Genomic DNA, 144179 nt, shown 5'->3' on the forward strand with positions numbered 1-144179 from the left:
TCAGTCCTCACATCTAGACAGCATGCCCATAGGATCTTATGAACCCAAACTACTTGTTTAAAATGATTTTACTGGTTATTGCCTTGGAGGGGAAAGGGCCTAACCTGTATTTTGTTTTGCAGAAAATAATGCACGAAGTCCCCAGGTTCAGCATAGTCGGTAGTATACCTTCACTTTTGCTAGATTGGTGGAGGGATCTTCCTTCAAGTGGCCAAAATCATGTGAAACGAGTCTTAGGAATTTGCCTTCGCTGTTAGATCTTTAGCCAAACAAAATATTAATCGAGGTTGCCACCATGTTTTGGGATAAAGAAAGGGTTGTGTTCTGCTTTGGGGACAAAGAAATGACCCCTCTTCTAGAAGAAATAGGGGGATTTGCGGGGTTGCCTTGGGATAATCCTGGTTTATTAGCGCCTAAAAATTGCACCACTAGAGGATACCTTAAGATGATGGGGCTGAAGAAAAATGATGACTTGGAGTGCCTGAGAAACTCCTACATACCTTTCGATTTCCTCTATGAACGATACGGTCATAGTAGCTCTAACCGTATTTTTGATGATGAGTTCTCAATCATCTCCTTGGGCTGGGTTCATCGTAGGGTCTTCGTGTTCATTGTGTGTTTCTTAGGCATGCTGGTATTCTTGATCCAAGGGGATAGAATCCATACCAGGCTGGCCATGGTGGCCAAAACTTTGATGGACGGGATTGAGGGGCAGACGTATACCATTGTCCCTATGATCATTACTGATATGTACCAAGCCTTGGAGCACTGTCAGAAGGGGCACAGATTCTTTGAGGGTTACAATTTACTGCTGCAGGTTTGGTTGTTAGAGCATCTCAAAAGGGGTCAATACCGTCAGGAGTTTCCACGAAAGTTGTGGAATGATCACATAGCCTTCCATCATCCCAAAAGAATGACTTATATTCCGGACATGTTTACTCAACCTAAGGATGCTATAAGATGGGTGCAGTTTTTCAACAAGTTAACTGAGGACCAGGTTCAATGGATGTTTGAGTAGTTCCCCATCGATGAGTTCATCATCAGATCCAGGGATGTTCCACACTTGGTGTTAATTGGGTTAAACAAGGTTATGAGACAGGAAGGCAAGAGACAGTTCATACCATGAGTCGCTAAAATGAGTCACTTCATAGCTGATTTTTAGGGTGACGCCATACCATATAAGAATTAAGCACAACATATGTGGACTTTGAAGATTATCGTGGAAAAGGATACCATCGAGCCGGACCGATATCATGCGAGTCACTCATACTTTTACCCCTCATTATTAGATGACAACACAGCAGGGATCTTCGAGCCAAGGGTTGGTCTAGGAAACAGGGTCATAGACAAAGTTGTCGAAGCAGAGGTGAAGTATAACAAGCTGCGCAAAAGAATTCGTGAGTCTGAAGATGAGCATATGGAGCAGCATAAGGCCAACATGGAGATGATCAATGAGTGGAAAGAGAGGGTTGTTAAATCCAGCGAAAGGTTGGAATATTTAGAGTACAGTCTGATGGAATTGGAAGCGAAAATGAGAAAGAGAGTCATTGATTGCCAAAACGCTGAGGGAAATGAAAGAGGACATCTGGCAAGGGCATTCTTACTGTTGAACCTGCGCGAACTGGGGGAATTGATCGATAATAGCATCCGGTCTGGAGAGGGTCCTTCTGGGACCAAGTAGATTAGGTTTACTTGCTTTTATTTTAAATGTAATAAGGCCAAGTGCCATTAAAAGCATTCTCTTATTTAGTGTCGTTTTGGGTCATCTATTTTTAACGTTAATGAAATGCGGCAATTATTGGCACTGAATTTCTCCAAATCTATTTGTCACTAGGTCTACCTCGGGCACAACGAGGCTCCCAAATTAGGACATGAATTTACATTCCCGCAATATGTGTTTAAATACTGCAAACATTTCAAAACCCTTACTGACTTGTTTACCTTTTGTTTTTCTTTATCCCTTATTATTCCCACTCCCCAAAGGTTGGTTCGCACATATTGGCATCATCAACATATCACACCAGATCTACAGGCCCTCCTCCTCCTCCTCCTCCAAGTAATATAAAGAGAAGAGGGAATGCAAAAATGGATGGATTAAGTAGTATTCGAAAGGAAAATACGGAGAATGCGGAAACTTCAGATGGTCGGAGTACTCCGGCACAAAATGATTTGGTTTTACAATTGGAAAAGAAGATACTGGAGTTACAAGGAGAACTTAAACAGGTCCGCAACTTAGCAAACCTATCCCTCACCCTGAACGTTCCCGATATCAACCAACAAAACACCAAAAACCCAGCACCTCCCCAAAATACACCAAACCAGCATCCACAAAACCCTCCAACACCGTATCAATATGCAACTCCACCTCAAAATACGAATCCCTTACTGATACTAACTCCACCATAACACCATTATCAGACAATCAAATACCCACCAACCGCTACCTATCACACTCCTCATAACACACCACAACCCATTCTCGATCCTCAAAACTCAACCAACGATCAACACTACACCTAAATCCCTGGCACTCACCAAAACAACCCTATATATGTGGAAACCGTACCTCACTCTACTCAACCAATCTCCTATATACCAGAATCCATTGAGAAAGACCTGCTCATCAAGAATATAGCCGAGGAACTCAAGAAATTGACAAGTCGAGTTTAGGGTGTCGAAGGAGGCAAAGGGATAGTAGGTCTGAATTATGAGGATCTATGCATACAACTGGACATGGAACTACCGGAGGGTTACAAACCTCCCAAATTCAAGATGTTTAACGGAATAGGTGATCCCAAGGGTCATTTGAGAAAGTACTGTGACAAGTTCGTGGGGGTCGGAAAAGATGAAAGGATATGAATGAAACGCTTCATGAAAAGTCTTATTGGAGATGCCCTGTCCTGGTACATAAGCCAAAACCCTAAGACGTGGGCCAATTAGGTGAGTATGGCATCATAATTTATGGACCGGTTCAGGTTCAACACGGAGAATGCACCAGATGTCTTCTACATCCAGAATTTAAAGAAGAAGCCAACTAATACTTTTCGTGAGTATGCTACTCGGTGGAGGTCAGAAGCAGCCAAGATCAGACCAGCACTAGAAGAAGAACAAATGAACAAGTTCTTTGTCAGGGCACAGGACCCACAGTATTATGAAAGGTTAATGGTCATTAAGAATCACAAATTCTCCGATATCATAAAACTCGGAGAAAGGATTGAAGAAGGTATCAAAAGTGGAATGGTGACAAATTTCGAGGCACCACAGGCCACAAACAAAACATTGCAATCAGGCGGCATATCAATGAAGAGAGACGTGGGGGTAGTAATAGTGGCTCAAGGCCCAAAATCTCTACTCATATAACAAACACCTCCACTCACATACCACACCTCCACCCACATACCAAATACCTCCACCCATATACCAACCCTCATCTCCCAAATATTCCCAAACAGCCACTACCTATCACACCTATAATTCCCAACCATCTCATTTTCAGTCACCTCTGACTCGCCAAGACTACCCAAGACCCCGACCTAACTTTGATCTCAAACCACCCAGACAATACATCGCTATTGCTGAACCTATCGACCAACTATACGAAAGGCTAAAAGTCGCTGGTTATGTCACTCCTATTCCCATTGTGGCAGTAGAGAACTCATCTCAATGGGTCAACCCAAACAAAACTTATGCATACCATTCCGGTATGAAGGGGCACACTATTGACGAGTGCCGAACATTGAAAGATAAAATCCAGACATTGATTGCCAATAAGGTCATACATGCGAAAAATGCTGCACCCAATGTCTGCAACAATGCTCTCCCAGATCATAGGGGTAGTGGGATACATGTGATAGAGATGGAAGAAGAATAGGATTCTGAGGGGTCAATCTGGCTTATTCGAGAGGGTGATGACTTTAAACCTGTAGTCACACTCACTTTTATTGTAGTACAGATGCAGTCGCCAGTCGAGATAGAGGTAGCCGCATCAGTTCCATTTGAGATAGAGGTAGCTCCACCTGCAGCCACACCTATTCCATTTGAGGTAGAAGTGGCCACACCTTTCACAGTGACAGTGTCAATCACACCTCCTTTCGATTCCAAAACAATACCCTGGGATTACATTGCTAAATCTAGGCGAAAGGGAAAGGCAAAGATGGAAGAATCTGATGCTACACAAGGAATGACAGGAACTGGAAAGGTCTATACACCTGAACACTTGGGAGGATCGATTAAGGAGGCCACTACCAAGCAACCTGTCATTGAAACGGGGCCAGATGATCTTTGGAGGAAAGTATAGGCGAGGGAATACTCTGCCATTGATCATTTGAACAAAACCCCCGCTTAAATATCCAACCTATCACTATTGCAAAATTTAGAGGTGCACAAGAATGCTTTGATGAAGGTGTTAAATGAAGCTTACGTACCCAACAATATCACCTACGGAGAAATGGCCAACATGGTAGGGCGGGTGCTGGAAAGTCATAAGATCACCTTCCACGAGGATGAATTACCGCATGAAGGGTTGAATTATAAACGAGAAGTGCACATCACGGTATAATTTGAAGATAAATTCAATGCCAGAGTCCTGGTCGATGGAGGCTCAAGCCTCAACATTTGTCTGTTGGATACTCTGAAAAGATTAGGCAAGTGTTTCCATGAAATACTGGCAGGAAGTATGAACGTGAAAGTCTTTGATGGGTCTCAAAGGGCCACGATTGGGGAGATTAATATTTGTCTACAGATGGGGCCAACTTGGTTCGATGTTAAATTCCAAATGCTTGACATATCAGCTACATACAATCTTCTGTTAGGACGACCTTGGATACATGCCACTGGGGTTATGGGTTCCATACTACATCAGGTCGTGAAGTTCGAATGGAACCATCAGGAGGTGATCATTCATGGAGATGGGAGTAACCCCATTTACACCAGTCAAACCATCTCGGTTATCGGGAACAGAAGAAGGCTAGGAGGGGAAACTTGCCACGACATTGAATATGTCAATGTAGTTGAGAAAGACAAATGGTGGAGTAACAAAATAGAAAGTGTATTGTCATGGTCTGGATATGAACCCGACAAGGGACTTGGAAAGAATTTCCAGGGCATTACTAAACCTATACAGCTGAAACGTCATGATACTACCTTCGGGCTCGGATACTAGTATACATGGCAAGAGTTTGTTGATTAGTCGCCTCCGTGGCATGGACCGTATTACCCTCTCGAGCAACTAGTGCCACATTTGGGTCAAACTTTTCACCAGGTTGATACAATATGGGGAATGACAGAAGAAGAAGCATTAGCTGGGCTGAGGAATTTGTTCTTAGAGGACGAGGATATGCATTGCAGTGCAATAATTGAGGAGGAGGAGGAAGAAGAAGGCCTCACCATTCAGACTGTGGAAAAGGGAGTTGTTCTGAAGAATTGGACCGCCACACCATCCTAGGCCCACCGAGTCCTTGGGTAGCTTGGCATTTAGCATAATTTATTTCTATAGCCATGCTAGGCATTTCAAATGTTTTAGTAATTTTGTTTTAAAGATGAATTTTGTTTCAAAATAATTGCTCGATTCATCGAGCCGTATATGTTTTTGATATTTTTGAATTTATTCAATGCATTACTATCTATTATTCATTATTATCTTTCACATTTTCTTTCTACAACATTATTATTACCTTTCCTGATGAACCGGTGAGTATGACATGTAATGAGATAACACAACATAAGGATAGTGACTTAGAAGAAGATGATGAAATACTTGAGGAAGTTGTCAAAGAGGTTGAGAACTTTGAGAATAAGCCTAAGTCCAACCTGGACGAAACCGAAGCAGTAAATTTGGGAGACACCGAAACCGTCAAGAAGACTCGCATAAGCATTCACTTATCACCGACAGAGAAGGAGGAGTACATCCGTTTCTTGAAGGAGTATGAGGATATCTTTGCATGGTCATATGATGACATGACCGGTTTGAGCACGTCCATAGTGGCTCACAAGTTGCCTACCTATCCAATGTGTCCGCCGGTGAAGTAGAAACTCAGAAAATTCAAACCAAACATGAGCCTGAAAATCAAGGAGGAAGTTACTAAGCATATCAAAGCCCAAGTCCTCAAGGTAGTTGAGTACCCAACCTGGGTAGCCAATATTGTACCAGTTCTGGAGAAAGATGGGAAAGTTAGAGTATGTGTTGACTATCGAGACTTAAATAGAGCAAGTCCCAAGGAAGACTTCCCACTGCCAAATATACACTATTAATTGACAATTGCGCCAAGCATGAGCTCCAATCCTTTGTAGATTGCTTCACGGATTATCACCAGATCTGGATGGATGAAGAAGACACAGAGAAAATAGTTTTTATTACACCATGGGGGTGTACTACTACAAGATGATGCCATTTGGTCTAAAGAATGATGGGGCCACTTACATGAGAGCCATGACAACCATCTTCAATGATATGATACACAAAGAAATAGAGGTGTATGTTGACGACATCATTATCAAATCCAAGAGGATCGCAGATCACATAGTGAATTTGAGAAAGTTCTTTCACAGGCTAAGGAGGTACAACCTAAAACTAAACCCCGCAAAGTATGCATTCAGGGTTCCCATAGGAAAGTTATTGGGATTCATTGTCAACTGTCGAGGAATCGAGTTAGACTCGTCAAAGTCAAGGCTATTCAAGAGCTACCACCACTAAAAAACAAGAAGGACGTGATGAGTTTCTTGGGATGTCTTAACTATATCGGTCGCTTCAGTCCATAGTCATATGTGAACCTATCTTCAAGATGTTGAGGAAAGATGCTGAAACAAGTTGGATCGAAGATTGTCAGAAGGCTTTTGATAAAATCAAGGAGCACACGTCTACACCGCCAGTCCTGGTCCCGCCGAAACCTGGGCGACCTTTGCTACTCTATCTATCTATATTATATGGAGATTTCGGATGTGTTTTGGGATAACATGATGAGATAGGGAGAAAGGAGAAAGCCATATACTAATTGAGTAAGAAGTTCACACCTTATGAAGCACGGTGTTCTTTGTTGGAACGCACTTGTTGTGCTTTGACTTGGACTACTCAGAAATTGAGGCATTACTTCTGTTCCTATACTACATACCTCATATCCAGGATGGACCCTCCAAAGTACATCTTTCAGAAGCCCATGCCGACTGGAAAGTTATCCAAGTGGCAGATACTGTTAAGTGAGTTTGATATCGTCTATGTAACCTAGGAGGCGGTCAAAGTACAAGCATTGGCAGACCATCTTGCTGAAAATCCTGTGGAAGGGGAATACGAACCTTTGAAAATGTATTTTCCTACTGAAAAAGTATCATTCGTAGGAGAGGGCATTGATGAGGCTTACGACGGTTGGAGAATGTTTTTTGACGGAGCTGCAAATTTCAAAGGAGTTGGCATTAGAGCCGCCTTGGTATCGGAAACTGGCCAACATTATCTAGTATCTACTAAACTTAGATTTCCCTGCACCAACAATATGGCAGAGTATGAATCCTGCATACTAGGGCTCAATATGGAAGTCGACATAAATATTCAAGAGTTGTTGGTAATCGGTGATTCAGATTTGCTTGTGCACCAGGTACAAGGAGAATGGGCCACCAAGAATCCCAAGATATTTCCATATCTACACTATGTACAGGAATTGAGAAAGAGTTCACGAAGATAGAGTTTCGACATGTTCCCAGAATTCAGAACGAGTTTGCAAATGCATTGGCCACTTTGCCATCCATGATACAGCATCCCGACAAGAACTTCATCGATCCCACCCCAGTAAGGATCCATAGCCAGCCAATGTATTATGCCCATGTTGAAGAAGAAACAGACGGGAAGCCTTGGTTTCACGATATCAAAGAATATTTGGCAAAAGGAGAATATCCGAAGCATGTGAATCATACTCAGAAGCATACGCTTCAGAGGTTGTCCAACAATTTCTTCCATAGTAGAGAAAACTTATACAGAAGAACTCCTGATTTGGGATTGCTAAGGTATGTCGACGCAAAAGAAGCTTCTAAGCTACTTAAGGAGATACATGCTGGAACATGCGACCCGCATATGAATGGTTTTGTCTTAGCCAAGAAGATACTTAGGGTCGGTTATTTTTGGATGACCATGGAGACAAATTGTGTCTAGTATGTCCGAAAATGCTACCAATGTCAAGTACATGCCGATATGATAAAAGTGCCGCCAAATAAGCTTAATGCAAAGCTCACCTTGGCCGTTTGCCGCCTGTGGAATAGATGTCATTGGTCCAATCGAGCCTACCTCCTCAAATGGGCATCGGTTCATCTTGGTAGATATTGATTACTTCATAAAATGGGTCTAAGCAGCATCTTACAAAGCTGTAACCAAGAAAGTCGTCGCAAAATTTGTCAAGGATCGTATTATTTGCCGATTCGGAGTTCCCGAGTCCATCATCACGGATAATGCTGCCAATCTCAATAGTGATATTATGAAAGCCATGTGTGAAACTTTCAAAATCAAACACAAGAACTCCACAGCATACAGACCTCAAATGAATGGAGCCGTAGAAGCCTCCAACAAGAACACCAAGAAGGTACTGAGGAAGATGGTAGAAACCACAAACAATGGCAAAAGAAGTTACCATTTGCCCTATTGGGGTACCGCACTACAGTCCGCACATCAACTGGGGCAACTCCCTACTTATTGGTTTATGGTACCGAAGCTATTATCCCAGTCGAGGTAGAGATTCCTTCTTTAGAGATTATACAGTAAGACGAACTTAGCGATGTAGAATGATAAGGAGCCGCTATGAGCAATTGGCCTTTATAGACGGAAAGAGAATGAATGCAGTATGTCACGGTCAGCTTTACCAGAACAGAATGTCTAGAGCTTTCAACAAAAGGGTCAAACCAAGACAGTTTGCACCAGGACAGTTGGTGCTGAAGAAGATCTTCCCATGTGCTAACAGGAGGAGCACTCATACTTGCAGAAATCGATGGAGAAGTCTGGCCAAAACCAATCAATTCAGACGTATTCAAGAGATACTATGTTTAGACTGTTTACATTTCTTCATCTGATGTAATTGAACTACGCTTGACCTGATTCCTACTTAAGAGGGGATACATAGGCAGCCTTGTGGGTTTGGTCATACCATAATAAAATCTTCATCCCCCCCCCGCCCCCACCCAGAACCAAAAATTGGGGCAGAATTTTGTGGAGGACCCTCAAAATTTCGGAGTAAGTCCAGTCGACGCCATCATATGCCAGACAGTCAGAAATTGGTTAAGAAACTAGGGTAGAATTTTAAGAAAGGTTCTCAAATTTCCGAAGAAGGTTCAACAAGTTTCGTCACTCGCAAATGGCCGAAGGATCATTTACTAAACTGGGGAAGAATTTTGAGGGGGACCCTCAAAATTCTAATACGAGAAAGTTGTGATGTCTCTGAAATATGTAACAGTCACTAGTTCATCTAAAATTACTTGATATTTCACTATGTCTTCTAAAATAACTCTAGTCTCATCAATAAATGCATATTTTTGAAAACTCTATTTCCATGACAGCCAGGTGTTACCTAGGGAAGCTCAAATCAGGCCTCTAAAATAGAGCGGAGCAAAGCCAGCAGACGAAGGCACGAACCAACCTCCCCTTACAAAACTTACAATTTTTCTTTGAGTGCAGGCATATCTGATGTAACAGTAGCATTCGCAATATATACACGCAGCAAAATCACTATCAATTGGGCCACCAAACACCGAATATATCTCCAGCTAAGAAATATTCTACTCTTATTTGCTACCTGTTCTTTGCATGGGATTAAGCCCTGTCCCAAATTTTGCATAAGGCTAAGCACTACCTTCCATTTGCATGGGACTAAGACCTGTCCCGAATTTTGCATGAGGATAAGTCTTGCCTCCACATTTGCATAAGGCTAAGCATTGTCTTCCATTTGCAAGAGACTAAGCTCTGTCTCCATATGCATGAGGCTAAGCCCTGCCTCCATATTTGCATAAGGCTAAGCACTGCCTTCCATTTGCATAAGACTAAGCCATGTCCTGATTCCCGCATGAGGCTAAGCCCTGCTGCCATTTTGCATAAGGCTAAGCACTGCCTTCCATTTACATGGGACTAAGCCCAGTCCTGAATCTTGCATGAGACTAAACTTTGTATCCATCTGCATGAGTCTAAGCCCTGCCTCTATATCTGCATGAGACTAAGCTCTGTCTCCATCTGCATGAGGCTAAGCCCTGCCTCTATATCTGCATAAGGCTAAGCCCTGCCTCTATATCTACATTGTTGCGCCCCCTTTTTTCCCTCCGCAAAGAGAGGTCCGGGTTTCGACATTACATGGGGGTAATAACTCATTTCCTTTTGGGAATTGGGTATTTTAATGAGTCACCACCTAACAAATTATGGTGCATTAGGGCACCTAGAGCGATTAACTCTTGGATTGGTTTGCATTACCAGAGAATTAGGGTAAGGGCTCGAAATAACCTTGAGGGAAAGGTGTTAGGCACCCCTCTCGGTCCATAACAGTGGGTCCCGACCGAACTTATACTTGTGAACTAGTCCAAAATTGCAAATAAAGCACGTTGTACATTATATGACTCAAATAGTAAGACAAGGATTTGAACAAGTTGTGTACATATAAAACAAAGTTTTAAACAAAAGGAATTTGGGGAAAGGAGGGGTCCTAGGTTGGTTAGCCTACATGATCACCCCATGCAATGTCCGGTAAATACTCCTCAAAGAGGGGATACACGTGACATTAGCCCGTAGTTATCATATCCCATATCTACCGTTCTCACCCCTTACTGATTATTAAAGCGAGTGTTGGTTAGCGATCTCTATTACGTGCTGTTACTCGTCCCTTCTTAATGGTCCTGTAGGAATTTAGGACCTCCACCTATATGCAGTTTTAGATAAACACCTAAGGTTTAAAGGAGAAAATACTAATGTGACAAGCAAGAACACATAGGACTTCCACAGGTAAAAGCATGAAATAGCAGATAAGAAGCTCAGGTTCACCTCCACAGATAATACATATAAACAGCATGACTCAAACATAGATAAGGGTAATATTGTTAAACAGTATCCTAAGACATGCTGTCTAGGCGAACATCAGAATGCAAAAGGCATGCAAATATATTTTATAGCTCAGAAGCAATGGCCCTAATCAGTTTGCCTACTGATTTTAATCATGTCAATCATTAAGCAGCAAACACAGAGGAGCAGTTTTCAGTTTTTATATAAGAGTTGATTACCCAAGGCTTGCCTAGGCGTAGAGCAATGCACAATCGTTACCAGAACCATTAGAAGTTCAGAAGTCATTTTTGCCTAACAACATGTTGTTCTAGGTGTTACAAAGATGCAGGGTTATTACTAATTTGTGTAAAGCAGGATGAGACTGTTTATATTCCGTTTCATGCATCAGTAGTTTAACTAGGCGTAGCTGAGTGACGATGAACGAGAACTTAAACATTCTATATAATGTGCACGCATAAGGTTCGTAATGGTTTATATGTAGAATTCCTAAAGCAGGATTTCTAAATGCACAGCAGGTTGCAGCATGATTTCAAAATGCAAGGTGACAGTTTATCTTTAATGTCATTTATCCTAGAAACAAGATTTCTAAGTCATAATAGATATGTCCAAAATGAGATGATGAAAGCAGTATATATGAAACCTAGGAGCATGGTATCTAATGCACGATAATGCTTTTCATGTATTGGTCCTAAACATGAATTCTAATGCACATACAGAAAATATAAACCTAAAGCATGTTTTCTACCCATTGATGTTGATAACATATATGACTACCCTCCCCTTTTTCACTAGCCAACCCCTGTATTTGTTCACAACAAATTATTATAGGCCAATACCAAATGAATTACATAAGTAGATAAGAAAATAAGAAGTTACACTATAGGGAGCCTAAAGCATGCCCAAATGATTTTCCAAAGCCTCCAATAGCCTCAAATGCCAAATTCCATAGACAATCATTGTCTAGGCGCAACAAAGTTTCCTAAGGATCTCAGGCAGTGCTCACACCTAGACTTTATAACCAGAACTGAGTAAGTGCAGTGTGGAAGAGCCAGCTCTAATGCATCAGAGTTTAGAGGGATATCATAGGGATCCCTAAGCAGTCACACATTAGAGGGGCAAAACTTAAAACCTAAGAGTAGATGTGAAAGTGCTTGAAAAGATTTGAGCAAGTAAACAATTTGAAAAAGGACTTGTTTGAAATAGTTTTTTGTAAAAGATAAAAAAGGCAATTTTGAAAAGAGAGTTGGATAATGAGCAACAATCCAAACACAACATCCAAAACAAGTTCATACACAACCAAAAAACATAGAACCAAAGCTGGTTCAACAATCACAAATAGGGGGTAAAGGGATTTGGGGACACATAGGTCACATAGTTATAGGAGCATAGTAATTCTTGTGGGGGTTTATGGGATTAGGGAATAGCTAGTGATACCAACACAGCATGGATTTCAGAAACAATCATAGAATCAAACATTTGAAGTGACAAGTCAGTTTGCAAGGTAAATGCATACCCAGACTGGATAACAAGTATATAAGCATTCAAACAGGGTAGGGTCACACTGAGGCAAACTACTAGGGGAGTATAACTTATTCAAAAATACCTAAGAGGGTTAGACTAGCATGCTAGATAAAATAGTAATGTAAATATGTCAGTTACATGTTGAATAACAGAACCATAGATAGAAATAAATTAGAAACATGGTGAACTGAAGTAGTAAAAGAAACATATTGGTTTTTTGACTTGAATTAAAATCAGAACATACCAGTAGAGAGATAGAAAACACAAAGTGAAGAATAGGAGAGCACAATAATTAGCCTTGGCTTGCAGCCGACTAACTTAGGACAGTAGCAAGTAACACAGAAAGAAAGCTGAAAGTTTTGAGTGTGAGAGAGAGAGTTTTGAATCAATGTGTTCATGTGTTGTGTTAATGAGAGAGTATGTATATATAATAGTTCGAAACTAGGTAAAATAAGGCAAGAATCCCAATTGCATAGTAATTATGGAACTCAGAACCAATTAGAGCAAAATCAGTACAAGTACTCCCTTAATTTAAGGGAATCCGTTCAAATGGTAAGAACAAGTAACAAATAAGGAAATAATTCGAACATAGTAGGCATAAAGTAAACCGTTAGGGCTAGGATCAGAAAAACTCTAATTAAGGAGATAGTCAAGTAACAATGCAGACAATGTAAGAGAAAGTTAATTTAGGCAAGCAAATCAATCATATTGAGTAGGAAGGTAGGGATCGAAGGTCTAAAGGAAAGTGTTCAAATTAGACCAAGAAACAGGGAATTCAGAATCAATCAAAGAGAAAGTCATGAGTTAGTGTTTAGCATATAAATAAAGTAAGACATGGATAGTCAAGAGTCGACATACAACTCTAGCAAACATGAGAGTGAAACAATACTGATTTAATGAGAAAGAGGCAAGTTTTGAACAGTATAGATGAACACAAGCACATAGAATCAGTGTACGTTTAGACTAAGAGACTTAGTGGAAACATATCAAGGCAAGATAGTCACAAGAAATCACAGAAACTCAAAAACGAGGACCGGTCAGTCATGCTAATACATAGAACCAAACAAAAGAACCCTGAAAATTAGGGCTTTCAACATATATGAGTTAAAAATGTAGTAAACTCATAGAATCAGTCAAGATATGCAAGAAATAGAAGTTTAAACAGAAAGAATAAGTTAAACAAGGTTTTAAAAGAAGTTCTGAAAACCCTAGTTTTAGAAGAAGATGAAAAGCACTTGAAACCACATGATTCCTGTAAAAAAACTTCATGGACAGTCTAAAACATTCAAGAAACAAACTCAAATCATCCTAGATCTGTGGGTTCTAGAAAAGAAATTAGGGTTTCGGAAGAACCCATATAGAGACGAAGAAACATGTCCAAAAATTCAAAGATCGTGGTCAATATAGAATGATTCTGCTTGGAATCATACCAGAATAGACAGGAACAAGCAGGAGAAGAAACCTTGATGCAAGTCGGCATGGCCTTGGGCCCTTGAAGACCTTAGAGAAGGCAAGCATGACATGAGAGAAGCCATTCGAGGCTTAAGAGACGATGAGAGGTCAAAGGAGATGACCGGAGATGGGAGGTCGGCGGTTGAAGATTAGGGTTAGGTTGAGTGTTTTGAGAGAGAAGAGGATCTTATGGCGGCGGATGTGAAGAAAGGATTAGGGTTAGGGGGTCGTTTGGATCTGATGGGTTTTGAGTCGGGTAGGATGTGTTTGGGGCCGGGTCGGGTGGTTTAATCTGAAATTGGGCTGGGGTATTGGATCAAATTGAGGCTAAAATTGAAATATAATTTGGCTAAGTTTTAAATAGCCCATTTAACCCTATATAATTTATAATAAATAATAAATGATTTCTAAAAAATAATTTTGTGTACTAAAATAATTTAAAATAGATATTTAACATTTTAAAAATATAGAGGATCATTTTATGTATTAAAACGTAATTGTGCCTTAATAGGGCCATTATTGCAATTATATGCAAATTAGCTAAAAAATGCAAATGCAATTATAAAAAATGCACAAAAAATAAATGGGCAATATTCGGCATAAATATAGGATTTAGATGGCTAAATCACCATAAAAATTATTTGAAGGATAATTATTGGAGATTTTATGAGTAAAAAGGGATGAAATAAATCAATTTAAAACCTTTAAAATTATAGAAAAATTATAAAATACTTATGCATGCTTATATATGCATATATGATATTTTGAAAGCATATTTATGTATTAAAAATATATAGGAAAAAATTGGATATCAACAACTACCCCTCTTTACCTAGGAAGGATGAAAGAGTTTTCGGATAAAGAAATGATGGCCAATTTTGACCGGGCGGGATGTTTTGAAATACAGAGGCCGGACTCCGATCTTCGAGTTGCCTACATATCCCTGGTTTTACAGGAATCAGGCCATGTGTAGTTCTGGATCCATCGGCGAAATATGCCGATAAAATTATTGCAAGAACGGACACGCGATGCGGAAGCGACTATGGTGAGCGGTTAAGGTTCGGGACCGTTGAAGGAACTGGAGGGAGATTTCTCCTGCTAGGATAGCGGTTGCTTACTGGTTACCTGCAGATAAAAGATGCTACGAACATGTATTTGCGAAAATTTAAACATGATGCAGATTCCCTTTGGATTATGAAAGTTGTCTTTGGACGATTAAAGATGACGTCCTTGGACCATGATGTCCTAGTCCATGATTTGTTTAGTGAGGGATTCGCAGGCCATGAAATGATGTTCTCGGGCCATGAAAATGGTGCCTCCGAACCATGACGCCTTTGAATAATGATATGCAAATTTGAGAGATCCTCAGGCCATGGCATAGTGTCTTCTGACTATGAGGATGATGCCTTTAGACTATGACACGTTTGGTTAGATTGGCGATATTTCAGCCCATGATATGCAGTAATGATGTTAACAAGTCAAGGCTTAGTTTTGTGAAATGGAGAGCAGAGCTTAGCTCGATTGAAAAACAAATAGATAGTAAAATAGAGCAATATTTATGCGAAAAGGGATAGTGCTTAGTCCCATGCGAATGCGGAGGTAAGGATTAGCCTCATGTAGGTATGGATGCAAGGATTAGTCCCATGCGAATGAGGAGGCAAGGATTAGCCTCATGTAGGTATGGAGGCAAGGATTAGCCTCATGCAAATAGGGAGTCAAGGATTAGCCTCATGCAGGTAGGAGGCAAGGATTAGCCTCATGCAGGTATGGAGGAAAGTATTAGCCTCATGCAGGTATGGAGGCAAGGATTAGCCTCATGCAGGTATGGAGGCAAGGATTAGCCTCATGCAAATATGGGGGGACAGGGATTAGTCCCATGCAAAGAGTGAGTAGCCAATAAGAGTAGTGCATTTCTTAGAGGGAGATATATTCAGTGTCTGATGGCCGAATGGATAGTGAATTTGCTTTTGCGAGCACTGTCGTTACTTCAATTGTGTCTGCGTTCAAAGAAAAATTGGAAGTTTTGTGGGGGAGGTTAGTTCGTGCTTCCGTCCGTTGGCTTTGCTTTGCTCCATCCTGGCAGCCCTTGCGAGTTCCCCTAGGTAACACCTGATTGCTATAGAAATAGAGTTTTTCGAGAATATGCAATTTGATAAAAATAGAGTTATTTCGAAAATATATTGATACATTTAGATGAACTAGTGACTGTAACACAATCTCAAAGGCAATGCGGCTCTCCTATTTTGGAATTTTGAGGGTCCTCTTTAAAATTCTGCCCCAGTTCGGTAGATGATCTTTTGGTTGTTTGCGGATAATAGGCCTTGCTGAATCTTCCTCAAAATTTTGAGAATCCTTCTCAAAATTTTACCCCAGTTTCTTAACTGACTTTCTGGCATGCGATGGCGTTGGAGGGACTTGCTCCAGAATTTTGAGGGTCTTCCTCAAAATTCTGCCCTGTTTCTAAGCTTGTGGGAAATGAAAATTTTATTATGATATGACTGAACTCATAAGGCTGCCTACGTATTCCCTCTTAAATGGGAATCAGGTCAAGCATAGTTCAATTATATCATATGAAAAAAATGTAGATAATCTAAGCATAGTATCTCTTGACTGCATATGAATTGATTGGTTTAGGCCATACTTCTCCATCCATATCTGCAAGTATGAGTGCTCCTTCTGTAAGGACCCTGTGAACCATGTACGGACCTTGCCAGTTGGGAAAAAATTTCCCTTTGGCTTTATCTTGATGTGGGAAGATTTTCTTCAATACCAGTTGTCCTGGTGCAAACTATCTTGGTTTGACCCTTTTGTTGAAAGCTCTAGACATTCTGTTCTGGTTAAGTTGGCCTGACATACTGCGTTCATCCTCTTTCCATTGATAAGGGCCAATTGTTCGTAGCGACTTCTTATCCACTCTGCATCGCTGAGTTCAGCTTCCTGTATGACTCTTAAAGAAGGAATCTCCACCTCGACTGGGATGACAGCCTCGGTACCATAAACCAGCATGTAGGGAGTTGCCCCGGTTGATGTGCGAACCGCGGTGCGGTATACCAATAAAGCAAAAGGTAACTTCTCATGCCATTGTTTTTGGTTCTCTACCATTTTCCTTAGTATTTTCTTGATATTTTTGTTGGCGGCTTCTACGGCTCCATTCATTTGAGGTCTGTAGGCCATGGAATTTTTGTGCTTGATTTTGAAATCTTCACACATAGCTTTCATCAGATCACTGTTGAGATTGGCGGCATTATCAGTAATAATGGATTTGGGAATACCGAATCGGCAAACGATACGATCCTTGACAAAATCTGTGATGACTTTCTTGGTTATAGCTTTGTAAGATGCAGCTTCTACCCATTTCATGAAGTAGTCAATGGCTACCAGAATGAACCTGTGTACGTTTGAAGCAGTGGGCTCAATTGGACCAATAACATCCATTCCCCAGGCAGCGAACGGCCAAGGTGAGCTCGTTGTATTGAGCTCATTTGGAGGCACTTTTATCATATTGGAATGCACTTGACATTGAAAGCATTTGCATACATACTAAATGCAATCCATTTCCATGGTCATCCAAAAGTAACCTGCCCTGAGTATCTTCTTAGCCAGGACGAAACCATTCATGTGTGGGCCACAGGTCCCAGCATGCACATCCTCAAGTAGCTTAGAAGCTTCCTTTGCATCAACACATCTTAGTAAACCCATATTAGGAGTTCTTCTGTACAAGTTCCCTCTACTGTGGAAGAAGTGATTTGACAATCTCCGGAGTGTGCATTTCTGAGTGTGATTTGCATGCTCCGGGTATTCTCCTTTTGTTAAGTATTCTTTGATGTCATGAAACCAAGGCTTTCCATCTGCTTCTTCCTCGATATGAGCACAATATACCGGCTAATTATGGATCTTCACCGGGATGGGTTCAATGTAATTCTTATCTGGATGTTGTATCATAGATGACAAAGTGGCCAATGCGTCAGCAAACTCATTCTGAATTCTGGGCACATGTCGGAATTCTATCTTCGTGACCTCTTTCTGAATTCCTGCACATGGTGCAGATATTGCAATATTTTGGAATTCTTGGTATCCCACTCTCCTTGTAACTGGTGCACAAGCAAATCTGAATCACAGATCACTAGTAGCTCCTGAATGTTCATGCCGACTGCCATGTTGAGTCCTAGTATGTAGGCTTTATACTTTACCATGTTGTTGGTGTAGGGAAATCTGAGTTTAGCAGACATCAGATAATGCTGACCCGTTTCTGATACCAAAACTGCTCCAATGCCTACTCCTTTGAAATGCAGCTCTGTCAAAGAACATCCTCCAACCGTCATATGCTTCAGTAATGTCCTCCCCTACAAATGACACTTCTTCATCGGGAAAATATGTTTTTAAAGGCTCGTATTCTCCTCCCACCATATTTTCAGCAAGGTTATCTACCAATACTTGTCCCTTGACTGCCTTTTGAGTTACATAGACGATGTCGAACTCACTCAATAGTATTTGCCACTTGGCCAACTTTCCAGTCGGCATGGGTTTCTGGAATATGTACTTCAGAGGGTCCATCCTGGATATGAGGTATGTAGTGTAGGCACAGAAGTAATGCCTCAATTTCTGAGCTGTCTAGGTCAAAGCACAGCAAGTGCGTTCAAGCAGAGAGTACCGTGCTTCAAAAAGTGTGAACTTCTTACTTAAGTAATATATGGCTTGCTCCTTCCTTCATGTCTCGTCATATTATCCCAAAACACATCCGAAGGCTCTATATAATATAGATAGATAGAGTAGCAAAGGTTTTCCTGGCTCTGTCGGGACCAGAACTAGTGGTGTGGACAAGTACTCCTTGATCTTGTCAAAAGCTTTCTAACAATCCTCTGTCCACCTTGTTTCAGCATCCTTCCTCAGCATCTTGAAGATGGGTTCACATATGACCGTGGATTGTGCTATGAAGAGACTGATATAGTTGAGACGTCCTAGGAAGCTCATCACGTCCTTTTTGCTCTTAGGTGGTAGTAACTTCTAAATAGCCCCGACTTTAGACGGATCCAGCTCGATCCCTAGACGACTAACGATGAATCCCAATAATTTTCCTGCGAGAACCCCGAATGCACACTTTGCAGGGTTCAGTTTCAAATTGTACCTCCTTAGCCTGTCAAAGAACTTTCTCAAATCTGCTATGTGATCTGTGGCCCTCTTGGATTTGATAATAACATCGTCCACATACACCTCTATCTCTTTGTGTATCATATCATGGAAGATGGTTGTCATGGCTCTCATGTAAGTGACCCCAGCATTCTTCAGACCGAATGGAATCATCTTGTAATAGTATACACCCCACGGTATGATGAAAGATGTCTTCTTTGCATCTTCTTCATCCATCCAAATCTAGTGATAACCTGCGAAGCAATCTTCAAAGGATTGGAGTTCATGCTTGGCGGAGGTATCGATCAGGATGTGTATAATTGGCAGTGGGAAGTCATCCTTAGGACTTGCTCTGTTTAAGTCCCGATAGTCAACACATACTCGAACCTTCCCATCCTTCTTCGGAACTGGCACAATGTTAGCTAACCGGGTTGGGTACTCAACCACCTTGAGAACTTTGGCTTTGATCCACTTGGTAACCTCCTCCTTGATTTTCAGGTTCATGTCTGGTTTGAACTTTCTGAGTTTCTATTTTACTGGAGGACACATGGGATTAGTAGGCAACTTGTGGGCCACTATGGATGTGCTAAAATGGGTCATATCGTCATATGACTATGCAAAAATATCTTCATACTCTTTTAGGAAGCGAATATACTCTTCCTTCTCGGTTGGTGACAAATGAATACTGATGCGGGTCTCCTTGACGGTCTCGGCATCTCCTAAATTTACTATTTTGGTCTCGTCCAAATTGGACTTAGGCTTATTCTCAAAGTTTTCAACCTCCCTGACAATTTCCTCGGGTATCTCATCTTCTTCATCTGAATCACTATTCTCATGTTGCATTGCCTCATTACATGTCACGGTCACTAGTTTATCAGGAAAGGTAATAATAACACCAGGGACTCGGCGGGCTCAGGATAGTGTGGTGGTCCAGTTTCTGAGAACAGCTCCCTTCTTCACAGTCTGAATAGTGAGGCCTTCTTCCTCCTCCTCCTCCTCAATTATGGAACTGCAGTCCATGTCCTCGTCCTCCAAGAACAAATTCTTCAACCCAATGAGTACTTCTTCTTCTGTGGTCCCCCATATTGTATCAGCCTGGCGAAAATCTTGTTCCAAACGTGGCACTGGCTGCTCAAGAGGGTAATACGGTCCATGCCATGGGGGCGACCAATCCCTGTACTCTTGCCATGTGTACTGGTATCCGAGCCCAAAGGTGGTACTATGATTTTTCAGCTATATTTGTTTAGTGATACCTTGAAGGTTCTTTCCCAACCCTTTGCTAGGTTCATACCTAGGCCATGCTAGTATGATTTCTATTTTGTTACTCCACCACTTATCCTTTTCGACGGCATTGACCCGTTCAATATGATGATAGGTTTTCCCTCCTAGCCTTCTTCTATGTCCAATGGTCGGGATGGTTTGACTAGTGTAGATGGGGTTACTTCCATCTCCGTGAATGATTACCTCCTGGTAGTTCCATTCAAACTTTATGGCTTGATGTAGTGTGGAAGGCACGGCTCGGCGGCATAGATCCACGGTCGGCCCAACAGAAGGTTATATGAGGCTGGTATGTCGAGTACCTGAAATTCGACGTTGAACCAAGTTGGCCCCATCTGTAAGCAAAAGTTGATTTCCCCGATTGTGGCCCTCTAGGACCCATTGAAAGCCTTCGCATTCATGTTTCCTGCCCGTATTTCGTGGAAACCTTTGTCCAACCTTTTCAGAGTGTCTAATGGACAAATATTTAGGCTTGAACCTCTATCAACCAAGACCCTGGCAATGAATTTATCTTTAAATTGCACCGTAATATGCAATGCTCGATTGTGATTCAGCCCCTCAGGTGGCAGCTCATCTTCGTGAAAGATAATTTTATGACTTTCTAGTACTTGCCCTACTATGTTGGCCATTTATCCACCAGTGATGTTATTGGGTACATAAGCCTCGCTTAACACTCTCATCAAAGCGTTCTTGTGTGCCTCTAAATTCTGCAACAGTGACAGGATAGATATTTGAGCTGGGATTTTGTTCAGATGGTCAACAATAGAATACTCATTTGCATGTACTTTCTTCCACACGTCATCTAGCCCGGTCTCAATGATAGGCTGCCTGGTAGTGTCATCCTTGCTTGATCCTCCCAAATGTTTCGGTGTATAGACTCTTCCAATTCTAGTCATTCCTTGTGCGGCATCAGATTCCTCTATCTTGGCCTTCCCTTTTCGCCGAGCCTCGGCAATATAATCCTAGGGTATTGCTTTTGAATTGAAAGGAGGTGTTGTTGATACTGTCACTATGAGGGTGTGACTACTTCTACCTCAAATGGAGCGGGGCCAGCTGCGGGCGGAGCCACCTCTACCTCGAATGGAGTTGATGCAGCCACCTTAACCTTGATGGGTGACTAAGTCTGTACCACAATAGGAGTAAGTGTGACTGCAACTTTAGAGTCATCGCCTTCTCGAATAAGCCCAATTAACCCCTCAGGGTCCCATTCTTCATTCGTTTCTATCACATGTACACAATCACCTCGATGATTAGGGAGGGGATTGTTGTGGACATTAGGTGCGGCTTCCTTCGCCTATATGACCTTGTTGTCAATTAGAGTTTGGATCTTATCCTTCAATGTTCGGCACTCAGTAGTGGTGTGCCCTTTCATACCAGAATGGTATGCACAAGTTTTGTTCGGATTGACCCATTAGGATGGATTCTCTAATGCCATAGTGGGAACATGAGTGATGTAACCCATGGCTTTCAACCTTTCATACAATTGGTCGATGGGCTCAGCAATGGCGGTGTATTGTCTGGGTGGCTTGCGGTCGAAGTTGGGTATTGGTCTTGGATAATTTTGGCAAGTTGGTGGTGATTGAAAATGGGATGGTTGGGAGTTATAGGTGTGGTGGACAGTGGCTGGTTGGGAATATCTGGGGGAAAAGGGTTGATATGTGGGTGGTGGTGCTTGATATGTGGGTGGAGGTGTTTGATATGTGGGTGGAGGTGTTTGATAGGTAAGTGGATATTTTAGGCCCTAGGCCACCATTACTGCCCCAACATCTTTGATGTGCCGCCTGATTGTAATGCTTTATTTGTGGCCTGTAGTGCCTCAAAATTTGTTACCATCCCGCTCTTGATTCCTTCCTCGATCCTTTCCTCGAGCTTGATGATATTAGAGAATTTGTGATTTTCGATGACCATCAGTCTCTCATAATATTGTGGATCATGTGCTCTGACGAAGAATTTGTTCATCTGTTCTTCGTCCAAAGATGGCCTGACCTTGGCTACTTTCGACCTCCAACGAGTAGCATACTCATGGAAAGTCTCAGTAGGTTTCTTCTTAAGATTCTGAATGTAGAATACATCTAGTTCGTTCTCTCTATTGAACCTGAACTGGTCCAAAGAATCTGACGCCATACCTACCCAATTGGACCATTTCTTGGGATCTTGGCTGATGTACCAGGACAAAGCATCCCTAGTAAGACTCCTCATAAAGAGCTTTATTTGGATCTTTTCATCTTTCCCGATCCCAACAAGCTTGTCACAATAGGTCCTTAGATGAGCCCTGAAATCACCCGTGCCGTCGAACGTCTCGAACTTGGGAGGTTTGTACCCCTCAGGCAGTTCCATATCTGGCTGTATTCACAAGTCTTCATAGTTTAGACCTTCTATTCCTCTGTCGCCTTCAACACCTTGAACTTGGCTTGTTAACTTCTTGAGTTCTTCAAACATGTTTTTAATGAGCAGGTCCTTTTCGGAAGATTCTGGTATATAGGAAATTGGTTAGGTAAAGTGAGGTACAGTTTCCACATATATAGGGTTGCTTTGATGGGTGTCAGACTTGGGTGTAATGATGGTCATTGGTAGAGTTTTGGGGATCGAGAATGGGTTGTGGTGTGTTTTTGGGAGTGTGGTAAGTGGTGGTTGATGGGTACTGAATTGGTTTATGGTGATGTTGTAGCGGAGTCGGTATTGGTAGTGGATTAAGATTTTGGGGTGGAGTTGCGTATTGATTCAGTGCGGGAGGATTTTGTGGATGTTGGTTTTGTGTGCACTGGGGAGGTATTGGGTTCTTTGTGTTCTGTTGGTTAATGTCGGGGACATTCAGGGTGAGTGACAAGTTTGCCAAGTTGCGAACCTGCTCAAGTTCTCCTTGCAGCTCCAATATCTTTTGTTCCAATCTCAGGACTAGATCATTTGGGGCCGAAGTACTACGATCATCTGAGCTTTCTACATTTGCAATATTCTCCTTTTGGATGCCACTTAAGTCCTCCATTTTTGCCTTTTGTGTTGCTTGGAGAAGGTGGAGGGCCTCTGGATCTGGTATGATACGCTGATGAGGCCAGTATGAGTGAACCAACCTAAGGGTATGGGAATAATAAAAATAAGGAAAAACAAAAAAGGTAACAAGTTAGTGAGGATTTTGAAATGTTTGCAGTATTTAAACACATATTGCGAAAATGTAAATTCGTGTCCTACTTTGGAAACCTCGTTGTGCCTGAGGTAGGCCTAGAGACAAATAAATGTGGAAAACTTTAAATGCCAATAAATGCTTCATTTCATAATATAAAAATAGACGAATCCCAAAACAACAGTAAGATAATAAAAATAAGTTATTATTGGCACTTGGCCTTATTACATTTTAAGAAAAAGCAAATAAATCTAGCCTATTTGGTCTCAGAAGGACCTTCCCCAGATTCAATCTTCCAGACTCCATCATATAGATCCCCCAGCTCGTGCAGCCCCAGCAGCAAGTAGGCTCTGGCCAAATGTCCTCCTTTAGTTCCTTCAGCGTTCTGGCAATTTTCAATCCTCTTTATGACTTTACCTTCCAGCTCCACGATTCCTCTCTCCAAATATTCCAGTTTCCTGTTGGAAGTCACTGCCATTTCCTTCCATTCCCCGATCAACCTTGAATTTCTCTCATGTATTTCTCGGTGTTCATTTTTTGAGTCGTGGATCCTCTTGCGCAGCCTGTTGTATTTGACTTGAGCTTCAGCTTCTTCATCTATGATTCTATTCCCTTGACCGACCCCTGGTGTCACCATTCCTTTCAGATTGTCCTCTAACCATGCCGGGTAGAGAGGCTCGCACCCTGCATGATACATGTCTGGCTTAATAGTGTTCTTCTCCATAATGATTTTGCAGTGCCACATGTGCTGAGCTTGGCACTTGAAAGGGACGTCGTCGTCTTGATAGTCTGCCCTGAAATGACTCGTCTTGACAACCCTTAGTACAACCTGTTTCCTGCCTGCTTGCCTCATGACTCGAATAAGGACACATGGGTATATCCCTCTCAACCCGATCAACACCATGTACGGAGCATCTTTGGATCTGATAATGAATTCGTCTGTTGGGAACTATTCAAACATCCATTGTACATGTTCCTTGGTCAGATTGTCGAAGAACCCTACCCATTCTTTGGCACTTTCTGGCTGAGCAAATCTGTCTGGAATGTAAGTCATCCGCTTGGGGTGATGGAAGGCAATATGGTCGTTCCAAGCCCTTCGTGGAAATTTTTGGTGATAGTGACCCTTTTGGAAATGCTCCAACAACCATAACTGCAGCAACAAATTACAACCCTTAAAAATGTTTTACCCCTCTTTGACAGCGCTCCAGAGCCCTGTAGATGTCAGCTATGATCATGGGGACTATGGTATATATCTGTCCATTAATCCCTTCCATCAAAGTCTTGGAGACCATGGCCAACCTAGTGTGGATTCTTCCTTTTTTCATTGGGAACACTATTAGGCCTAAGAAGTATACAATGAATACGAACACTCTGTGGTGGATATGACCCAGAGAAGTGAGAGAGATCTCATCATGGTAGGTACGGAAAGACTTGGTATGGCCATACCTCTCATACAGGTATTCAAAAGGTATGTAAGATTCCTTCAAGCACACTAGGTCGACATTCTTCTTCACCCCCATCATCTTTAAAAATCCCCTGCCAGTACAGTTTTCTGGTACCAATAACCCGGGACTATCCCAAGTCAATCCTGCAAGCCCTCCAATTTCTTCTAGAAGTGGTGTCATTTCTATGTCGCCAAAACGAAACATAGCCCTTTCATTATCCCAGAATAAAGTGGCAGCCTTGATCAACTTGTTGTTTGGATCAATATCTAACAAGGAAGGCAAGTTACCAAGGTACTTTCTCACATGTTTCTTGTCACTTGAGGAAAGGTTCTCCCACCAATCTTGTAGCAATGGTGGGATGTTGCTAACCATACCAAATCTGGGGACCTCGTGTCTCATTTTCCGCAAAACAAAAGGGTTAGGCCTTACCCCCACCAGACTCGACTAATTATATATCGTCATTTAGTTCTCCAAATTAATGCAAAGAACGTGGTTGTGTCCGTTAGAATTATGGAAAACCTGATGGACTTTTGGATATGGCTTATCTTAAAGGATCATTATGTGGACAACATATTGATCCGACTAGATTTGACTATGATGCATGCACATTTTCAATCAGAGTAAGGTTACTATGGGGTTTTAGACTGATACCCTCAAGCGGACAACTCAAGGGGGAAGGCACGGAACCGTTGACTGCACCGCTGATCGACTGGTTTTAGCGCAAATAAGCCTTTTCGAATTAAAGGGTAATAAATAGGAAGAGTGCAACCACTCATTTAAGCGTTGCTATAGGATTTTATACGCACGAGTGGAATATGATGTGGAGCATGATTTATGCGGCAATTAATAATATGTAGTCAAGTATTTGCACGTAGGAAAAATAAATACAGTATTTGAATTATTGAAAGACAGTTACAAGAAAAGGAAAACAAAGAGACAAGTCAGTTTTAGGGATAAAGAATCATAAATGCTTAAAAGAAAACAAATAGTTAAATGAAAGCAAGGGGAAATGGTACGGGATAAAGCATGCTTGGACTAATTCATAAAAATAATTTCGTTGTGGTAAGAGCCTAAAAGTATCCCCAGCAGAGTCGCCTTGCTGTCGCGCCCCCTTTATTCCCACCGCGGAGAGAGGTCCGGGTTTCCACATTACATGGGGGTAATAACTCATTTCTTTTTGGGAATTGGGTATTTTGAAGAGTCGTCATTTAACGAATTATGGTGCGTTAAGGCACCTAGAGCGATTAACTCTTGGATTGGTTTGCATTAACAGAAATTTAGGGTAAGGGCTCGAAATAACCTCGAGGGGAAGGTGTTAAGCACCCCTCTCGGTCCACAACGGTGGGTCCCGGCCGAACTTATACTTGTGAACTAGTCCAAAATTGCAGATAAAGCACATTGTACATTATATTACTCAAATAGTAAGACAAGGATTTGAACAAGTTGTGTACATATAAAACAAAGTTTTAAACAAAAAGAATTTGGGGAAAGGAGGGGTCCTAGGTTGGTTAGCCTATAAGATCACCCCATGCAATATCCAGTAAACACTCCTCAATGAGGGGCTACACATGACATTAGCGCGTAGTTATTATATTCCAAATCTACCCTTCCCATCCCTTAGCGGTTATTAAAGCGAGTGTTGGTTAGCGATCTCTATTGTGTGTTGTTACCCGTCCTTCTTAATGGTCTTGGAGGTATTTAGGACCTCTACCTATAGGCAGTTTTAGATAGACCCCTAAGGTTTAAAGGAGAAAATACTAAGGCAACAATCAAGAACACATAGGACTTCAACAGGTAAAAGCATGAAATAGCATATAAGAGGCTCAGGTTCACCTCCACAGATAATGCATGTAAACAGCATGACTCAAACACAGATAAGGGCAATATTGTTAAACAGTATCCTAAGACATGCTGTCTACGCGAACATTAGAATACAAAAGGCATGTAAATTTATTTTATAGCTCAGAAGTAGGGGCCCTAATAAGTTTGCCTATTGATTTTAAGCCAGTCAATCATTAAGCAGCAGACACAGAGGAGCAGCTTCCAATTTTTATATAAGAGTTGATTACCTAAGGCTTGCCTAGGCGTGGAGCAATGCACAATCATTACCAGAACCATTAGAAGTTCAGAAGTCATTTTTGCCTAAGAGCATGATGTTCTAGGTGTTACAAAGATGCATGGTTATTACTAATTTGTGTAAAGTAGGATGAGACTGTTTAAATTCCTTTTCATGCATCAGTAGTGTAACTAGGCGTAGCTGAGTGAGGATGAATGAGAACTTAAACATGGTATCTAATGTGCATACATAAGGTTCGTAATGGTTTATATGCAAAATTTCTAAAGCAAGATTTCTAAATGCACAGCAGGTTACAACATGATTTCAAAACGCATAGGTGACAATTTATCTTTAATGCCGTTTATCCTAAAAACAGGATTTCTAAGTGATAATAGAGATGTCCAAAATGAGATGTTGAAAGCAGTACACATGAAACCTAGGAGCTGGTATCTAATGCATGATAATGCTTTGCATGTATTGGTCCTAAACATGAATTCTAATGCACATACAAAAAATATAAACCTAAAGCATGTTTTCTACCCATTGATGTTGATAACATATATGACTACCCTCCCCTTTTTCACTAGCCAACCCCAGTATTCGTTTACAAGAAATTATTACAGGCCAATATCGAATAAATTACATAAGTAGATAAGAAAATAAGAAGTTACACTATAGGGAGCCTAAATCAGGCCCAAATGATTTTCCAAAGCCTCCAATAGCCTCAAATGCCAAATTCCGTAGATAATCATTGTCTAGGTGCGTCAAAGTTCCCTAAATATCTCAAGGATCCCGGTTAGTGCTCACACCTAGACATTATAACTAGAACTGAGTAAGTGCAGTGTGGAAGAGCCAGCTCTAATGCATTAGAGTTTAGAAGGATCTCATACGGATCCCTAAGCAGTCACACATAGAGGGGCAGAACTTAAAACCTAAGAGTAGATGTGAAAGTGCTTGAAAAGATTTGAGCAGGGAAACAGTTTGAAAAGGGACTTGTTTGAAATAGTTTTTTGTAAAAGATAACAAAGATAGTTTTGAAAGAGAGTTGGGTAATGAGCAACAGTCCAAACACAACATCCAAAACAAGTTCATACACAGCCAAAGAAACATAGAACCAAGGCTGTTTCAGCGATCACAAACAGGGGGTAAAGGGATTTGGGAACACATAGGTCACATAGTTATAGGATCATAGCAGTTCTTGTGGGGGTTTATGGGATTAGGGAATAGTTAGTGATACCAACACAACATGGATTTCAGAAACAATCATAGAATCAAACATTTAAAGTGACAAGTCAGTTTGCAAGGTAAATGCATACCCTGACTGGATACCAAATATATAAGCATTCAAACAGGGTAGGGTCACACTGAGGCAGACTACTAGGGGAGTAGAACTTATTCTGAAATACCCTAAGAGGGTTAAACTAGTATGCTAGATGAAACAGTAATGTAAACATGTCAGTTACATGTTGAACAACAGAACCATAGATAGAAACAAATTAGAAACATGGTGAACTGAAGTAGTAAAAGAAACATATTGATTTTGGGACTTGAATAGAAATCAGAACATACTAGTAGAGAGATAGCAAACACAAAGTGAAGAATAGGAGAGCACAATAATTAGCCTTGGCTTGCAGCCGGCTAACTTAGGACAGTAGCAAGTAACACAGGAAGAGAGCAGAAAATTTTGAGTGTGAGAGAGAGAGTTTTGAACAAATGTATTTGTGTGTTGTGTTAATGAGAGAGTATGTATATATAGTAGTTCGAAACTAAGTAAAATAAGGCAAGAATCCCAATTGTATAGTAATTATGGAACTCATAACCAATTAGAGCAAAATCAGTACAAGTACTCCTTTAATTTAAGGAAATCAGTTCAAACGGTAAGAACAAGTAACAAATAAGGAAAGAAATCAATGTGCAGACATGGAAATAATTCAAACATAGTAGGCATAGAGTAAACCATTAGGGCTAGGTTCAGAAAAACTCTAATTAAGGAGATAGTCAGTAAGAATCAAGTAACAATGCAGACAAGGTAAGGGAAAGTTAATTTAGGCAAGCAAATCAAGCATATTGAGTAGGAAGGTAGGGATCGAAGGTCTAAAGGAAAGTGTTCAAATTAGACCAAGAAACAGGAAATTTAGAATCAATCAAAGAGAAAATCATGAGTCAGTGTTTAGCATATAAATAAAGTAATACATGGATAGTCAAGAGTCGACATACAACTCTAGAAAACATGAGAGTGAAACAATACTGTTTCAATGAGAAAGACACAAGTTTTGAACAGTCAAGATGAACACAAGAACATAGAATCAGTGTAAGTTTAGGCTAAGAGACTCAGTAAAAACATATCAAGGCAAGATAGTCACAAGAAATCACAGAAACTCAAAAACGAGGACCGATCTGTCATGCTAATACACAGAACCAAACGAAAGAACCCTGAAAATTAGGGCTTTCAACATAGGCAAGTTAAAGATGTAGTAAATCATAGAATCAATAAAGATATTCAAGAAATAGAAGTTTAAACACAAAGAATCTGTTAAACAAGGTTTTAAAAGAAGTTCTGAAAACCCTAGTTTTAGAAGAAGATGAGAAACACTTGAAACCACATGATTCTTGTAAAAAACTTCATGGACAGTGTAAAACATTCAAAAAACAAACTCAAATCGTCCTAGATCTAGGGTTATAGAAAAGAAATTAGGGTTTCGAAAGAACCCATATAGAGACGAAGAAACCTGTCCAGAAACTCAAAAATCGTGGCCAATATAGAAATGATTCTGCTTGGAATCATACCGGAATAGCCAGGAACAGGTGTAGGAGATGAACCCCAGATGCAAGTCAACCTGGCCCTGGGCCCTTGAAGACCTTAGAGAAGGCAAGCATGGCTTGAGAGAAGCAATTGGAGGCTTAAGAGATGATGAGAGGTCATCGGAGATGGGAGGTCGACGATTGAAGATTAGGGTTAGGTTGAGAGTGTTTTGAGAGATGAGAGGATCTTAGGGCGGCGGATGTGAAGAAATGATTAGGGTTAGGGGGTCGTTTGGAATTAAAAAGGAAAGAACAAATGCGGGGTAGGATCTGATGGGCTTTGGGTCGGGTAGGATGTGTTTGGGGCCGGGGTCAGGTGGTTTAATCTGAAATTGGGCTGGGGTATTGGATTAAATTGAGGCCAAAATTGAAATACATTTTGGCTAAGTTTTAAATAGCCAATTTAACCCTATATAATTTATAATAAATGATTTTTAAAAAATAATTTTATGTACTAAAATAATTTAAAATAGATATTTAACATTTTAAAAATATAGAGGATCATTTTATGCATTAATAACGTAATTGTGCCTTAATAGGGCTAGTATTGCAATTATATGCAAATTGGCTTAAAAATGCAAATGCAATTATAAAAATGTACTAAAAATACATGGGTAATATTCGGCATAAATATAGGATTTAGATGGCTAAATTACCATAAAAATAATTTGAAGGATAATTATTGGAGTTTTTATGAGTAAAAAGGGAGGAAATAAATCAATTTAAAACCTTTAAAATTATAGAAAAATTATTAAAATGCTTATGCATGCTTATATATGCATATATGATATTTTGAAAGCATATTTATGTATTAAAAATATATAGGAAAAAATTGGGTATCAACATGCATGGGACTAAGCTCTGTCTCCATCTGCATGAGGCTAAGCACTGCCTCTATATCTGCATCGGACTAAGCCTTATCCCGAATCTTGCATGAGACTAAGCTCTGTCTCCATCTGCATGAGGCTAAGCCCCGCCTCTATATCTGCATAAGACTAAGCTCTATCTTCTCTCTGCATGAGACTAAGCCCTGTCTCAAATATTGCATGAGGCTAAGCTCTGCCTCCTATTTGCATGAGGCCAATCATCGCCTTTATTTGCCGAGACTAAGCACTGTCTCTCTGGCACTATATATTTGCTCATCTCTCGGGCAAAGCTCTGCCCTCAACCTCACAAAACTAAGCCTTGTCTTGTTGATTTTAACATCATATTATCGTATCTCATGGGTTGAAACATCGCCAACTTGTCCAAAGGCGTCATTGTCTAAAGGCATCATCCTCATAGCCAGAAAACACTATGCCATGGCCTGAGGATCTCTCAAACTTGCATATCATTATTCAAAGGCGTCATGGTTCGGAGGAACCATTTTCATGGACCGAGAACATCATTTCATGGCCTGCAAATCTCCTATCTCACAATCCATGGCCCAGGACATCATAGTCTAAGGACATCATCCGCACCATCCAAAGACAATCTTTCATGGTCCAAAGGGAATCTACATCACGTTTAAACTCTCGCAGTAACCTATATATTTTCATGCATTGTGTTTTAAGTTTTGCAGGTAATCCAGGAGGTAACCGTTCTCCAAACAGGAGCAGCCTTCGCTCCGGTTTCCGCTCATGACATTTTCACTTTGCCATTCAAAACCGATTCCCATCAATCACCCACCTACATTGCGATGTCCAGATATATGCCCTATAATACCTTAGTTACACTCCAGACCCATAAGCATAACTCCATCTGACATTATCCCTCACAAAAGAACCTTTGCTGAAACTGGATACTATTCCTATAATAACTCCATCGGCTTCATTCATCGGTGGATCCAGAACTACACATGGCATGATTACTGTAAAACCAGGGATATGTAGGCAGCTCAAAGACCAAGGTTCGGCCTATATTTTCCAAAACGCTCATTCGGTCAAAATTGACCATCATTTCTTTACCCAAAAATTCTTTCATCCTTCCCGGGTAAAGAGGGGCAGTTGTTGATACCCAATTTTTCCTATAATATTTTCAAAACTATTCATTGGCATCAATTGGTGTTTTTCCATAATTTCTGTATTTTTTAAAAGATTCTAATTAATTTATCCCAGTATTTTATTTATAAAATAATCACTAATTGTATCACAAATAGTTTTATAATAATTTTGTGGCTTAATTTTATCATTTTGAATTTGTACTAAGTTTCGATTATTGCACAAATATCCACATTTGTATTTAGGTTATAATTGCAATTACTTTGCAATTATAGCCTATGCATGCATTATTATATTATTTTACCAACAAATAGCCTTTTATATTTTTAAAATATTAATTAATTATTTTAAAACATTTCTAGGCATGAAAATTATTTTTTATAATTTATGAACTATTTAAAAAAATTATTTTAGCGATTAAATATGTATTTAACAAATACCCTTTTTTATTCGGACCTAGCCAATTAGACAGCCCAATTCAATCCCAAATTAGCCCAAAATCTACTCAGACCCAATTTTTATCTGACCCTAACCCAATTAAGTCTACCCGACCCAGCCTCTCTGTTTAATCGTGGCCGTTGATTTTTTAGATCAACGGTCCACGATTAAACTTACCTTATTAATCCCAAACGACCCCCTAAACCCATCATTCTCTTTCATTTCCGCCGCCCTTCGTTCCCTCATTTCTCAAACTCTCTCTGAGACCTAAATCTAACCCTAGCCGCCGCCACCCAAAACTAATCATATTCCCACTCAACCCATGGATTTCCATGGTCGTTTGAGGCTCCTACGATCTTCTACGTCTCCTGGTTGCTCGTTCTTATGATTTCCTAAAAAACTCTCGAAGAGATCTAATCAGATCTAGTTCAAGACTCTCTGAGAGCCTGTCTATAGTTGTGAGTGTTTGCTATCTCGATGTTTTTATGGTCCAAATCTCTTGTTTGAGACTGGATTCCCTTCACCCCTTCATTTTTTCTTCAAAACCCTAATTTTTAAACATGGATCCTTCCAGATCTTTGTAGATCTGGATAGATTCCGAGTTCATCACTAATTTTTCTTTAATTCCCTACTGATTAACTAATTTTTAGCACTATATTACTTTATATTTTGGGTTCTTTGTTATCTGTTGTTCGAATCTCTGCATACTTGAAATGTTTTCAAGTTTCCGTGATTTTTCTTTAAGTTTCTCTTATTCCTTTACTATTAACCGATTTTTAGAACTATGATACTGTAGGTTTTTGATTTCTCTGACTTTTGTTGCTCGAATCTCTGTATGTTTGAGGTGATTTCTGTTTCCATGACTATTTCTTCAAAGTTCCCCGAACCTTCCTGCTATTAATCAACCCTAAGTATCTTTCTAATTATCTAGGGTTTCCACTTCCATTTTTGCAAAAGGTTTTCTGAAGTTTTTATGTTTCTTGCATGTTTATGTTTCTGGTCCAATTGATTGACTACTCAGTGTTTGATTTCAACCTCTTGCCCGTTATCGTTTGAATAATTGAATGATTGGCCTAATTATCTAGGGTTTCATTTGTTTACTAAACTAATTTACTGATCCCTGATTATTTTTCTTAATCCTGAGTTTCTTAATTGATATCTCTTGTCTATCTATGGGTTGACTGACCCTTTGATTGGTCTCTAATTACCCGTGTTGCCTTATTTGTGAAACTGATTACTTGATTTAAGGGTTCTAACCCTAATTGACTGTTAAACCTACTTCTTGCCTTATTTGAAATTCAATTAGATTTATTTATGGTATAATTTCCTAATTTTCAATCCCCAATCAAGCTTGATTGATTATTTGATTACTTTTTTTTTACCTTATTTACAATATTTACCTGCCTTGCCTTAATAAGTTGTCTGCATGGTTTTGAGTATTCTCACCGATTCCATATTTGGTATAACTTTGATTCCTTACTCTAATTAACCCTTTCTTCTTGCTGTTAAGTGATTACCCCTAATTAAGGGGTCTATTTCGGACTCCCACACATGATTTGATTCTATAATTATTTGATTACCCTTATTTATGAGCTACGATTCACTCTTTACCTTATTTGTTTTTACCTCACAATGCTATATATACTCTCATTCTGATTCTTCTAAAAACACGAACAATAATTCACACACACACATACACACAAAACTTTCCTCTCATCTCTCTCTCTGCTACTTGTGATCACTGCTTGACTAGCCGGCTGAAAGCCAAGGCTAGGCTATTGAATCTTGTCTACTTTACATTCTGTTTCTGCTTTCTTAATTAGTATGCCTCTACCATTGTCATTCAATTAAAATGTGTGTTTATCAGCATGCTACTTCTGTTTAAATTTGTGTGTTTATCAGCATGCTACTTCTGTTTAAATTTGTGTGTTTATCAGCATGTTACCTCTGTTAAATTTGTGTGTTTATCAGCATGTTACTTCTGTTCAATCCATGTGTTTGTTAGCATGACTACTTTTGTCCAATCTATAAGGCTACTTATGCTCAAAACTATGTAGTCAATAGCATGTCTAACTATGTATTTCCTAGCATGTCTATTAATGTTCAACTATGTGTTTATGTTTACTCTTGTCCAATACATGTGTTTATTACAATAACATGTTGACTTCTGTTTTTAGTTAGAACTAGGTGTTCGCAAGTTTTCATGTTTACCTGTGCCTAAAATTAGATATATGTCTTCTCTACTTCCCCACTAGCATGATCTCATATCTGGATACCTTGCTCCCCAATCCCTATTACCCTTTACATGTGGCTGTTTGATCCACCTTTCTTATGTGTTTAGTCACTTAGTAACAACTAATAGGCTTAAGTAATCCTATTTATGAATGATTTTTGTTTGGTTGAAACCTTTTCCTAGGTTCCAGGAACTGAAGGATTCTGTTTACTTCTGATTTTCCTAAAAGTCTGAAACTGTTTTCTCAAAACTATTCTTGCAAATCACTATTACTTCAACTCTTAGAACATCTAGGGTCTTACCCCTCCAGTGTGAGCATTGCTTTGGAGTCCATGAGACTCCTATGAACTTTGACACACTGGGGCTGGCTACTCCACATTGCACAGGCTGATGATTTGTAAGATGACCTTGGTGTGAGCACTGCCCTGGGTCCCTGAGGCCGTTAGAAACTTTTATATATCAGGGTATCCCTCTTGCACTATGAGATGTGGCATTTGAGACTATCTGAAAGCATGGTTCCCTAGGTTTTGCTTTGGGCCTATCCAGGCTCCCTATAGTATATTGTTATCATTCCTGTAATTCATTTTTACACTTGGTTTGTAATATTAATTATTTTGTAAACAGATATTGGGGAAATTAGTAAATAGGGAGAGATTATTATACATATTTTGTTGGGAATGGGTAGATATCATGCCTATAGGATTTAAAATCAGTGTTTACATCCTAGAAACCATGCCTATAGGACATTGCAATGTTCATTACTTGTGTGAATTCTAGATATCATGACTACAGGGTTCAAATCCACTTCTGCAACCAGAAATTATATTGTTGTGTTGTCTGACTATTTTCATGCATTCTAGATACCATGCCCATAGGTTAAAATCAAATCTTGCATTTTTAGATATCATACCTATAAGCCAAAAAACAGTCTTGCACATTTAGATATCCTGCCTATAAGTTCAAAGTTAATTTCTGCATTTAGGAGTCATGCTAAATAGGTTCAGCGTATTTGGCACTTAGAAACCATGCTTGTAGGGTCTAAAACCAATCTTACTTTCTGGATACTATGTTTGTGAGTTTAAAATCAATCCTCACATGCCAATCAGGTTTAAAATTGCTGCATTATCTAAAATCAGTCCTCACATCGAGACAGCATGCCCATAGGATCTAATGAACCCAAACTGCTTGTTTAAAATGGTTTTACTGGTTATTGCACTTCTGATTGACGACTAGATATCATGTCCATAGGATATAATTGAACATGCCTAGGAAAGCCTGTAGGACGATTAAAAATCATGTGAACTGTAAAACTGTGCTTATGATTAACTACCCAGATTCAGCAACCCCCTCTAAAATCAGTAGGCAAACTGATTAGGTATTGGTTCCCGCTTTAATAAAGCTTGGCATATGTTCTGATTTATGTTCACCTAGATATCATGTCATTAGGACTCTTTTCAAATGCCTAAAACACTATTGTTTGAGACGTGCATTTGTTTGTTCTATTTGTGTAGGTAAAATGTGAACCCCCTTAATTGTTCTTTACTTGACAGTCCTAATTGTTTTGTTTGTCGTCTAGAGTTTTCTCCATTTAATTAATGTATGAGAGTCTATATCCACCCTAACTAGAAGTCCTAAAATACCTCTGGGACTATATAAGTAAAAGGACGGGTAGTGCACGCATAGGATATGTCTTAAGGTTGCCAGAACGCTTTAGGCTATGACCAAGGGGAGGGAATTGGGTAGTAAAAGATATTATGACCTATGCGCCAATGCCACGCGTAACCCCTCTAGTTGAGGAAGGCTTACTGGGTATTGTACAGATGTGATCCTATAGGCTGACAAACCTAGGACCTCCCTCATCTTATTTACATACGTGTGCTTAGACTGCTTATTTGTTAAAATTCCTTTATCATACATATGTGTTTAGACTGCTTATCTGTCAAATTTTCTCTATCTTATATGTGTGCTTAGATTATCTATTTGTTAAATGACTAATTCACATAATTGAGTTCGGTCGGGATCCACCATTGTAGACTGTGAGGGGTTCCTAACACCTTCCCCTCAAGGTTATTTCGAGCCCTTACCCAATCTCTGGTAATGCAAACCAATTTTTCATGAGTTATTTGCTCTAAGTTCCCTAACGCACCTTAAATTTGTTAGGTGGTGACTCTTCAAATTCAATTACGCAATTCCCAAAAGGAAATAAGTTGTTCCCACTGAATGCCGAAAACATGTCCGAGAACTGAGTCCATGTAAGGGAAGCTGCCTCAGCCAGACTGCCCAACTCATAAGCACGCCACCACTGATAGGCGGCTCCTTCTAGGCTGAAATGCCTTGAAAGAAACCCCACTTGATTCTGCTATGCCCATAGTATGGAGGATACGGTGCCCACCCCTCCAGAAAACCCTGAGCACCCTCTATCGCCAAACCACTAAAGATAGGAGGGTGGTACTTCTGGTACCTCTCGAGCCTACACTGCTACTCCTCTAAAACTGCTGCCCTACCCTCAGGCTGAATTGGGGCTACAGGTGTTACCGGCCTAACCTCTGGAATCTGATCAACCAGAACCCGCTGCTCTAGGGTGCGGGCGATAGGATTTTGTGCTCCTCCCCCGACCTGAGAAGTGGCTGGCGCAAGGGGAATAAACCATGTATGAGCTAGAGTACCGAACATGCTTAGGAACTGTGCAAGGGTCTCCTGAAGAGCTGGTGTAGTAGTAGTAGGCGTCTTGGGTGCCTATGCTCTGACTGGAGCTACTGGTGGCTCCTCTGTAGTAGCTCGCTCGGGTGCTCTAGCTGCACCACATGGGTGTCCTCAGCCACTACCCGGCTCCGGCCTCTGGCGGCTCTAGTAGGGGGCCCGGGTACATGGTTATCTCCGGCTACATGTGTCCTCACCATCTGTGAGAGAATAGAAGACAAAGGTTTAGAATTTTGAAGTCAATAATTTCGCACGACAAGGAATCAAATTAAGTGAAATTTTCCTAAGAGTTCCAGAGCCTCCCGAAGATAAGTACAGACATCTCTGTACCGATCTGCAAGACTCTAATAAACCGGCAAGTGACTCTCGACACCTATGAACGTAGAGCTCTGATACCAATTTTTCACGGCCCAACTTCTCCCTTCGGGAACCGTCGTGACGGCACCTAGTCTATACGACTAGATAAGCCTAATATTTGCGGAAAATGAAATGAAAACATAAAAGCCAACAACTAACATGGAAATTTTTAAATAAGCAATAAAGATGTTACTCGACATATACAATAATCACTCTCGAAATGTACACAACTATCCCAAGACTCGGACCACCGTGAGTCACAAACTACAGAGTGAAAATAGTATCTCTATACCCCAAAATCTAACAAAAAGGAAATACATGAAGTGTTTGACATGAGGAAGAGTAGAAAGGGACTCTTAGGTCTCCGGACGCGGCAGATATATCTTGAAGTCTCCCAAGCTGTCTCGACTCACTGATAATGCGGCTGATAAGTAGTACCTAGATCTGCAAGCGAAAAACATGTGCAAGAAAGACATGAGTACACCACAACGGTACCCAGTAAGTGCCAAACCTAACCTCGGTCGAGTATTGACGAGGTCAGGTCAGGGCCCTACTGATATATATATATATGACAAAACAAGATAGAATAAAATATCGCAGTAAAATAAAGACCGAAGTCTAACAAGAATGAAACCATAGAAAGGTAACAGCTCAGTACACAGAGATAACAATAGGGTATCTCTCGAGATACCGTCTCGTAGTCCAAAATGTAAATGTACAGGGGGACCTCCCGAAATACCGTTCCATAGTCCCAAAGTAAATATCCAGGACAGGGGGATCTCCTAAAATACCGTTCCATAGTCCCAAATTAAATATGTAGAACATGGGGATCTCACGGAATACCTTTTCATAGTCCCAAAAGAAATATGCATTACAGGGGGATCTCCCGAAATACCGTTCTGTAGTCACAAAGTAAATATGCAGCTCAACCAACAGAAATAACAGTTACAGCAAGAAACCCTATAGTTTAAACTAAGTTCAAGTCAAGGAAAGGCAGGAAATTCACCCAATGTGCTGCACAGAGTTTAAATAAACAATTAAGGCAAGTAGACATGCTATTCTAAGCTAACATGATACTACACATGCTGATATAACTCAAGTAAGAAGAAAAACAGGTTATTACTTAGTACAAATTGGGGTTTTACAACAATTATCCCGTTTACGTACTCGTCACCTCACATACACAGTGCTCACATATCAAAATCAGTACCAAATCCTAAGGGGAGTTCCCCCACACAAGGTTAGGCAAGCCACTTACCTCGAACCAAGCTCAATCAATCAGTTACAATGTCTTTCCCACAAATGTCCAACTCCAAGTGGCCCAAATCTATCCAAAATCAATTACATAACATAAGTATAACTACAAGAAACTAATCTAGCTAATGAAATCAAAGATAAAGCAAGAAATTGAAAATCACCCTAAAAAACCTCTCGATCCCACGTCTCGGAATCGGGTAAAACTCACAAAATATGAACATCCATTCACTTACGAGTTCACTCGTACCAAAATTACTCAAATCCGATACCAAAATCTCGATCAAAACCCAAAAATTCGGCTTAAGAACTTTTCTCAAATCTTCCCAATTTTTCACCCCAAATCCGAAATTAAATGATAAAATCAGTTAGAGATTAATGGAATACAACCAAAAATAAGTTAGAAATAGTTACCCCAAAGATTCCTCTGAAAACCCCTTGAAATTTCGCCTTAGTACGAGCTCTCTAGGTCTAAAAATGGAGAATGAAATCAAACCCCCGCACTTAGCCCTTTTCTGCCCAGCTATCTCGTACCTCCGGGCAAGAATTGCACCTGCGGAATTTCAATCGCATGTGCAGAAATGACTTGAGTCCCCTGGGTCCGTATCTGCGAAAGGAGGGCCACACCTGCAGATGCGCTCCTGCGACTAAGGAGCCGCACCTGCGACCACACCGCTCCTGCGCAACTTCCCTATGCAGAAGTGAGGCTGCTTATGCGTAAACCATTCCGCACTGCGAACCCAGCCTAGGCTACCCAAACCCGCTTCTTCGCTATATCTACATGCGATCCCGCACCTGCGGTCTCCCCACCGTAGGTGCGAAAATACCAGAACTCAGATAGCTTCAGCAATAACACAATTCCAACTTTTGATCCGTTAAGCACCTGAAACTCACCCGAGGCCCTCGAAACCTCAACCAAACATATCAATCAATCCTAAAACACCATAAGAACTTAGTTGAGTCCTCAAATCACATCAGACAACACTAAAATCACGAATCACCCTCCAATACATACTTAAAGAACTTGAAACTTCAAATTTCTACAACCGATGCCGAAACCTATCAAACCACGTCCTAATAACCTCAAATTTTGCACACAAGTCATATTCAATGTTTTGAACCTACTCCAACTTTCGGAATCAGAATCCGACCCCGATATCAAAAAGGCCACTACCGATCAAAATCTTCAAAAATTCGACTTTCGCCATTTCAAGCCTAAATAAGCAACAGACCTCCAAAATACAATCCGAACACGCCCCTAAGCCCAAAATCAGCTAACGGAGCTAACAGAATCGCACTACTAGAATTCCAGAAAAAAGCGACCAAACTTTAGCGACCAAAGTTGGTCTGCCAAGAAAAGCGACCAAAGTTGGTCGCTAAATTGGCGAAAATAATAAAATAATTATTTGATATACATTAGCGACCAAGGTTGGTCGCTACTTGGTCGCTAATTTTGTCAAAATATTGATCGGGCTGATCAGACTTGTTTGGTCAAAGGTATACTGAGATTAGCGACCAACGTTGGTCGTTACAGGGGGACCCACTTATATAATTATAATATTATTTTAAAAAAATTATAAAATATAAATAAATATAATTTAAAATTAGCGACCAAAGTTGGTCGCTAATTAAGGGGTAAGCAGATAGTGACCAACTTTGGTCGCTAAAATGGGACCCAATTATAAAATTTTAATAATTATATTTTTATTTAAAACAATTTATAAAATATAAAAAAATATAATTCAAATTTAGCGACCAAAGTTGGTTGCTTACGAAAATAGAGACCAACTTTGGTCGCTAATCTGGGACCGAGTTCTAACGTTTAAAAATTATATTATTATTTTAAAAATTATATAAAATATAAATAAATCTGATTTAAATTTAACGACCAACTTTGGTCGCTAATTTAAATTTATGTATATTTAGCGACCAAAGTTGGTCTCTTTTCAGGTCAACAATGGTCAAAATTAAAAATCACTTTTGTATTTACTATCTAAATAATATAAATGTAACCCGCTAACACTTTTGTAATACAAAGGATGAATAGACTAAAATATACTCTAACATGTTATATATGCAGTTAAGCAGTACTACAAAGTGTGCGTGTGTGTCTATATATATATATATAAGAACATGAAGCGCTAGGAACACGGGACAGGTTCTTTTAGGTATTGATACACTTGTAATTTGATTCTTCAACTTATAACCTACTATATATATATATATATATATATATATATATATATATATATATATATATATATATTAACAATAAATTAAAACGTCTATGCATGTATATATATTAACAATAAATTAAAACGTCTTGACTTATATATATATATATATATATATAGCTTAAATTGAATTAAAATCCTAAATTTATACTACATATGTACATAATTTTAAATTGAATTAAAAGTAATTTAATTTTTTTAGAAATAGCGACCAACTTTGGTCGCTATTTTGGTCAAAAAGTCAAATATAGTATATTTGATATATATAGTATAATATAGTATATTCGATATATATAGTATAATATAGTATATAGTATATATATATATATAAGAACATGAAGCGCTCGATATAATATTAGCTAATGCACTAATACTTAGTGCATAGTATAGTATATATATTAAGTGTATTATATATCAAGGTATATTCGATATATATAGTATAATATAGTATATAGTATATATATATATATAAGAACATGAAGCGCTCGAAACACAGGGACAGGTTCTTTTAGGTGATACACTTGTAAATTGATTCATCGACTTATAACCTACTCATATGCATGTATATATATTAACTATAAATTAAAACGTCTTGACTTATATCAATTAATATATATATATAATATTTTTTTTAAATATTATATATTTATTTATATATGTATATATATATATATATATATATATAGCTTAAATTGTATTAAAATCCTAAATTTATACTACATATGTACATAATTTAAAAGTGAATTAAAAGTAATTTAATTTTTTTTAGAAATAGCGACCAACTTTGGTCGCTGGTTTGGTCAAAAAGTCAAAACTTATTTTGCTACCAAAATAGCGACCAAAGTTGGTCGCTATTTTTAATTCCAGTATCAAAACCGGGTTTCCCCTCCCATTCTTTCAAAAAAATTCTCCAAAATCTCTCTTTTCTCTCTCACACTCAACCCCCCCCCCCTCTGACTCCCAGCAGCAGCGGCGTCACCCACGCCACCGACGACCATCGACGGCAGCAGCTCCACCGCCGGCGACCTCCATTCCCAAGGTAGGTTTCTTTCTCCTTTCTTTGTTTTTTTTTTTGAAATACAATGATTTTGTTTAATTTCTCCATGTTAGGGTTCAAAGTTATATATTATTTGTTCAACCATGTTAGGGTTCAAAGTTAATTTCTCCATGTTAAGGTTTAATTTCTCCATGTTAGGGTTCAAAGTTAGCTCAACCATGTTAGGGTTCAAAGTTATATATTATTTGCAATTTTTAGGGTTCTTATTAATACATTTAGTCCAAAATATTTAGTTTTACTTACTAATTTGGGGAAAAAATTATTTGAAGAGAAGAAACCCAAAGAGTTGCACCTTTAGGATTATGTATTGGAATTTTAGTTTATAAATTAAAATTTTAGGATATGACTTGAACTTTTGTGGATATGAGTTGAACCTTTAGGATATGAATTGAACCTTTAGGATATGAGTTGGACTTTTAGTTTATGTATTGAAATTTTAGTTTATAAATTGAAATTTTAGGATATGACTTGAACTTTTGTGAATATGAGTTGAACCTTTAGGATATGAATTGAACCTTTAGGATATTAGTTTATGTATTGAAATTTTAGTTTATAAATTGAAATTTTAGGATATGACTTGAACTTTTGTGGATATGAGTTGAACCTTTAGGATATGAATTGAACCTTTAGGATATGAATTGGACTTTTAGTTTATGTATTGGAATTTTAGTTTATAAATTAAAATTTTAGGATATGACTTGAACTTTTGTGGATATGAGTTGAATCTTTAGGATATGAATTGAACCTTTAGGATATGAATTGGACTTTTAGTTTATGTATTGGAATTTTAGTTTATAAATTGAAATTTTAGGATATGACTTGAACTTTTGTGGATATGAGTTGAACCTTTAGGATATGAATTGGACTTTTAGTTTATGTATTGGAATTTTAGTTTATAAATTGAAATTTTAGGATATGACTTGAACTTTTGTGGATATGAGTTGAACCTTTAGGATATGAATTGAACCTTTAGGATATTAGTTTATGTATTGGAATTTTAGTTTATAAATTAAAATTTTAGGATATGACTTGAACTTTTGTGGATATGAGTTGAACCTTTAGGATATGAATTGAACCTTTAGGATATTAGTTTATGTATTGGAATTTTAGTTTATAAATTGAAATTTTAGGATATGACTTGAACTTTTGTGGATATGAGTTGAACCTTTAGGATATGAATTGAACCTTTAGGATATTAGTTTATGTATTGGAATTTTAGTTTATAAATTGAAATTTTAGGATATGACTTGAACTTTTGTGGATATGAGTTGAACCTTTAGGATATGAATTGAACCTTTAGGATATTAGTTTAAGTATTGGAATTTTAGTTTATAAATTAAAATTTTAGGATATGACTTGAACTTTTGTGGATATGAGTTGAACCTTTAGGATATGAATTGAACCTTTAGGATATGAATTGAAAATTTTGGTTTATGTATTGGAATTTTAGTTTATAAATTGAAATTTTAGGATATGACTTGAACTTTTGTGGATATGAGTTGAACCTTTAGGATATGAATTGAACCTTTAGGATATGAATTGAAAATTTTGGTTTATGTATTGGAATTTTAGTTTATAAATTGAAATTTTAGGATATGACTTGAACTTTTGTGGATATGAGTTGAACCTTTAGGATATGAATTGAAATTTTTGTGTATGAATTGAACTTTTAGGATATGAATTGAACCTTTAGGATATGAATTGAAATTTTTGTGTATGAATTGAACTTTTAGGATATGAATTGAACTTTTGTGGATATGAATTGAAATTTAGGATTGCGGGAGGATTTTGTAGAAGAGGTTAATGACTTTATTAGACATGCAATGGAACTTCCACCAAGAATAACTTAGACAAAGTACCTGGCATAGTGTGCCTTTAATTGTTGTTCTCATTAGCGACAATGATGATGAGAAGGCAATGACATGTGTTTCAAACAGTGATGGTGTAGGTAGGAATTTAACATTTCCTAAGTAGATAAAAGAAAAGGTTATAGAGGAATTCTTTACTTCATTTTCCAAGAGGAAGTAGAGAATTCATCTATAACCTCTTCTTTTATCTGCTTAGGAAATGTTAAATTCTTACCTACACCATCACTGTTTGAAACACATGTCATTGCCTTCTCATCATCATTGTCGCTAATGAGAACAACAATTGATCAAAGACACACCTTGTCGGGCACTGTATCCAAGTTACTCTCTCACGAGGATAATCACCAAAGCCACCAGACAACTTTATGATGCCAATGAAGTAAGATGAGCTATTCAATGAGACTCGTATTGTAAAGAAGAAGAAAGAGACTGATCCAGAAAGGTGGGTCGAGGGTCGAGCCTCGACTATACATGTAAGTTTTTTACTTTTCATTAAGTATTTTGATTTACTTTTATATAAATTTTGAAATGCTAATTCAATATAATTTTTCCTATAGGTTCGCTTCACAGCTGATGTGGGGGAATTCATACACAGTCAGCCACCTAATAGTCGGGCGAGGCAATTCAACTTTCGGACGAGGATGCTGAAAGAACACTCCTTGAGTACTTTATATACTTTGAACTAGACAATAGAACCAGTTTTTGAATGGGCTTGTAATAAGCGTTAACTTAGTTTTGTTAGCTTAATGTGTTAGTTCTATTGAACTTTATACTTTGTTGCTTTTTATTGTTGTTGTTGTTGTTGTTGTTTATTGTTGTTGTTATTGTTGTTGGCATAAAATGCATGTTTAGGATTTTTGGTAAGCTGGCAGGTGGTGTAGCTGCCAAAACAGGCAGTTTCTGCCAAAAATATACCAAGATAAGCGACCAATTTTGGTCGCTAGTTGGTGTCTTTTCCCTTAAAAAAAATAATTTTCTGGGCAATAGCGACCAACCTTGGTCGCTATTTAACCCAGATTTCTCAAAAGTGACCAACTTTGGTCGCTATTCCATTTTAAAAAAATAATTTCTGGAAATATAGCGACCAAAGTTGGTCGCTTATAATTAAAAAAATTATTTCTTGAAGTTAGCGACCAACTATGGTCGCTTATTTTTAAAAAAATTAAAAAAATTAATAAAAAAGCAACCAATCTTGGTCTCTATTTTTCAGATTTTAAAATATAATATTTGGATTAGAGACCAAAGTTGGTCGCTTTTTTATGATTAATAATAAATAAATAAATAACGTATTTTACATTTAGAGACCAACTTTGGTCGCCAAAATTATATTATTAAAATAATAAATCGACCAAAGTTCGTCGCTATAGTCTTTACCCGGAATATTTGGTCCTTTTACCTTAGAGACGAAAGTTGGTTGCTAACTAGCGACCAACTTTGGTCCCTAAAATAAAGGGACCAGCAATATTGCGACCAGGCATGTTTGGTCGTTTTTTGGTCGCTTTTAGGCCTATAAGCGACCAACTTTGGTCGCTTTTTACCGGATTTCTAGTAGTGTCGACGGAACTCCATTCCGGAATCATCTTCATATAATTCCGTCTAGGGTCCAAATCCTAAGACTTAAGCCTCCGTTTAAGGACTAAGTGTCCCAAAACACTCCAAAAATAAAAAAGAAACCTCCCGGCAAGTCACAACAGCAGAAACAGATATGGAGGAAGCAGTTAATAAGGGATCGGGGCTATAACTCTCAGAACGACTGGCCTGGTCGTTACAGAATAATGTAAAGAACACAGGATTTTTACATGAAAAATTACTAAGCTCAAAAAGTATAAACACATAATCTACCCGGGTAGGATTTAACTCCAAACCTCAGCAAAACTAGTGAGGCAAAAATTTAGATTACAATTATAAATTCACTAATATATAACTTAAATCCTTTTGTTTTTAAGTGTCCAAAATACATGGAGCGTTTTGTTTTCTCCGTCACTAAACTGGACTAACTTGTTTACCATATTAGAAATACATTTGGTATTGCATTAATTTAACATGGATCCTATGGAATATCTTAAAAAAAAAATTTACTCATTATAAATTAGGAATAGTTAGCTAAAGCAAGTATATAATAACAAATATAAAAGACAGATGAATTACGAGAAATGGAAACCCTTATTCATTTTCTTTTCTTTTTCTTTGCGGAAGAACTTGTTCGACATTTTTAAATAAGAACGTAGTTGTAAATTTCAATTGACGTAAACGTGACGTGAAATTATATGCTGTGAATTAATATATAGTTCTTGTCTTAATTAATAAAAAGGTAATCTATCTTCTTGTTCCCAGTCCCCAGCCCTATTTATTACTCACATTTCCCTTTTTATTCTATGCTAAAAAGAATGCTGTCTTTTTATATTTAAAATTAATTTAATTTTAAAATTTCAGTTTTACTCTTAATAAGATGATTTATAGCCACATAAATTTTTAAGGCCGATTAAAAATCAAAAGTTTTAGAAGTATTCATTTCTTTCTTAAACTTCGTGCATAGTCAAACGATATCACATAAATTGAGACGGAGAGAGTAGAAACTTCTGAATTTGAGTAGATTCCACGTGACCCTATTTCCTTTTAATTAGTCTGTTGTCAAAAAACTTTTTTATAAATTTAGGGATTAATTGACTTAAATTTCTCATTTTATTATTAATAATAATCTTTTATAGTCACACGCTATGTTATGACATATTTAAGATTATACATTTTAAAATACATTTTTTTTAAATTTCGTATCTAATTAAATAGGATCACAAAAATTAAAATTGGTGGGTACGAGACTATGAATAAGTACTCTTTTAAGTCACATTGATCTTTCTCCATTTATAAAAAACTATTTAACTCAAAATCACTTTTAATATTCTAGACTTCAAGTAATATTTTAGTACATCATGTACATCTTTTTAAATTGTATAGTTGAGATCATATAGCTAAAGTGATGACTTATATGTTGTCTGGGGCAGACGTATCCTTTCGGCTACAGATTCATCTGAATTATTAACTTTCGACACGAAGTATAATATATAAATTGTATAGTTGAGATCATATAGCTAAAGTGATGACTTATATGTTGTCTGGGGCAGACGTATCCTTTCGGCTACAGATTCATCTGAATTATTAACTTTCGACACGAAGTATAAATATATATATATATATATATATATATATATATATATATATGAACTTACTTAAAGTTTAACAAATATTAAATGTGAATCCATAATTTTAACAGTATAATTAATTCAATACAAAGTTAAACCATAAAATTTCAAGACTGAATCCGCATATGCTTATTGTCACCTTCTTCTGATCATGTATATTTTAACTTTTGTTCTCACATTTTGCAATATTTGAATGTGTCATCTATTCATGAGAATCTCTCTTTCAAAGTCGGCAGCATCAGAACTTTTGATTTTAGAGATTTGTCTCCACTCATTAAGTAGGAATTAAATATTTCATTGTATTTGTCCCTTAATAAATAGTACTACATCCAGACCAAATTTCCCTACCAAATTCTTTCTACTCTTAACATTCTATTTGCATGCAATAAGATTAGAATATCTGAACAACTATGGTAATTTGACAATATTTCATCCATTACACAATTTATTCTTATATGCATTTTGGTTCTCATGTGTCACTATTTCCAGCAAGACTGAATCTATTTTTATAGTATCATATTCTTAGATATCTGTTGTTACACCTATTTTCATTTGTTTCCATGTCTACTTACTTGGTTGTTGCTACTGTCGGTTTATTGTTTCCATTTTTTGAACAGAGAGTCTTTCGGAAACCGTCTCTCTACCTTCATTAGGTAGGAGTAAAGTGTGCGTACACTTCACCCTCCTCAGACCCTACGTGTGGGATTTCACTATGCTTGTTGTTGTTGTTATGTATTTTCGTTCTAAGTTTGTTTTCTAAATCTTTTTTTTCTTCTTTTTAATCACTTGTTTGCAGGATAAGACTCAACTTCTTGAAGGAAAGGTGGATTGGAGAGGAAGAATAGCTACTAAGGATAAACATGGAGGACAAGGTCCTTCTTCACTCATTTTAGGTAAATGATTGACTCGGCGCTTAATGTGGTGTGACATTATCTGTTTGTTACTGAATTTAGACGATTTTTTCTAAAAGACCTCGCAGAATATTTAAAAATATTCTTACACTTTAGATGCAACTTTTTTTTTTTTGCTTATTAACTTAAATGTTGAACTTTGTTCGCATATTCAGTAATCAATGCTCGAACTAAGTAGTGCCACATGGCCGACACATCATCAAGATTTATGGGCTTATCTAGGGATTTCAACCTACATCATCTTTCATAGCTCCTCGTGGGCCACAATATGAGAGCTTTTCCACTATTTTCATATTTGTCACGTCGAACCATCAATTACTATAGCCTCTTATTTTTTGAGTTAAGTCGGTTTAAAAAATACACTTAATATTTTACGATATTGTTGCCATGGTCTATGTACCAAGCTGTTATACATTTTCTTTGAAAGGACTCATACCATTAAAAAATATTCATATACCTCATATATGTATATTCTTCTTTTATATCAACTACTATCTATGAATCTGAAGGCGTCAGTATTAAGATCTAACAAACCAATGCCATTTTCAAGTTAAATTTTACTTCCAACCTCGATTGTGGGCTGGAGATTTATGTTGAGAAAATAATTCCGCTCAGGAATAATATCCACGATAAATAACAATAACATAAGAGAGTAACAAAGACACTAATTTTTTTAACGGAATAAAATATAATACCCGAGCAGAGTAATATTACCACTATTATAATTTAGTAGTGTCAAGAGACTACTACAACTTCGAAAGAAATAATACTCTTTATTTTAAATACCTTACAACAATATTACTCACACTCACTATTTATCTCACATACTATGATTTGTGGATTACTCTATCTAACTTCTGTTACTTCTCTTTGCTTTTTGGTGTATTTACAATTGAGAGAGTGCCCTCCTTTTATAAGGCAAAAGAGCCGTAGACTCAAAGTATTCTATTAGAGCAATTTGATTCTCCTCCATAGTCACCAAGTATAAACTTCTGTCGGGTATTATTATATAGGCACATGCCTATATTGATGATGTGATGGACCCCACAATTTAGATGTTTTATTTGATCTTGTGCAATCCTTTTACCGCATGAGCTTAGCATTTGGGGCTGAAATAGGCACAAGGTCCATTTTCTTAATATGGTGTCAGAGTCAAGCTCATCCTAATTCATGATTTGTCCGATATTGGACCCCATCTTAATTATATTATTAAGCTCGAGATGTCCAGTTTGGACTCTTTAAATAATCCTGGATAATCCTCATCTCATTTTAGATTGAATTAGGCCTAACTTTCATTTTCTTATCAGATTCTTTTAAATCCTTCAATAGACTTTCAGTCATTAACTTTTTGTATATTAAATTGAATATTTTTGTAGGTACATTTGCTTGTGAGAACATGGCATCACTTGTATTGGGAGTAACTTTGGTGACTTATTTCAATGGAGTGATGCATTATGATATAGCTGATGCAGCAACTCAAGTTACCAACTACTCAGGAACCAGTTATATTCTTACTGTTCTTGTGGCCATCTTAGCAGACACTTATATTGGCAGATTTAAAGCTGTTCTTATTTCTTGTTGGATTGAGTTCTTGGTATGCATATTCTCTCTTTATGCTGTTTATGTTTATCTAAATAAGAAACAATTTGTAGTCACACAAATATTTACAGCTTATTTTATACTATAAGTTTCAAAAATCTTTCTTTCTTTATTACACGCTGTGCTTAGTCAAACGTTAATTGTCATATAAAATGAGACGGAGGTAGTGCTTTTTTCATCTATCCTGACTCTTTGAATTAGTGAAACGTCAATTAAAAAGGAGAGATAAAAGATTGTTTAGATAAATACTTATTAAATTAAAATCGCTAAATGTGTTTTTTGAGAGGTGTGCATAATCTTTAATAGACCGACACTATTAGTAGCAGAGCCACTTTAGTTGACACCATTTGCCAAAAATTACAAGCTCGTAATGAAGGACGTGATCTTACTTAGGAGGTAATGAAATTATTCGCAAGGCTAACCAATTCATGGGGTGGTTGGAGTATCACGGGGGAGGAGGGGGGGGGTGCAGTGACGAATCCAGGTAATTTGAGTTTCGAGCATTCCACAATGCATTTTAGTGTTACGATTTTACTAGTTTTGACGATCCGTATCAAAACTCCTCCTGTATAGCTAGATAAATACTTATTAAATTAAAACCGGTAAATATTTTTTTAAGAAGTGTGCATATTCTTTAATAGACCGATATTGTTGGTAGCAGAGCCACATTAATTGATACCTCTTTGCTGAAAATTATACTATGTAACTAGATAATCTTTTTACGTATACTATATACTGAATCCCCTTATCCTTTTTTATGTGTTTACTTTTTTATTTATATTTTAACTTTCCTTATTTAAAATTCTGACTCTACCGCTGAATACTATAGACTGAATCTGAATGTAGCATTATATATTCTTTCAATTGATGAATTTCCAACTACTTGATAGGGACTAGGACTGCTAGCATTTCAAGCACACTACCCAAAATACAAACCACCACAAAATTGCAACATTCTTGATCCAACATCAACATGTGAAAAAGTTGGTGGAAAAAATGCAGCCTTGTTATTTATTGCTCTTTATTTAGTAGCCCTTGGATCAGCAGGAATCAAATCTGCATTGCCATCACATGGTGCAGATCAATTTGATGAGAATGACAAAAAAGAAACACTGCAAATGTCAAGTTTCTTTAATTGGCTTTTGTTAGCAGTGTGCATTGGTGGTTCAATTAGTACAACATTTATTGTTTGGATTCAAGAAAATAAAGGATGGGATTGGGGATTTTTTGTTAGCACAATGGCTATGTTCTTGGGTGGAATAATCTTTTGTCTTGGATTACCATGGTATAGAATATTTGTTATTAAAGGAAGCAGTGCCATCACAGAGATTTTTCAGGTATTGCTGTTTGATTGATATTTTTGTTTTCTTTAATATAGTGTTGTTGTTACTACTTGTGGCCTATTGCTTCCTTCCATCTACTCTCTAGCCGAAGGTCTATCAGAAATAGTTTTTCTATCCTCCCGGAATAGGGGTAAGATCTACGTACACATTACCTTCTCGATACCCTACTTGTGAAAACTTACTGGTTTTTTGTTGTTGTTGTTATTTATTCAGTATTTACACCAAATCAAGAAATTTAATCTTAGCAGTTAAAAATTAAAGTGAAAATACGCATCACTTAACCATCGTTAAGGTATAAGTGTATGCATACAAGACACATGTCTTCATAGGCTTGACATAAATACCCAATGCAATTAAGTTTTTATTGTACGTCTTAGTATCCTTATATTTCTCTTTATGTCACAAGGAAGGGATAATTTTACGTACGGATGATCATCCAAAAAATATCCCGCGTTCATACAGAGTTCGAAGAAGGGTAGCACCCCAAGAGGTGTGATATAGGTAGCCTACCTTGATGCAAGCATCAATATATGGCTGATTCTACGGCTCGAACTCCTGACCTATAGGTCACACGAAGACAACTTTACCGTTGCTCAAAGGCTTCCTTCCACAGATGGTCATTCAACTTTTTATTTGTTGCACCAAAGTTACTAAATTATTTTTTATAGCGAAAAAGTCTCTCAACTTTAATTAAGTATTACATAGAGTCACTAAACTATTTTTTTTTTGTAATAAAAGAGTCACTCGAAATGATTGTTCTAATTTTGATTGGTTTTCTTGTGGTGTTATTGACAGGTATATGTTGCAGCCGTACGAAACAGAAACCTTCAACTTCCTGAGGATTCTGCTGATCTCTATGAAATTGATGAGGATAAGGAAGCTGCAATTCCAGCAGAATTTCTACCTCACACTGATACATACAAGTTAGTTATCTCTCTGCTTCATACATCTAGGACTCTTGACAAAATTTCTATACTATCAGTTCACCTGAAAGATAACTCTAGGTATCGCCCATAATAAGTGAAATTAGTAGTTTAGAGAATAAGATATATAGATAACCTGGTACAACGTTAAAGTTGTCGTGTGACTTATAAGTCAGGGATTCGAGCCTTGGAAGCAGCCAGAGGCGGATCCAGAATTTTAGGTTTATGGGTTCCTATAAAAATCTCGAGTTAATATATAATACTAACTGGATATACAGACTGGGTTCCAAGCTTAATATTCTTTTACATTTAATGAATTTTTCAATACAAATACAAGTTCTAGACAAAAGTTACCGGGTTCACGGGAATCCGTAGCTATTGAACTGAATCCGCCCCTGGAAGCAACCACTAATGCTTGCATTTGGTTAAGCTGTTTATATCACAATCCTTGAGGTGCGGCTCTTCCCTAAACCCTGCGTAAACGCGGAATACCTTGTGCACCGGGTTGTCTTAACCTGTTACAACATATTAAAATGCATTAATGTGAAATGTCCTCATTAGTTTGCATTAGGTTACGTTAGGCTGTTTATATCACACTCTGTTGGGTGCGACCCGTTCCTGAACTCTACATAAACGCTGGATGCCTTGTGTACCGGGCTACCCTAACTTGTTATAACATATTAAAATACATTATTGTGAAATGTCCTCATTTTAATGTCACTTTTCTTTTTCTAGGTTCTTGGACAAAGCAGCTATTCAAACATCACAACAACAATCTGAAACACCAAATCCATGGAAACTTTGCAGAGTTACACAAGTAGAAAATGCAAAAATCCTACTAAGTATGATACCAGTTTTTTGTTGTACAATTATCATGACACTTTGCCTTGCCCAACTCCAAACATTTTCTATTCAACAAGGTTTCACAATGGACACAAGAATCACAAATAAATTCCACATACCACCTGCTTCATTACCAATTATCCCAATTATTTTCTTGATCATAATTATCCCCATCTACGATCAAATCATCGTTCCAATTTTACGCAAATTTACAGGCATTCCAACAGGCATAACATATTTACAACGAGTAGGGGTTGGTTTAGTCCTATCTGCTTTATCTATGACAGCAGCATCCATCTTAGAAGTTAAACGCAAACAAGTAGCACGTGACAACAACATGCTCGACGCCATCCCTATATTGCAACCATTACCAATTAGTGTATTTTGGCTATCAATTCAATTTTTCATATTTGGTATAGCTGATATGTTTACTTATGTGGGGCTTCTTGAATTCTTTTATTCTCAAGCACCAAAAGAGTTAAAATCAGTTTCATCTTGTTTTCTTTGGACTTCAATGTCATTAGGGTATTTCTTGAGTTCTATAGTTGTGAAAGTAGTGAATAAGGCAACAAAAAAAATTACAAATAGTGGGGGTTGGTTAGTTGGAAATAATTTTAATAGGAATCATTTGAATTTGTTTTATTTGATGTTGGCAGTATTAAGTATGGTCAATTTTGGCATATATTTGATTGTGGCTAGCAGGTATAAGTATAGGGTACAGAAAATTGCTAGTGATCAGGATGATAGTAGAGTATATGCTTCAATGGAAATGAAGAAGTCACAAGAGGAAAATTGATGATTTTGATGTAATATTTAAAAGTGAAGTTTGTTTTTTCTTTATTTTTTCTTTGCTAAATTAGCAAAGAATTTAGTTTGTTTTTTCTTCTTCTTCTTTTTCTGTACTAAGAAATTTTGGAATATTAGTTGCTTTGCTAGCTTCACAATATTAAAGTCATTGTTTCCTAAAGAGAGATAGCGTAACAGTTGTCCAGTAAAATATTTTATATTTTCCATTTTATTTACTCTATTTATATCTTTGGTGAGTTACATTTCTCTCTCTCCCACTCTCATACTTAAAGTGAAATAAATGGAACGAATAATACTGGAATGGAAAAGAACAAATATTGGAATCCAATAGACCTGTTGTTCATGAGGAAAATGAACACGAGAAAAAAGCTAGATTAATTTTTAAATTACGACAAGAACTATATATTAATTCATCGCATATTATTGCACGTCAAGTTTAACGTTAATTGGCACTTTTTAAATATGTAAATTTAATCTATAAGTAAATTTTATTTTTAAAAACTTAAAGTTTTATATCTAAATTCACGATCAAAACTAAACAAATTAACTCTTAAAAATTCTAGCGGAACCAAATAAACAGATCACTCTGCCTGTTTGACTCAAAAGGTATCGGAACCTTTTTGAACAAATCAATCAAAGAAAATGAAGGGGTAAATCTTAGTTAAACATAATAATCTCTAGAACGAAAGATAGATAGGAGGAATACGGATGATAAGAATTATTTATCTCATCAAGATCAAAAAACCTTCCACAATAATTTTTTCAATCCTTTATGTAAGCAAGTTAACAACAAGTATTACGGATTAGCAAAAAAAGTGTCCCCTTACAAAGTTGTTTCATGCTATATATATAAGGAACCCAACCTTTCTAAGCTCTAAAAGACAAGTTATAGGAAATATTCAAAAGAATATTCCTAATGTCCCCTAATGGGCTTGCACTACTGCAAGGGTCGTACCGTCTCTTGTTCGCCTTAAAGTCGCCCTCTGCAAGATGTCGAGCTGTGAGCATCTCGTCGTTCGTCGTACTCATCAACGGTCGTGTTTGTTCAAATTTGGATCCATACACTGCCTACTCTAAGGGGTATATGTATCCTTCGGCTAGGATTCATCTGAATTCATAACTATCGATACGAATATATATATATATATACACACACACAAAAAAAATCTACTAAATTTTAATAAATGATAGATCTGAATCCATAATTTTAACAACAGAAAAGGCCTAAAAATGTCACTCAACTAACATAAATGGCCTATTTATGCCATTCGTTAAAAGACCACCCTCTTCATGCCACTAACGGTATACTTTTGGCCTATTTATGCCACTAACGTTATACTTTTGGCCTATTTATACCATTGTCGATTAATAGTTCCATTTTCTGATTTTTAAATAATAAGAACTAATTTTCGACCCCACTGATCTTATCGGGTCGTGACAAGGAATTAGGGATTGGGTTAAAAGATGGTTGGATTTTATCAGATCGGGCAAGGTTAATTATACATAATCAGGGTTAAAAGAAATATAGGGTCAAGTAAAGAAGAATCGGTAATATAAAGACACGTGGCAAATATGGGGTTGAAAAATTAGTTCTTATTATTTAAAAACTAGAAAATGAAACTGTTAGTAGACAATGACATAAATAGGCCAAAAGTATAACGTTAGTGGCATGAATACTGCGACCTTTTAATGAATAGCATAGATAGACCATTTATATTAGTTAAATGGTATTTTTAGGCCCTTTCTATTTTAACATACAATAAATTTAATACTAATAATTTTAAAAATTAAATCTTATTAAATTTAAATTCTGAATCTGCTCTGTGCTATACTACACTAATAGTCGCCCTTTGACGTAGTCGTCTTTCGTGTCAGTCTCTCCCTCAACCAACTGCACTATTTCTACTTCAAATATTTACAAAACGTGTCCTCAAAAAAGAACATCAACTTACCTATGCAACTCAACGTGGCCATAGTTCTCATCAATACCAGCCACCTCAAAATCCATGCATGTCTACGTGGCAATCCCTATACCCCCTCCCCGTCCTCCAACTCCAGTACTCGTCAAAAACACTTCATATAAATCACCCCAAATCCATAAAAAAAAAAAAAAAAAAAAAAAAAAAAAAACTCAACTTTAATTTCAAGAACCTTTTTCATCTCAAATTCATATTGTTACTATGGCTGCAGCTACAATCCCACCAGGAAAACCTATGTCAATGGAGCAACACATGCTTGATAAAGGAGCTCAAATGTTGCAGTCTTTGACTCCTATCAAGCAAATGAACCAACATGTTTGTACTTTTGCTATGTATAGTCATGACATGCATCGTCAAATCGAAACTCATCACTATGTCACTCGTTTGAATCAAGATTTCCTCCAGAGTGCCGTTTACGATTCCGATGAATCCACCGGCCGTCTTATCGGTATGGTTTCGTGAACACCTACCCTTTTATGTGAACACCTACCCTTTTCTGAGTCCAGAGGCGTATTCAAGTTGAGGGATATGGGTTCACGTGAACTCATACTTCTCTTCCTAAATTATGTAAATTATATATAGTAATATTATATTTTTTTCAAAATTAGTTAAATATATGTGCGTGAATTCATACTCAAAAATTGTTGTGGTAATTATTATTGGATGCAACTTTATGAGTGAAATTGGCCGTTCAAATCTCTCTCTGAACAGTTTTGTTTTCCGTACGGACTACGGAGTATAGATATATATGTGAAAATTACGAAAATATCAAAGAAAAATATAATTTTGAACCTACAACTTTAAAGTGTAGTGGGTCATGAAAAGAGAGTTTAAAGTTAAACCAGTCAAATATGAATTTTAGATCATATTTCTTTACAATAGTGCATTCATCCTCTTGAAATTCAGTATCCATCCGGCTCTGTTTCTGACTCCCTTCATTTCGATTTACGTAGTGTGGTTTGATTCAGAAAGAAATTTAAGAAAAAAATAAACGATTTTTGAAATTTATGGTCTAAAATATGATTATGAATCATCTTGATCTGGCAATCTCAAGTAGAAAGTTTAAAGTTAAATTATTTATGAAACATTTCCAGTAATCTCATCACAAAGAACAAAGTAGGAGTGTAAGGTTAAATTATTTTTAACTAATGAAGTATGAAACTTTATTTGGACAAATAAAGGAAAATTAAGTACAACACGTAAATTGGGACAGGGTACGATGTTTTTGGTATAAATTGTTGGAATATGAATTATGTGCAGGAGTGGAGTATATAATATCTGATCGTATCTTTGAAACTTTGCCTCAAGAAGAACAAAAGCTTTGGCATTCTCATGCACACGAGGTTTGTACCTTAATGTTTCACTTTATTTGTTTTTTTTTTTTTGTTGAGAATTTCGTTCTTTTTATTTTTAATTCTATGAACTAACCAGGGTTGTGTCTCACTGCAATTTTCTACTTTTAAGTTCTTACTTCCAAATAATTGAAAAACATTGTGTAAATTAATATTTTGAAGAGATGTTTTTTCTTTTAGCTTGTGATCATGTATTTTATTGAATTTTAAAAACGAAAATTAATAGTAAAGCTCGATTCCATCCCCCTAAAAAATAGTTGAACTTAGTTGGGAAATAGTAGATTAATTAATGATGATTTGATCTTTGTGAAAATTTAAATCCAGATCAAATCAGGACTTTGGATAACTCCTAGAGTACCAGAAATGGTTGTAAGGCCTGAGCTGGAGAATCTTACCAAGACCTATGGCAAATTTTGGTGTACGTGGCAAACTGATAGAGGTACGTTAAGCTCTTTAAATAAAAATATTTTTATTTCTTGAGCCCATGGGCAAGTGCGTAGACAACACTATTTAGAGATTAGCTAGTACTTCTGTTGTTTTGAAATTATAAACTAAAATAACAGAAATTATAAACTAAAAATCTAAAATTCAGGACAATTCAAGACATTTTTGTCTTGAAAATTCGAACTAAAAAAATTGAAATTCAGAATGCACTGCTAATTTCTAAATAGCAACCTTCTAAAGTGGCTGCTATTTAGAGATTAGCCACTATTTCTTTTATCTTAAAATTTTAAATTAAAAATTCAGGACGATTCAGAATTTTTTCGTTCAAAAGAAAAATTAAATTGAAAAACTGAAATTTAGAATGTATTGGCTAATTTCTAAATAGCAGCCCATTTAAAGTGGCTATCTTGGTGTCATTTAAACCAAGCAAATTGGGATATGTACTTATTAATTTGACTTGCAATTTCAAATTAAGGTGACAAGTTACCAATTGGACCACCAGCACTGATGATGTCTCCACAGGCAGTTGATTTGGGCATTGTGAACATAGGGTTAGTCAAGAAAAGAGATGACAAGTACAACATATCGACCGATGCCATAAAAACTACTACACGGGTCGATTTGCCCGAGCCCGGACGCCTAAATCCGCAAGCGGATTATTGGATGCAGCACGGCAAGGGTTTTGCGATTGGTGTTGAGGATGTTGAGATGAAGAAGCGAGCACCATTTCCATGAGTGTGTGGTTTATGAGATTTTACATAGTTTGTATCCATGTTAAAATTTTGCTGGTAATGTACAAATAAAGGCACATATAAGGGATATATTAAATAAAGGCACATATAAGGGATATGAATATATATGTACATATGTAAAGTTTATATTTCAATGAAATGGTATGTTCATGCTAATTATGCTTTGATAATTATGTGATCATCTCTTGTACATATATATAGAGGTAAAGACGCGACAATTTTGCTACGTGGAAGGTAATTTCTACAACGGCTTTGTAAATATTTCCTTTACCATATTTTAATTAATTTAATAGGTCATGCTGTGTTGATAAATGAAAGGAAAATGTTCTCGGGTGAGAGTGCACAAAGCATTTTCTGTTCATGTGGATCATATATCAAGGAATATGATATAGGCAGTGTACTGTCGAATTTTATGTACTGTCAAACTAAACGTTTATGTACTGTCAAACTAAACTCCTGTCAAATTTTATGTACTGTCAAACTAAACGTTTATGTACTGTCAAACTAAACTCGTGATCTATAGCTTACATGGAGAAGCAACTTAGGTAACTTGAATGATAAAGTACCAATAATTTGTAAGAAGAGTCGAAAGTTGGAATTTTAACATTATAGATTTTATTTAAACGTTAAAATGGTCTTTTTCAATAATAGTAGTTATCGGAAGTAAAACAATTCTCCGTGCATAGGAGCAATTGGTCAAAGTATAACGGAAGCAACCAAAGGTGGTTTAAAATGGTAAGTGTAGAAAAATTACTTTCTATCGTTTCAATATAAATGACATATATGACACATTTATATATATATATAAAGCATTTAAACTTTAACCTTTTTATTTTACCTATTTTATTATTAACGAGAAGATTTTATAGTCACCCAAATATTATGGTCCCACAAAGGTTTTGTCCCTTTCACTTTATTTCAAAAGTTTTTTTTTTCTTTTTAAATTTTATATCAAGTGAAATTACATTATCTAAATTGAAACGAATGGTGTAGTTAAGACTCATAACTAGAACAATAGAGTTTTATGTTTTTATTTTAAAGCTGGAAAAGTTACTTTAAGAGGCAAACATGACAATGCATTAGGTTATAGGTAACAATACAGAGTATCAATTCTTGGCCATGTGACCGGAGTAGCGATGTTGGATTCACTAATGCTCCGGGAGTGACTTGGAGCATTTCCCCGTGGTGATGGAGTTGCATCAGGGATCAGTTCTTAGGCCATTTTTATTTTCCTTGGCGATGGATATACTTTCGCGATACATCCAAAGGGAGGTGCCTTGGTGCATGCTATTTGCCGATGATATAGTGTTGATTGACGAAACGCGTATCGGAGTTAACGCGAGGTTGGAGGTTTGGAGAAAGACTTTGGAGTCTAAAGGTTTCAAACTGAGTAGAACAAAGACAGAATACTTGGAGTGCAAATTCAGTGACGGGACCCATGATGCAGATGTAGAGGTTAAGCTTGATGTTCAAGTTATTCCCAAGAGAGCGAGTTTTAAGTATCTCGGGTCTATTATCCAGGGTAATGGGGAGATTGGTGAAAATGTCGCACATCGCATCGGAGCGGATGGATAAAGTAGAGGCTTGCTTCCGATGTTTTGTGTGATAGGAATGTACCGCTAAGACTTAAGGGTAAGTTTTATCGAGTGGTGATTCGACCAGCTATGATGTATGGGGCTGAGTATTGGCCAGTCAAGAACTCCCACCTGCAGAAGATGAGAGTAGCAGAGATGGGGATGTTGAGATGGATGTGTGGGTGTACCAGGAGAGATAAGATTAAGAATGAAGCTATCTGGGACAGAGTGAGAGTAGCCTCTATGGAGGACAAGATGCGGGAGTTGAGGCTGAGATGGTTCGGACATAGTGTGAGAGGTTGGCCATAGAGAATGAGAAGAGGTCGAGGTAGGCTTAAGAAGTACTGGGGAGAGGTGATTAGACGCAACATGGCGCTGTTTCAGCTCATTGAGGACATGACCCTTGATAGAAGGTTGTGGAGGTTGAGGATTAAGGTAGAATGTTAGTAGGTCATGTCCCTTCGTATTCTTAGATTTCTATTACGTTATGTGGTTGTGTTCACCTCAGGTATTGTATTCCCTGCTGCTATTATTTGGTATTACTTATCCTTTATCTCCCCCTTTTCTTTTCTCTTCCTTCTTTCTTCCTTCCTTGCTTTCCTCTTCTTCTTGTCCTTTCTGAGCTGAGGGTCTATTGGAAACAACCTCTCTACCTACATTAGGTAGGGGTAAGGTCTGCGTACAGACCACCCTCCCCAGACCCCACCTATTGGGATCAAACTGGATTTATTGTTGTTGTTGTTGTTCTTAAATGATTCAATGCTAAGAATCTTACGGGTTTAACTTATAGAGTTTAAATTTTTTTGCTTTTAAATAATGTATTAAATTTTGAATAACCCTCTGCATGACATTACTGCGAGAAATAACTTCGAAAATACTAAGCTGGAAGCAGCTTTTTCCTCTTTGGAAGCAACTTCTTTTCTTCTTTTGGGTTTTGGATCAAATTGGTCCGCTTGTAACATACATTAAGGACTACATCTGACAAAGAAATATACTATCAAAGACCAAAATAATCCAACCCCTATACGTCAAGGACCATTTTGGTAATTTTTAAAAATACTCAGGTCGCTGGTTTAATATGCGTCTTGCGATAAAAAAGAAGCTGCGCCAAATCATGTCTCCCACTTCTTCATCATCTACCCATTTCCACCTTCTCTAAAATTCTCTCTGCAAATTTCACCATTTTCTCACCATTACCTCCAAGAAAATACTATTCAACTCAATAGAAAATTCCAATTTAAATAAAACAAAATCATAAAAATCGGAACTATTAAAAATGGGTTCTTTACAATCTCTTCTCCATCTTCATCTTAATGCTTCATAACATTTTTCTCATCAGATTCCTTAGTTTTCTTGGCCTAATTGGTATTTCACTACTGTTCTATTCAATTCTCATGGAAACAGATCCAGTGCAGGAGGTACAACTCAATGAAGCAGCAGAGATCAAGAAGCTGGAAGTTTATTCTGTGTGGGCACTTCCATCGGAAGACGTGAAGGAGAGGCTGAAGAAGCTGATGGGTGGTCTCCGATCAGAGTTTGGTGGGCCCCAATTTGAGCCTCACGTGACTGTCGTCGGAGCAATTATGTTGACGGAGGATGAGGCACGTGACAAGTTCAGAAAGGGATGTGAAGGTGTAAAGGCGTATAATGTTACTGTTGAAAAAGTTGGTACTGGAACTTTCTTTTATCAGTGTGTTTACCTTTTGCTTCATCCAACCAATGAGGTAAAAAAAATCTGAGAATTTTTATTTTTGTTGGAATTTTTCTAATGCTGTTTTATTCTTCGTGTATTTTCTGTGTAAGATTGCTACAGAATGAGTTAGTAGTAGTAAGTTCTGTTAATAATCGGTTGATTGGATATAGAATCTCAATCTCGTTACATGCGGCATACTTTCCTTTTTAGTCTGTCGAGAGAATGACATATTTTTATATTCATAAAACAATTTAACTTTAAATTTCCTATTTGATCCTTATTGACATGATTTTATAACTTGAGCCGAATTTTTACCAGAAACAACCTCTTTGCCCCATCGGGGTAAGGGTAAAGTCTGCGTATACACTAACTTCCCCAGACCCCACTTGTGGATTTTACTGAGTCGTTGTTATTAATATGATTTGTAGCCACATAAATGTTGTGGCATGTTTCGGACTACGAGTTTCAAAAGTTTAAATAGCGTCACATAAAATAGGACAGAGGGATATACAAGTTAAAAAGTTTAAATGCTTGGATGACTTTGGTTTGGTTCCCAGCTCCAGCAACTCATTAATAGCCCGTTTGCCAAGCTGCAAAAATCAGCTTATTTTGAGAAGTGTTTTTTTTCAAAAGTACTTTTCTCAAAAGTACTTTTGGTGAGGAGTAGTTTGTGTTTGGCTAATTAGTTTGAAAAACACTTCTGAACAGCAATTAGTGTTTGGCCAAGCTTTAAAAAACTGCTTCTAAGTGTATTTTTCTCAAAAGTGCTTCTCAAAAAAGTGCTTTTGAAGAGAAACTACTTTTTTCTGCTTTTCCAAAACTGTTTCTGCTTCTTCTCAAAAGCATTTTTTTTCTTCCAAAAGTTTGGCCAAACACCTCAATTTTTAGCCAAAAGTGTTTTTGACAAAAAAAAAAAAAACACTTTTGGCCAAAAAGAAGTTTGGTCAAACAGGCTATAAATTTGTTTGACAAGAGGGGTTGCTCCGACAGTCAGCACCCCCTACCTATAACCCTAGGGTCATGGGTTCGAGTCACCAAAGGAGCAATAGTTCCAACAAAGGGGATCAAAGGGAATCAAAGGGGTGGGGAAAAAAAGCTTTAAAAAAATAAAATCTTGAACGGCATATCCAGTAAAATTCTCATATAAAATGCTACGAAAGGAGTAACTTGTTCAATGCCGTGTTAGGTTTCACCATATTTGATGGGGTTAACTGAATATCCTATTTAGTGAAAACTTTTGTTCGGCTGAAGAAAGCTTAAATGAAGTCTATGGCTAATGGGATTGATGATGTCCATCTCATTGAAGAAGTATTAGGCATGTGCCTAATAAAAGTTTCTTTGGTTTGGTAGCCAACCTTGGTGACTTGGTTTGGTTAGGTAGCCAACCTTGTTGAATTAGTTTGGTTTGGTAGCCAATCTTGTTGAATTTCTTTGGTTTGGTAGTCAACTTTGTTGAATTGTGAAAAGTGTGTGTAAATTGTCAAATATTGTAGGCTTTAGAGAGTGAAGCTTTGGCTATAAAAGGAGAGCTTCAACTCTCATTTCTTCACACCAACAAAGAGAGAAAGAAAGAGTGAGGTTTCACAGACAGGGTATAAGAAAATAGTATGTGAGGAAAATAGAGACTGAACGATATTGTAGTGAGGTGACAATATCAAAAGAGGGTTATTTCTTTTGAGCGTTGTAGTGGTCTTTGGAGTATTTTACTCCGACCAACAAAGTGTAAAATTCCTTACTATAGTGATATCAGTTGCTCCTCTCGGGGCCGTGGTTTTTTCCTTTATTAAAAGGGTTTTCCACGTAAAAATCTTGGTTACTCTTTTATTCTTGTTAATTACCGTATCTCGGTGCTACATTATTATTCCGCTTTATTACCGTGAATATTATTTTGGTAAGGGGTTTATTCCCAACAACTGGTATCAGAGCACAGGTTCTGCTCGTTCACTGAAATACTATTCACTGTCGGTAGTACTATACTTGGTGAAAAATAAAAATGTCCGGAGTAAAGTACGAGGTAGCAAAATTCAACGGAGATAACGGTTTCTCAACATGGCAAAGAAGGATGAGAGATCTGCTCATCCAACAAGGATTACACAAGGTTCTAGATGTTGATTCCAAAAAGCCTGATACCATGAAAGCTGAGGATTGGGCTGACTTGGATGAAAGAGCTGCTAGTGCAATCAGGTTGCACTTATCAGATGATGTGGTAAATAACATCATTGATGAAGACACTGCACGTGGAATTTGGACAAGGTTGGAAAGCCTATACATGTCCAAAACGCTGACAAATAAATTGTACCTGAATAAGCAGTTATACGCCCTACACATGGGTGAAGGTATGAATTTTTTGTCACATTTAAATGTGTTTAACGGACTAATCACACAGCTTGCCAACCTCGGAGTGAAAATCGAGGAAGAAGATAAAGCCATCTTGCTATTGAACTCGATGTCATCTTCGTACGATAATTTGGCAACAACCATCCTGCACGGTAAGACTACTACTGAGTTGAAAGATGTCACATCGGCTCTTTTACTCAATGAGAAGATGAGAAAGAAGCTTGAAAATCAAGGACATGCTCTCATCAGAGAAGGTAGAGGTAGGAGTTATCAAAGGAGTTCGAACAACTATGGTAGATTCGGAGCTCGTGGGAAGTCAAAGAACCGATCCAAATCAAGAGCCAGAAATTGCTACAACTGTGATCAACCAGGTCACTTCAAAAGTGATTGCCCAAATCCAAGGAAGGGCAAAGGTGAAACCAGTGGCCAGAAGAATGACGACAACACAACCGACATGATGCAAAACAATGATAATGTTGTCCTCTTTATAAATGAGGAAGAGGAATGCATGCACCTGTCAGGTCCAGAATCGGAATGGGTGGTTGACACATCGGTATCTTACCATGCCACACCGGTAAGAGATCTTTTTTGCAGATATGTAGCGGGTGATTTCGGCACAGTGAGAATGGATAACACAAGTTACTCAAAGATTGCGGGGATTTGTGACATTTGTATCAAGACAAATGTCGGATGCACATTGGTTCTAAAGGATGTGCAGCATGTACCCGAGATCAAGTTCATCCGCAAATCATGTACATGCCGCACATCCTTTAGAACCAATGTGCATCCGACATTTGTCTTGATACAAATGTCACAAATCCCCGCAATCTTTGAGTAACTTGTGTTACCCATTCTCACTATGCCGAAATCACCTGCTACATATCTGCAAAAAAGATCTCTTACCGGTGTGGCATGGTAAGATGCCGCTGTGTCAACCACCCAATCCGATTCTGGACCTGACAGGTGCATGCATTCCTCTTCCTCATTTATAAACTGGACAACATTATCATTGTTTTGCACCATGGTGGTTGTGTTGTCGTCATTCTTTTGGCCACTGGTTTCACCTTTGCCCTTCCTTGGATTTGGGCAATCTCTTTTGAAGTGACCTTGATTTGGATCTTGATTTGGATCAAGATCCAAATCAATTTCTGGCTCTTGATTTGGATCGGCTCTTTGACTTCCCACGAGCTCCGAATCTACCATAGTCGTTCGAACTCCTTTGATAACTCCTGCCTCTACCTTCTGTGATGAGAGCATGTCCTTGATTTTCAGGTTTCTTTCTCATCTTCTCATTGAGTAAAAGAGCCAATGTGACATCTTTCAACTCAATAGTAGTCTTACCGTGCAGGATGGTTGTTGCCAAATTATCGTACGAAGATGGCAACGTTCAATAGCAAGATGGCTTTATCTTATTCCTCGATTTTCACTCCGAGGTTGGCAAGCTGTGTGATTAGTCCGTTAAACACATTTAAATGTGACAAAAAATTCATACCTTCACCTATGTGTAGGGCGTATAACTGCTTCTTCAGGTACAATTTATTTGTCAGCGTTTTGGACATGTATAGGCTTTCCAATCTTGTCCAAATTCCACGTGCAGTGTCTTCATCAATGATGTTATTTACCACATCATCTGATAAGTGCAACCTGATTGCACTCACTAGCAGCTCTTTCATCCAAGTCAGCTCAATCCTCAGCTTTCATAGTATAAGGCTTTTTGACATCAGCATCTAGTACCTTGTGTAATCCTTGTTGGATGAGCACATCCCTCATCCTTCTTTGCCATGTTGAGAAACCGTTATATCCGTTGAATTTTGCTACCTTGTACTTTACTCCGGACATTTTTATTTTTCACCGAGTATAGTACTACCGATAGTGAATAGTATTTCAGTGAATGAGCAGAACATGTGCTCTGATACCAGTTGTTGGGAATAAACCCCCACAGAAATAATATTCACGGTAATAAAAGCGGAATAATAATGTAGCACCGAGATACGGTAATTAACAAGAGTAACAACGACACCAAGATTTTTACGTGGAAAACCCTTTAATAAGGGAAAAAACCACGGCCCCGAGAGGAGCAACTGATATCACTATAGTAAGGAATTTTACACTTTGTAGGTCGGAGTAAAATACTCCAAAGACCACTACAACACTCAAAAGAAATAACCCTCTTTTGATATTCTCACCTCACTACAATATCGCTCACTCTCTATTTTCCTTACAGACTATTTTCTTATACCCTGTCTGTGAAACCTCACTCTTTGTTGGTGTGAAGAAATGAGAGTTGAAGCTCTCCTTTTATAGCCAAAGCTTCACTCTCTAAAGTCTACAATATTTGGCACTTTTCACAATTCAACAAAGTTGGCTACCAAACCAAAGAAATTCAACAAGGTTGGCTACCAAACCAAAGAAATTCAACAAGGTTGGCTACCAAACCAAACTAATTCAACAAGGTTGACTACCTAACCAAACCAAGTCAACAAGGTTGGCTACCAAACCAAAGAAACTTTTATTAGGCACATGCCTAATGCTTCTTCAATGAGATGGACATCCTCAATTCTTTGGTTAACCCTCTCGGTGGTATATAGAGCACAAGAAATTAAAATAGGTGTAGTATTTTGATGCGGATAAGAGGGCAATGGTTGTACTCTATATTCTTCACCGAGAAGACTTTTCCTCTGTTGATCATACTTTTTAGGGAGTATAAGTTGATATAAGAGGAGGATGGCATAAGATGTGCAGTACTCTTGTATTGAAAAAGCAATTAATCCAATTACACAGTATTTAGGTATAGGGATACCAAAAATCCAATAACATGTCTCTCCTAGTGATCAAGAATTATTCGACCTTTTGATCATGTAAGATTAGAGGAGTCCCGCTGATCAATCCTTAACAGCAGTATTGTTGGTTGGACCAAATAGTCCTTTTGTGAGCTTCCCATCGAAACGTTACATTGTGAGCTTCCCATTGAAACGTGCTCAAAGCATGCCTCAGCTTGTGATCAAGAATTATTTGACCTTTTGATCGTGTATAAGATTAGAGGAGTCTTGTTACTATCTGTAAGTTCTAATTGATAATAGCAATATTGTTGGTTGGACCTAATTGTCACTACCTAGGGGTGATATCTGTCCGAACAGATGTTAGTTATAGGGGCAGAGTGAGATATAAGCATCAACTAACGGAGGTGTAATATTTTGATTTCGTATTTTCGGCTGCCATTCAATTGTGTATTGGAAGAAGCTTTTTTTTGTGGTGGGTGGGGGGAGGGGTGGTGGATAAGTTAAGAATCCCTTTAATCTAATTGGAGATGGTGAGAACACAGAAGTGAATTGAAAACGATACATTTAAAATTGAAGAAGACACGTTATTTTTTCGTATTTCATCGGTACGAACACTCTATGTTGACGTACGTAATGTACGAGTTTGGCTCGAAATATGATAGAAACAAAGAAAAGTATCGAATGGCTATTAAAACTAAGGTTATATCTAAAAAAGTAGTAGTATATAAGGGGTCAAAAACTTGAAAGTTTTATGTGCTTTTTCACTATTGAAGGGTTTAGGGATGCCAACAACAACAACAACATACTCAGTATTATCCCACACCGTGGGGTCTGGGGAGGGTAGTGTGTACGCAGACCTTACCCCTACCTTGTGAGGATAGAGAGGTTGTTTCCAATAGGGATGCCAAAGTTAAATTTATCTAACCTTAGTGTTTAAATGGCAAAATTATCAGCAGAAATTTCTATCTTGCAACTAATTGAATAGGAAAAACAAAATCATATTTAAATGATTATGGAAATTTCTTGTTCTTTACCATGCTTTATTTTAATGTATGATCACTTTGTTTGAGTTGCTGAGGATAAATCATTGATATGAAATTCTTTCTACCAGGTTGTGGAGGCTAGTGCACGCTGCTGCAGCAACTTTGGTTACAACAGCTCAAGTCGTAAGATATACGTTCTTTCTTTGGATCTCTGGCACTTCAGTTTTTATAATTTAGTCACAAGAAGCATTTGCCTCTTTTGTGGCTACAATTTCTCTCTGTTTATGCATCATCTTCTTACATTATTAGAAGTGAGGATTCTTATCCGAAAATATTCATAATACAAAATAGATGGCAGGGAGGATAACACTCCATCCCCACTCATTCCAGTTCGCAAATCAACATTTACCTCCGTGATAGCAATTAGCTCGACTGGAATATAGAACTCGACGATTGCCTTGATATAGCTTGTTTTGGAATTTTAAGCTCCCGATTGTTGAAAGCTAAACTGAAAAACTCATGTCGCCTGAAACTTGGGATATGGTATATGAGGTTCTTTGGAAAATCAGAAAGTTGAAATATATGGACCAGCTTTTCCTGGCTGAAAAAGAGAATCAACTCTAGTTTAATATGTGAATGTCCACCTTCTTAAAATATGGATGTTTGATTTTTTCACATATGTTTCTTTGAGTTTGTATTACGGGATTACTTGCCTGAGCAGCCTTTCGCCCTTGTTTTGACTTTTTTGTTGCTAATATTCTTCCTTCTTGAGAGTGGGGACGATGAGCTAGGTTTTCGATTGCTGAAGGTGTGATTTTTGTGAATCGTGCAGCGTATATGCCTCATGTGAGCCTGCTGTATGGCGATTTGACAGATGAAGAAAAGAAGAAAGCTCAAGAAAAGGCTTATATACTTGATGAGAGCATTGGCAACTTGAGCTTCCAGATAACTCGCCTTGCATTGTATAAAACAGACACCGAAGACAAAAGCCTCAAATCGTGGGAGAAGATCGAAGAGTACAGTCTCAGCCCCTAACTAGTTTTATGAGTTCAACTTGTTACCTTACTTTTGCATTGCCAGTAACTTTTGAGTCTTTCAGATGTGCTATAAATAAGAATTGTACTGTTGTGGCTTCTCTTTTCTGTATACTTTTGGTTTTCGCAAAATTCCAGGAGTTAATAATACAAGCATAAAGCGTTGTAGTTGCCAAATTTTGGTCCTTATTTAATCTGCCAAGAGTCTACACGAAACAGCCTCTATGCCTTTTTAAGGTAGGGTTAAGGTCTGCGTACACACTATCCTCCCCAGACCCCACTTGTGGGAATACACTGGGTTTGTTGTTGTTATTGTATTCTATATTGCTCGGACTTTCCGAAAATGTCGTCGGGTGCATGTCGGATCCTCCAAAAGTAGTGTATTTTTGGAGGTTCCGACGCAGGTGCGACAACATTTTGGAGAGTGTGCGCAACATAGATTGTATTTACTCTGCCAAGAATTTCACAAACAAGACTCCAGCTTTATGGAGTAACAATTAGCAGATTCTCTTACATGCTTGATGTTTAAGGGGGAAATGAGACGCCGATATTCTTGGTGCAGAATCCCATGCAGGGTTCTTAACTGTTTTGTTAAGCATTGGCATGAGCAAGAAAGTAGACAAGAGGAAATCAAGCCTCACCTTGCAGTAGGAAGGTGTTCGTTGTTGGGATGGGTTCAAACTGGACCAAAGAGAGGAGGAAAAAAAGAGTCCTCTCTTGCTGGTCCTATCGAACCAGACATTGAATACCTGGGGCACTAACTAACAGTTGAGTCCTCTACGAACTACGGGAGATAATTTCCCATCATACAACTCAAATCTTTACGTCGATGTGAGCTCTTGGTGTATCAACTTCACTTTTCCCTCTCGGAAGCGCACTATGTAGGTTTGGATCACTTACAATACACAGACTCAACATAGGAAGGGGTTAGGTTAGGAGCGTTGTCAATATGATTTTTTTTATCTTTCGATAAGAAATGCGAGTCTGATTTGTCCACTTTTTTCATTTCCTTCTTACAGCAAGGCTTTGGTTCAGTAGTAAGGACACAACATGTGATAAGATGAATTTGCTAGAGCATTACTTTTTTCACTTTAATAATGAAGAACTCCCTTTTCTAAAGGAGGGTGAAAAAAGAAGAAGATCAATCTGACTTGAACATTTATATGATACACTTCTATATTATCTCCAACGATAAAAGAGTAGGAACATTTATTAAAGAGATGGTAAAATAGAAGAGCTTAATAAATTTCATACTTTAATTAGTAGTTGTAAACAACTAAAAATAATTCAAAAATAAAGGTTTGGGAACAAGACATATTCAAGCTAGGTTAAATAAATATCAAATTGACGTGAAAAAAGAAAGAAGAAAAAGAGGAGAGAATATTCATGAGTTTATTTCTCTGACCTTTACATAAATAATTAGAAATAGCCAATCATTATTATCCATTTCTTACCTATAAAGTAAAGAAGAAATGGCCCTAGTGCATGTAACCAATAATCTACTCTTATCCATTTTGCTTTTGTTAATAGTTGATGCAGCTGTACGAATGGGAAAATCTAAGAATTAGTTGACTCTTAATAAATATTTGGTGATCCATCTAACCTTTGACTCAGCAAACATTCACTAATTTATGCATTAGAGTAATAATAAAAGGAGATAGGAAAATCTTAGTAGTCTAATTTTTCCTTTTCCTCTCCTATATGTATAATAAAAACTTGCCCATAAAACAATTTCCTTTTATTTTGTTAGTTAACCTAGTTAAAGGTTATGGTGAGATAAATAAGATTCATTTATCTTTAACGAGATAAATAAGTTCAATTGAACTTATAACTCTAGACATGAATTATAAATTTATATGTAAAATTTATTAAATCTCAACGAATATGGGATCTGAATCCACAATTTTAATCGTAAAATAAAATTAATATTGGAGAATTTTAAAAATTAAACTCGTTAAATTTAAATCATGAATCCGCCTATGCTCAGGTCGAATATGTGAATGGAAAAAATTACAGTAGGAATATTTTTTTTAATGGACCTAATGTATTAAGAATTTGAACTGAGAAATTCAAAAATAACCAGATTTACAAGTGGTCATTCAAAAATAGCCATAGTTTTAAAAGTAATCGAAATTTAGCCATTTTTCATGTAAAGATAAATCTGAATGAAAACACTGCTCAAAATCCGAAAAAATACTCTAGTATAATATATTGGAGTTCCAGTATAACTATACTAGAACTCCAGTAATATACTGGAGTTTCAGTATAATATACTGGAGTTCCAGTATAATATACCGATCTAGCATAATATACTGGAACTTTTCGTGTGTTGGAGTTCTAGCATAATATGCTGGAAGTTCATACACAGGTGCACCGATTTCCAGTATATTATGCTGAAACTTTCCGTATTGCAGTAAAATAGTGGCTATTTTTCAATAACTTTGCAAATGCTGTCTATGTTTGAATAATCAATCCGAAAACTGGCTAGCCCGTGCTATTTTTACGAATTTGAACCCTAATAGGAATACATGACATCAAATAAAAAATGAAAATAGGAGGCAAAGTTCAATTTATTTGTGGTTGGAATTTGCATGACAGTGGAAAATTTTATTTTGTGTCTCATACAACTGACACTAGTTGTATGAGACAACTTTTTTGTCTCATAATTTTGTGGACCCAGATTTGTGTGATCCAAAAGTGTAAGATTGGAATCCACAAATTTGTAAGACAAAAAAAACCATCATATAACTAGTGTAAATTGTATGAAACACAAAATAAAATTTCTCCGGGCAATAGTCACATGTATAGGGTGGAATAAGTGGACAATTGAAAGTAAATCACAGGAAAAAGGGCAACTTTGTCGTCATCCCTAAAACCCTTTGAAAAACTCAGTTTTAACTTCTGTTTTCTCTTTATTTATTACTCCCCGTTTCGTTTCAATTTATGTGAACGGGCACGAAGTTTAAGAAAAAAATGAAAATTTTCGGAATTTGCGGCCCTAAACAAGTCCAAATGGGGTCTAGAGTATTTATGTGGTTATAAAAGCTTCTCATTAAGAGTAGAGTTGTAACTTTAAGCTAAATTGTTACCAAATTTAGAAAGAGTTTATTCTTTTTGGAATGAACCAAAAAGAAAATAGGTTCACATAAACCCGGAACATGACGGAGTACCTAGTTTTGTCGCTTTTAGATTTCTGTGAGCTGTTTTATTAGTCAGAAACCGCTGGACAAAAGAAAAAATATCAGGAATGAGTGAAGGCGTGAAATACCAGAAATTATAGTAACTTTTTTTTATTCTCATTTTACAAATTTAAACGTCACCATTTTTATTTTTTTAATGAATTATAGCAAATTCTTGTTTTAGAAGTGGACCTACCTCCTTAATTGTAAAGGAGATTCTTGACTTTTTTAAGCCTTTAATTTTTTCAAAATTTTAGGGTTTTACATTTTTTTTCATTACTTCTCTAGCCACTGCCCAACTACTTTCTTTTTTGCCAAATTGTTCCAAAATTTATTCCCCAATCTGATTAAAGATTCAATTCAAGCACTAAATTTTGCTAATACCCGTTTGCAATTGTGGATTCTTGAATAGTTTTTTTTTTGGTATACTAATTTCAAGATTAATTGTTTAGTGTTTTAGTGTAATTTGTGTGTCATTTTCTTGAAAATATGGAACAACCCAATTCACCTGTAAGATTCAAATTGGGAAAACAGTCTTCTTTAGCACCAGAAAGAGGTGAAAGGGAAGATGGTGAAGATGGGGTTGTTATTGATATTGATCCAAGGGTAAGGCTAATGTATTCGGCGAACGAGGCTGATATAGAAGGGATAAAAGAACTATTGGAATGTGGGACTGATGTTAATTTTAGGGACATTGATAAGAGAACTGCTCTTCATGTTGCTGCTTGCCAAGGATCCACTGATGTTGTGCAGTTGTTGCTTGATAATGGTGCTCAAGTTGATCCCAAAGATCGTTGGGGTAGCACGGTACGATGATGATCATATCACTTTTTGTTGCATGTAAATTGTTTGGCTATTTGGTTTGTGGATGTTTGATTGTCACTAGAGGCGGATCCATGGTTTGAACATTATGGGGTCGTTTGGTTAGCGGGATAAGAATACTAATCCCTGGATAGAATATGGGATTGTATTTAATCCATGTTGGATTATGGGTATTAGCTAGTGGATGGATAAATTTTATATAAAAATGATGGGATTAGCTACCCCATATAGAAGGTGGGATAGCTAATCCCATGGAATATCCCAGCCCATGAGATATCCTTGTCTATCCCACAAGGTAACCAAACGACCCCTATGAGTTTGAGTTCATTTTACTAGGTTCGAGACCTTTTATTTGTACTCATTTAGTAAATTTATTGACACTTATAGAGGGTTCGAACTGCTTTTCTTGAGTCGAGGGTCTATCGGAAACAATCTCTCTACCTACAAGGTAGGGGTAAGGGTAAGGGCTGCATACTCACTATCCTCCCAAACCCCACTTGTGAGATTTCACTTTGTTTGTCATTGTTATTGTTGTTGTTGTTGTTGTTGTTGTTGTTGTTGTTGTTGTATAAAGAGGGTCTATACTAAAGTTATTGGATTTGGATGAACCTGTAACTTATGCACTACATCCGCTTCTGAATATCACTATGATCTTCTATTAGTTTGATGTTGTTGGTATAGTTACTTTCGGGTATGTATCTTATGTGAAAAAGAAGATTACTTTTGGGCACGTAGCTGGTTATTCAAAGTAGTATTGCTCAATTGCCTGTTATTCCCTTCCTTTTGCCCAATTTTACCGGTTAATATTTGGTGTCCGGGTCAGTTTGTGGACACTCAACTATTCCACCTAGTATCTCCATCCGCTAACACAGGTACTGCGCAACTTTACCCGGCATGGTTTAGGCAGATTGAAAGAGTACTCCTTGTGTAGTCTCTATTGGTATTTGAACTTTGATTCCAAGATTATCACTCTAGTGCTTCAACTGTTAGGCCACCCTTGGGGCATTACTATAAGGTTATTATCATATCCTAGATGGTGGACATGACAAAGAATTAATATTAAACCATAACAAGGGTGGTGGATATTCATAACATCCTAGGTCATGTAAATATTGTAGAATGCCAGCTTTTGTCTGGTTTAATATACTTTATTTGATAGATGTTCCCTTTAAGGTATTTTTTTTTCAAAGTTACATGACGCGTGACTCTTATTTAAGATGAGGACATATGCATGAAGATGTAATAGTTGTTCTTCATCTTAAACATATACCAAAACAAGAGAAAATGATCAAATTGGTCCTTAATGTATGAGGGTTGAAATATTTTGGTACTTAATATATAGCACTTAGTGGAAATAGTCCTTAATGTATGTAAAATGTGGACAATTTTAGTCCTACACCCTAATGATGGTTCCCTCCTCTCTGCTCTCTTCTCCTCACTTCCTCTGCCTCCCTCTTTGTTTCTGGCTCATGCTTCCTTCTAGCTGTTTCTTTTCTTCTTCCTTTGGGAGTATTGCAAATATTTATAGATTTTTGACAATAAAATATACCGTAGAGTGGGAGGATGAGTAGTATAAATAGCAAATCTATTTTTTTTCTCTTTATATTTTTGTTTAAGATTACAAAATGTATTCAGGAGAACCAGGACTTGAGCTGGTTTGAGAAATCTTAGCCTTTTGTAATTCTTACTTTTTGTCTGAGATTGTCTTTCCGCCAGTTTCTCAACCTCCTATATCTACTATAATTTCTTCAATCTCCTTGGGCTGTGACCCTAGGGTGTAAGAGTCATTTGACTAATTGAAGAAAAATTATGAAAGTTATTTGATAGGGCAGAGGTTTAGTTTTCTGTTGGTTCATATTAACGCTGTGCAATCTCATGTGACAATGTTATTATCATGAATGACCAAAAAGTATAATTTGATTTCTTAACGTATCAAAAAAGGAATCACCAAATAGGGACAATGTGATTTCTCAAATTTTTAGGGACACACTTTTAGTTGGAACGAAATTTGAGTGCTCCTCTTTTTCCTATTAGCTTATATTTTTGGCAACAATCTGATCTTTCTTGAGCAGCCGCTTGCAGATGCAATACATTATAAAAATCATGAAGTGATCAAGCTACTGGAGAAACACGGTGCCAAGCCTCCAGTAAGTTTGCTTTGCATTCTCGCTACTGATCAGTGAAAAAGCTTTTATTTTCTTTATTGTGATAAGAGTTGCTTGGCTTTTGATGTCTGTCTAAATTAATTTCTCCAGATGGCTCCCATGCATGTTAATACTTGTCGTGAAGTGCCGGAATATGAAATCGATGCTAAAGAACTTGACTTTACTAATAGCATTGAGTTGAGCAAGGTAATATATTTTTTCTCGATCATGTCTTCCTAGTCTTATTTATTTTGATTTTACTGTTATATGTCATATTTCTCTTCCTTTTGCAGTCGTAATTTTTTTCCGTTGGTGATACTTTGCCTTTAGGCTAACTGGTTGTAGTTTTTGGTAGCCATTGATGTTTATGACTTGATATCAAATATCAAATAGGTAATTTTGACTTGAGCCTTTACACTGGTACCTGTCCCGTCAAAGATTCTAGAACTGTAATAATGTACAGTTTCTTATTTAAAATTGCTTCTAGGGTTTCCACATACTAATTGATGGTTAGCCTGTCATTGAAGAATTTCAGATAGTCATATATTAAAGGACCGGGTTCAGGAAAAATAACTTGAGAATATAATATCGGAAACAACCTCTCTGCCCTTCCAGGGGTGGGGTAAGGCTGCGTACATCTTACCCGCCCAGACCCCACTTGTGGGAAACTACTGGTTCTGTTGTTGTTGTTGTTGTTGTTGTTGAGAATAGAATATCTACTCCAAAAGTTAGAGAAGACGAGAACAGGGAAATGGTAGAGGAAAGAGAAGGGAGAAAGGACAAGGTGAAGTAAGAAATCACTGTTTCTATGCAATCCCCTGAGTGAAGTTTTTGAAAATAAAAGTTGAAAGGAAAGAAGATAAGGTGTATGAAAACTGAAAGGCATTGCTAGAGTTACAAACCTGTAACTCACAGACTATATTCTAGTATTTGCAATGCCAATAGGAACCAGCTGGAAGCCTTGAGACAGTTGCTTACTTGGTTTCGGGCAATGTTTGGTCAAAAGTTCGACCGTGGAAGCGTGAGATCATCCTAGTGGCTGAAGTGAATAATTTGACAGTTTTGGCACAGGTGCTCCACCTTTGGGCTCATCAAATAGAGACACAACAATGTGGAATCCTATAGAAGAAAGTGGTAGCGAAAAGACTTACATGTTGGCAGAAAAGATATTTGTCAAAAGGGGGAAAGTAAGTGTTAATTAAAAAAGCACTCTATCGAGCATTCCTAGAGCCCGTTTGGATTAGCTGGAAAAAAGTAGCTTTTAAGTGCTGAAACTTGTTTTATAAATAAGCAGTTACCTGTTTGGATAAAAGTGCGGAAGCTTAAAAAAAGCTGTTGAAGTGTTTGGTAAACAAGTGTTGGTAAGAACTTTTTTCTGTTAAAAAGACAGAAATATCCTTAAAGCTGTTAACATTATAAAATGAGCTGATTACTACAATATATTTGATTCATAAGCAATGCAAACAAAAAATAATTTATATTTTAATTTAAATAATTACTTAAGAATTAAGGTAGTTTTTTTTTATTTGTTTGCCAAGAAAATAAAAAGAATAGTTTTTGCTTTGTATATATCTGTATGAGAATCTAATTAATCAATTGCTTTTTTTTTCTTCCCTTGGCTCAGAAAGTGCTGCGACAGAAGTCAATCACAAACTTAAAAAGCCATTTTATACATCAAGCTAATCAAATTGAAGTGATACACTGATTTCTCAAATTATATAAAAAGTTAGGTCATTATATGCATATTTCAAGAGAACGAAACAAAATAACATTTCTCAATTGGAATGTAAAATAATAAATATTAGTGTTTTAAAAGATTCATACAACTACAAGTATCAAGCTTCACAAATTTCATTAGCAATCAAATCGCGAAGACCCATCCAAACAAGATCACTTTGCTCTTCCACATTTTCCGCATTTATATTGTTATTAGCTCTCAAAGATGTACCAACATCAGGATCAACAGATGGAACATATCTCTCATTCTTAGCTGCTCGGAATGCATCATCCATATTGCATTTCTTTCTAATTTAGTTATGAATGGCCATAATAGCAAGTACGATATCTCTTTGAGTGTCAATGTGATAGAAAGGCATGTCTCGCAAATTAGACCATCTTGCTTTCCAAACCCCAAATGTGCGCTCTACAATATTTCTACAAGAAGAATGCAAATGGTTCTCGCAATTGTCTTGTTGCACCGCGGCGGAATTGTGCTAGGTGATATCTCACATTATCTCCTTTGTATGGAGCCATATATCCCTTCATGTGAGGATATCCTGCATCAACTAGATAATACTTATTTCCAATTGGACGTGGAAAGTTAAGTTTCGGTCTACGAAGGGCTTCACCAAATATACGACTATCGTGTGCTGCTCCTTCCCACCCAGCCCATGCAAATGTAAAAAACATATTAAAATCTACGACAGCAAGAATATTTTGAGTCGGATAACCTTTACGGCCAATATATGGTATCTCTTGACCTTGTGGTAATCTTGCTTTAACATATGTGCCATCAAGTGCTCCAATACAATCCTACATACATTTACAAGTATAAATTCAACTTAAGTCAGTAATACTTATAAAAGTTAACTTATAAGATTAATAAAAAAATAATTATGTAAAAATATTGCTTACTCTAAAGAAAGGGAGATATTGACCATTACATGGCTTGTGAGCTCCTGCACCATCATTATAATTTTGATGTGGTCTAATTATATATCTTGCAAGCTCACAAACGACCTTTAAGACACTATGAAAGTGTCTATGAATTGTTTCTCCCGAATGTTGAAAGATTTCCTGTATCAATCGATTTCCAGCTCCATGTGCACAAGTCATCAAGAACATGCCTAACATCTCGTGTATAGACATTCCACGTGTGGGTTTAAGCCCATACTTTTTAGTTAAGTCATTCGATAGATCAACAAATACCGACTTCCTCAGTTGAAAATTTTCATAACGAGTCTCGTTTCCTCTTAATATCTCTTGAATAAATACATTTCCAGAGCGACTAGATGTGCGACAAGGTTCCTTGCATAGGTATTTTTCGTAATACATCAAAATCAATTTACCTGCAATTTGACATAAGGCCGTCCATTCCTTCTCATCTTGCTCCCTCTGTATCTCATCCAGTTCTTCTTCATCTTCATTGTCTGACGAATAACTTGGATAAGGATCTACTATGTCACTAGAGTCCGAACTCTCCATTTTACTGAAAATGAAAACATAAAGTTTAGCAATATGCTTTCTAAATAGTATTGAAGAAGCTTTCAAACATATGCTCTCTTCAGTTCTTCTTTATGTACTGAAGAGGCCTTCAAACATAAAGTTTACCAAAGCTTAACAATAGAAGCAATATAAGCTTACCACAAACAGAACCAAATAGAAGTTTAACAATATAAGCTCAACAATAGAACCAAGGCTTTCAAACATAAAGTTTACCACAAACAGAAGCTTTAATTTAATAAAAGTTTAGTGATACAATCCCAATGTCTAAACAAGAAGCAATATAAAGTTTACACATAAAACCATAATAACGTCTACATATACAATCATAATATTCAAACACGGAATAATAAAAATACTCAACCTTAACGATACACTATTCATTTTTCTTGAGGTATAAGTGATAGTTAAACTCCAACCAATTCTTGCGAGCTTCATTAGTAGGCATCCCCAAAAATATCTGTCGGTTATTTTTTTTGCGGAACATATTCATAGTAAAACTGTAAATTTCACTCCCAGCTAGAATATCAGGAATTTGTTCCAACGTGCCAATACACTTCTCGATGGATATCTCATCAACTGCAAGAGATGTAGCAGTGCTTTTGCTAGACATAAACTCTATGAGAGAGTGTATATCCTCTTTTATTAATGTTGCAGCTGTTCTTTTCTTACTCTTTCTTACTTGACTACTAGTGCTAACACCATCAGTTGATTTTTGTCTTTTTAGTGATGGTTCTGGAAACATAACAGAATTTATATTCTGTAGATCATCACTTTCATCGCTCATTTCATCATTAAGATGAGTAAAGTGTTCTTTGTCACAATCATCAATGACATTTATTCCTTCTTCATCAAGATTAAGTCCAATGCCCGATGATTGTTCTTGATTTGCTGCACGTGCTCTTTCTCCTGTGGCAACAACATCAACAAACAGTGCATCGTAGCGAAACCATATGAGCGAAAGATCTTTGTTCCTAAATTTCTTATATTTTGCATTCTCCTATAAAAAGAGAAAATAAAAACTACTTTAATCAAACTGATAAAATTAACAATGACAAAAATAAAAATTACACATGATAATGTGAGAGATGTACCTTAATTTTTGGCTCCCACCAATCATCATCTGCCATAATCGTATTTTTCGTGGTATCCCATCCTAACCCCGTCTCCCCTCTCATCAACTGCTTAAAAAGTGTCCATTCTCCTTTCATGTAATCTCAATGATTTTTCATTTTTTTTATCATAGTCTTTTCCCGTCTTCTTACAGAACTCGTCAACAAGACTTTTCCACCCATCTTTATTTAAGTAAGTGTTTGGTCTATTTCCTGTTCTAACCTCTTGCTCACACAACTCAATAAATATAATATGTGTATCATCGTCCCACTTAGCATTGTCCGGCATAACTGAATGTAAATAATCTGAAGAAAGCAGAGCAACCAAGAAGCTAAGACTGAAGTTGCATAATAGTAATACCAATACTTTTGTATGTTAGCTCAGATCAAGCATTAGGAATATTGCATAATGAATAAGTTGGTTTATGTAACTAAGAATGTGTTCTGTACCATCTGGAAGTTAAGTTTTTGTTGTAATTGGTTTATACAAAGTAAATCAAATCTCTGTACTAAAGTAGTCTTAATGGTATTCTTTCCACTTTTCTGCTGAAGTTGCTAAATAATATGGAACCCATAAAAAATAGGTAATCAGAAATGCTTAATACAGACTCTTTCCTATGCCAACACATAACAAATTATTTAAAACTCCATATGATTAACTACTGCTTTTATCCCAAGAAAATTGACAGATTTCAGATTACATTATATAATCACAGGGCCGAGAGTATTGTTTTCTAAATTATTTCGAGGATAAACTTCCAAAACCAAGCCAAAAGCAAGTTTAGAGCACTTACTTAAAACATACAACACACAAAATAAGTATATGCATTCACAACATTACATTACATCGAACATTAGCATCCAGACTTTACTTTCATGTTAATCTTTATTTATTCCCTTATACTTTTTTGGTGTTTTTCTTTTCCTCATTATCATAATGTACTGCTATAGAGTCAAAAATACTCTTGGAATATTAGCAAATTGAAAAGTAAAGTACCCAAAAGGAACTTAGGCAAAAGGGTACTGTAAGAACATTTCCTAAAAGTCATCTCCACCATAGTCTAAACACTAGTTGAGTACTACTATTTTTTGCATCTAACTGATAATCCAATCTTAGCGCATAAATCTCTACTGTGCGTTGTGAATACTGCTCGACGACATGTATAGTCAAATCAGTAAAAATTTTCAATTCAAACAAAAATATACAATAAGGATCGAGAAGAACTTGCAACGATAATTGATTTCCACTGAACTGCTTGAAGAAAAGCACAGATGAAGATGAAAGGAGACGACAGTCTTCAAAGTGAAGAAAATAGGAGAAATACAATATTTTAGGGTTTCTTTGACTGAGGGTAATTTTGGTATTATAAAAACTTATAAGGGACAAGAGAGTAATTTTCTTGGTCAAACCAAAATGGCTTTTAAACCAAAATTGAAAAAGTTAGGGTCAGCCAACTTGTTGCTTTTAGCCTTTTTTAAGCACTTTTTAGCTTTTTTTAAGCAGTTTTTTTTTTTGCCAAACACTCCAAAAATTAAAAAAGCGCTTAAAGCACGCTTAAAGCACAAGCTAGCGTGACAGGAAAATTGAAAAGACTATTGAGGAGCTTCACATTGGACTCCGTCGAGGGTTAACTGGCACCTCTTTAAATGTATTTCAAGCCGTTCTTACTTCTCAAGTATTGAACCTTGCGCTCTATGGTCGTGTTGGGTACGCTAGCCATTAATGAGATTGACAGAAGTTCATCTAGATTCTGGCTTTAAGATTTAACGCATAATTTTAGAATCAAAGACAAGGGAATTTCCTAACATGTTCTCCCAGATATAAGTGTGGTGCACAACATACCCATGGGACTCTACTAGACACGGCTCATGACTCCTTAGGACACCCTAAACCTGGTTGCTTTGATACCAGCTTTAACATTCCAGCCCATTAGTGACATTGTTCGTTTTGAGCCTAGGCCCGTATTTGTTTAAAATACGTCACTAGGGTATAAGGTATGCTTTCTTATATACTCGGCATCTCTCCCGTGTTTTGCTGATGTGAGATTCGCCTGGGGTATTACATTTGGCACCTTGACTAACTATCTGCTGATTAATGTGGTATAATCTGATGCTTAGAAGAATTTTGAGATGGCTCATTTTATTGTTTGCTGAAATGGCCTAGAATATCTTTTTGCTCCAATGTAGAAATTTTCTCTCTACCGCTGCTGATCCAAATATATTGTAGGGGACGTTCCATATTGCCTCATGGCGTGGAATACAAGTTGCTGTAAAAAAGTTTGGGGAGGATGTGATTGCTGATGAGGATAAAGTGTGAGTGATTAAAACCGATATTGCTTCTATTTTTCTACTTACAAGGGGGAAAACCGCAGTTGCTTCTTCACATTGTTTAGCTCTTTTCATTTATTCTTTGATTTACATTCTCTAATAGTAAGGTTTCTGCAGGAGGGCATTTCGAGATGAGCTTGCGTTGCTCCAGAAGATAAGACATCCTAATGTCGTCCAGTTTCTTGGTGCCGTAACACAAAGTAGTCCTATGATGATAGTGACGGAATACTTACCAAAGGTCTTTCTTATTAATTCTACCAATAATCCAGTATGCATACTTATATTTATCAATATTTATATACAATGGTCGAACTTTATAGTTCAATCCATTTCTTCATGTTGATCTGTCTGTTTTTCTCCTCGTTTTTTTCTTTTCTTCTTTTTGAATAAGTAATATGTTTGAAACTTTTCCAACAAAGTTATCACTTTGAAATGACTTTTCCATTGCCGTATATTTCCAGGGTGATCTCCGTCAATATTTGAATAGAAAAGGAGCGCTTAAACCAACAAAAGCTCTCAGATTTGCAATGGACATCGCGAGGTTCACATCCACTCTGTGCTATTGGCCAATATGATAAACTCTTTATAAATTGCAAAACTAGTGTTTAAACGGTTGAAAAAATTTTAAAAAGGCAATTTCTCATTATGCATAATTTATAAAACTTTTCTTGGATATAAATTTCAATGTATCATAGTCCTTGGATCGGATTATTACTGCTGAGTATAAGAATTCTCAAACAAAACCGAGATTCATCCCCCTATTCCTTTTCTTCAAATATTTCTTCCCATTCAGGTCACACTTGCTATTTAGTAAGTAATTTCGTCATACTTTTCAAATTCATATTATGTTGAACCTTGCTTTTGTTACATCTTATATGTGTGTGAGCAAGATGGGTTGAATTTCATAGCTTCATACATTGTGTTTGGTTGTAGGGGAATGAACTATTTGCATGAACATAACGAAGCAATTATTCATCGTGACCTTGAGCCTTCGTAAGTATTCGTACTAATTCCTAGCCAAGTTTTTGAGTAGCACCAATTATCATAAAGCTTTCATGATCGTGATTTGAGTTCCTTCATGTAATAATTCTTTATTATTTTTGAGTAAGATTACAGAAATATTTTGCGGGATGATACTGGACATCTGAAAGTTGCTGACTTTGGAGTGAGCAAGCTACTGAAAGTTACCAGCAGGGTTAAAGAAGACAAGCCTCTGACATATGAAGACAGTTATCGTGAGTACTGCTTCTCTTAGTTACTCACTCAACCTCTATTCCTTCTCTATTGGAAAAGATATGGTAGCTGTTCGCCGGGTTAAAAATGGATGTTTGTGTATATGTTGCTCGCCACCATGGATGCAGAATTACTATTGGTCTACAGTCAGTCGAGTGTTTTCAAGTTTGCTTGATAGATTCTAAAAAGCTTTCTTTAATTGAGATGTTGTGATCTGTTCCTGTTGATTGTAAACGAGAACATATATTTGAGAACATATATTTGGATTTCTTCTAACATTTTCATTTTCTGCTTTTTTTTTAAATAAAAAAAAAATCATGTGCAATAAATAGGCAGATATGTAGCTCCAGAGGTTTTCAGGAACGAGGAATATGATACCAAAATTGATGTCTTTTCATTTGCTTTAATTTTACAAGAGGTAAAATTCTTTCCTTTCTGGTTAATTTTAGAGGAGGATTTTCTCCTTTTCTCTCTCTCTCTTTGTTATTACTTCTTTTGAAGTCAAGTTCCAAGAATAGAGTGTCTCATGCTCGAATCACCTTGCACCGCACTATCCAAACTACACACTTCTCGAAGTGCATCACTTGCCATGAAATGATAACGTCTTGGTTGCTGCAATACTGTTGCTTTAAGCGTGGCATGATGAGTTAGAAAACAGTGATTATGTCGGCAATACATACTTCAACTTTCATCTTCTACCATCTAATGTATCATTTTCTTGCAACCCACATATATGATTTACTTTGGTCCTGGTCTGATCCATTTATATTGCATATTTGCAGAAGTTCTAAAGTAACTTTATTTTGATAAAATTTAGTGAGTCAAGGATGTGCGTGCTTTGCAGTTCTGTTTCCACATACAGATGATATGTTTTATCTTTATGGTGTGCTGTATTTCAGATGATTGAAGGCTATCCCCCTTTCCATGCGAAGGAAGAAAATGATGTACCTAAATTATATGCTGCTAAAGAGCGCCCTCCTTTTAAAGCCCCTGCAAAGTTTTATGCCCATGGATTGAAAGAGTAAGTTCTATTTTTTCCTCTCATTTGCTACAAAAATCATGATAACTTATGACTATAATAAACCATGCAATTCTAGGGTAAATATTAATTCTTATCTATGTTGCGCGGATAAACCATGCAATATTAATTCTTATCTATGTTGCGCGGACTCTCCAAAATGCTGCCGTACCTGTGTCAGATCCTCCAAAAATGCACTACTTTTAAAGGATTCGACACACAACCAGCCACATTTTAAGAGAGTCCGAGCAACATTGAGCTCCTTGTCTTGGACCTAGACTTGAATGTCTTCTCTTTTTGGCTTTGATACCATGTGAAGAGTGAGACAACAGAAGAAAAGTATTTATCTTGATAGTAGAACTCAATGTGATGGGACTCCTTGTATAGGAGTTAGCCTACTTCAATAAGGTATATTACCTTGCTTATAATGATACAAAATAATTTCCTAATTAATAGAATATTCTAGGCTATTCTAGATGAATCGTTATCGTGAATTTATACATATTTTTAGCGGTTATTTTATTTAATCATTGGGAGAATTCTATCAATGCTTCCTTTGATTGGACACAGAGTGTAAGAAAAAGAGAACACTTTTGAACTTGTGGTGTAAAATGAGACATATAAATTTTGTGTGGCTATAAATCATTGCATAAGTGTAAATTATTTTCAAATATGGAAAAGGGTCATTCTTTTTGGCACTGACTAAAAAGGAAATAGGTTCACATAAATTGAAAACGAGGGAATATGAGAATATGTATCAGTTATGTCTGTTTATTAATTCCTTTCCCTAGAGTTAATTTCTTCATTGTTTGTGAAAATCAATTATCCTCTGGAGTGAACAAGTTGTTTCAATTGCTTAATGATGAACATCACCCAATTGATTTAGGAGTAAGACTTACGTTAAATCTTACCTACACATTCTTTTTTCAGAATTAGAATCGGTGCCTTCATTCGTCACGATTTCCTTGAAGTGTCCTTATATTTGGCGAATTTATGCAAGTTTATCTTAACAAAATCATGATATGCAAAAATGATAAGCAGCAAAATTGTTGAGACAACTAACCGAATATATCATGCTAACACTAACCTTCTTAGCATGCGACTCTCTGGAGTGTTTGTAGATGCTGCTATGTGTTCCTGTTCCCATTTAGTTTCTGTACAAAAGGGCTTAGGTGTAAAATTAAACATAAGAAGCTGGGATCTGGAGGTCATTTCCCGTATCCCTGATAAAATTGACATGTCAAAAAGAGAATTATTTTAATAAAAGTAGCGCATGTTTTCAATCTTGATTCGGCTACATATACGGATTAGTAGGTTTATAGCTGATCAACTGAGGTCTTTTACTTGATAGATTGTAGCATTTAGTAAACTGGGATCTTTGAAAATGCCCTCAATTCTGCTGTAGACAATGCGGTAATATTTACGGATGATTTTGGTTTTCTAGGTTGATTGAAGGGTGTTGGAGTGAGAAGTCAGCGAAGCGTCCAAGTTTCAAGCAAATTATCCCAAGGCTTGAATCCATTTATAAAAAGTTTGACCGCAAGAACAATTGGACGGTAAATTTTCCATGATTGCGTTCCCCCTTCCTACTGTTTCTGTACATTTAATTTTGTGATTGGTTTTTATATGTTTGAGAAATTCATGTCCCGGTCATCTATCAATTGAACTATTTGCCATTTGTTTCATCGAATAAAGACATATTAGCTAAATCACTTGAGTTGCATGCTTTTGTGAAATATAGACTTTTTAGTGAAAACAGTATCTAGGCTCTGATGTGGTAAGTAGCTCATCTGAAGCGATTATGAATCGCGTAGAATTGCCAGCCCAAGTATTATATGCTTACAATCTGATTAATAAGTACTCCGATCTGGTTTTGTACCGAGAAAGACGTCCTTGCCTGGTCCTCATACCTGGTCGTAGAATATTATTTCTCGTTTTGAGCTAGTTTCATTTTCGTCTTTTCCTTGAGTCTTGATGTTATTTGCATTTTCGAGTAGTAAAGGTGGCATGTATCTAGGGTTAAGCACTCTTTACCAAAGGTGACTCCGTATCTAGGGCTTGAACCCGAGACCTTTGGTTAAGGACGAAGGATGCCTGCAGTTATCATAACATATGATTCCATTGATACTTAAGTGCCTCTTTTCATCATATGAATAATTTGCTACATGCAGGTTATTAGGCCATTGAGATGCCTTCAGCATTTAGAGGCAATGTGGAAGAAAGATACTCCAAATTTAAGTAGCCGGAATGGTTCATCTCGGTCGACGCGCCACATCTAGTAGGCTTTATGGAAATAAGTAATTTTTCGTTTACTCAACTGTGCATAAAGTTTCTCTACTTCTCCATATTTCTGCAAAATTTTCAGTTGGTTTTAGTATTAGGCTGTTGGATTATTTTCTAGTTTCAAATCTTCTATTCTTGTCATTGGGATCATGATCTTTGCCTAAGTTTTATGTTGTTTTTTGTATATTAAACTTGAACCCTCTGTTCTTCTTTTTCTTTCATCTTTTTAAGAAGTCAGATAATATTGAAGTTTAAAAGGTTATGTCTTTTTTCCTATGTAATTCTTATATATTTTAACAAAATATAGTAAATTTTATTTTTGTTATTTGCGTTTTCAATTTGACCACTTTTATTTTCATTGTAATTGCAAAGAAATTTTCTAGTTTATTTTTGAGTTTATATGTGATACATGTAGGTTGACAAAAGGGGTTGCTCTGATGGTAAGCAACCTCCACTTCCAACCAAGAGGTTGTGAGTTCGAGTCTCCCAAGAGCAAGGTGGGAAGTTCTTGGAGGGAAGGATGTCCGGGGGTCTATTTGGAAACAGCCTCTCTACCTTAGGGTAGGGGTAAGGTCTGCGTACACACTACCCTCCCCAGACCCCACTAAGTGGGATTATACTGGGTTGTTGTATGTGATACATGTAGGTGTTCCATCTACTATATCACTTTTGTAACACTGTTGGTCTTATAGTTGTTCTATAGAACTTGCCTTTTACTTTGATAGATATTCTTTTATCAAATAATAAGCAGGTACCACTTCTTCAGTTTATCCATCTTTTTTTGATTATGTGTAAAATCTAGGGTGTCGATGGATCTTTTATAAACTGACTGAACCGGCCGAATCGAATTGTACCGAACTGATTTGTTTTTAACGAAACCGTTGGTTTTTATATAAATTTCTAACGGTACTGAATAACTTGGGTTAGTTTTTATATAAATTTCCATCTACTATAAGTAGCATGATGAGTCGGCAAATAGTATATATGAATACATAATTTTAACAATGTAATGAGTTCAATGCTAACAATCTTAAAGTTGAACTAAACGATTTAAAATCTTAAATACGCTCTCTAAGGGGTCGTTTGGTTGGGACAAAAAAAATACTATAATTCCGAGATAACTAATCCCAAGATTAGTTATACCACGATTATATCCCAACCAATCGTGGGATAAATTTATCTCAAATTTAATTTGGGATTAATTATCCCTTATCGTTTGTACCAAACGAGCCCTAAAGGTATCATAAAGGATTGGCTTTAGTAATTATAGCTTTAAAAGACTAAGTTTATATCATTGAATTTTATTGTATTGTATTAAATGATCAGAACAAGAACATTAATATTAGTTGGCTATTTATATTTGTGTAACCAACATATCTTGTGGTTGAGAGGAATTAACACATGGATTAATATTAGGTTTGCACCAATTGGCTAATATCCGTTGGATATGCATCAGACGGTAGCAAAGCAGTAAATGATCTTCTAGCAGTGGCCATATTTGCAACTTCTGTAGGGTGAAAATTATCAAAGAAAATATACTGATTCCTGTTACTGCATGGAACTTCACCTTTACGACATTGTCCTTTGGCTATAGTGTCTGATGTTATGCAGCATGATGAGTCCACTGTAATTCCTGGAATTCCAAATACAAGAATTAACCAAATAGCCATCCACCTAACTGCTTAAATTAAAAATAATTAGCAGATATATAATATATGTATAATTAATTTTTAATATGTATAATATATGTATAATCACGTATAGTCAATATATAATTTACGTGTATACCAATTAGAACAACTAAACGGTGAAATTCGGATAGCTATTTGTGTAAAGATCATATATATATATATATATATATATATATATATATATATATATATATATCATATATCATAACAAAAAGGTAGTCTGGTAGCACAAAGCATTTCTCGTTTATGTAGGGTCCGGGGAAGGGCCTGCACCCGAAGGGGTATAATGTAAATAGCCTACCCTAATGCAAGGATTAGTGGTTGCTTCCACGGCTCGAGCTCGTGACTGTAATGAACATGAAAATGACTTCACTTGCATTTTATTTTTATTTTGTATAATGTTGGATTAAGATGAATTTATAGAAGAATATGGTTAGTGAGGATTGATACAGCCAATTCTAAATTGAGCAAAATTGATTGTCTTCCTTTAAAAAAGTCACATTTTTCTCTTGACCCTTAACAAAGATACAACATAAGGGTAATTTTATGGAAATTTTATACCATAATCAAAAGTTGAGGGATAAATTTACACCTTTATTCTCGAAGAATTAGAACATGTGGAGTATAGTTCACCCATTTCACTTTATAGTATAAGAGAATTTATTTTCTAGTAGGGAAGACCTAGGGTAGGGTTGGCAATGAGGAGGGCCAAGGCTAAGGTGAAGCTTTTGGGCAAGTTACACATTTAACCGGTCAATCAAAAATAATTACATTCCGCTAGACTAAAAGGGCAGTCCGGTGCACTAAGTTTCCGCTATGCGCGAGGTCCGGAGAAGGGCCGGACCGTTAGACTATTGCGCCATTTAGCTCTGTCTCATTATGTTAAACTTTCTTCACTTTTGTCATATTAAATACAATTTTTTCTATTTCATTTCATGTTACATTATTTACTTACTAGTTCATTCATAAAAGAATGATATATTTTTATATATGAAAATAATTAATTTTAAACTACTCATTCTACCTTTAATAAAATGCTTTATAACACAAATTTCATGACATGTTTAAAAGTACAAGGCTTTCAAATGCCTTGTAACCATACACATAATCTATAATTATAACATGTTTATGATCACATGTTTTAAAAGTCCTTTTTAAGCCCCGTTAAATCAAAGTACATCATATAAATTAAAACTAATGGAGTTTAAATTAAATTGTTTTGGAGAACTATCGTTCATTTTGGACGGATTATAAGAAAATATTGTCATATAAGCTGGAAAAAAAGGAGTATATATCTATGTTAAAAAGATTTGGCATATACACTTTGATAGAATAAATAATTTTTTTCGTATTTTTTATATTTTAATATATTCTTATTGTAATTATTTTTTAAGTGACGTGATACTCTAAAAATTCTTTTAACAATAAAAGTTAAACCCATTTTAGAAAGAATGAAATTATGTAAACTTACCAACAGGTGTGGGACCCCCAGATGAAATGCTAGTCTGATTTATGTAAATAAACCTTGCATTAGGAAGATTAGTGTTCAAATCATCAATAAGAAGCTTGAGTTTGTCATTAAACAGCTGCACATAATTATTTATGAAATCAACACATCCAGATGCATTTCTTCCAAACACCTCCAACTCTTCTGGCAAGCAACCTAATAGACCAATATTTGACACAGCCACCTTCCTTGCTCCATAGCTGTACAAAGTCTAAAATATAACAAATTAATTAATTCAACAAAATGTTTTGAAGATAATATAGGGGTGTCAAATGGACGGGTCAGAATAAATTTGGACGTGTCAAAATGGGCTGAATCAGTGTTAATATAGCACGGGCTAGCCAGTTTTCGGACTGGTCATTCAAAAATAGTCATCATTTGCCAAGTCATTGAAAAATAGTCATTATTTTGCTGCAACGGAGACCGGTCCAACATAATATACTGGAGTTCGGTGCACCTGTATATGAACTTCCAGCATATTATGCTGACCAATATACTTTGCTGGCTCCAGTATAATATACTGGAGTTTCAGTATATTATGCTGGAGTATTTTTCAGATTTTGAACAGTATTTTCGTTCAGATTTATCTTTACATGAAAATTGGCTAGATTTCGATGACTTTTGAAACTGTAGCTATTTTTGAATGACCACCTATAAATCTGGTTATTTTTTAATTTCTTCCCTGAATCAGTAATAACCCGCTCAAAGGTTATTTCAGCCAATATGAGTTGGATCAATATGAGCTAAATAATGGATCATAGCCCAACCCGTCCAATATAACCAAGTTTTAATTTATTTGTTTGTTTTCTTATAAATTTATTTAATAATCAAATACAACTAATAATTTTTTCTTCTTTATTATGGCTATATCTAACAAAAAAAAATTAAAAGTATTTTGACAAGTGTTCTTATATGTCAATTTGGGCTACTTATTTACACCCAAATCAGCACAACAAAATGGCATGACATAGCCATTTTTACGGCTGGCTATCCAAAATTAACCATCATCGCTAATGTCTAATGTCATTTAGATGGGACTGACTTGGCCTGTGTTCAAATTGACCTATCATGAATATTCCTAGCTCAATTGTGCCATCCTATTTTCTTTTAATATAGAAAAACTACTAAAAAGAATAAGAAAAATGACATTGTATAGTCATTATAAAAATGATATCCGAAAAAATGTATAAAATTTATATATATATTTTTTTGTATATATGTACATTCTGTATCTTATATACAAAAATTATACAAAATTTATACATTTTTCGGCTATCAGATATAAATAGTTCCGGCGTGGGCTAAAAGTGATAATACTCCCGAAAAGTAGAAATTCGTAACGGACAAATTATGTAGCAAAACAAAAAAATCTGTTGCTAATCCTACTTCGCAACAGATTAGCTACAGATTATCAAAGAATTCTATTAGCTATGATCGATTTAGCGACGATATTTGTAGCTAATTCCAAATTTTTTAGTAGTGATTATTTACATCAAGTAGGGGGTGGGGGGTGGGGAGAGGACGGGGACTGGAATACCTACTAATAACGGGGTTTAAACCCTCCACTTCAACTGTGGAAGGCAAAAAGCCCACGAAGCGAGCTAGCCCTTCAACCCCGCTACCCCTATTTGAGTTAAAATAGCATGGGCTAGCCATTTTTCGGATTAGTCATTCAAAAATAGTTAGTGTTTGCCAAGTCATTGAAAAATAGCTAATATTTTGCTGCAACAGAGACCGGTCCAGTATAATATACTGGAGTTCGGTGCACATGTGTATGAGCTTCGAGCATATTATGCTGGACCGGTATACTTTGCTGGCTCCAGTATAATATACTGGAGTTCCAATATACTTTGTTGGAACTCCAGTATAATATATTTTGATGGAACTCCAAACTCCAGTATAATATACTGAAGTTCCAGTATACTTTGTTGGAACTCTAGTATAATCTAGTATATTATACTGGAATTCCAGTATAATCTAGTATATTATACTGGAATTCCAGTATAATCTAGTATATTATACTGGAATTCCAGTATATTATATTGGAGTATTTTCCGGATTTTGAACAGTGTATTCGTTCAAATTTATCTTTACATAAAAAGTGGCTAAATATTATAATTTTTGAAACTGTGGCTATTTTTGAATGACCACTAGTAAATCTGACTATTTTTGAATTTCTCCCCATTTTTGAAGATATGATTAATGTGAAATAAATTAAAAAGGAAGAAATTAATAGTACAAACCCTTAGTTGTTGAGAGAATTGTTGAGTAAGGACTGTTGCAAACTGATTTGGTGTATACAAAAGACTCGAAGGGTAAAACTGAGGCTGTAAATAGTTGTTGAGGTAATCATTGTTGCCCATATCAACAGTGTAGAGGCATTTTCTTAAAAGGTCTTTAGCTGAAGTGATATTTCCAAGTATAGAAATAATTCTTGAAATTGTGAAAAGATGATTCTGTAGTTGCCTATTCATGCTCCAACGATCACCCTAAAATATATTCATTTTCAAAGGAATTAGTATCTCAATATATTCCATGCAATGTAGAGAAAATGGTAGTAATAATATGGTAAAAAAGCAGTACGGTGCACAAGGTATTCCGCATTCATGCATGATCCAGAGGAGGATCGCACCCGATGGCCGAGGTAGGAATTTCCTTGAGGGTATTCAAACTTGAAAGAATTAATAAAAATTCCCCGATAAATTAAGAGTGTTCAGTATATGTTACATATCTCCAAAACCTAATATATTACCTATATACGCAGTGTAATTTTTCAATGAAGGATGGTCAATTGACTATCCTTTAAAACATGTAGCTGCCCATAACCGCATCTAAGAGATATGATATAGATAACTTACCCTAATGCAAGTATTAGTGGTTGCTTCTACGACTCGAACATATAATCTATATATCACGCATGGAGACAACTTTACCGTCGCTTCAAGATTCCTCTTCAGTAGTAATAATATGATATTCAAATTATAATGAGAATATTAGCAGCCATATTGCTTACACCTAACAAGAATTATTTTGGAGCTATATAGTGTACGTGATCTTTTAGCATTGTTTTTAAATCCACCTAGATGAAAATCTTCATCCACTAAATACTACATGTCAAATACTTATCATCATATGTATCGAATCAAATGACACGTTTTTATTTTTGAAAACTATTTAATCTTAGCATTTCTATTTCATCCTTAGTGACGTGGCTTGTTACGAACTACTTGATATATAAGTTCATCCTTCTAAAGGAGAGAGAAAATGAAAAGACATGTAAAATTCTCACCGTCATCACTCATCTAAAAGAATTTTTTGATATATTTAACTTACATGCCAACAGTCTTCTTTAATTTTTTAAACTGGTTGGGACAATGAGTACAATATAATTATGGTTGACTGCTACTAATTGAGCAACGGTAAAGTTGTCTCCGTGTGACATATAGGTCATCGGTTTGAGCTGTGGAAATAGTTACTAATGCTTGCACTAGGGTAGACTGTCTACATCATACCCCTTAGCGTGCGGCCCTTTCTCGGACCCTGCATGAATGCAGGATGCATGCTTTATGCACCGAACTGTCCTTTTTTTTTGCTGACTAATTAAAAACATATGAAGAACAGAATAAAAATTGGTGACAAGTTGTTTTTACCCATCGATAGCCAGTCTCATCACGAATTCCAGAAACTCCTGATGCATAATTGACGCCTTTGAGGATTTCTTTGCCTCTTGCACTTACAAATGGAGGAATGAAACTATCAAATCCTAAGAGTTCAGCTGCACAAAGGTAAAAAAGATGCTATATTCTTAATACTAGTAGGTATTTTACAAGAATTTAACGTGTATATATATCGTCAATGCATAAAAATTAAGATCGTTTTAGCTTAGAAGAAATAAGGAATAATACATAAATAGGTCCTCAAAATTAGCCTCAAATATGCCTTCCAACTTTGGGTGGGCACAAGTTGACACCTCAACTTGTATAAAGTTGAACACATATACTCAAATGCTGACTTGGGTCGAGTCAAACACTGTCATATACAATCAATCAGTGTTGGAAAATTGCTATTGGATCGGGTCCATCCATAAGAGATGCTAATAAGCCTGTTAACCCATTAGCTAGCTAGTCCTCCTCCTAAAATTTTAGTAGCCTATATAATTAAGCACCACTACGGGTGTTGAAAATGAAGGTTTTTCACTAGACTAGAGACAACTAGGGTTAGTTCTCTGCATCCAAACTTAGGGATAATTAAGATGCGGAAATTGGGGGTTTGTCCGCCACGTGAGGATTTCCAACGATCAGTAATTTCGAGTTGTGTCTCAAGGAGAAACTCGTAAGTCTCCTATACTTGTTTCATATCAGTAAGCATCAACCTTCTATATTATGTAGAGGGTTCAAATCTCTATCAGTATAACATAGCTAAAAAAGTTGAGGAGATTAACAAAAAATCAAGCAAGATTTTCACAACATATACACACATGCAGAGAGAGAGAGTGAGGCAGATGAAGATTGAAGTAAAAGAAACAACAACAACAACCCAGTATAATTCCACCAGTGAGGTGTAGAAAGGGTAGTGTGTACGCAGACCTTACCCCTACCCTGGGGTAGAGAGGCTGTTTCTAATAGACTCTCAGCATCGATCCCTCCTTCCAAGAACTCCCCACCTTACTCTTGGAGTGAGAAAGAAAGGAAGGTTGAGAGAAAGAAAAATGAAAGAAAGGAAAAAAAGAGAAGGTTGAGAGAGAAACCAAAAAAGTCAGCTTTATTGCGGCCATTGGTGAATCTTCCATTAACACCAGTATGAAAATCAATACCATAAGGTGGATAATTGGCTTTGGCTGTTGTTGTAAGATTATTGTTATTTCCATTATCAACTACAGAATCTCCAAATATGAAGTAACAAGGCACTAATGGTTCCCCTTTAACCATTGGTTTTGAGCTCACAATGAGTATTAAAATCATTAAAATGAACCATATTATAGACATTCTTGAATTGATTGAAGAAATCAAAGAAGAATGGTGATGAGAATACGTGAAAGACAACCTATTTATAGTGACATTAAAGAAAAAGAAAATCTTTTTTAGGGGATGTTGACTAGTACATTGTGGGGAGAAATATTTTTATTTTAATAGAAGTTTTAAAAGTCTCGTTGAAGTGTTTGACCATTTCACTTAAACGTGTAAGTTATCAAAAAGAGTATACTTTTATTTACTCGTCTTCAACATATCCTCTTACGTACAAGGTTAATTCTTCTTTATGAGCTAAAATAGCAAAAATTCTTTTTGAAAATAAATGACGGTGGGAGTCAAATCAGAAACTCTATATTTTCTAATAACATTTTAAAGTGTGTAACTAACTAATCATCTCGCATAAAATTTTAAACTCTTTAATGAAATGATCACACACTTCAATAAATCTAGTTTTTAGATTGATACGCTCCTCGTGAGCTATGTTTTCCCTAGAGGTATTATTATCTAGCTAATTAAATTTCTTTTTAGATAGAGATTAGAGAGTAAAGATATTAAGTCTCATTTTGATAATGACAATATAAAGTAGTAATTGATTACTAAATATATGATAGGAACTCACCATAATAGCAGAATAAAAGAATATCACAATAAAGGAAGGCCTCGTATATGATCTACTAAATTTATCGAGGTGTTTCAAAAATCAAAACAATTAGTTATTATCTTATTAATAGAATTTTTTGTCGATTCTCTATAAAATACTCGTTTGACTGAGAGCCTTCGAACACCGACAAATTACTAACCTGCAATGAATAGGAAAGATTGACAAATCAATTAATGATATGCAGTTACAAGAAATCACGAAAGTAAATCAATGACAACAAAGAATTTTTTTTAAAATCACTTTAAGATCCCAAAGTCAAAGTAAACTGATCTTGAGAAAAATCTTATAGTTGCCAAATGGAAAGCACTATCTCTACGTAACATGCATGTCATGGAAAATTACTTAACTATGACTTCAACAAAAAAGAGTAACCCCATGCATACACTATCTCGTTTTTATACAGGGTCCGGAGAAGGGTCATACTTAAGGGGTATAGTATAGTATAGTCAGGTTACTCTAATGCAAGAATTAATGGCTTCGTAATATTTTGGTGAAGGATGGTCAGTTGACCACCCTTTTGTAAAAAGTGGCTTCGCCCCTGCCTATAGGTCACACGAAGACAACTTTATCGTTACTTCAAGATTTCCCTTCTTAACCATGACATCAATGATTCACGCAAAGCGATTGTACTTCAATTATTCTTCTCAAAGCTCAATATTACACGATTCTTGTAGATCTACTGTGATAAAAAAGAAAAAAGAGTAAAAAATATCGTGAGATTCAGTTGTGTGTCATGAATAGTTTCTTTCGTAAGCTATAAATTCGAAGGAAATCGTTTGTTGGTGAACGAGCGCAAAAAATGATCAGCTATTGTAATTTTTGTTGGTGCACGAAAGAAAAATAGCACCTTATTAGGATATGTTGGGGTTGAAGTGTGGTAGTGTGAATGGAAAATGAGGAAAGAAGGTGAAAAGACAACTTTGGCTTTTGCACTTTGTCCCTCATTGGATAAAGACAAGTATTTTGTTGGGTTTAAATGTAGAAGCACTTCCTTAAACTCTTAAAAGGAGCTAAGAGGAAGGGGCCTCGCGCCGTCGTCGCTCGCTCGCTCGGCTCGACTTCGGATTCACTTAATTTTTTGGACCAATAAAATGATAAATTAATTAATTTCCGTCTTTAACTGCAGTGTGAACAGCCACTTTCACACCCTTTCAATCCAGAAATTCGTTGGCTATAAATAAGCAGTCATTCCTTCAGAATTTTTTATCCTGAAATCTTTTGCTTCATCTCCTTCTTCTTTCTGCATCATTACTTTCAAAACAAAATAAGTCGGTCGTGTGATCTATACCATTATTTTGAGTTCGCTGATAACTTAGTGGTTTGAAGTGCCGCTACCGCTGAGTTGAAAGTTCCGTTCTATCCTGGGAAGAATTTATCCGTGAACCTTAGGCAACAGTGAGGGGATAAGATTCTTTAAGGACACACAAGGAATTTGTGGGCTCGAGATATAATACTGCCAATTTTTGTTCATTTAGTTTTCCTCGTTTAGTCACTTATAAATTCAGATTATCTAACAAGCTTAAAGAATCTTACTTATATATATCTATCCTTACTGTTATGATTTTCAAAGTGACTGAGGAGACTAAAACCTTCGTGGTTTTCTACTCCTAATAAATTTGAAGAATAATCTCTTCATTGTGTTAAAATCAGCTTGAAGAATAATCTCTTCACTGTGTTGTCTTGGGTTGAAGGATTAAACACTTCACCATTTACTGAATCTGTTTGTGTCATATTGACAGAAATGACTAACAGAGAGGAACAAATTGATCCTGCTGTGACTGTTACTCCTAACACAGTTTCAGGGATGCCAGGTCCTATCCGTCCTATTGCACCTGCCACGGCTATGCCACCAGCGGAAAAGTCGGGGAAATTTTCTGGTGTTAACTTTAAGAGATGGCAGCAAAAGATGTTCTTTTATCTAAACACTCTAAGTCTGCAAAGGTTCATTCAAGAGGATGTCCAGTCGTACCTGAAGGAACCCCTGACAATGAGCGCTTCCTTGTTACTGAGGCTTGGAAGCAGTCTAATTTCCTGTGCAAAAATTACATTTTAAGTGGATTGGAAGATGGCCTGTACAATGTTTATAGCATCATGAAAATATCAAGAGAATTATGGAATGCTCTTGAAAAGAAGTACAAGACTGAAGATGCTGGACTAAAGAAGTTTGTGGCCGCCAAATTTCTGGATTTCAAAATGATTGACGGTAAATCTGTCATAGCGCAAGTCCAAGAATCGCAAGTTATTGTTCATGACCTCCTTGCTGAAGGTATGAAACGAGTCAATATTTTTATTCAAGATATTAATTATTGTACTAATTATAAATTTATGACTGAAGGTATGGTCATAAATGAAGCGTTTCAAGTTGCGGCATTTATTGAAAAGCTGCCTCCGCTGTGGAAGGACTTTAAGAATTACTTGAAACATAAGTTCAAGGAGATGACGCTTGAAGACCTTATTGTTTGTCTACGGATTGAAGAAGACAACAAGGCTGCTGAGAAGAAATCTCGTGGAAGTTCAACAATAATGGGTGCAAATATTGTTGAGGAAGCTTCAACGAGTAAAAAGAGAAAGAAGCCGTCTGGATCAAAGAATTATCCAAGCAAGAAGAGGTTTAAAGGTAATTTCCACAATTGTGGAAAGGCTGGACACAAGGCTACTGAATATCGTGCACCAAAGAAGGACAAGAAGAAAAGTCAAGCAAACATGATTGAGAAGAATGATGAAATAGATGACCAATGTGCCATGTTTTCAGAATGCAACCTAGTCGGAAATCCTAGAGAATGGTGGATTGATTCAGGAGCAACTTGACATGTTTGTGCTAACAAGGAGTTGTTTACTTCTTATGCTCCCGTTGGACCCAATAAGACAGTACTTATGGCAAACTCCACTACTGCAAAAATTGAAGGAACGAGCAAGGTGGCTTTGAAGATTACTTCGGGAAAGATTGTGACTCTAAAAGATGTTCTTCATGTTCCTGAAATGCGGAAGAATTTAGTCTCGATATCACTTCTAGTCAAGAATGGCTTTAAGTGTATTTTTGTTTTCGACAAGGTTGTAGTTAGTAAGAATGAAATGTATGTAGGAAAAGGTTACCTGACTGAGGGCCTTTTTAAACTCAATGTAATTGCCATTGATATGAATAAAATTTCAGCTTCTTCTTACTTGCTTGAGTCAAATAATTTATGGCATGAACGTTTAGGCCACGTCAACTTCAAAACTTTGCGAAAAATGTTTAATTTGGAAGTACTACCTAAGTTTGAATGCAATAACTCGAAATGTCAAATATGTGTGGAATCAAAGTATGTTAAGCATCCTTATAAGTCAGTTGAAAGGAATTCAAATCCTTTAGACTTAATTCACACGGATATTTGCAACATGAAGTCAATATCATCTCGCAGTGGGGAAAAGTATTTCATAACTTTTATTGACGGAAGTACTAGATACTGCTATATTTACTTACTTAATAGTAAAGATGAAGCAATAGACGCATTCAAGCAATACAAAAATGAAGTTGAAACGCAATTAAACAAAAAAGATCAAAATGATAAGAAGTGATAGATGCGGTGAATATGAATCTCCTTTTGAAGAAATATGTTTGGAAAATGGCATTATTCACCAAACAACTGCCCCTTACTTACCGCAATCTAATGGAATTGCGGAAAGAAAGAATAGAACGTTAAAGGAGATGATGAGTGCCTTATTAATAAGTTCTGGTTTACCTCAGAACTTGTGGGGGGGGGGGGAAGCTATTCTTACAGCTAATCGAATACTGAATCGAGTTCCCCATAGCAAAACACAATCCATTCCATATGAAAAATGGAAAGGAAGGAAACCCAACTTACAATATTTTAAAGTGTGGGGGTGTTTGGCTAAAGTGCAAGTTCCTAAACCCAAAAGGATAAAAATTGGACCAAAAACCGTTGATTGCGTTTTCGTAGGATATGCAACAAATAGTAAGGCATATCGGTTCTTGGTTCATAAATCAGAAAATCCGACATTCATATTAATATGGTAATTGAATAGGATAATGCTGAATTTTTTGAGAATATTTATCCATATAAAATGGAATGTCAGTCGTCTAGTGAAAAATCTAAGTGACCTCGGGAAGAAGCAAAGGAAAGTACGTTTGATGAGGAAAATCCAAGACGTAGTAAACGTCAAAGGACAGCTACTTCCTTTGGACCGGATTTTCTGGCATTCTTATTGGAAAATGAGTCTCAAACGTTCAAAGAAGCAATGTCTTCCTCGGAAGCACAATATTGGAAAAAGGCAGTCAGTAGTGAGATAAAATCCATATTAAGTAATCATACTTGGGAATTGGTTGATCTACCTCCGGGAAATAAACCTTTGGGTTCTAAATGAATTTTCAAAAGGAAAATTAAAGTTGATGGTACTATTGACAATTATAAGGCAAGATTAGTTGTTAAAGGGTTTAGACAACGATAAGGTCTTGATTACTTTGACACATACTCACCGGTAACAAGGATTACATCTATCCGGGTGTTAATAGCGTTAGCTGCCGTGTATGGCCTTCAAATCCATCAGATAGATGTAAAGATGGACTTCTTAAATGGAGATTTAGAGTAAGAAATATATATGGAACAACGTGAAGGGTTTGTAGTTCCCCAAAAAGAAAAGAAGGTTTGTCAACTTGTTAAGTCACTTTACGGACTAAAACAAGCACCAAAATAATGGCATGCGAATTTTGACCAAACAATGTTGTCAAATGGTTTCAAGATCAATGAGTGTGACAAATGTTTTTACATTAAGAATACTCCAAATTAAGTAGTCATTATTTGTTTATATGTGGATGATATGTTGATAATGAGTAACGATATTGCTAACATAAATGCTACTAAGCACATGCTTACTAGTAAATTTGATATGAAAGACTTAGGAGTTGCCAATTTAATTTTAGGAATTAAGATCCTACAGACTCCTCAAGGTCTAGCTTTGTCTCAATCTCATTATATTAAAATGGTTCTTGAAAAGTTCAAATGTTTGAACTTTAAAGAAGCAAAAACGGCAATTGATTTAAACTATATTCTTGTAAAGAATAGAGGTGAAAGCAAATCTCAATTGGAATATGCTCGAGTGTTGGGAAGTTTGATGTACATTATGAATTGTACACGACCTGATATAGCTTGTGCAATAAGTAAGCTTAGTCGATACACAAGTAATCACAACCATACTCATTGGATAGAAATGAAACGAGTTTTGGGATATTTGAAATATACTCAAGACTATGCATTGCATTACAATAATTATCCCGCAGTTATTGAGGGATATAGTGATGCAAATTGGATCACCGGATCAACGGAAACAAAATCCACAAGTGGATACATTTTTACCATTGGTGGAAGAGCAGTGTCTTAGAAGTCGTCCAAACAGACATGCATCGCTCGCTCTACAATGGAGTCTGAGTTTATAGCTTTAGACAAGGCCGGTGAAGAAGCTGAATGGCTCCGAAATTTCTTAGAAGACATTCCTTTTTGGCCCAAACCTTTGGCACATGTATGCATACATTGCGACAGTCAAGCAACAATAGGAAGGGCTGGGAACGTTATGTATAACAGGAAATCTCGTCACATTCGACGAAGGCATAATACCGTTAGACAACTACTCTCTAGTGGAATTATCACAATTAACTATGTAAAGTCAAAAGATAATGTATCGAATCCGCTTACAAAAGGCCTACCTAGAGAGGGGGTTGAGAAGTCATCAAAGGGCATGAGACTATGGCCGAGGACAAGTCACCATGGCGGTAACTCTACCTAGAAGACTGGAGATACCAAGATCTAGGTTCAAGGAGATCAAACAAAGTCATTAGTGACGGTCCAACATTGTCAAATAAAATTTTGGTCCATCCTCGTGATGCAGACAATGTTCAGTACCAAGGATAAAGCATTAGGACTTTTTAATGATTTCTAAGTTTGATATAAGGTATATTAAATAGTGTATCTACAAGATAACACGTTTAGGAATCACCTATATAAATGTGAAGTGTAAGCTTCTTCAAAGAGAATATTGTAAGGCCAGTTCTCTACGCACTTATGAAACCAGGCGGTGTTCATGGCTAAAACGAACACAACAATGAGAACCAAAAGATGGATAAGGATTAATTGTGTGACATATATTGTCTAGGTATACATTAAAGCTCGACGGTTCAAAGATATCAAATTTACCGATTGACCGGGTATATCCGATATATGCTCACTACGAAAAGTTCAAAGGGAAACCTACTTATCCTGATGCAATTAGTCCTTAGTTGTGAATCACGCAAAAATTTTCATGCATGTTCATCATTCTCCATTCATGTGGGGGATTGTTGGGGTTGAAGTGTGGTAGTGTGAATGGGAAATGAGGAAAGAAGGTGAAAAGGCAACTTTGGCTTTTGCACTTTGTCCCTCATTGGTTAAAGACAAGTATATTATTGGGTTTAAATATAGAAGCACTTCCTTAAGCTCTTAAAAGGAGCTAAGAGAAAGGAGACTCGCGTCGTCGTCGTCGCTCGCTCGGCTCGTATTCGGATTCGGATTCGGATTCGGTCAATTGATATGATTGATTGACTTAATTTTTTGGACCAATAAAATGAAATTAATTAATTAAATATTAATATTTTATATTTTCGTATTTAATTTTATTTAAATATTCCCACGTTAAACAGCCACCAGAGAGGCTGCATTTCATGAATAGCCACTGTCACACCTCCTTTTTACACACCCCCGGAAGGGATAAGGGAGTTTTTTTCCAATTTAAGTGACAATCCAAACGGGATTATTTTATTTAAAATTCAGAGTCGACACTTGGGATAATTTATGATGTCCCAAGTCACCGGTTTAAAATCCCGAATCGAGGAAAGATTGACTCTATTTTGCAGTCCGCGAACACAGAAATTCGGGTAAGGAATTCTGTTAACTCAAGAGAAGGTGTTAGGCACTCCCCAGTTTCGTGGTTTTAGCACGGTCGCTCAACTGTTATTATTGGCCTAATTATCTGATTTTAATGCATGTTTTAGCCTATGGTGCAATTTTAACTTTGTAACTGCTTTTATTCATTTTAAGGAAAATTGCAACGTCATTTAAAATACATCTTGAACTACGTCACATAAATGCACCCGCAGTCCGTAACACATTTTATCTAACGTTGTTGAGATTTGGATTTGGGTCACATAAATGCGCACCCGAGTTTAGGAAGGTAAATTATTAAATAACACGGCTAAAGCAACTACGCATTTGCAACTTTGCGAGGGCCATAAAATATTGACTAAATGGCACGCCTCGATTTCTAAAGGTCTAGAATGAAATGAGGGCCATGCGTCCAGGATTTTATTTGGCACAACTCACCTCGCTTACTCTATTTAAAAGACTTCTCAAATTAGTTTCGAGGGTCATATCCATTTGTGTTGTAAAATATGGCTCACCTCAATTAGTTAAAGAAAACTTAATTATCTAAACCTTAGTGGGGGCTAGGATTCTACTACTATCCAAACTAACTAAAAGGATTGCCCCTTTTTTAAAAAAAAAAAAGAGGCTGATGGTTCAGAGTTAATGTTTGGGCATAGCATGAGGCCCAATAGTCTACAAACGTAAGGCTACCCAGGACGACAATTTCATAACAGTTCATACCGGTCCCAAGAGAGAGCCCAAGTTGAAAGCTGATCAGCTTTAGCAAACATCGAAACCCCAATTCGAGTCAACAACACAAAAACGTCAGGTATTTACATTCGAGTTTACAAACCATATTGCTTCAATAAAAAATAAAACAATTGCTGACTATCCTTCAATCAAGTACTGGGACACAAAAAATCATATTGCTTTAGGAGAATCGAACAATTACTGATTGGAACACCTATCGTCACTTTCCTGTTATGCAGAAGCTATAACCTAAACATCAAACTCATTTTTTGTTACCCAACATCTAATACCATCATAATTTCTACCAACAACATTTCATAATTCTGGAAGAACAACAAAACATTCCCTAATTTAAACTCCAAAAGGAGATTTTATACCATAGCCTAAATTCAAAAAGTTACTCAAAATAATACACTGATTTCAAATGCACTAATATTTGACTTGACTAAGCTTTGCATGCCAATATCCTTTGCAAATACCCTCAAGAGTCTCTTTTATTCACAACAGCAAAAATAAACTCAAATTGATGAATACTAAGCAGCTGAACCATGATTTGTTCAATATTACAAAACCAAAATTAAACTAAGACAAAGGTGAAAAGACAAATCCAAAAGGGATCAGCTGATTACAAATTTGATTGCATCCTAATCATTGATAAATGTACTAGTTGGAATCTCTCTTGAACTGAGTAGTACATATGGTGCATGAAATTTAAAGAAAGAGAAATGAGACTCCAATGCCAAAACAATCATCAGATTTCATCACATTTCAGATTCAAACTTCAAGTTACATTCAAGTGATGTCCATGGTGTTGGAAAATACTTGGAAAGCAAAAATAAGAACAATGAAGGATCAACAACAGCAAAACAGTAATCAGCAGGAGAAATGGCAGCAGAAACCAGCTCAAACCCAGCAATAAAATAGTGTTTCCAAATAGCAAACCCAAACCAACTTTAAATTACCCAGAATTCAATCCATTTTTAACCCAGAAAGCAAACCGTAAACTTTTAGTGATTTGAACCAAGTTATTAAAACCAGAAGAACCAGAACCCAAGCAGAATTTTCAGTAATTTCTCAGAAAAAATGCAAGGAATTCAAGGTTGTTTTCGAATTTTCGAAAGAAAGGCCCCTTTTTAGTTTTTGAGTGATTTGTTTTTCTCTTCCTCCTCTCCCTTGAATGTCAAGTAATGATTCCTTTATAGGAAAGTCATTAGGGTTGTAGAAATGAACTATGTTTTGCACTTAAAACCTTCTAGAGATTTTATTTTTGCTCAAATACCCCTAGTTTAGAAATCAGAAATTCAGAATAGTCCCTCTCTCCAGCTTCATAGAAGCTTCTCACAGCAGTTACTAAAGATTCCCTAAGCCAAAGTTCCCAGACTAACCCTCAAACCCCTGAAAATTACCCCCAGGATCTCAAACGGATCATGGGTCAAGTTTGACCCAACACTTAACAGGCCCTTTGAAGGAGTCGAGAATGGCCTCAAGGCCCAAACAATATCAAAAGTTCGTTTGAAAATTCAATGAGAAATAGAAGAGAATAATTACTTGAATGTTTTTTTTTTCATAACTAAAAACTAAACTCAAATGACTGATTTCCTTTTAAACTAAAACAATGCGCTATAATTAAACTACATATTCTAATTAACAAGAACCAATTATACGACTGGAAAAATAAACCAGAACTTAAACGGGCAATATGCACAAACTAAAACAGAATTCACGAGAATTTCTACAAGAAAATTGGAAAGCTCACGGAATAAGTACGAACACCACGTAAACAAAGAAACCTATGTTCAATGTTTTAATATTTCACCAAGCTCATCACCGGAAATCAAACTAAAGAAAGAAAACGGACAGAAAAGAGAAGAAGCAGAAGGATACGAGTATACGAACAAACAGAAGACGGAGACGAAAGGGCAAAAACAAAAGTACCTATGTAACCGCACAGACAAAACTTGGCAACCTCAGGCGACTCCGACTTGACCTGAAACTGGTATTACCCGCATGTTCTCTTTAAGAACAGACGAGCAATACTAGTTTTAAGCCGCATCATTCATAGAAAACTTGACAGCTTGCCGAATTTTCTTCTCTTCATTTTTAGATTTGAATCTGACCTGATTTGGTAAGGATTTGGGGAGAAATGGTGGTGGATTGGGGCTGAGGGAAGGGTGATGGTTGCATGGCTGGATTTTGATGGTATTTGAGCTCCGCCGCCGGCCGGAAATGGCGAAGAGATTGAGGGCAGCGCTAGGGTTTGCTGAGGAAGGTGAGAGACAGATGGGATTTTTGAACTGGGCTATCTCTGAAGTATTTCGGACACTCTTAAGCGAGAATGGAGATGTATTTTGGATCGTTGGATGAAACAAGATGAAGGGCCCGGATTTGTTGAGGCTACACTGAACTCGAAATGACGTAGTTCCACTCCCGTACTACGTCGTTTCAAAGGCCTGGGTGACTGACTCTTCGGACCGGGTAAAATAGCGGGTTTTGGGCTAATTTGATGGGTTAACGGACGGATTTCAGTGGAACATGCTTGGGCCTAGGTAGAATTCAACTAATGAGTCTAACACTTAAATTCCCTTGTTTTAAAACCTTTTTTTTTTCAAATTTAAATTTTCCCTTTTCTTTTCAAAATAAAACCTAAATTAAATCCTAAACCACATTATACTACCAAATTAAGTTAATTACTCAAAGTAACAATTACCACAATTAATTTAAAACCAATTTCAAGGAAATACTACCAAAATTCAAAACTAAAATTAAAAAGTGCAAAAATAAGTTATTTTTGTGATTTTCCATCTCTTATAAAACAACTAATTTGCTAATTAATATGAAAAAATGTAAAAGTAAATCCTAAATGCAATGCAACATATTTTTGTATTTTTTATGAATAAAATAAATATGCACAGACAAATGCAAACAACCGACAAAAAATGCCACAAAATTGCAAATAATGGGAGAAATTTATTTTCTTGAATCTATGGGAGTAATTCATATAGGGCAAAAATCACGTGCTCACAACTGCCCCTCTTTGCTCGGAAACACGAAGAGTTTTCGTGCAAAGATAAAGTGAGCGGATACGAGTGATTTTTTCCCGTTTGAATATTCCATGGGAAGCATTTTTGAAAAATTTGACAGCACCCTACTTCCGAGGTTGCCTACATATCCTTGGCTATAAAGGAATCGGGTTAGTGTAGTTCGGGAAGTTTCGGTAGCTGGGAGTACCATGAATCCGTGATTTCACTGTTGTTGTTATTGTTGCTGCTACTGCTTACTGAACTCCTTATTACACCATGACAAAATAAAAGAAGCTAGACTAGACTAGGATCTATGAATTACAAAAATCATATCTATATCTTCAATCTTGATCTTGTGATTCTTGTTGCCTTGTTGACTTGTAATTTCCAGGTGAAGTTCCTTTGTTGCCAACTTGAATTGTAATCTGAGATGATTTCCCTTTTCTCCAGGCGGGCGCCTGATTGCTGAACTTGAACCGTATTCCCTTGCTCTCCAGGTGGGCGCCTGATCGCCAAAACTTTAACTGTGTTCCCTTGCTTTCTAGGTGGGCGCCTGATTACCAAATCTTTAACTGTATCCCCTTGCTTTCCAGGTGGGCGCCTGACTACCGAAACTTGAACTGTACTCCCTTACTCTCTAGGTGGGTGCCTGATTGCCAAAACTTGAACTATATTTCCCTTGCTCTCCAAGTGGGTGTCTGATTGCCAAAAACTTTAATTGTACTCCCTTGCTCCCCAGGTGGGCGTCTGATTGCCAAAACTTCAACTATATTCCCTTGCTCTTCAGGTGGGCGCCTGATTGCCGAAACTTGAACTATATTCCCTTGCTCTCCAGGTGGGCGCCTGATTGCCGAAACTTTAATTGTACTCCTTTGATCTCCAGGTGGGCGCCTGATTGCCGAAACTTTAATTGTACTCTCTTGCTCTCCAGGTGGGTTCTTAATTGCCAAAACTTCAACTGTATTCCCATGCTCTCCAGGTGGGCACCCGATTGCCGAAACTTGAACTATATTCCCTTGCTTTCCAGGTGGGCGCCTGATTGCCGAAACTTGAATTGTATTCCCTTGCTCTCCAGGTGGGCGCCTGATTGCCGAAACTTGAATTGTATTCTCTTGCTCTCCAGGTGGACGCCTGATTTCCGAAACTTTAACTGTATTCCCTTGCTCTCTAGGTGGGCGCCTAATTGCCAAAACGTGAACTGTACTCCCTTGCTCTCCAGGTGGGCGCCTGATTGCCGAAACTTGAACTGTACTCCCTTGCTCTCCAGGTGGGTGTCTGATTGCCAAAACATTAATTATATTCCCTTGCTCTCCAGGTGGGCGCTTGATTACCAAAACTTGAACTGTATTCCCTTGCTCTCCAGGTGGGCGCCTGATTGCCAAAACTTGAATTGTACTCTCTTGCTCTCCAGGTGGGTGCCTGATTGCCAAAACTTCACTGTATTCCCTTGCTCTCCAGGTGGGCGCCTGATTGCCAAAACTTGAACTGTATTCCCTTGCTCTCCAGGTGGGCTCCTGATTGCCAAAACTTCAATTTCTCATCTGAAACTGCTGCCTTTGAACCTGATTACAACAAAACAAAAGAAATTTTTCTGCCCCAGTTTGGTGCTGGGCGCATCTTTGAGTGTTAATTGAATCATGCCACCAAATATCTCTATGAATTTGAAAGCTAAATCCCATTATCCAGGAGGGTCCTGAAAAATCCTAGTTAAATGACAGTTTTACATCTAAATTATATCTTCTAAAGGTATGACTCCCACTAAACCTTGTTATCTAAGAGGGTCTTAAAACTATATCCCATTATCCAGGAGGGTCCTGAAAATCAAAAATCAAGTCTTATCTTAAGAGTGACAGCTTTTACGGCTGAATTATACTACCCTACACCCGAACTTACGCTAAATCTTGTTATCTAATGGAAATTTTAAAGCTAAGTCCCATTATTCAAGAGGGTCCTGAAAGCTCTTAATTGAATCCTATCTCAAGCATGAAAACTTTGAAGCTAATTTATATTCCTTTGGGGTACATTTATGCTAGATTTTGCTACTCATGATTGTTTTGAATTTTAAACTAGGTCCCATTTTACAGGAGGGTTCTGAGAATATATGATCAAACCTGTCTGGTGCTTGTTTTTCCTTTTGGAGGGTTTTTCCAAAACAAACAAAATTTCCTGCCCCTGTTTCAATCAAAGAAAAATCTTGTCAGTTTAAAATGTAGTGGTTAGTTTGTGGCATTCTTGCTGAAGGTAACCTCTCCGCTGTCGTGCTTTATTTTGACTGGCTTCCCCGGACTGGCCAAAAACCGCTTGACTTTCTGACTGACTTTTATCCACATGACCTTGGATAATCCGAGTGTTCTATACCCAACTGTTGTGTTACATCTCTGACCCATCTATCTGAACCTCTGCATCTTCCACGAAATTACTAAACCATTTAACCGATGGAACTTTCACCGACCCTTTATATCCCCTTTCACATCATACTATCTCTAGCAATGCTTCAGCCACGCTGTGTTTTGTGCAATTTTGAAAGTTGGTAGTGACCTTTGAAACCCTTTCTTACGGACATTGGAAATGTCTTGGAGAAATAAACCCAAAAGAAATGAAATGCAATGACTTTGAGAGTTAGGGATAAGAAAAATCCAAAACTGGAAGACTGTCTGAAGGGGAAAAAGAAAAGAGACTTATCTGAGTGGAGCAGCTGGGTCCCATGATCATGACATGCATTTCGGATTAATCGGCCCAGTCTATCCAATCAATCAACTTTTAGTTGTCATACTTTATGCCCCGAGATCTCCAAAGCCTAATTTGTTTAACAAATCACTGACGCTGTTCGGCCTGCGGTGCCCCGAAGGATTTTCACCAACAAACCTCTCTCATTTGTTCATCTCTCAACTCACTTTCGCCTTAAGGTGCCCGTGAAGGTTTTCACCAATAAGACTCTCTCATTTTGATTTCTCTTAGCTTTCGTCGCCTTATGGTGCCCGCGAGAGTTTCACCAATAAGACTCTCTCATTTTCATTTTCTTTGTTTGGACCGGAGTGTTGCCCCTAGTATGAATCGCCTCCACTTGCTCAATTTGGAATCTCTCGAAGACTGATCGAAAGGTCTTTCTTTGGACCGTAATGTAGGTTTGGGTGGGGTTAGAAAGAAAGGGTATCAAAAGGCTCAAAGCAATTCAAATGGGTTCAAGATTATAACTTTCGGAATCAGATTTCTTACAACAACCACAACTTCTGCCCCAGTTTCTTTGCTTGGGGGACTTTTGAATTTTTACTTTGATGGGACCGAACCGTGAGGCTGCCTACGTATCCTTAAAAGGAATCAGGTCGAACGTAGTTCATGACATAGAAATGGCTTTGTTGTTGTGATTTTCTCTTTTCTCTTTCTTTTTTTTCTTTCTTCCTTTTTCTCATTTTGTTGTTTTGTTGTTCTCTCTTTTTCTTTTCTTTACTTCTTTTTTGTTTCTTTTTTTTTATTTTTTTCTTTCTCTTTTCTTTTCTCTCTTTTATTTTACTTATCTTTTGTGACTGCGTTTCTGAACTTTGCTACTGATTCCAAATAAGGGTATGAAAGGAAATAAATAAGGCTCAAAAGGTGTAACAAAAGAGAAAGTGTTTAGATAGTAGAACAAAATGCCTTCGTCATTCCAATCTTTGAAACATGCCAAGTGCAAACAAATACAATTTAAACCAGAGAAATCATACATAATATCTTTTGACTACATCAGAATTGATAGCCATGTATACACATTTACCTTCTATATCTGTTAAATACAAAGCACCATTGGAAAACACTCTCGTTACGGTGAACGGCCCCTACCAATTTGGGGCGAACTTGCCTTTTGCTTCAGCCTAATGTGGAAGGATATGTTTCAATACTTATTGACCCACTTCAAACTTCTGTGGATGCACCTTCTTGTTATTTGCTCTTGTCATTCTCTGTTGATACAAATGGCCATGACACACTGCTACCAATCATTTCTCATCGATCAAACTCAATTGCTCCAGGCGGATTTTGACCCACTCATCATCATCAATTTCGGCTTCAGCGACAATCCAAAGGGATGAGATTTCAACTTTCGCGGGTATTACTGCTTCAGTGCCATATACCAACAAATAAAGAGTTGCCCCTACTGAAAAGCGAACAATAGTGCGATAACCCAACAATGCAAAGGGCACTTTTCATGCCACTGCCTGGAACCTTCCACCATTTTTCGAAGTATCTTCTTTATGTTCTTGTTGGCTGTCTCGACTGCTCCATTCGCCTTGGAGAAGTATGGGGTGGAATTGCGATGCGTAATTTTAAACTGCTTGCATACCTCTTTCATCAAATGACTATTGAGATTAGCACCATTATCTGTAATGATCACCTTTGAGATCCCGAACCGACAGATGATATTTGAGTGCACAAAATCGACCACCGCTTTCTTGGTCACAGACTTGAAAGTTTTAGCTTCAACCCACTTGGTGAAATAATCAATGGCTACTAAAATGAACCTGTGCCCATTGGATGCTGTTGGCTCAATTGGTCCAATGACATTCATGCCCCAAGCAACAAAAGGCCATAGTACAGACATTGTGTGCAATTCAGATGGCGGAGAATGAATCAAATCTCTGTGTACTTGACATTGATGACATTTGCGCACAAAATTGATACAATCTCGCTCCATGGTGAGCCAATAATAACCTGCTCGGAGAATCTTCTTTGCCAGAATGTACCCACTCATATGCGGTCCACAGACTCTAGAATGTACTTCGATCATGATAACTGTGGCATGTCTAGCATCTATGCATCTTAACAATCCAAGATCTGGAGTTTTTTTGTACAAAACTCCTCCACTGAAGAAAAATCCACTTGCCAAATGACAAATTGTTCTCTTTTGATCACCTGTGGCTTGTACCGGATATACTCTCATTCTGATGTATTCCCTGATGTCGTGGAACCACGGCTCACCATCAAGTTCTTCTTCTATCATGTTGCAGTAAGCATGCTGATCATGGACCTGAATATGCAAAGGGTCAACATAAGCCTTATCTGGGTGATGTAACATTGATGCCAGAGTAGTCAAAGCATCGGCAACCTCATTATGAATCCTTGGAATATGCCTGAACTCTACTGATTGAAACCGCTGACAAAGATCATGCAAACATTGTCGATACGGTATGAGTTTCAAATCCCGTGTTTCCCATTCTCCCTGAATTTGGTGCACCAGAAGGTCCGAGTCTCCCAAGACCAAGACTTCCTGGACACCCATGTCGTCAGCTAACCTCAAACCCAAAATGCATGCCGCATACTCAGCCATGTTGTTAGTATAATAGAAATGAAGTTGAGCCGTAACAGGGTAGTGATGCCCTGTTTCAGAAATAAGTATAGCTCCTATCCCAACGCCTTTCATGTTAGCAGCTCCATCAAAGAAAAGTTTCCAAACTGGCTCTTCAGCTTGTTCCAACTCATCAATGTGCATTACCTGTTCATCAGGGAAGTAAGTCTTCAGAGGCTCATATTCTTCATCCACTGGATTCTCGGCCAAATGGTCGGCCAATGCCTGGGCTTTCATCGCAGTTCGAGTCACATAGACGATGTCAAATTCTGTTAGCAAGATCTGCCACTTTGCGAGCCTCCCTGTAGGCATAGGCTTCTGAAAGATATACTTTAGCGGATCCAAACGAGAGATGAGGTAAGTAGTGTAAGATGACAAATAATGCTTCAACTTCTGTGCTACCCAAGTTAGGGCACAACATGTCCTTTCTAGGTGAGTGTACTTAACCTCATAAGATGTGAACTTCTTGCTGAGATAATAAATGGCCTGCTCCTTCCTGCCGGTGATGTCATGCTGACCCAACACACAACCAAATTAATTGTCCAGGATCGTCAAATACAGAATCAAAGGTCTCCCCGGTTCTGGTGGCACCAACATAGGTGGGTTGTACAAGTACCCCTTTATCTTATCAAATGCTTCTTGACACTCATCAGTCCACTTGACCGCAACATCCTTCTTCAGCAGTTTGAAGATAGGATCACAATTAAGCTGAGAAATAAACCTGCTGATGTAGTTCAACATCCCTAGTAAAGTCATCACCTCAGTCTTGTTCCTTGGGGGTGGCAGTTCTTGGATAGCTTTGATCTTTGACGGGTCCAATTCAATACCTCGACGACTGACTATGAATCCCAACAGTTTTCCAGATGGCACCCCGAATGCGCACTTTGCAGGATTGAGCTTAAGATTGTACCTGCGAAGCTTTTGGAAGAACATTCTCAAATATGTGACATAGTCAGACTGCTTTCTAGATTTATGATTACATCATCCACATAAACCTCGATCTCCTTGTGTATCATGTCGTGGAATATGGTCATCATTTCCCTCATGTAAGTTGCCCCAGCATTTTTCAAACCGAAAGGCATGACCCGATAGCAGTATGTTCCCCATGGCGTGATGAATGCAGTTTTTTCTGCATCCTCCTCATCCATTAGGATTTGATGATAGCCCGCATAACAATCCACAAAAAACCCAATCTCATGTTTGGCACAAGTATCAATCAAAATGTGGATGTTTGGCAGTGGGAAGTTGTCCTTTGGACTTGCCTTGTTGAGATCATGGTAATCAAACACACACTCTGGTCTTACCATCCTTCTTTGGCACAGGCACAACATTGGCTAACCAAGTGGGATACCGCGTGACTCGAATAACTTTTGCATCGAATTGCTTTGTGATCTTCTTTGATCTTCACACTCATATCGGTTTTGAACTTCCTCAGCTTCTGTTTCATGGAAGGAAATGCTAGGTCAGTGGGCAATTTATGATCCACCAAGTTAGTGCTTAGACCCGACATGTCGTCATATGACCATGCAAATATCTTTGTACTCAAATAATGCTTTAATCATCTCTTCCCTGAGTTGCGATTCAAGATGGACACTTATCTTAGTTTCTCTGATATTATTTGGGTCCCCTAAATTGATTGTTTTGGTATCACTCAGGTTGGGCTTCGTTCTTTCTTCAAAATGGCTTAAGTCTTTACTAATCTTTTCAAAGGCCTTATCCTCATCGTATTCTGATTCATCATTACACTCTATTTCTTGAATTATTATTTCAGAATTAGATTGGCTTTTTTAAGACTGGGACGAAGATTCCTCATGCATGTCATGTCATTGAAACCAGCATGAAAAGAACTATACAAGGAAGAAAAGAAAAAACTATCAGGAATGATGAAAAAAGGGAAATTGTATTTCATTGAAATCAAAAGATAACAAGGTTTATACATCCAAACGGACGTAACATAGAATCTGAATTACAACCCTAGAATAATCCGGATAAATTGAAAGAAAATCAAAGCAAACTACCAAAACTCTTTCCGGGTAGGGAGATGAGTAGCTTCCCAATTGTTGATCTTTGCACTGGGCCCAACAAATTGCACATCCACCTTGCTGGAACCTTCTCCAACTTCCACCATGTTTACATGTTGAACAACCTTTCGAACCTTTCAATCAACTCTTTATAAAAACCAACCACAGAACTGAGAACTATTGTTACTGGGCGTTTCTTGGTACCAGGCTTGAAAAACGATCTGGAGAGATGTGGGACCGGCTTTGGGAGGACCCATGCCCTCTGTTTCAATTTTCTGGCTCTTTTCACATCTGCGGCTGTGGGCTTGAATCCCAAACCAAATGTATCCAAGTTTTTGGGGAGAGACACCGGCTGTACTATACCTTGCAGAGATGCACCCAAACCCTTACCAGGTACAAAATCATTTTTTAACATTTCAAAGGCCACCATGACTGATGCAGTGGTTACCCTCGGCATTGGAACGCATTTCCCTTCTGGGATTTTCTCGATTGATACTGTGTCAAAAACCTGATAGAACCAAGGTCCCTTGTCGTCTTCAACCTCAATGAACGGAACAATGGCATCACTGGGAACACACAAATTATCTTCGCCGTGCACAACGATTTCCTGTCTATCCCATTCAAACTTGACCATTTGATGCAGAGTAGACGGGACTGCTTTGGCAGCATGAATCTAGGGTCGACCTAATAACAGATTGTAGGATACAGCCACATCCAGCACTTGGAATTCCATGGTGAATTCAACTAGCCCTATTGTCAGCTCAAGGACTATATCACCGACTGAATCTTTCCCTCCACCATCAAATACCCGCACGCAGATACTGTTCTTGTGAATCCTTTCATCATCCACTTTCAACTAGTTCATAGTGGAGAGAGGGCAAATGTTCGCACTAGAACCATTATCGACCAATACCCGGGTAACCACTGAATCTTCGAATTTCACTGTAAGATAGAGGGCTCTATTGTGCTCAATACCCTCCACGGGCAACTCATCATCAGAAAAAGTGACTATGTTTACCTCAAATATCTTGTTGTCTATCTTTCCAAAATGGTTTAATGAGATTTTGTCAGGAACGTGGGCCTCGTTCAGGATTTTCATCAAGGCCCGTCGATGCTCGTCTTAATGGATTAACAATGACAACAGTGAAATCTGAGCAGGCGTCTTCCTCAACCGCTCCACAATGGAATAGTCTTGCACCTTCATCTTTCTCAAAAACTCTTCTGCCTCTTCTTCGGTCACAACATTCTTCACTAGCACTGGGTTATCTTTGGAGGTTTTAGCTTTTCTTAACTCTTCGTGGGCAAAGCATCTCCCCGACCGAGTCAATCCATGGGTTTCATAGACTTCTTCTTTAACTTCTTTTCCTTTGTAAGTCACTGTCACCCGTTCATAATTCCACAGGATAGCCTTGCTGTTGACTATTGGTAACTGGGTTACAGGCTTGATAATGACCGGATCTGTGCGGGCACCCTTCACAATTATGATAGGCTTGTTCACCACTCATGGCACAACAACTTTTGCCCATTCCTGTTTCGCTGCAACATCACTTGAGAACCCCTTCTTGACTACCGCAGATGGTTCACTGTTTGTCCCGCTCAATTTGATCACTGATCTCACTTGTTGATTTTTCGACCGGCTTGACCTCGCTGGACCGAATCATCATGACGGTCTGTGAAGGTTTCTTGGGCTCCCCTCTCTTATGCACTATCTCGATCATATTTGTCTCTTGATGGGCTGGCAATGGGTTCTGGTTGATGTTGGGCGCCTCCAGAGCCTGGACTTCAATCTGATTCGTATCAATGAGCTCTTGGATAGCATTTTTCAATTGCTAGCATTTCTCCGTGTCGTTCCCCGGAGCACCAAAACAATATTCGCAACTTACAGAATAATCAAGATTTCTAGGGGGAGGATTTGGCAATTTTTACTCGATCGGCCTTAGCATATCCAATTGTCTCAGCCTGTGGAACAAACTAGTATAGGATTCTCCCAATGGAGTGAAGGTTTTCTTCTTCTGCAACCTCTCGTTCTTAAATGCTTGATTGGGCCGAAAAGCTGGTCTAGTAGGGTTTTGGTAGGCTCATGGGGGTAGGTAGGCATTTTGTGGAGCTGGGTAGATATTCTGTGGGGCTGGCGCACGCCATTGTACGTGGGGGGGGGGGTGGCTGTATGCGTGGGCATGGTGGACAGAAAAATGAGGGTCTGGTGGTGGGTAGTAGTGTTGGGGTAGATTATACGGGGTGTGGGGGTAGGTTTGGTGGTGGGGTCGAAGCTGATTATAGTGGTGAGGTGAGCCCCTGGGTCCGAACCAAGCTCCTGAATCAATCATTGCTACATCCTCTTTCTTCTTCTTTCCAATTACTCCTCCGGTTCCACTTTGAATGGCCTGGGCGGTTGCCTTAATAGCCGAATAGCTCATGATTTTGTTTGACTTGAGCCCTTCTTCTACCATACCGCCCATCTTCACCACATCATTGAAGGACTTGCCTATAGCTGATACCAGATAACCGTAATAAGTAGGTTCTAAGGCCTGCAGAAAATAATCCACAATTTCACTTTCTTTCATTTGAGGGTCAACCCTTGCTGCCTGTTCTCTCCACCGAAAACCATACTCCCTGAAACTCTCATTGTGCTTTTTCTCAATCTTTGTCAAGGATAGATGATCCGGAATAATCTCAAGATTGTACTAGAAGTGACAAGAAAATGTTTGGGATAGATCATCCCATGTATACCATCTTCCGTGATCCTGCCGAGTGTACCACTCCAGCGCCGAACCACTCAGACTCTGACTAAAATATGCCATTAGTAACTCGTATTTCCCGCCAGCTCCCCTCATTTTGCTACAGAAACCTCTCAAGTGTGCCACTGGATCACCATGCCCATCATACAAATCAAACTTGGGCATTTTAAACCCTGGCGGCAATTGAACATCTAGAAATAGACATAGATCTTTGTAAGCCACGCTTACCTGACCTCCCAACCCCCACATGTCTCTGAATGACTGCTTCAGGTTTTTAACTTTCCTGACCATCTCCTCCTATTCGGGATTTTTAGATGGTTTCTCAGTTTCAACATGGAGATCAAAACAAGGAGTGTAGGAATAGGGTTCTGGAGCTTTAAAAGTGGGCTCCGGGGGGTAATATTGGTTATCACAGGCTTGATGCGAAGGATCGATAACACTCGCATCAAGTTCCTGGTTAGCTATGATCGACTTGTTTTTGGACCGGATGTTGTATGAGTGAGTTGCCAGAATGCCAAACAAACTAATCACCTGCATGTACTTGATGACAACAACAAACCTGTTAGCAATTAGGGTTTAAAAGATAGGCAACCGCACATTTGGGGAATGTAATGCACCTAAGCAGTTAACCCTTTCTATTATGCATTTGATCGGCTGCTTGCTTCATCCCAGCTTTCCTTAATTTCCATTTGGCAACTTTTCTTTTCCAATCTTGCCTTTCCTTGCTTGATTTCTCGTTGTTCTTTATACTCTTATTTCACTTTTTTGTTTTGCCATTGTTTCCTTCTCACGGTTTCTTATTTTCTCTCTCTCTCTCTCTCTCTCTTTTTTTCTTTTTCTTTTCTCTCTTGTTTTTCCTCTGTCTTTCCCTTTTTTTTCTTTTCTCTCTCTTTTTTTTTGGTTATGATCGAATCCTATAGAGATTGCCGACGTATCATGACCCCACATGAATCAGATCTTTGCGTAGTTCTGGGGGATAAGTGTGAAAATAAATAATAAAAATATTTTGGGATTTTTAATTTTTTTCATAAAATGAACTTTTTGATTATCACGAATCAAAACGTAACAGTCTCGAAGAGGAAACTAATAGACTCCAATGGAAAGATGAAAATACAGACTCGAAAACAGACTAACAGACTCCAAGATGAAAATACAGATTAACAGACTACAACGAAAATCATGAATACATCAATGCCTCAACTGCTCTTGGGGCCCGCGGGATATTATTCGGTCTTGACACGGGCCTACGCACCAAATCCCCTTGGAGATGGTAGAGATCTTCCATTATCTGGCGGACAAAGGTCATCACAGTGGCGAAGAACATGGATCTAGTCATGTCCTCACACTTACTGCATTTCATTGTGATGTAGTCGGTGATCCTTCTGGCCCTTTCTCTTATGACGCCCTTTTCTTGCAACAAACGCCCAATCTGTTGGGCCCTAGCTTCCAAAGATTGTTCAGCTATATGATTCTATTCTTGAAGTTGTTGCAGATCTCTTTCTAATTGTGCCATCACTACATAACAGTGTTCTCTTTCTGCCTTAAAGTCTTTTGCTTGCTTGATCATTTTGTTCTCAAAGATGGTGACCCTTTTATTCAACCCCACAACCTCATTGTCATATTTTTCTTTTAACTGTTTAACCAAGCGCTCTCGTTCTTCCGCATTCTTAGCCAATTTTGTTCAAGCCCTTGCTAATTTACCCTCCGCCTTGTTCAAGTCAAAACCATACTCACTCACCTTCTGCCTAAGGTTCTTTATAAGATTTTCATCTTTTGCACTTCTGGCGGGATTTCCAGCTGCTATTTTCATTTCCCGAATCTGGGCTCGAAGGGCTTCATTTTACTTGGCTAGCTTTTTCTTCTCACCCTCATCTGCGGCTGCTTGCAAACCATTCTCGAATTGAAGGTCCTTGACTTGCTTCTCCAGCTTGCTTATGGTATCCATATATTCATTTTCTTTGGCCAATCAATCCCATTGCGCTTGTGACGCCTCGACAAATTCTTGAAGATGGGGTCTTTTGGCCGGCCTTCCAAACTCAATTTCCCTTTTATACCAAGCAATGTACTCTGGTGAAACTTCACCTTTGGATAGATCGTGCACACATGTATTTGCCGTCAGGTACTGCCACTCACTCCAAATCTGGCGGACTGTTGCTTCATGAAATTGACCTTCAGGACCAATCTCGACTACCCGAGCACTAAGATCTTCATCTTTTGGAACTATTTGACATCTCCCCAACTGTCTCAAAACCGGTATGGGGCATAAGACTGGATACTTCTGAGACCCATTAGGAGGAAGTGAGGTCCGGTAGCTGGCATGTATACAATTTCATCTATAGGAAGCTACCCGAACGTCCATTCTATTTGGTCTGCAGTGATGGAACGGAGATGTGATATCCATTTTGTGACACCTTCTGGCAGGCTAAACCCATCGACCCTTGTATAAAATTCCTCTATGCAGTTTTTCTCTGTCGACCCATAGCTCATGTATTGAGGACGATGACATAGATGTTCAATCACCCACATCTATAGCAACAAGTTGCACCCTTCAAAAAAGTCTCCTCCGGCTTTGCAGGTTGTGAGAGCGCGGAAGATTTCGGACACTATCATGGGTGCGAGGGTGCTTTTGGCCTGAGTAAGCAAAGTGTTGACGACCCCAGCTATCCGTATATCGATATTTCCATCTTTCCTAGGAAACACTATAAGACCAAAGAATACCACCATAAAATCAAAGCACATGTGTTCTTCCCATTTGAGGCGATTCCCTTTGCTACAAATTTTGCTTTCTGGATTATTAAACCCTCCTATATGTCCGTATCGCTGGTATATAATCTGCGGAGTGGAAAAACTAGCTGCCAAATCTGGGTTGTGGACCCCCTGCTTATCTTTAAGGAATCTAGGAACCTGTACACAGCGACGACTCTTGGAGCAATAAGATATTTGTGTCTCATAGGAACCTCAGTGCTCCCAATATATCCGGCTATTTCTTTAAAAGTTGGGGTCAGTTCAAAATCTGAGAAATGAAACACGTTGTGGGCCAGGTCCCAGAATGCAACCAACGCCTTTATGATGTCTCCTCTAGGCCTGATCTTCAACAACCCGGTGAGACCTCCCAAGTATAGATTGGCCTTATCTTGCCCTGATTTACCCAGACCTTCCCACCACATACACAACTCCAAAGGGATCTTGTTCGTGATTGTTATTGGCAAATTTTGACTCGTGCTCATTCTGCACATTTATTAGGGTGATTAAGCAAAATCATGACTCATTTGACTCAAGAAAAGTTAATATTTTTTTCAAATTGTCATTTCTAAAATAAAACCCGGCTTTGCAAATTTTAGCACTTCCGGGGAGAAGATTTTAAGGTTGTGCTTGCTAACCGGCCAAAAATTCGAAAAAGAGACCAAAGGTGACTTTTCTTGCTAAAACAGCCTTCCGGCATCCTTTTGGGGGCATTCGGCTATTTTAGATAAAAATGGCATCATCCTGCTTATTTAAAATAAAATAAAATTTTTGTTCTTTTTGGGCTATTTTTGCAAAAGGGAAGTTGGACCCGATGAGGGTTGCATACGTATCCCACATCCGGTGAGAATCAAGCTAGCACAGTTCGGGCAATTTTGACAAAACAAAAACCAACTATTTTCAAAAAACCCTTTTTCGAAATTTCGGCAGAGTTTCGGTATATTTTGGACATTGGTTTTTCAAAAACGTACAACTATCTCTCTCATCCCTCACATTGACTTTTCTTCTCTCAACTTTTCCCCTATAAGCCGGTCAACATGCAAATTCGAAGCAAATGAATGCACAAGTAGCAAGTAAGATGCATCAGGATAGTCTTTTCATTTCGGGTACACCTGTCCTAGACAAACCCAACCCCTGTGTTGAGTCTCCAAAGTCAAATGCACATGATGCAAACAAACGCTCCTACTAGGGATCCGGCATGAGGCTGAGTTATTTCTAGGTTTAAAACCTGGGCATTTGTTCTAGACTTGTGTACCCGAGCGGACAACTCGAGCCGAGGAGGGGGCTACGTACCGGGAACCAAAAGGCCATCTGGCTTAGTAACTTGTCCGAGCCTCTTTCTTATTTCAAGGTATGACATTAACAGAATAGGGAGTCACGGCCAGCATGCACATCCTCGGAGATGAGAAGAGAAGGGTTTCAGAGCAATTTATATACAGTTCATATAGTATCAAAGCGGTAAAAACAACATTTAGTACATTAGGCCCAAACATGTAATAAAATCAGATAATAGATAAAGCCAAATATAATAATTCATCTAAGCTCGAATTCTGAACCCTGAACCAGAGATTCTAGGTTTGATCCCCAGCAGAGTTGCCAGAGCTGTCACACCTCCTTTTTACACACCCCCGAAAGGGATAAGGGAGTTTTTTTCAATTTAAGTGACAATCAAAACGGGATTATTTTATTTAAAATTAAGAGTCGTCACTTGGGATAATTTATGGTGTCCCAAGTCACCGGTTTAAAATCCCGAATCGAGGAAAGATTGACTCTGTTTTACAGTCCGCGAACACAGAAATCCGGGTAAGAATTCTGTTAACCCGAGAAAAGGTGTTAGGCATTCCCGAGTTCCGTGGTTTTAGCACAGTCGCTCAACTATTATTATTGGCCTAATTATCTGATTTTAATACATGTTTTAGCCTATGGTGCAATTTTAACTTTATAACCGCTTTTATTCATTTTAAGGAAAATTGCAACGTCATTTAAAATATGTCTTGAACTACGTCACATAAATGCACCCGCAGTCCGCAACACATTTTATCTAGCGTTGTTGAGATTTGGATTTGGGTCACATAAATGTGCACCCGAGTTTAGGAAGGTAAATTATTAAATAACGCGCCTAAAGCAACTACGCATTTGCAACTTTGCGTGGGACATGAAAATTTGACTAAATGGCACGCCTCGATTTCTAAGGGTCTAGAATGAAATGAGGGCCATGCGTACAGGATTTTATTTGGCATAGCTCACCTCGCTTACTCTATTTAAAAAACTTCTCAAATTAGTTTCGAGGATCATAGCCATTTGTGTTGTAAAATATGGCTCACCTTAATTAGTTAAAGAAAACTTAATTATCTAAACATTAGTGGGGCTAGGATTCTACTACTGTCCAAACTAACTAAAAGGATTGCCCCTTTTTAAAAAAAAGAAAGGGGCTGATGGTTCAGAGTTAATGTTTGGGCATAGCATGAGGCCAATAGCCTACAAACGTAAGGCTACCCAGGACTACAATTTCATAACAGTCCATACCGGGCCCAAGAGAGAACCCAAGTTGAAAGCTGATCAGCTTCAGCAAACATCGAGACCCCAGTTTGAGTCAACAACACAAAACGTCAAGTATTTAAATCCGAGTTTACAAACCATATTGCTTCAAAAAAAATCAAACAATTGTTGATTATCCTTCAATCAAGTACTGGGACACAAAAAATCATATTGCTTTAGGAGAATCGAACAATTACTGATTGGAAACCTATCGTCACCTTCCTGTTATGCAGAAGCTATAACCTAAACATCAAACTCATTTTTTGTTACCCAGCATCTAATACCATCATAATTTCTACCAACAGCATTCCATAATTCTGGAAGAACAACAAAACATTCCCTAATTTAAACTCCAAAAGGAGATTTTATACCATAGCCTAAATTCAAAAAGTTACTCAAAATAATGCACTAATTTCAAATGCACTAATATTTGACTTGACTAAGCTCTGCATGCCAATATCCTTTGCAAATACCCTCAAGAGTCTCTTTTATTCACAACAACAAAAAAAAACTCAAATTGATGAACACTAAGCAGCTGAACCATGATTTGTTCAATATTACAAAACCAAAATTAAACTAAGACAAAGATGAAAAGACAAATCCAAAGGGGATTAGCTGATTACAAATTTGATTGCATCCTAATCATTGATAAATGTACTAGGTGGAATCTCTCTAGAACTGAGTAGTACATATGGTGCATGAAATTTAAAGAAAGAGAAATGAGACTCCAATGCCAAAACAATCATCAGATTTCATCACATTTCAGATTCAAACTTCAAGTTACATTCAAGTGATGTCCATGGTGTTGGAAAATATCTGGAAAGCAAAAATAAGAACAATGAAGGATCAACAACAGCAAAACAGTAATCAGCAGGAGAAATGGCAGCAGAAACCAGCTCAAACCCAGCAATAAAACAGTGTTTCCAAATAGCAAACCCAAACCAACTTTAAATTACCCAGAATTCAATCCATTTTTAACCCAGAGTGCAAACCGTAAACTTTTAGTGATTTGAACCAAGTTATAAGAACCAGAAGAACAAGAACCCAAGAAAAGTTTTCAGTAATTTCTCAGAAAAATGCAAGGAATTCAAGGTTGTTTCTGAATATTCGAAAGAAAGGCCCCTTTTTAGTTTTTGAGTGATTTTGTTTCTCTTCCTCCTCTCCCTTGGATGTCAAGTAATGGTGCCTTTATAGGCAAGTCATTAGGGCTGCATAAATGAACTATGTTTTGCACTAAAACCTTTTAGAGTTTTTATTTTTGCTCAAATACTCCTAGTTTAGAAATCAGAAATTCAGAATAGTCCCCCTCTCCACCTTCTTAGAAGCTTCTCACAGAAGTTACTAAAGATTCCCTAAGCCAAAGTTCTCAGACCAGCCCTCAAACCCCTGAAAATTACCCCCAGGACCTCAAACGGGTCATGGGTCAAGTTTGACCCAACACTTAATATGCCCTTTGAAGGAGTCGAGAATGGCCTCAAGGCCCAAACAATATCAGAAGTTCATTTGGAAATTCAATGAGAAATAGAAGAGAATAATTACTTGAATGTTTTTTTTCATAACTAAAAACTAAACTCAAATGACTGGTTTCCTTTTAAACTAAAACAATGAGCTACAATTAAACTACATATTCGAATTAACAAGAACCAATTATATGACTGGAAAAACAAACCAGAACTTAAACGGGCAATATTCACAAACTAAAACAGAATTCACGAGAATTTCTACAAGAAAATTGGAAAGCTCACAGAATAAGTACGAGCACCACATAAACAAAGAAATCTATGTTCAGTATTTTAATATTTCACCAAGCTCAACCCCAGAAATCAAACTAAAGAAAGAAAACGGACAGAAAAGAGAAGAAGCAGAAGGATACGAGTATACGAACAAACAGAAGACGGAGATGAAAGGGCAAAAACAAAAGTACCTAGGTAACCACACAGACAGAACTTGGCAACCTCAGGCGACTCCGACTTGACCCGAAACTGGTATTATCCGCATGTTCTCTTTGAGAACAGACGAACAATACTAGTTTCAAGTCGCATCATTCATAGAAAACTTGACAGCTTGCCGGATTTTCTTCTCTTCATTTTTAGATTTGAATCTGACCTGATTTGGTGAGGATTTGGGGAGAAATGGTGGTGGATTGGGGCTGAGGGAAGGGTGATGGTTGCATGGCTAGATTTTGGTGGTATTTGAGCTCTGCCGCCGGCCGAAAATGGCGAAGAGATTGAGGGCGGCGCTAGGGTTTGCTGAGGAAGGTGAGAGACAGAGGGGAGTTTTGAACTGGGTTGTCTCTGAAATATTTCGGACACTCTTAAGCGAGAATAGAGATGTATTTTGGATCGTTGGATGAAACAAGATGAAGGGCCCGGATTTGTTGAGGCTACACTGAACTCAAAACGACGTAGTTCCATTCCCGTACTACGTCGTTTCAAAGGCCTGGGCGACAGACTCTTCGGACCGAGTGAAATAGCGGGTTTTGGGCCAATTTGATGGGTTAACGGACGGATTTCAGTGGAACATGCTTGGGCCTGGGAAGAATTCAATTAATGAGCCTAACACTTAAATTTCCTTGTTTTAAAACCTTTTTTTTTTCAAATTTAAATTTTTCCTTTTCTTTTCAAAATAAAACCTAAATTAAATCCTAAACCACATTATACTACCAAATTAAGTTAATTACTCTAAGTAATAATTACCAAAATTGCTAATTAATAAGTTTTGCACGTTTAATTAAAAACCAATTTAAAGGAAAAACTACCAAAATTCAAAACTAAAATTAAAAAGTGCAAAAATAAGTTATTTTTGTGATTTTCCATATCTTATAAAACAACTAATTTGCTAATTAATATGAAAAAAATGTAAAATTAAATGCTAAATGCAAATGCAACATATTTTTGTATTTTTCATGAATAAAATAAACGTGCACAGACAAATGCAAACAGCCGACAAAAAATGCCACAAAAATCTACAAAATTGCAAATAATGGGATAAATTTATTTTCTTGAATCTATGGGAGTAATTCATATAGGGCAAAAATCACGTGCTCATAGCCACCTGCAGTGTGAACAACCACTTTCACACCCTTTCAATCCAGAAATTCGTTGGCTATAAATAAGCAGTCATTCCTTCAAAATTTTTTATCCTGAAATCTTCTGCTTCATCTCCTTCTTCTTTCTGCATCATTACTTTCAAAACAAAGTAAGTCGGTCATGTGATCTACACTATTATTTTGAGTTCGTTGATAACTTAGTGGTTTGAAGTGCCGCTACCGCTAAGTTGAAAGTTCTGTTCTATCCTGGAAAGAATTTATCCGTGAACCTTGGGCAACAATGAGGGGATAAGATTCTTTAAAGGCACATAAAAAATTTGTGGGCTCGGGATATAATACTGCCAATTTCTGTTCATTTAGTTTTCCTGGTTTAGTCACTTATAAATTCAGATTATCTAATAGGATATATATCACATTAGTTTCGAACCAGTTTAAATTATCGCTTTATCATTTACTTTCCTGCAGTTAGCTTTATATTTATGCTTCTTATACATCTGTCTTAACTATTTCCTAATTAGTTGACTAGGGAACAAAAATAGCAGTGTATTGGTCGTTTTAAAATTAAATCATTCATTAGGCTCATGTATAAAGAAAATTAGCAAGTAAATTAAATTTTATGTGTTAAATAATAATTTTTTTCGCGATAATAGTTAGTATATTAATTATTAATGTAATTTTATTCTTCTTTATGTAATCAAAAGTAAAATTTAAATCATATTGTAAGTTAAGCTACTATGCATTGTGAAATGAAATGTAATTATAAAATTGCATGCATTTGATAATTTAAAACATTAATTAAGTTCCATTTAGCATAAATTTTTATTTTAAACATAGCTTTTGATTTTAATTTTTTCCTTAATCAATCATTTTATAATGCATTTAATTTTTCTAAAGGTTGAATCACGTACACAAACAAATGTTAAAAAGCCAATTAGAGCTCGGCTTGACCAGATCGACTATTACAATATTGGGGTATTATCACTTTTAGCCCGCACTAGAAACTATTTATATTTAGTATCCGTAAAAGTATATAAAATTTGTATAATTTTTGCATATAACATACATAATGTATATATATACAAAAAAATATACAAATTTTATACATTTTTCAGCTATACAGTATCATTTTTTCCACAATAATATTATAGCAAAGTTTGGTCGAACTAATTGGCTCGGGTTGACTTGGATTGGCATATAGAAGTTGATTGAGTCGGATTTTGTCTTGTAGTATCAGGTTTATATTAACTCAGTACTTCAGATGCGAAATATGAAGTAATGTGTAAAAATTCACTAAAAATATAAATATATAATAGATATGAACTCATTTTAAAAAGTTCAAAGCTAAGAAATTTAAAGGTTAAACTTAAATAATTTAAATCTTGAATCTGTCTCTCGAAAAAATAATTAGGCGAGGAAAATGTGATAGAAATGTAGGCACAAATAGTAATAACGTTGAAATTATTTTAGCAAAAAAAAAAAAAACGTTGAAATTTCCGTGGCGAGACGTAAAGGTAGACTTTAAATCCCTATCTTTATTATAAACTAGACAGTTAGTTACCTAACTTACCTTGTTAGGCTCTTTAACCCTTCACTATTCTTAGCGTTTGGTCAAGCAATTAATGAACATTAATTCGAGATTTAAAGTACAATGCCTTTAATAGGGGTGTTTATAAAATTCAAAAAATCAAACCAAATCGAAAATCGAACAAAACCGACTAAAAAAATCATACTTTTTTGGTTTGGTTTGGTTTTGATTTTAAATTTTAAAAACCGATCAAATTTGATTTAATTTTGGTTTTAATAAAAAAATAATCAAAAATACCAAATAAAATCGAATATAGAAGTAACTATTTAAAGTTTATTATTACACCTATATATATATATATATATATATATATATATATATATATATATATATATATATAGTTTCTAAAATTTTATGTTACATTTTAATAGTTTGCACTTTTCTAGTTCTTTGCTATTATAAAAATCTAGTTATTTGCCTTTACATTCTAGTTTGATTCTTAGTTTTGTTTGTGTTAAGTATAAGAATTTATTTCATGTTAAAAATAATTTATTTTTAATTGAATCCTAAAATTATTCATCACTATTTGGTTCAATTATTATCAATATATCTTGGTAAATGATAAATTTGTCAAAGAGCAATTGGTTTGATAGTGTTCTGTTGAAAATGTAGTCACTGGAATATGTGTTTGGTAGTGTATGCCTCATATTTAAGAAAAAAAATCAACAAATAACCGAAAAATCGAAAAACCGACAAAAACCGAATCGATAAAAAACTAACTTAATTGGTTTGATTTGGTTCCAATATTTGAAAAACCGACTTACTTAGTTGGGTTTCATTTTAGGAAAAAATTTATCCACACCGAACCATTAACACCCTAGCCTTTAGAATTGAATGACTTTTTAGCTCGTCTTGTAAAATTTTAGGTATCCTTTTCTCTACAGGATCAGAATAGGAATTGCGAGAGATGTAGTTTTTCTAAATTTGGTTCACTTATGTCTAAATTAGAGCACATTTCTAGAATGAAAATTTACGACACAATTAGAATGCGCCATTAAAATTAAGTAATATAGCATGCTAATTTGGCCAAAAAGCTGGTAACTAATGTCACGACTTAAATCCCATAAGACGTGACCACAACGGGCCGACAAAAGCGGACCCAGTGGTGGAGCTATATAGCTTCAAGGGTGTCAATTGACACTTCTTCGCGGAAAATTAGATTGTTTAGATAAGTAAAAACTAATTTTTATATATATACTCTAGGTATTGAATCCTTCATTTGTGTATGTAATTTTTAAAATTTTGAATAGATATCAATTTTTTTTTTTGTTGTAGTAGTAGTGACATAATACAGCATTTGTATTATATGACCTGGATGAAATGCATCCCAAAATAGATATTCATTTCTCTTTTGACAAGGATTTGAAATGGTAGACATGTTATTTGCCCATTATTTCTTCCTACTCCACAACATCCAGCATTTGTCACTCTAAATCCTAAAATCAATAAACTCAAAAATTCAGAAATATTATTTTTAAATAATTTACATTAATGCCAAAGTAATTCTTTCCCTATACTTGCAAAGTACAACACCAAGGGATACCTTTTTCTAATTATTTTTTTGAGAAATGTATATTTTTTATCTTCCCAAAAATATAACCAATAAAATATAAATTTTGTGTATGTATGTATATCATATACAGAAAATGTGACGACCCGACCAGTCGTCTCATGAGTTACCACTCCGTTTTTCTCCATTTCTGCTTCTTTATGCTTTGTTTATCCGTGTTATGTGCTATCGGGTTGGTCGGATCGAATCCGGAATGGTTTTGGTAAGGTTTGGGACACTTAGTCTCTAAAAGTAGCTTTAGAGTTAGAAAAGTCAACCGAGAGTTGACTTATTGGTAAACGACATCGGAATCCAGATTTTATGGCTCGGATAGCTCCGTTAGGTGATTTGGGACTTAGGAATGTGTCCGGAATATTTTTGTGATGTCCGGTATAGAATTAGGCTTGAATTGGCGAAAGTTAGTTTTTGGTAATTTCCGGTCGGCAATGGAAAATAGGCTATCGGGGTCGGAATGGAATTCCGACAGTTGGAACAGGTTCGTAATGTCATTTTGGATATGTATGCAAAATTTCAGGTCAATCGGAGTTGTTTTGGATAGTTTCGGCGTCATTGGTGGAATTTAGGAATTTCAAAGTTCATAGGCTTGAATTTGATGTGATTTTGGTGTTTTGATGTTGTTTTTGGTGTTTCGAAGGCTCGACTAAGTTTGAATGATGTTATGGGACGTGTTGGTATATTTGTTGAGAGTTTCGATGGCCTCGGGTGGATCTCGAAAGGTTAACGGATCAATTTAGACTAGAAGAAAAGTTGCTGCATTTTTCACAACAGCATGAACAGTAACTCTGGTGAGCAGTAACTCTGGTGAACAGTAACTTGGGTGAATAGTACTCGGGTGAACAGTAAAACGCATGAGCAGTATTTAAATAAACCCTCCACGACCATTAAACCCTTTTACACCATTTTTGAACGGGAAAAGATCTTTGAGGCGATTTTGAAGAGAGGAGCCATCAAGACCGGGTTGGGTTTAGGGTCGTGACAAGTTGGTATCAGAGCCTAGGTTACATAGGTCTCACGATTCATGAGCAGGTTTAGTAGAGTCTCGAGGATCGGTACGGAGACGTCTGTATTTATCCTCGAGAGGCTGCAGAACCTTTAGGAAAAGTTTCATATTCCTTAAATTCTTATCGTGCGTCCTTGATTCAACTTGAAATGTAACTTTTTGAATCCCTTCCATGCGTTTGTATGCGCACATGAGCGCTCAGTATCAGATATGCATCGATGGCTTGTGATTCCCTGATCAAGGGGCGAGATGTGATCTCTGTGTGTTGATGTTGTGCCAGTCTGGAAAACTTGAGGCCGGAGTTTTGCCTATAGCTCGAGCCCTGAGCTGTTGATTTCGTGAGCGTGTGCTTCTGGATCTATATATTCTGTTGTGTCCCTATTAAGGGGAGTAATGACTGGATAGCTACGTGATGAGTATGTTATGATTGCGAGGTATATTCATATGATTTGGAAATGACGAGAAGGGTCTGCTGGAGGATAGAAGAACTATTAGGTACTTGATTTTCATCTCGATTTGAGGTATAGCCCCGAGTTATGGGTGTGTGAAGAATCTTTTCATATGTTCTAGTTGGGAGTGAAATAAATTTCATGTTACGGTATGAGTTCAGACTCAGGAAGATTAAGTGACTGCGTAATGTTTATGACGGTAGAAGGTATACATAAATGTTAGTTTGAGGCAAAGCAGGTGGGGTTATCTCCTGCGGAGTATTCTGAAGTTGTATGATCCTTATGTTGTCTGTTAGAAAATCTCGTTTACAAGTAAATTATATGTGTTGGAAATTTAAATTTGGGTCGCTTAAGAGAGTGGGCTTGACTGTTACGAGGGTGAAAGCGAGATTTGCAGAAGGTTTAAAGTACTAGATGGTCTGTGTTTCACAAGCCATAAAGTATGGAGTTTAATCTCACTTTGGTACTATGGCAGCAGTAAAATATATGCATTATGAGTTATCGTGTGTGTTTTGATCTATGACTTCGAGCCAAGTGGGGGAGTCTGCTATTGATTAGTTGACTGCACGGTTGTGTGCTATGTTGGTACCAGTTGAGTCGTACGGGAGAATCAGTTATGGCCTGCGGAGTTTGAGACCGAAGATGGCTCGAGTAAAGGAAAATTCTTGACAAAGGTTATAATATGCTTCATAGGTGTATGAGAATCACAGAATATCTTGAGTTGTTGTTGGTAAAGGATGCTCGGTGCATAGAGCAGGAAGCTGCTTAGTTGTTTTAGGATGAGGTTACACTCTGCGGTGTCGGAGTGCTATTGAGGCACGGGTTGTTCGATTCATTTGATCAGGCTAATTGTAGTTTGAGTAGAGTGAATCACTCTCGAGAATGGTTCTAATGTGTCTAAGATTTTACATGTGATAATTGGATATTTTCAAGTTGTGTATGTGGCTAGAAATCGAGTTTTCATTGGAGGATGTCAAGACTTGTGGCATTTCTATATCAATTATGGGAGTCTATATATCAGTATCAGGAAGGTGAAGGTAATGGCTTGGAATTCGCAGGAAGTCTCTTCAGGGTAGGTATTTTGAACGTGGTGCTTTTGGGAATATTTAAGAGAGTATTCAGCGACTTATGAGCCTTAGACGGTGTGGCTTTATGTTGGGTTTCGTGTGGTAAATCTGGGTTGAGGAATTGTGATGTTATAGCAAGAAGGAGTATCAAGTTGAAGGTAAATCAGGAGGGAACTCGGATAGATGGGATAGCTTGGTAGTAGGCCTAGCCGGTATGGTAAGGATATGATTAGTTCTTGGATGCTTACGAGGTAATGAGTTTCTACAGGTGTTTCACAGCAATTCCTTTGGGTTTTAGTGACTTGCGTAGCTCAGTTGAGTTAGAAAGACTCAGTCTTGACGATTTAGAGTTGTGCAAATGGAATTCAGAGGGGATATGAGGTTCTCGTGGTTATCCTAGGATGGTACGGTTTATGTGGTATGTTGTGTAGGATTGAGATTTGCATGTGTAAGGACACGGTTCAGATTTGAAAGGAAGGTCACAAATTCTTAGATAGCATAGGCAGCTTCAGGTGACTAGATAAATGAGATCACTGATTGGTGGGGCTTGATGATGGTATAACATTTCAGAAAGGTCAATGTGTTTGAGTTACAGATGCTTTATTGGTATTACGACACTATCTTGTTTGATCGACGGATGCTATTCGAGTTTGCTTGGTGGCTTAGAAGAATTGTAGGTGTACCTCTCATGAGATGATTGAGTACTAGAGGTGTGTTATATATGCGAGCGGCAGAATTGGGACCAGATATGGTAATTCGTGTGCTTTATGGACTTGGATACTGGAAGTTCTCGTATACAGGTTAGCTCGTGGTTGTGGACGGTAAAGATGTGGGTAAGTTAGTCAGATAATAGTATGTGCTATGATTCAGTCATTGTGAACCTTCATAGGATTATTTGCCTATTGTGGATAACTAGAGTTGATGCGTGGTTCATTAGTAGACCTATATGGATGTGTGTTCGGCATGGGGACGGCTTTGTTGACTTCGAGTTGCTATTTGTGAGGGATGTCGGAGCTGAGACTCCCAGTATTGATTTTGTTCCAGTTGTGAGGGATTTTCCTGATGTGTTCCCTGCAGACCTGTCGGGCATGCCACCGGACAGGGACATTGATTTTGGTATTGACCTGATGCCGGGCACTCAGCCCATTTCTATTCCGGCGTACCGTATGGCACCAACGGAGCTGGAGGAGTTAAAGGAGCAGCTTCAGGAACTCCTTGATAAGGGGTTCATTCAGCCTAGTGTGTCGCCTTGGGGCGCACCGGTTCTATTTGTGAAGAAGAAGGATGGCACTATGAGAAGGTGCTTTGATTATAGGCAATTGAACAAGGTAACGGTTAAGAACAAGTACCCTTTGCCTCACATTGATAATTTATTCGACCAGCTTCAAGGAGCGAGAGTGTTCTCCAAGTTTGATCTCTGTTCAGGCTATCACTAGTTGAAGATCAAGGACTCGGACATTCTCAAGACAGCTTTCAGGACCAGATATGGTCATTATGAGTTCTTGGTGATGTCTTTTGGGCTCACTAATGCCCCAACAACATTCATGAATTTGATGAACAACGTGTTCCTGCCTTATCTTGACTCGTTTGTCATAGTCTTCATTGATGATATTCTGGTATATTCACGTAGTCAAGAAGAGCACGCGGAGCATTTGAGGGTTGTGTTGCAGAGATTGAGGGAGAAGAATCTTTATGCAAAGTTCTCAGTGAGTTTTGGCTCGGTTCAGTGGCATTCTTGGGACACGTGGTGTCCAGTGAGGGTATTCAGGTTGATCTAAAGAAGATAGAGGCGGTTCAGAGTTGGCCCAATGTAACGACCCGACTGGTCGTTTTGTCTTTTAGAACCTCATTCCCTTAAATAAAACTTCACGTGCTTGCTTTAACTAATTTACAACTTGCGGGGATGGTTGGTTCGGAATTTGGAAGAGTTTGGAGTGCAATATGCCCATTTGATTCTTTAGGATTTTCTTAAAAGGCTAAGCTTGACTTTGGTTAACATTTTGAGCAAACAGAAACAGATTCATGATTTGACGGTCCCGGAGGGTCCATAGGAAAATATAGGACCTGGGAGTATGCCCGGAATCGAATTCCGAGGTCCCTAGCCCGAGTAATGAATTTTTATCAGAAATTGTTAATCTGAAGTTTTAAAGATTTAAAGAAACTAATTAATGATTGATTCTATGGGTATCATGCTCGTATGTTGGTTCCGGAGCTCGGTACAAGTCCGATATATCATTTAAGACTTGCCCACAAAATTTGGTGTCAACCCGAGTAGTTTTAGGGCGTTTCGGCTTGTTAGAGGAAAATTAAGAACTTGAAGTTCATAAGTTTGATTCATTCGATTTTAGGGGGTGACTTTTAGATTTAGTGTTGTTTCGGGCATTCCGAAGGTTCGAGTAGGTCCGTCTCATGATTTTAGACTTTTCGGTATGTTTGGGCGAGGCCCGGGAGCCCCGAGCGTCAAACGGATGAGGCTCGTGTGAAGTTGAGAATTTGGAGAAGTGCTGAAGCATCTGCTTCGGTCATAACCGCACATGCGGTTGGTCGACCGCAGGTGCAAGACCACAAAAGAGGTCGTAGCCTCGCAGATGCGACTTCAAGGCCACAGAAGCGGTCCTAGCCCCTTTAGCCAATTCTGCAAATGCGGTCTCATCCTGACCGCATATGCAGAAACTGCTAAAGCAGTAAGCTTCATTTAAGTCGATCTCCAGCCATTTTTGACCATTTGGCACTCGGGTATTGAGCGATTTTGGAGCTCTTGAGAAGGGATTCCCACATACCATCGTGAGGTAAGTTCATCCCCCTTATTTCTAAGTTTAATTCTCGAGTTTTGGGTAGATTAACACCTAAAGATTTGGAGAAATCAAGGGGGTCAGAGCTAGACCTAGGGTTTTAATAAAACTTAGATTTTACCACGAAATCAGTTATGAAATGGATTAGAAATCATATATTATTGATCCTTAGGTTATAGAGAACAACTTTCTTCGAATTTTTTTGGAATCCGGGCATGTAGGCCCGAGGTCGGATTTTTGGAAACTTGTATTAATGGTTGGGAAATGGCTTAAATAGCTAGAATTCAATCTTGTGAGCTTATATTGACTAGTTCCTACCTCATTTAACTAGTTTTGGATTGCTCGACTCCAAGTTGAGAGTTATGGCTTATTCTTGGTATTAGAAGTGCACTTTGGAGCGAGGTGGGTCTCCTTTCTAATCTTGTAAGAGGGAATTGTCTCCATAGGTGTAATAATCGAGTATTTTGCTGCTAAATGCGGGGGCTACATACGCACTAGGTGACGAGAGTCTGTGCGTAACTACTATTACGTCAATTGTTCGGGTAGTCTAGGACCCGTATCATGTTATATTTGTGAATGTCTCTATATTTTCTTGCTAATGTGATCACTTAGGGCATGCTAGAGACTTGGAAAGGAATATAAGCGAATGTATACACTTGTTGGACACTTGTATGAATTTACTTGGAATTAAATGCGCATTCATGTGTTTTCTTGATATTAATTGATATTTGTGGATCGGGCCGATCACCTCAGTATAAATAGATGCATCTATGGTTCGCGCCATTCGACTCTCTGGCAGTGCACAATTTATTTTCTGTTGGATCGGGCTGTCGACCTCGGCATAGTGTGTGCATGATATCTATGTGAAATCTTATCCATGACTCGGCCTGCTAAATATTTGAAATGTAAATGGCTAATTGTAAAATTGTTAAGAACATGACTTATTACCTCTTGCTACCAACTGTGGATTATTTGTGACTCCCATGCTTAGCGTAACACTTCATTATATTATTTAACCTTAGTAAGTATCAAGTTGACCTCTTGTCTCTACTTCTTCGAGATTAGATGAGATACTTACGAAGTACATATTGTTTATGTACTCATACTACACTTCAGTACTTAATTGTACAGGATCCGAGGCAGGTACATCTGGCTATCAGTCTGGTGCGCGCCCCTGATTCATAGTCCGAGACTTACGAGGTGAGCTGCCCCTTCCTGTGTCGTTCAACAGCTTGACGGAGTCTCTCTTTATTTATTTTTGCTGTGTATTCTATTTCGGATAGTAGGATGGATTTATTCTTTTGTATATTCTACTAGTTGCCCATAACTTGTGACACCAGGTCTTGGTACACACATTAGTAGACGTTTCTTTTGGGTTGTATAATTATTATCGAATGTTGCATATTATCACATGTTTCTAATTGCAAATTAAGAAAATGTTGTAACTATTTTGGGTAAGTAAAATAAGAATTTACTAATACTTCCGCGTTGGCTTGCCTGACAATGGTGTTGGGCGTCATCATGATCTGTTATGAAAATGGGTCGTGACAACATGGTATCAGAGCACTAGGTTCACGTAGGTCTCACAAGTCATGGAGAAACCTAATAGAGTCTTGCGGATCGGTACAAAGATGTTTGTTTTTATTTTCGAGAGGCTATAGGGTGTTAGTAAAAAATTACTCTTTATTCATTTCCTATCGTGCAGTGGTTGTTGTGCTAAATTTCCCTCTTTTATTCTCTCACAGATGGTGAGGACACGCACGACTGATGTTCCAGACCCGGGTGGAGCTGCTCCCCCTGTTGCTAGAGGCCGAGGCAGAGGACGGGGGAGGGTACCGGACCGAGGTAGGAGACGAGGGCATCCCAGAGTTATCCAGTAGTACCACCAGTAGATCCAGTAGGAGATCCTATTATCGAGGAGCAGGGCGAAGTGCCCGCAGCTGAGCCTACCCCGGCGGACTTTATGACAGCATCGGGATTCCAGGAGGTCATGGGCCGTATACTGTGATTAATGGATTCTATGACTCAAGGTGGTTTATTTCCAGTAGATCTAGTTACATCACAGGCGGGAGGGGGAGCACAGACCCCTACTACTCAGGATCCTGGACATGCAGCTGCAGTGTATCAGACTTCGGGTGCACTACCCGCAGATGGGGCCCATCCAGTGGCTGTAGTGGTGCCCCAGCCCAGACCAGCTACGGATGGCGACCCACAGAAGTTGTTGGATAGATGGACCAGACTTCACCCTCCTGTCTTCGGGGGTGAGCATCATGAGGATTCCCAAGACTTCATTGACAGATGCAGGGATAGACTGCACAACATGAGGATATTGGAGTCGCATGGGGTTGACTTCACTACTTTTCAATTAGAGGGCAGGGCCCATAGATGGTGGCAATCTTATGTTCTTGGCAGGATGGCGGGTTCCCCGCCCCTTACTTGGGGTCAGTTCACACAGTTATTCTTGGATAGGTACATTCCACCCTCTGAGAAGGAAGATCTGCGGTATTAGTTTGAGCATCTGGAGCAGGGTCAGATGTCCATGACCGATTATGAGGCGAGGTTTTCTCACTCTTCATGCACTCATGATACTTCCTACTGGCACAGAGAAAGTGCGGAGATTTGTTGCAGGGTTGCACCCTTGTATTCGAGCTAGCATGGCCTGAGAGGTGGAGATGGGTATTGAGTATCAGCTAGTGGTAGAGATTGCTCGCAGGATTGAGGGGTATCGCCAGAGGGGTAGAGAGCAGATTCAGCAGGACAAGAGGGCCCGGTTCTAGGGAGAGGTGCCCCAGCTAGGGGTAGAGATCACTTCGGGAGGGGTCAGCCCAACAGACCCCCGTATTTAGCACCACCACCACCTCCCCGAGGTGCTCCAGTAAGACCATAATTTAGTGCGATGAGGGTTCTTACCGCCCACCAGCTATTCAGGGTTCCTCCGGCGGTTATTCAGGTCCATAGGGTTCTTCTGATTCTTATTTCAGTGCTATGCTGGAGAGTTCATACCATCCACCGGCTATTCAGGCTTCTTCCAGTGGGTCTACATGCCATCAGGGTCAGCCATCAGGGCAGCAGGTCGCCACACCACGGGATTGTTTAGAGTGCGGAGACCTTGGTCATATGAGGAGATACTGCCCCAGGCTTCGGGGCAAGGCAGTACAGTAGGGTCAGTAGCTTATGATGTTAGCACCGGCTGCCCCGCCACCTAGAGGTGGAGGGCAAACTGGTAGGGGCCATCCTAGAGGTGGAGGCCAGGCAGGGAGAGGTCAGCCAGATACTGCTCAGTCAGGTGGAGGCCAGCCAGCCGGCGCTCCGGCTAGATTTTATGCCCTTTCGGCCAGGTCAGATGCATTGACCTCAGATGCCGTCATCACAGGTATTATTTTGGTCGGCGGTAGAGAAGCTTCGGTATTATTTAATCCATGGTCTACTTATTTATATGTATCATCTCTGTTTGCTCGTTTCCTGGTTATTTCTCCCGAGTCTTTGGGCACTCCTATTTATGTTTCTACTCATGTGGGTGATTCTGTAGTTATGGATCGGATCTACCGGTCATGTGTGGTCACACTCTGTGGTTTTGAAACTAGAGCAGATCTCATGTTGCTTGATATGATCGATTTTGAGATCATCCTGGGCATGAATTGGTTATCTCCGTATAACGCCGTCCTAGATTGCCAAGGTTGGAGTGGAAGGGTTCCACAGTTGATACATCTAGTCGGGTTATCTCTTTCCTGAAGGCTCGACAAATAGTCGAGAAGGGGTGTTTGGCTTATTTGGCTTATGTTCGAGACACCACTGCAGAGTCTCCGACGATTGATTTAGTTCCAGTAGTTTGAGAGTTCGCCGATGTGTTTCCTTCTGATTTTCCTGGCATACCACCGAATCGTGATATTGATTTCTACATTGATTTGGCTCCATGCACCCAGCCCATATCTATCCTACCGTACCGTATGGCTCTAAAGGAGTTGAAGGAGCAGCTTGAGGAGTTGTTAGCAGAAGGGTTTGTTAGACCCAGTGTAACGCCTTGGGGTGCACCAGTGTTATTTGTGAAGAAGAAGGGTGGAACTATGCGCATGTGCATTGATTACCGCTAGTTGAACAAAGTCACCATAAAAAACAAGTATCCGTTGCCTCGTATCGATGATTTGTTTGACCAGTTGTTGGGTGCTAGGGTGTTCTCCAAGATTGACTTGAGGTCAGGGTATCATCAGCTGAAGATTCGGGACTTGGATGTTCCGAAGACTGCATTCCGGACTAGATATGGCCATTATAAGTTCCTAGTGATGTCCTTTGGCTTGATTAATACCCCAACAACATTCATGGAATTGATGAATAAGGTATTCAAGCCTTACATTGATTCATTTGTCGTCGACTTCATTTGATGACATTTTGATATACTCCTATAGCTTGGGGGAGCACGAGCAACATTTGTGGGTAGTGCTTCAGACCTTGCGAGAGCAAAATCTATATGCTAAGTTCTCCAAGTGTGAGTTCTGGCTAGAGTTAGTGGCATTCTTAGGGCATATTGTGTCAGGAGAGGGTATTAAGGTGGACCCCAAGAAGATTGAGGTAGTTCAGAGTTGACCACGTCCTACTTCAGTGACCAAGATTAGGAGTTTCCTGGGGTTAGCAAGTTACTACAGACTATTCGTGTAGGGATTTTCATCTATTGCATCACCTCTGACTAGATTGACCCAAAAGGGTGCTCCTTTCCATTGGTTCGATGATTGTGAGGCTAGCTTTCAGAAGCTCAAGACAGCCTTAACTACAGCACCAGTCCTTGTGTTGTCTTCCGGTTCAGGGATGTATACGATATATTGCGATGCTTCGCGCGTTGGATTGGGATGTGTATTGATGCAGGAGGGGCGAGTTATTGCCTATGCTTCACGCCAGCTAAAGGTTCATGAGAAGAATTATCCTGTGCACGATCTAGAGTTGGTCGCGATCGTTCATGCTCTTAAGATATGGAGGCATTATCTGTATGGTGTGCCATGTGAGGTTTATATGGATCATCGCAGCTTACAGCATTTATTCAAATAGAGGGATCTTAATTTGAGGCAGCGCAGGTGGCTTGAGTTACTGAAGGATTATGACATCACCATTCTTTATCATTCGGGCAAGGCAAATATGGTTCGCGGATGCCTTAAGCAGAAATGCAGAGAGTATGGGTAGCTTGGCATTCATTCCAGCAGAGGAGAGACCCCTAGCTTTGGACATCCATTACTTGGCTAACAGACTTGTCAGATTGGACATTTAGGAGCCCAGCTGAGTTCTTACGTGTGTTGTTGCTTAGTCTTCATTATTGGGGCAGATCAAGGCCCGACAGTTCGATGATCCCCATTTGGCGGTTCTTAGAGAGACGGTAATTCAGGGAGGTGCCAAGGAGGTTTCTATTGGCGAGAATGGTGTTTTGCGACTCCAGGGTCGTCTATGTGTTCCTAATGTTGATGGTTTGAGGGAGAGGATTCTAGAGAAGGCACATAGTTCGTGGTGTTCCATTCATCCGGGAGCTACAAAGATGTATCGTGACTTGAGATAGCATTATTGGTGGCGGAGGATGAAGGACATAGTGGAGTATGTGGCTAGGTGTTTGAATTGCCAGCAGGTCAAGTATAAACACCAGAGGCCGGGTGGCCTACTTCTGCAGATGCATATACCAGAGTGGAAGTGGGAGCGCATTACGGTGGATTTCGTAGTTGGGTTGCCGCGGACTTTGCAGAAGTTCGATTTAGTGTGGGCCATTGTTGATAGATTGACCAAGTCGGCACACTTCATACCGGTGGTGACTACTTATACTTTGGAGAGACTGGCTCAGATTTACATTCGGGAGATAGTCCGGTTGCACAGTGTGCCTGTTTCCATCATATGAGATAGAGGCCCTCAGTTCACTTTGCATTTCTGGAGAGCTGTTCAGGGTGAGTTGGGGGACCCGCGTGGATCTTAGCACGACATTTCATCCACAGACCGACGGGCAGTCGGAGCAGACAGTTTGAATTTTGGAGGACATGCTTAGAGCATGTGTGATTGACTTTGGAGGGCAGTGTGATCAGTTCTTGCCCTTGGCGGAGTTTGCGTACAACAACAGCTATCAGTCCAACATAGAGATGGCTCCATACGAGGCTTTATATGGTCGACGTTGTCGTTCTCCTATCGGGTGGTTTGAGCCTGGTGAGGCCAAGTTATATGGTATAGATTTGGTACATGATGCCTTGGACAAGGTAAAGTTGATTCAGGAAAGGCTTTGCACAGCTCAGTCCAGACAGAAGAGCTACATGGATTAGAAGGCGCGTAATGTATCATTCATGGTTGGCGAGAAGGTCCTCTTGAAATTTTCGCTAATGAAGGGCGTTATGAGATTCGGGAAGAAAGGCAAGTTGAGCCCAAGGTTTATTGGCCAATTTGAGGTGTTGAGGCTAGTTAGGGAGGTTGCTTACGAGCTTGTTTTACCCCCCAGCTTATCGGGACTTCATCCGGTTTTTCATGTATCGATGCTTCAGAAGTATCATGTCGACCTGTGCCATGTGTTAGACTTCAGTACTATTCAGTTGGATGAGAGTTTGGGTTATGAGAAAGAGCCAGTTGCCATTATTGATAGACAGGATCGCCAGTTGAGGTCCAAGAGGATTTCTGCGGTGAGGGTCTAATGGAGGGGCCAACAAGTCGAGGAGGCGACCTGGGAGTCTGAGGAGGACATGCGGAGCAGATATCAAACTTTTCTATGTCAGGTACTTTTCTATGTCCGTTCGAGGACGAACGTTTGTTTAAGATGTGGAGAATGTAACGACCTGACCGGTCGTATTGCCTTTTAGAACCCCGTTCCTTTAAATAAAACTTCCCTCGCTTGCTTTAACTAATTTACGACTTGCACAGATGGTTGATTTGGGATTTGGAAGAGTTTGGAGTGCAATATGGCCATTTGATTCCTTAGGATTTTCTTAAAAGGCTAAGTTTGACTTTGGTCAATATTTTGAGCAAATGGACTCGGATTCGTGATTTGACGGTCCCGAAGGGTCCGTAGGAAAATATGGGACCTAGGCGTATGCCCGGAATCAAATTTCGAGGTCCCTACCCGAGTAATGAATTTTCATCAGAAATTGTTAATCTGAAGTTTTAAAGATTTAAAGAAACTAATTAATGATTGATTCCATGGGTAACTGGCTCGTATGATGATTTCAGAGCCCGATACAAGTTCGATATATCATTTAAGACTTGCCCGCAAAATTTTGTGTCAATCCGAGTAGTTTTAGGGCGTTTCGGCTCGCTAGAGGAAAATTAAAAACTTGAAGTTCATAAGTTTGATTCATTCGGTTTTAGGGGGTGACTCTTAGATTTAGCGTTGTTTCGGGCATTTCGAAGGTTCAAGTAGGTACATCTTGTGATTTTAGACTTGTCGGTATGTTCGGGCGGGGCCCGAGAGCCCCGAGCGTCAAACGGACGAGGCTCGTGTGAAGTTGAGAATTTGGAGAAGTGTTGAAGCATCTGCTTCTGTCATAACCGCACCTGCGGTTGGTCGACCGCAGGTGCGAGACCGCAGAAGCGATCGTACTCGCAGATGCGGCCCAGAGCTGAACAGGCCAAACCGCAGAAGCGGCTTTGCAGATACGGCTTTAAGGCCGCAGAAGTGGTCCCAGCCCTTTTAGCCAATTCCACAGATGTGGTCTCCTCTCGCAGATGCGGGACCACAAATATGCGGTCCCCTGACCGCAGATGCAGAAACTGCTGAAGCAGTGAGCTTCATTTAAGTCGAGCTCCAGCCATTTTTGACCATTTGGCACTCGGGTATTAAGCGATTTTGGAGCTCTTGAGATGGGATTCCCACATAGCATCGTAAGGCAAGTTTATCCCCATTATTTCTATGTTTAATACTCGAGTTTAGGGTAGATTAACACCTAAAGATTTTGAGAAATCAAGGGGGTCAGAGCTAGACATATGGTTTTAAAAAAACTTAGATTTTACCATGAAATTGGTTATGAAATGGATTGGAAATCATATATTATTGATCCTTAGGTTATAAAGATCAACTTCCTTCAGAAAATTTCGGAATCCGGGCACGTGGTCCCGGGGTCGGATTTTTGAAAACTTGTATTAATTGTTGGAAAATGGCTTAAATAGCTAGAATTCGATCTTGTGAGCTTATATTGACTAGTTCCTACCTCATTTAACTAGTTTTGGATCGTTCGGTTCCAAATCGAGAGTTTGGGCTCGTTCTTGGTATTGGAAGTGCACTTTAGAGCGATGTGAGTCTCCTTTCTAACCTTGTAAGAGGAAATTATCCCCATAGGTGTAATAATTGAGTAATTTGTTGCTAAATGCGGGGGCTACGTACACATTAGTTGACGAGAGTACGTGCTATTATGTTAATTGTCCGGGTAGTCTAGGACTCGTATCATGTTATATTTGTGAATGTCTCTATATTTTCTTGCTAATGTGATCACTTAGGGCATGCTAGAGACTTGGAAAGGAATATAAGCGAATGTACACACTTGTTGGACACTTGTATGAATTTACTTGGAGTTAAATGCACATTCATGTGTTTTCTATTGACATTTGTGGATCAGGCCGATCGCCTCGGTAGAAATAGATGCATCTATGGTTCGCGCCATTCGACCCTCTGGCAGTGCAGAGTTTATTTTCTATTGGATCGGGTCGTCGACCTCGGCATAGTGTGCGCATGATATCTATGTGAACTCTTATCCATGACTCGGCCTGCTAAATATTTGAAATCTAAATGGCTAATTGTAAAATTGTTAAGAACATGACTTATTACCTCTTGCTACCAACTGTGGATTATTTGTGACTCCCATGCTTAGCGTAACACTTCATTATATTATTTGACCTTATTAATTATCAAGTCGATCTCTCGTCGCTACTTCTTCGAGATTAGACGGGATACTTACGGGGTACATATTGTTTATGTACTCATACTACACTTCTGTACTTAATTGTACAGGATTTGAGGCAGGTACATGTGACTATCAGTCTGGTGCGTGCCCCTGATTCATAGTACGAGACTTCCACGGTGAGCTGCCCTTTCCTGTGTCGTTCAGCAGCTTGATGGAGTCTCTCTTTATTTATTTTTGATATCTATTCTATTTCGGATAGTAGGATGGATTTATACTTTTGTATATTCTACTGGTTGCCCATAACTTGTGACACCAGGTCTTGGAACACACATTAGTAGACGTTTCTTTTGGGGCGTATAATTATTATCGAATGTTACATATTATCACCTGTTTCTAATTGCAAATTAAGAAAATGTTGTAACTATTTTGGGTAAGTAAAATAAGAATTTACTAATACTTCCACGTTGGCTTGCCTGAAAACGGTGTTGGGCGCCATCACGATCTGTTATGGAAATGGGTCGTGACACCCAGACCGTCCTCAGCCATATAGATTCGTAGTTTTCTTGGTTTGGTGGGTTATTATCGCTGGTTTGTTCAGGGATTCTCATCTATTGTATCGCCCTTGACCAAGTTGACTCAGAAGGGTGCCTCATTTGTATGGTCGGATAAGTGTGAGGAGAGCTTTCAGAAGCTCAAGACAGCTTTGACCACAGCTCCTATGTTAGTTTTGTCGTCAGCTTCAGGTTCATATACCATGTATTATGATGCTTTGAGGGTCGGTATTGGTTGTGTATTGATGCAGGAGGGTAGAGTTATTGCTTATGCTTCTCGTCAGTTGAAGCCCCATGAAAAGAACTACCCCGTTCATGATTTGGAGTTGGCTGCCATAGTTCACGCGTTAAAGATTTGGAGGTATTACTTGTATGGTGTGTCTTGTGAGGTGTTTACTGATCATCGCAGCCTCCAGCACTTGTTCAAACAGAAAATCTCAATTTGAGACAGCGGAGGTGGCTTATGAGCTTGCTTTCCCAACCAGCTTGTCTAGTGTGCATCCAGTATTTCATGTTTCTATGCTCCGGAATTATATTGAGGATCCGTCTCATGTTCTAGATTTCAGCACGGTTCAGCTGGATGGTGACTTGACTTATGATGTGGAGCCAACAGCTATTTTGGAGCGTCAGGTTCGAAAGTTTAGGTCAAATATATAGCTTCAGTGAAAGTGCAGTGGAGAGGTCGGCCCGTAGAGGAGGCTACCTGGGAGACCGAGTGGGAGATGCGGAGCAGATATCCTCACTTGTTTGAGGCTTCAGGTATGTTTCTTGACTCGTTCGAGGACGAACGTTTGTTTAAGTTGGGTAGGATGTGACGACCCGGCCAGTCATCTCATGAGTTACCGCTCTGTTTTTCTACATTTCTGCTTCTTTATGCTTTGTTTATCCGTGTTATATGGTATCAGGTTGGTCGGATCGAATCCGGAATAGTTTTGGTAAGTTTTGAGACACTTAGTCTCTAAAAGTAGCTTTAGAGTTAGAAAGTTAACTGAGAGTTGACTTATTGGTAAACGACCCCGGAATGCGGATTTTATGGCTCGGATACCTTCGATAGGTGATTTGGGACTTAGGAATGTGTTCGAAATATTTGTGTGATGTCCGGTGTAGAATTAGGTTTGAATTGGCGAAAGTTAGTTGTTGGCGATTTCCGGTCGGCAGTGGAAAATAGGCTATCGGGGTCGGAATGGAATTTCGACAGTTGGAACAGGTTTTTAATGTCATTTTGGATATGTCTGCAAAATTTCAGGTCAATCGGAGTTGTTTTGGATAGTTTCGGCGTCGTTGGTGGAATTTAGGAATTTCAAAGTTCATAGGCTTGAATTCGATGTGATTTTCGTGTTTTGATGTTGTTTTTGGTGTTTTGAAGGCTCAACTAAGTTTGAATGATGTTATGGGACGTGTTGGTATATTTGTTGAGATTTTCGAGGGCCTCGGATGGATTTCGAAAGGTTAACGGATCAATTTAGACTAGAAGAAAAGCTGCTGCATTTTTCACAGCAACATGAACAGTAACTCGGGTAAACAGTAACTCGGGTAAACAGTAACTTGGGTGAACAGTACTCGGGTGAACAGTAAAACTCGTGAACAGTATTTAAATAAACACTCCGCAACCATTAAACCCTTTTACACCATTTTTGAAAGGGAAAAGAGCTTTGAGGCGATTTTGAAGAGAGGCGTCATCACGTCCGGGTTGGGTTTAGGGTCGTGACAGAAAATATACACATTTTATATGTTTTTCGGCTAGCGAATGCAATTAGTTTCAGTCGACCGGACAATTTTGTATTTTGTCCTTTTTTTTCTCTTGAATGATCCTATACAAATTACATAGTAACCCGACGTCGTAATACAATAAAAAAAGAAACAAGTAATAGATAAACATATAATCCATAGTTACTTGTGATTTCTGACGTTATCCACATTAGAAGCAAGTGAAATCACACTAATTTCAGAGTATGTTACATAATAGGAACAACAAGAAAAGAAATAGTAGTGAGGGAAAAGGTACATAATATGATCCAAGTTAGATAATAAAGTGGCATCTAATTCCTCCCCCCCCCCCCCGAAATTTACCCTTGTTATTTCAATTAGTGGAGTATTAATTAAATGAGACGTTTAGAATGTTAATTAAGTGTCTTAAGCGACAAATAATATGGATTGGATGGAGCATTAAAAAGAAATAGTAGGGAAGGAAAAAATATTACCAAAAGCTTAGGGATTGTCAATTAAATCTTTAAAAATGCCATAAGCATTAATGTAGATTAATTTGGCATCTGGGGTATTGCTGTTTAGTTTTTCACAAGTGCCCTCAGTTCAGAGCGGACCTATGCAATAGGTAGAGGTGTCATCGGTACCCGTAAAGTTCGGCAAATATTCCATTATATATTTATATGTCTTTAGAAAATAGTGATATATTAATAGTGAGAATCCTATATACACAACAGATTTTGGTTGAATAAAAAAGTAGTCCCACGACCTTCAAATCTTAGGTCCGCCTCGCCTCGGTTTATTGTTGAATATCTGGTTGGGACTTTTACCTACATATACCATCTATGGAACTTTATTACCCTAAATGTGCATAGTTTGTTAATTACCCGTCCAGTCCACGTTTTACC

General features: G+C 37.9%; 7 protein-coding genes across 8 annotated transcripts; 6 read left to right on the forward strand and 1 right to left on the reverse strand.

The window, feature by feature from the left end:
- The first annotated feature begins 47687 nt into the window (after window positions 1–47687).
- On the forward strand, window positions 47688–53578 carry LOC104246133 (protein NRT1/ PTR FAMILY 4.5-like). The gene is made up of 6 exons (XM_009801887.2): window positions 47688–47747; window positions 47924–48020; window positions 49415–49632; window positions 50528–50974; window positions 51776–51903; window positions 52639–53578. The coding sequence occupies exons 1-6, from the start codon at window positions 47688–47690 to the stop codon at window positions 53540–53542; spliced, it is 1854 nt and encodes a 617-aa protein (XP_009800189.2). The 3' UTR covers window positions 53543–53578.
- Window positions 53579–55733: 2155 nt separating this feature from the next.
- On the forward strand, window positions 55734–58063 carry LOC104246129 (oil body-associated protein 2A-like). The gene is made up of 4 exons (XM_009801884.2): window positions 55734–55980; window positions 56793–56875; window positions 57209–57323; window positions 57804–58063. Exons 1-4 carry the CDS (start codon window positions 55734–55736, stop codon window positions 58061–58063), a joined length of 705 nt encoding a protein of 234 aa, XP_009800186.1.
- Window positions 58064–60749: 2686 nt separating this feature from the next.
- LOC104246128 (cyclic phosphodiesterase-like) lies at window positions 60750–68658 on the forward strand. The gene is made up of 3 exons (XM_009801883.2): window positions 60750–61378; window positions 67576–67630; window positions 68280–68658. The coding sequence occupies exons 1-3, from the start codon at window positions 60968–60970 to the stop codon at window positions 68480–68482; spliced, it is 669 nt and encodes a 222-aa protein (XP_009800185.1). The 5' UTR covers window positions 60750–60967; the 3' UTR covers window positions 68483–68658.
- A 3230-nt stretch (window positions 68659–71888) lies between these two features.
- LOC104246127 (serine/threonine-protein kinase 12-like) lies at window positions 71889–86147 on the forward strand. Its single transcript, XM_009801882.2, has 12 exons — window positions 71889–72467; window positions 74555–74629; window positions 74738–74833; window positions 81188–81273; window positions 81406–81526; window positions 81750–81829; window positions 82222–82281; window positions 82405–82523; window positions 82854–82939; window positions 83421–83542; window positions 84984–85095; window positions 85711–86147. The coding sequence occupies exons 1-12, from the start codon at window positions 72150–72152 to the stop codon at window positions 85816–85818; spliced, it is 1383 nt and encodes a 460-aa protein (XP_009800184.1). The 5' UTR covers window positions 71889–72149; the 3' UTR covers window positions 85819–86147.
- A 960-nt stretch (window positions 86148–87107) lies between these two features.
- On the reverse strand, window positions 87108–94034 carry LOC104246126 (GDSL esterase/lipase At1g29670-like). 2 transcript variants are annotated; one of them, XM_009801880.2, is made up of 5 exons: window positions 93768–94034; window positions 92671–92795; window positions 91264–91509; window positions 88985–89231; window positions 87108–87455 (listed from the first exon to the last, which is right to left on the reverse strand). In XM_009801880.2, the coding sequence occupies exons 1-5, from the start codon at window positions 94003–94005 to the stop codon at window positions 87235–87237; spliced, it is 1077 nt and encodes a 358-aa protein (XP_009800182.1). In that variant the 5' UTR covers window positions 94006–94034; the 3' UTR covers window positions 87108–87234. The 2 variants fall into 2 exon arrangements, with proteins under 2 accessions (XP_009800182.1, XP_009800183.1); XM_009801881.2 differs by lacking the exon at window positions 91264–91509 and having other exon boundaries at window positions 93768–94016.
- A 1510-nt stretch (window positions 94035–95544) lies between these two features.
- LOC104246131 (uncharacterized) lies at window positions 95545–97459 on the forward strand. The gene is made up of 4 exons (XM_070158413.1): window positions 95545–95609; window positions 96302–96592; window positions 96706–96917; window positions 96987–97459. The coding sequence occupies exons 1-4, from the start codon at window positions 95545–95547 to the stop codon at window positions 97457–97459; spliced, it is 1041 nt and encodes a 346-aa protein (XP_070014514.1).
- A 2016-nt stretch (window positions 97460–99475) lies between these two features.
- LOC138878724 (secreted RxLR effector protein 161-like) lies at window positions 99476–100027 on the forward strand. The gene has a single exon (XM_070158414.1). The coding sequence runs from the start codon at window positions 99476–99478 to the stop codon at window positions 100025–100027; it is 552 nt and encodes a 183-aa protein (XP_070014515.1).
- Window positions 100028–144179: the final 44152 nt, after the last annotated feature.

This window comes from Nicotiana sylvestris, chromosome 9, assembly GCF_000393655.2.
Source record: "Nicotiana sylvestris chromosome 9, ASM39365v2, whole genome shotgun sequence".
NCBI classification, from domain to species: domain Eukaryota; kingdom Viridiplantae; phylum Streptophyta; class Magnoliopsida; order Solanales; family Solanaceae; genus Nicotiana; species Nicotiana sylvestris.

Excerpts from the sequence above, each read along its gene's own strand:
- LOC104246127 (XM_009801882.2), top strand. The coding sequence starts at position 72,150 with ATGGAACAACCCAATTCACCTGTAAGATTCAAATTGGGAAAACAGTCT. Across the intron at positions 81,830-82,221 it reads TTTGCAATGGACATCGCGAG|GGGAATGAACTATTTGCATG; the intron begins GTTCACATCCAC and ends GTTTGGTTGTAG. Across the intron at positions 83,543-84,983 it reads TATGCCCATGGATTGAAAGA|GTTGATTGAAGGGTGTTGGA; the intron begins GTAAGTTCTATT and ends TTGGTTTTCTAG.
- LOC104246128 (XM_009801883.2), top strand. The coding sequence starts at position 60,968 with ATGCTTCATAACATTTTTCTCATCAGATTCCTTAGTTTTCTTGGCCTA. Across the intron at positions 61,379-67,575 it reads TGCTTCATCCAACCAATGAG|GTTGTGGAGGCTAGTGCACG; the intron begins GTAAAAAAAATC and ends TCTTTCTACCAG. Across the intron at positions 67,631-68,279 it reads TGGTTACAACAGCTCAAGTC|CGTATATGCCTCATGTGAGC; the intron begins GTAAGATATACG and ends TGAATCGTGCAG.
- LOC104246133 (XM_009801887.2), top strand. The coding sequence starts at position 47,688 with ATGTCTACTTACTTGGTTGTTGCTACTGTCGGTTTATTGTTTCCATTT. Across the intron at positions 49,633-50,527 it reads CTTGTTGGATTGAGTTCTTG|GGACTAGGACTGCTAGCATT; the intron begins GTATGCATATTC and ends ACTACTTGATAG. Across the intron at positions 50,975-51,775 it reads CCATCACAGAGATTTTTCAG|GTATATGTTGCAGCCGTACG; the intron begins GTATTGCTGTTT and ends TGTTATTGACAG.
- LOC138878724 (XM_070158414.1), top strand. The coding sequence starts at position 99,476 with ATGAGTAACGATATTGCTAACATAAATGCTACTAAGCACATGCTTACT.
- LOC104246129 (XM_009801884.2), top strand. The coding sequence starts at position 55,734 with ATGGCTGCAGCTACAATCCCACCAGGAAAACCTATGTCAATGGAGCAA. Across the intron at positions 55,981-56,792 it reads ATCCACCGGCCGTCTTATCG|GAGTGGAGTATATAATATCT; the intron begins GTATGGTTTCGT and ends AATTATGTGCAG. Across the intron at positions 57,324-57,803 it reads TACGTGGCAAACTGATAGAG|GTGACAAGTTACCAATTGGA; the intron begins GTACGTTAAGCT and ends TTTCAAATTAAG.
- LOC104246126 (XM_009801880.2), bottom strand. The coding sequence starts at position 94,005 with ATGTCTATAATATGGTTCATTTTAATGATTTTAATACTCATTGTGAGC. Across the intron at positions 91,510-92,670 it reads ATGAGACTGGCTATCGATGG|GGTGATCGTTGGAGCATGAA; the intron begins GTAAAAACAACT and ends AATATATTTTAG. Across the intron at positions 89,232-91,263 it reads AATTCTCTCAACAACTAAGG|ACTTTGTACAGCTATGGAGC; the intron begins GTTTGTACTATT and ends GTTATATTTTAG.
- LOC104246131 (XM_070158413.1), top strand. The coding sequence starts at position 95,545 with ATGAGGAAAGAAGGTGAAAAGACAACTTTGGCTTTTGCACTTTGTCCC. Across the intron at positions 95,610-96,301 it reads CCCTCATTGGATAAAGACAA|CTTGAAGAATAATCTCTTCA; the intron begins GTATTTTGTTGG and ends TGTTAAAATCAG. Across the intron at positions 96,593-96,705 it reads AACACTCTAAGTCTGCAAAG|TGGATTGGAAGATGGCCTGT; the intron begins GTTCATTCAAGA and ends TTACATTTTAAG.